Source organism: Anarhichas minor, unplaced genomic scaffold (genome assembly GCF_050575085.1).
Source record: "Anarhichas minor isolate MPS153535 unplaced genomic scaffold, ASM5057508v1 ptg000007l, whole genome shotgun sequence".
Taxonomy (NCBI): domain Eukaryota; kingdom Metazoa; phylum Chordata; class Actinopteri; order Perciformes; family Anarhichadidae; genus Anarhichas; species Anarhichas minor.
The window spans coordinates 6,043,505-6,159,878 of record NW_027466453.1 but is presented as its reverse complement, the minus strand read 5'-3'; the positions used below and the strand labels follow the sequence as shown (position 1 = coordinate 6,159,878).

At 44.0% G+C, this 116,374-nt stretch overlaps 9 protein-coding genes across 12 annotated transcripts; 7 read left to right on the top strand and 2 right to left on the bottom strand.

The window, feature by feature from the left end:
• Window positions 1–5,148: 5,148 nt before the first annotated feature.
• Window positions 5,149–44,352, bottom strand: ntn1b (netrin 1b). The gene is made up of 6 exons (XM_076080062.1): window positions 43,338–44,352; window positions 20,504–20,692; window positions 15,902–16,051; window positions 14,005–14,058; window positions 11,659–11,733; window positions 5,149–6,223 (listed from the first exon to the last, which is right to left on the bottom strand). The coding sequence occupies exons 1-6, from the start codon at window positions 44,350–44,352 to the stop codon at window positions 5,904–5,906; spliced, it is 1,803 nt and encodes a 600-aa protein (XP_075936177.1). The 3' UTR covers window positions 5,149–5,903.
• A 2,085-nt stretch (window positions 44,353–46,437) lies between these two features.
• LOC142941708 (phosphoinositide 3-kinase regulatory subunit 5-like) lies at window positions 46,438–55,844 on the top strand. Its single transcript, XM_076083741.1, has 17 exons — window positions 46,438–48,464; window positions 49,690–49,790; window positions 49,884–49,952; window positions 50,032–50,170; window positions 50,461–50,530; window positions 50,933–51,110; window positions 51,194–51,365; window positions 51,461–51,529; window positions 51,632–52,461; window positions 53,162–53,287; window positions 53,725–53,850; window positions 53,949–54,042; window positions 54,176–54,252; window positions 54,342–54,435; window positions 54,524–54,606; window positions 54,721–54,839; window positions 55,221–55,844. Exons 1-17 carry the CDS (start codon window positions 48,338–48,340, stop codon window positions 55,366–55,368), a joined length of 2,622 nt encoding a protein of 873 aa, XP_075939856.1. The 5' UTR covers window positions 46,438–48,337; the 3' UTR covers window positions 55,369–55,844.
• A 253-nt stretch (window positions 55,845–56,097) lies between these two features.
• pik3r6b (phosphoinositide-3-kinase, regulatory subunit 6b) lies at window positions 56,098–61,623 on the top strand. The gene is made up of 18 exons (XM_076086676.1): window positions 56,098–56,113; window positions 56,229–56,321; window positions 56,422–56,591; window positions 56,728–56,863; window positions 57,252–57,321; window positions 57,411–57,594; window positions 58,299–58,446; window positions 58,537–58,629; window positions 58,728–59,079; window positions 59,224–59,320; window positions 59,406–59,516; window positions 59,769–59,879; window positions 60,556–60,652; window positions 60,787–60,860; window positions 60,945–61,035; window positions 61,122–61,174; window positions 61,296–61,396; window positions 61,491–61,623. Exons 1-18 carry the CDS (start codon window positions 56,098–56,100, stop codon window positions 61,621–61,623), a joined length of 2,130 nt encoding a protein of 709 aa, XP_075942791.1.
• A 2,108-nt stretch (window positions 61,624–63,731) lies between these two features.
• On the top strand, window positions 63,732–65,767 carry mfsd6l (major facilitator superfamily domain containing 6-like). The gene has a single exon (XM_076081701.1). The coding sequence runs from the start codon at window positions 63,732–63,734 to the stop codon at window positions 65,604–65,606; it is 1,875 nt and encodes a 624-aa protein (XP_075937816.1). The 3' UTR covers window positions 65,607–65,767.
• A 1,258-nt stretch (window positions 65,768–67,025) lies between these two features.
• Window positions 67,026–76,119, top strand: LOC142936374 (bMERB domain-containing protein 1). Its single transcript, XM_076080061.1, has 6 exons — window positions 67,026–67,405; window positions 70,229–70,349; window positions 72,727–72,800; window positions 74,138–74,252; window positions 75,023–75,093; window positions 76,001–76,119. Exons 1-6 carry the CDS (start codon window positions 67,327–67,329, stop codon window positions 76,117–76,119), a joined length of 579 nt encoding a protein of 192 aa, XP_075936176.1. The 5' UTR covers window positions 67,026–67,326.
• A 15,347-nt stretch (window positions 76,120–91,466) lies between these two features.
• On the top strand, window positions 91,467–97,774 carry tom1 (target of myb1 membrane trafficking protein). Of its 4 annotated transcripts, none has more exons than XM_076083701.1 (16): window positions 91,467–91,626; window positions 92,431–92,515; window positions 92,668–92,746; window positions 92,836–92,985; window positions 93,121–93,255; window positions 93,365–93,499; window positions 93,695–93,811; window positions 94,001–94,131; window positions 94,220–94,262; window positions 94,350–94,488; window positions 94,598–94,661; window positions 95,309–95,378; window positions 95,624–95,689; window positions 96,121–96,183; window positions 96,424–96,463; window positions 97,075–97,774. In XM_076083701.1, exons 1-16 carry the CDS (start codon window positions 91,575–91,577, stop codon window positions 97,167–97,169), a joined length of 1,464 nt encoding a protein of 487 aa, XP_075939816.1. In that variant the 5' UTR covers window positions 91,467–91,574; the 3' UTR covers window positions 97,170–97,774. The 4 variants fall into 4 exon arrangements, with proteins under 4 accessions (XP_075939816.1, XP_075939808.1, XP_075939831.1 ...); XM_076083693.1 differs by having other exon boundaries at window positions 93,998–94,131; XM_076083716.1 differs by lacking the exon at window positions 93,365–93,499 and having other exon boundaries at window positions 93,998–94,131.
• A 261-nt stretch (window positions 97,775–98,035) lies between these two features.
• Window positions 98,036–103,877, top strand: gcat (glycine C-acetyltransferase). The gene is made up of 9 exons (XM_076083729.1): window positions 98,036–98,458; window positions 99,198–99,328; window positions 99,433–99,534; window positions 99,633–99,779; window positions 100,644–100,798; window positions 101,170–101,252; window positions 102,212–102,383; window positions 102,589–102,710; window positions 103,530–103,877. Exons 1-9 carry the CDS (start codon window positions 98,239–98,241, stop codon window positions 103,679–103,681), a joined length of 1,284 nt encoding a protein of 427 aa, XP_075939844.1. The 5' UTR covers window positions 98,036–98,238; the 3' UTR covers window positions 103,682–103,877.
• A 1,261-nt stretch (window positions 103,878–105,138) lies between these two features.
• Window positions 105,139–110,558, top strand: mcm5 (minichromosome maintenance complex component 5). Its single transcript, XM_076083669.1, has 16 exons — window positions 105,139–105,445; window positions 106,019–106,145; window positions 106,290–106,418; window positions 106,527–106,699; window positions 106,845–107,000; window positions 107,125–107,294; window positions 107,418–107,589; window positions 107,687–107,798; window positions 107,897–108,040; window positions 108,133–108,198; window positions 108,287–108,463; window positions 108,578–108,690; window positions 108,808–108,936; window positions 109,059–109,201; window positions 109,609–109,736; window positions 110,228–110,558. Exons 1-16 carry the CDS (start codon window positions 105,273–105,275, stop codon window positions 110,327–110,329), a joined length of 2,214 nt encoding a protein of 737 aa, XP_075939784.1. The 5' UTR covers window positions 105,139–105,272; the 3' UTR covers window positions 110,330–110,558.
• Window positions 110,559–110,721: 163 nt separating this feature from the next.
• hmox1a (heme oxygenase 1a) lies at window positions 110,722–112,239 on the bottom strand. The gene is made up of 6 exons (XM_076083683.1): window positions 112,105–112,239; window positions 111,980–112,029; window positions 111,777–111,888; window positions 111,467–111,682; window positions 111,116–111,388; window positions 110,722–110,958 (listed from the first exon to the last, which is right to left on the bottom strand). The coding sequence occupies exons 2-6, from the start codon at window positions 112,027–112,029 to the stop codon at window positions 110,803–110,805; spliced, it is 807 nt and encodes a 268-aa protein (XP_075939798.1). The 5' UTR covers window positions 112,105–112,239; the 3' UTR covers window positions 110,722–110,802.
• Between the last annotated feature and the right edge of the window lie 4,135 nt (window positions 112,240–116,374).

The following is a 116,374-nucleotide window of genomic DNA, read 5'->3' as shown; positions in this document are numbered from 1 at the left end:
GAAAACACAGTGTTATATTGTTCCCTGTTTAGTCGGGTGCTTAGGAGCAAACAAAACGGCATCTGTGGTGTGGCTCTATAGTTTTTACGGCGGGTTAAGGCGAAGGAGCAGGGGGTTCAAGTGGGTTTCAGGAAAAAAAACAAAAGGCCTCGATTGCGTAGAGTTTTCCAGCTGAAGTGGCGGCAGTAGAGATCTCATGCATAAAATCAGACTTCAAAATCCGACTGGAACTTGATTGAAACGGTTGAACCTCCCTGACTGAAGTGAAATGTGGTGGCACTCGCGAAGAAATGTCTGATGAACCCCCCCTCCTCCACCCCCCGGGGTGCCGAGCTCATCCGTGAATTGAGACTAGAAATGGTGGCGCTAAAGGTCCGTGGCTGCTGGGTAATGCAAATCAGTGCCTGCTGTGATCCCCTCTGGTGTTTCTCCTTCTTCCCGAACAACTAATCCACTTAAGTATCACAGGCCTCTCAGCTCTCTCCAAAAAAAAAACCTCATTTGTGTAGCTCTCAATAATTAGTTTTCTCCCCCCCCCCCCCCCCTCCCTCCTCCCTGTGTAATACAACACCAATCATAGTCATTAAAACATTGTTCGGTTACACTGCAGTCAATGGATGCCTGCTCAATACACTGTAATTACCTGCTAATTAGATTGTTATCGGACTATTGGAATACCTCCCGTGTCCTCTTCCCCTCCTGTGGAAGGCTCTATCTGTGTGAACGGGATTAGGCTGCTTGTGATGCTTCCTGTCCCACCACGGTGGTCATTTCTCTCCATATACCTCTTTAAGGAGCTAGAGATTTGTCCATAGATTTATGGTTTTAGACCAATTTTGTGCTGTAAGAAATCTTTTTCCTTCTTTTTTTCATACCAGACTGAAGGAATTTCTAAAAAATTCACCCAATAGGCGCAGAAAGTTTCTGAAGTAGGGTTTTTGAAAGTTGTGATTTGAGCCCACTCGGGTCGTTGGCGCGCTGAATGTCCCTGCAGAGTCATAAAACGCAGCTAAACGCAAGGAAGTCACATATTCCCCGATGCGATGTTGTTTCAACTATGCACACAGCCGCAGCGGTCTCGTAACACTTAACGCTTACCTTTTGGGGAAAACCAAGGGGGCAAGGAACAATAAGGAAAAGGCAATAAATTCTGATCCTCCAAGTGTTTTGTTTTTTTACGGGCTCAATCTGACAAAGAAATCAGGGTCTTTTTTTCCACCCTGTCGTCACCAGCAGACATATATGTGTCGTGGGAGTTTCACTCTATGTTTCCGTTTTCCCGCCAGCTGTCAGCTCAGCGTACGAGCGGAGGGCAGAGGGCCGCCCTGCCACCACGGCTACAGGACAACCTCGGCCCGACTTTCCGAGGAGTGCGCTCCCTGTGAACAGGGAGACAATGGCGGGGCGGCGGCGCGACCGGAGGGACTCCTCTGTGTGGAAAGTTCCAAGTTGCTGCCCGCTGATGGAAACCTGACCCCCCCCCCCCCCCTCGCACTCGGGTCTCACTTTCGAGCGTGTACGGAGGCCAAAAGCTTCGGGGTCGTATCATGTCTTCGTGTTTGTTGTTCCAGCTTCATCTTTTCACACACTGAGCGGGAAGTTTGACACACACACACACACACACACACACACACACACCCAGATCAACTCTCCCATCCCGCCCCAAAATCACGAGCGTAATCGCAGAGAGCTTGTGCAACAGTCGGGGGGGGGGGGTTTAACAAGCTGAGGTGAAATTGTTCCTGTCTTGCTGGATCTGAATGACACTATGATGTCACTGTCAGAGAGGCCAGGGGAACCCGAACAGGCACGTACAACACCCATCCTCCGGCCTCTTCCTCCTCGCCATCTACCGATAGTTGGAGAGGTTTTCACGGTCAGTAACCCTGGTGGCCTTTTTCTATTAATGGAGAACACAGCTTAAACTTAGTGACTGTATAATTGGTCGCCTCCCCCCCCCCCCCCCCCCCTCCCCCTTCGGAGCGATCTACACCGGGCATTGCGGGAGCAGTATATCAATACGCTGTCTTCGAGCCAAGACAGATGGACGCTCGTTTGGAGCGGGTTCAGAGTTGTGTGTTTTTTTCCGTGTGAAGCTCCCTCAGGAATAAGTTAAGGGGTTTCCACTGACGCCAAAACCTCCCAGCTACAACAATAACATCTGCGGTTTGGATCAGACGCGTCGGTGATATCACCCGCTCAGCCACATGCCTGCATCACAGCGATCGGTGCTTATTGTCTGTGAAGTTTACAGAGGCACGGGATCCAACACAAGTGACGATCCGCTCTCTGCAGGACGTGGCTGACGTTCTTTGGCAGAAATTATTTTAATTAATTTACTTGCTTAACTTTTCTTTCTTTTTTATGTTACGCTGACAACATTCACACATTGTCCTGAAGTTGTAAGAAATGAATGTCAACATTAGGAAGGCATAATAATCGTTCTTTCCACAATTTCCTCAATTATTGTTGCATCTTGCGTAAAAGTGCTGTATAGCTTTACATCACAGCTCACAAACTACGGTGTAAATCATTTTTTATATGAGTATCAATAAAATATTAAAAAGAGAGAATAAGGGGGTAACACATTTGCAGTAAATGATAAATCATTGTTAATTTGTGTCCTGTCACATTGTCTCCTGTATGTCAAACTACGTGACACTTTAAGTTGGTAAACAAAGACGTTATTATAAATGTTAACATACCCTGTATGTATATACACCCCAGACCTCCACAGTGATGGAAGAGCTTTCTCACACATTGTCAATGCTTTGTCCTGATTTTAGTAATCACCCATCAGCTTCACTGTAGCTCTTGATACTTTCCAAAAAAGTGAGAAAACTGACATTTACTGGAACTTACTAATCGCTGGCCACATATTCTTTGTTTGTTTGAGGGTGGACGTATATGCAATTGGCTCCTTAATTGTTTATGATCTGATGAGGTGACGGGATATTAAAGCTCATATTGGTTCCTTTCCTGACGCCAGTTTTAATCGTTGGATGGATCTTGGATTGAAGCCCAAAACTACGTTACTGTTCCCCATCATTTTAGAAACAGAGATGGAACTGTTTCATGGCTATTGCTTTAAAGGCACACATTTTTGGTGTGCCTGGTAAAAAATAGTTATCGTTTAACTATATTAAAACTATTTTTTAAAATCTATATAAATAATAGGCTACTCCATATTTATTTATTTATTTTCAGAAATGTCATGACTTTAAAGTAAACGATACCGTAACAATTCTCATTGCAATATCGACTTGTTTTGCCCAGTATTAATATGACTGCACCCTGTAATTATCAAATAGGTTCTCAGTCATTTAAAACGGTTAATTTATCCCTCTTAGTCCTTTTAAAACACATACATTGTTCCCCTCTTATCCCCTAACTCTTCTTACGTTGTACTTACATACTGTATATGTACCCAATAAGTATTGTATTAATACCCTGTATTCAATAAATGATGTGACACTAATCTAAAGTGTCCTGCAGTTGATGGGCTTTTCTCTAGGTTATTATTTTTAAGAAATTAAAATTAATTTGTTGGGTAAACCATTTCTTATGCTGTTGGCTTCTACAATACAAACCATAACAACTGGTTAAACATTGTATTGCAGCACATTGTTTTGAGTAAATGTAAAATCACAGTAGTTTAAATGTCTGTCTGTGTTTCAAGGAAATTGTTTGATTCAAAAGAGGGGAAGAATTAAAAAGAAAAGTCAATTCAGCTGGGATCATCCTCAGTTTTTTTGTTTTGTTTTGTTTACACAGCTTTATTTCAGATGAATTAATTTTCAGTTCTATCGGGCTGTTCAATAGCCAAACACGTATCAATACTTTTCATCACAGCCGGCTACAATTCAATGCAAAAAAAATAAAAAATAAACGTAAAAACCACAAAAGCCACATTGTTCTCATGTGTCATTAAATATATTCATTTGTGATAAACATAATATATTAGTATTACAAGACATTACACAACCATTTGCAATGGACACTGCTAAACAACATTTACAAGCCGAGGTATAAACACGAGCAGATAATTATTCAGGTATAATATTCATGGAGTCTGGTGGTTACCGTTCTGAAAGCAATAAAATAAACAGTCGGTACAGATGTGTTGGCAGAGACTATAAGTGCGTTTCAAATACATACAGTATGATGCACAGAGTACTGATGTGTACCCTTGTATTTGTGTGTCCATGTGTGTGTGTTTCTGAATTGTGTGTGTTTCTGTACTGTGTGTGTGTGTGTTTCTGTACTGTGTGTATGCGTAAACCGAGTCATAGTGTGATCCTCTGGGTTCTCACGTAAACATGAGACATTTCTCCGACATTCATTTATTAAGCCTCTAGTATTTAAAACCTCTGGTTAAGTTCACATGGAGATAGATCTAGTTAATGTTTACCAAAAAAAATAATAAAAAAAAGGTAATACTATACAGCTATATAACACGCAGACAATCGCTCGTGCCTTTATGTCGAGTACCAAGTCTTGATAGTGGAATCCAGTCCTCAGAGAGGTCGCTATGAGGGAACATTCGACGCGGCGCGCTGAACCGCACGGCACAATAAACATCTGTGATATTTCATTACTCCACAGGTTATCCTCCCACAACATTGAATACTGTGTACAAATCACATGTGTACATAATTCACAATCATTGTTAGCTTGCAGTCAGCTACAGTAAACGGTGAGCATGCATTGAGTCTGTGTTGCTTGATAGGTCGGTATTCGCTTCTTTTTTTTTTTTTTTGACAAAGTGAGATGCTTCACTTCCTCCGTTCTCTCATTTGCAAATGTTTGGGACGTCCGACTTACATTTAGGCCTTTGTTGGAGAATAAACGCTATTCTTAACTGTAGTTGCCTCATCAGTGAGGCAAGCAGGGTTTGAACTGTACAGTTGTTGATTTTTTGTGTGCATCATATGTTACAGTATGGGATTTCTTTTCTTTGTGAACATATCTCATATGTTCTAAAACTAGTAAAAATAAGTGCATAGTTGACACGTCTACTCTACATCTAGCCGATGCTACGGCATCATCTACTAAGAATAATGTCTACGTACGCACGTATGGTTACTTTATATATATATATATATATATATATATATATATCGATAAGCGCCGAGCAGAGACGGGATCAATACTGCAGAGTGAGCAGAGGGTCGTTATGGCAATTTGTTCCCGCGAAACACAAGTTGTTTCTCTGAGGCGACCCTCGCATGTCAGCAGGGAAGATGGCACCGGTTATGTTTCCCACAGAGTAAATCCACAAATTTTTTTTCTTTTCACTTTTAGATGTTGACAGAGTTTATCCAAAGTTTGGCAGGTTACAGGAGCAACTTATAATACAGGAGTGGAGTCCCTCAACGCCACGACAAAGTCTCTTCATTCAACTAGACGATGCTCTACACGGCACAGTGGCGATAGATCCTCTTAAAATACAAGAAAGAGTGATACAGTAGATGCATTGCTCTTTAAAACAACTCACTAAAGGGACTTTAAAAAAAAAAACAACGGCATCATGGGTAAAATAGTCAGGGTGTGACGTATCTGCAACGTTAGGTGCAAACTCTGCAATTACACGACAAAACGAACCTCCAAAGACGAACAGAAACAGAACAACTGTAGAACGAGCTCCTTCACAAAATGTTCCTAAAAAACAAAAACAAAAAAACACTAATCTCTTCGCTCCAACTCAGAGCAGCAGCACTCAGTCATTCCCCCATCTCCTCTACTTTTCACCTGTGTCTTTCTATCTTGTTATTCTTCCAGTTTATTTATATATTTTTTCATTCATCCTCTCCTCCTCGCATTCATCCCAGCGGAGACGCTGTTTCGCCTCCACTTCCTCCCTCAAGCTCTCCCTTCAATCTCTCGCTCCCCTCCGGCAACTTTTAGCACTTTCCCCTCTTGTCGCGCTGCTGGAACTTCCTCAGCCGGCGGCCCCACAGGTCCTTCCAAGGGATGAGCAGGCTCCCCTTGTCCGCCACCACGCCGCCCTGCCCGGGGGAATCGTCGTCCGTACCCAGGAGCAGGTACTTCCTCCCGGGCTTGATCTTGGGGCATTTGCAGGCCACGTCCTTGGCGCGCACCCACAGCAGCTGGTCGCCGCGGCGGATGCGGTGCTCGCCTTGTTTGTAGACGGAAATGATGTTGACGGTGAACTTCCACCACTCGCCCGCCTTGTCTCCTTTCAGCACGTGCACTTGGACAGCTGGTGGAAGAGAAGAGAGAAGCCGGGGTTAAACCACCTACATGGACATATCATTGTCTAGTGATACCCAAACATACTTGTTCCCCTTGTACCCCTGGGTCCTCTGGGGGCAAGAGGCTATATTTCTGGGGTTCTGATGTAGCCAGGGAATACCCCAGCCAAGACTTCCTTTTCCCTGCAACCAATTAACCAATAAAAAGCTAAATCTGACGATAGCTGGCGGGTTCCATATTGCATTTCTGCCTAAGTGCTCCGCCTCTTTTGCTCTTCACATGGACCGTTTCCCTGCATTCAACCAAAGCCTGCTCAAATGATATTGGTCAATACTACTTGGACTACAAAGGGAAACCAGAACGCTTAGAGATTACCCCTGGGTATACTGTATGCACCCCTCCACATATTGAACCAGCAGTAGCACTTGAACACCACATGCTGCATTGAGAGATCTGAATAGTTAAAAGTAACGGATAAAGAGTTTTGTGATTTCAAATGGCAGTAGTACTAAAGCAAACTAAATCCATCCTAAAACATGGACAGATTTATCATAACATCTATTTTTATAAAGGTAATAGTGTTAAAAAACATTCAAATGAACACATTTGGAACATGACCGAGTGTTGACATCTAACAGGGCAGAGGAGTATGACGGACAAAAGAGGTTTGGGAACCAGTGGCATAAACTATAACAGCAGACAGATGTCCAGAGGTCCAGCAAAACCTCCCGTATGAACGTGACCCAGAATTCGCCGACTTCGCTGACCTTCGACCTTTCCTTGTGATCCTGAGCATACTCCCTATTACGGTTGCCATAGCGCTCCGGGTGCAAACACAAAGGTTCATGGCCGAGAACATCGGAGAGCACGCTTTCATTACAGGGGCAGAAAAACACTTTTCCTTCAGGTGGCCAGGCTCAGTTTGAGGAGGAAGACGTTGATATTAGGTTCTTTATTGCAAACATAAACGGCCAAAGAACTTGGTTTTTTTTACTATACAAAAATTGCCACATCTGCTAACAATAAAACATCTGAAACAAATCCTTTCCAATCGGTCTATTAGGTGTTAAGCTGGACTCCACCGCAGGCCAAATCAAGCCAAACCTGGTAACTATTGGAACGCCACTTGTTACCGATATCTTCGTACCAGGAAATGAGTAAATCTTCCTTCGCAGAGGGTCGCCTGCACCGCTTCTCCGTCAGACCGAGCAGCTATTACCTCATCGCCGTGACTGCAACAAGAGGCAATCGGCTCGGCAGCGATGGAGCTAATCTGTGCTCGAGGTGAAGTGCTTCACCCCGTGGGTTTAGCTCGGAATGTGCTATTAACGCCTAAGTGTGCATGTGGGAATTCGCCCACGACTGTGAGAATGAGTCGAATCTGAAGATTGGATTCGGTGAAAGACTCGAGTGACAATCAGTTGGATGTGGCGCATTCTTTTATTTATACTATTTATCTGTCGAAGCAATATCTGTGGTTTTTGTTCTCCACACAAGGATCACACCTTACAAAATACTTTTGTCATGACAATATCCTTCCTTCTCATTTTCGCCTTCAGATTGCTCGGTTAAGTTAGCCTTTTCTCGGCCTCTCTGGCTGAACATGATCACTTTCAGCGCTCATCAGACGTCCCCCATTACTGCCAAGAACCGGGAGGAGTGGGGTGTTTGAGTATGTGTGTCAATGCACGGTGTGAGCAAATTGCACACGATTTCAGAAGAAAGAAGGTTTGTTGGGCTCGAGTAGAGCGAGCTCTCACAGCCCTGCCATTCAGCGCAGACCCCTCTCCTTCATCCAGACACATAAAGGGTGTGCGAGGGGGAGGAGGGGAGCCCGCTATTTGTCTTCCCAGCCACAGAAAAAGTTCCAGGAGAATCGGGATGTGTTTCCGACCTCATGAGCTGTCCGGGGTTCTGCTCCCAGAGCCTCGTCCAACTCCGCAGCGTGAGAATCCGGCGGAGATAGCGCTCTCCTCTCCAGAGCCGAGGAGACTCGGTTACAGCGTCCAGACTCTCTGTCCGCATCGGCCTCTTTCTCCTTTCTCTCTCTCTCTGTCTCGAGTGCGTTTTCAGTCTGCACAGCATATCGAAACACACACAAATCCACGCCACTCGGTTTTGAGCTAAATGGACAGAGAGACACTGAGAGCACAACAAATCTATTATGAATTGGTGCACGCTGACACTGTTTGGTGAGACGGTTGACAGAGAGACAGAGAGAGAGGCGATGAGTGTGAGATGATCCTGCACTCGCACAATGTCTGCCAACCGGGGGCCTCCCCTCACCGCCAAACTTCCAGCTGGGTTTATCGTCTTTGGGTGGTGTGCTGCAGCTTGACACCGCATGCCACCAACAAGCAAAGGGGCTAATGAAATTAGGGCTCGCTTAATTACCGCGCTGAGGCCCCTGTCCCCTGTGGTTATCAGCTGAGTGAACGATCAGGGACCTGTTACCCTTGGGTGAGCACAGAGGGGTGGCCTGGGAGGGGGGTGGGGGGTCTGCCTTTGAGCACTATCCCGGAGCGTCGGCAAACACGCGGCGCTTTGATTCATTGTCCTCCCGGTGGCAGGGAGGGAGAGGGAGGGTGCGTGTGTGCAGAGGAGGGTGTCAGGCGAGAATATAATCCCTTTGTGTCCTCCATCTCCGTAGCTACGGCGGCGGTGAAAAACAAAAATTGAATAAACAAAACATATTTCTTTCTCTCCGGGGTGGCAATCCGTCACCGTCCGCCTAATTTACCACCTGTTTGTGCCCCGAGGAATGCTCGGTTGCCGGCACAGCGCACAACTGTGTTTAAACAAGAGGGCCCCTTCCCGTGACCCCCCGGGGGGCGCCGTATCACCGACTCACACATGGGGGGGGGGGTTGTGGCCCCCAAAAGAACAGAGAGGAGACCCCGAAGCTCCCACAAAAGCGAGGCGACAGGCCTGAGAAATGAATTAGGGCCGAGGCGGAGGGAGAGCATGCTAAGCAATAATGTCTGCCACACTGGCTCAGCAGCGGCTCAGGCAGAATCATCTGCTTCCAGAACGTTTTTTTTTTTTTTTTTAAGATGAACTTCAGAGAAAAGCAACAGGAACCGCCCGCTTTGCCTGACTCAGCCCGACTGATTTATAGATGCAGAGCCTGTCTCAGCTCCGATGATTAAGATTTAAATCAGTCGAAATATGAATAATGGCTGCGCTGGGCTTCCCAGCAAAACACAACAAATGGCCTGAATTACTGTCTACTCAGCTGTAAGCGGGAATAAAATGTATTTGGCCAATTTTCAGCTGGATGCCGTTTTAAAGTCCATAAAGATGATGTTTCAGCTACGATGATCTTGAACGAGAGGCAAGTTAGTCATGTCTGAAAGCAATCAACATTCGGGGAGCTGGAAGTGTTCGAGCGGAGCTAATAGTGAAGGACCTTTTTTAACAAAGATAAATGTAGGTTTTGTTTACAGAAGCACCCTTGCTTTCTTTTTAGAGGATACAATACTTGCAGAAACCTGGCTGAGACGAGATGTGCAACATTTGATTGAACGGAGGGTTTTGTTTTGTGTCTCTGTGGTTTACAGATGTTGATCCACCACTAACCGATAAACTGTTATGTTGCCATGATTAATGGTGCAGAAAATCCAAAGAGCGCCGTGGATCATTTGCCGTGTGAGTGAAAGTAGAGCTACACAGTGGGAATATGTAATGAAAACAAGTGTTCTACTACTGCCTCAGTTGTATCCCTATATGTGTTTGAATTACAGGTATGGCACTGGTTTTAGTGTGAAGTGTAAATGTCAGTATCATCAACCATCAAATTTCCGTCTGGTTCCAAGTTGTCGGTTTGTGAAACACAGCTGTCTTTGCTTTACTCTGGTGGCACCGGCGTTTTTCAAAATATCACGTCATACCCCGTGATATGATGTTTATTTGCCTGGCACTACACTGTTACATGTATTTCAGCTGCACCACTTGTTCTGTGGATTCATCTACAATATAATGTGATTGCCGTGTGTGTTTTGGCTTCTCTTATCTGTGTGGGATTTGCTCTTAAAACTTCAAAGTTTTTGCTAAATGCCTCAGGCTGACTGTGTTGGACAAAGCGTATCCACCGTGCTTGTGTGGTCTGTCCTGCTTAGGTTTACCGTAGTTCAGACATTCACACTTTGACCAGAGAAGAGGTGCAGCGGGGCGGGAGACGTGCACAGGCTTTTCCTTAACACAATACATTTAGGTATCTTAGGCAATCCTCAAAGGGAAGACGACACATCGTTAGCATTTACACATTATAATCCTTCATCCTGTTCTCAGTTAAAGGAATAGTTCAACCATAGAGATAGAATAGTAGTAGAACGGACATTGAACTGTTTTCCAGATGTCATTTAATTAGTGCAAAAGAAAATGGCTATTGTTGTTTGTTGTTATGGTGACAACACACGTCAGTGGGGCCGAAAAGTGTAGTCGCTGCTGACCACCAGCCCGCTGTTCACATTAAGTAACCAGTGTAGCATTAAAGCATGGTGGATTTAACAAGCTAGCTAACTAGCCAGCTGTCCACTAGTTAGTTAGCTAGCTAGCTAGCTAGCGGGCTAATTCCACCATGCTTTAATGCTACACTGGGTACAGAAAATGAGCCAAACAAAGTTGTCCCTTATCTTTTCCTAGGCTGCGACAAGAGTGTGTAGTTGAAGCCTTAAGTTATTCAATTTTACTCCTTTAACGTTACTACTCCACAGCTTGTTTTAGTCTTTAAAAGCTCACCTCAGTGAGCCGCGACTTGCCGTGAGTTTGTTTAGTTTATACAGAAGTTAGCCTGCCACAACATTTGAGGAAATATGATGGGAAGATTGATGCCACTCTAATTGGTAAATATGGAGCAGGAGCCAGCAGTCAATTAGCTTAGCTTAGCACAAAGACTGGACACGGCGAGCCTGGCTCTGTCCAACGGTAACAAAATCCGTCTTTCAGCACCTTTTATATTCTGTTGCCGCCATCCTTCTCTGTGATCTGTGTTTCAAACAATACAGGTGTTTTGACTGGCCTGTCGTTAAAGTATAGTTAATGTCATAAAGTATAAGCATATAATAATGATTTGATTGAGGGTAAATGCTACCTTTGACCTGTTATTTGACACCAGAAAAAGGAGAGATATGGCAATGAAAACACCTGCACTGTGTGATCAGATCAGCTGGATCAACATACAAAAATGAGCAGAACGTTGGCCGGCAACTCTGTTTTCCCTGTCCAGACTTCAAAATCATCTACGTTTTGGATGCCGGTAACGGAGAGGAAAGATGTGTGTCCAGATGAATCTGAATTAGAGGACGTTGCTTCAGGCTGTGTAAGAGCAGCACCAGGGTGCGGATTAGCTTCGCTCGGGGGTCTGATTAATTGAGACATCTGACCTCTTGACTGCTGGCTGACGTCTGGCAGCACACATTCCTGCATATTGGACTCACTCACCGTAGTCTTTTTTACAGTACTTCTTCATAGTGATCTTCATCTTTCCCTTGGAGGCTTTACAGTGAGACTCGCAGTCTAGGGAGAAGAGGTGAAAAGGAAAGACAGAGGAAAATTAGATGGCAAATTTCATCCTGCGATTCATAAAATGCTTCCGTGTGTGTAATATGGTCCCTTTGCGTCACACTATTTGTGCCCCCGGGGGTCTCCGAGAGGCCTTCAAAGTGCCACTGTGAAACGGGTTATAGCTCACACAGATCCTCCTGTGTCTGTCAACACACTCTTACTATACTCCTTCCCAGCTTTTACACTCTAGCCTGCTCCCTCGTCAGTGTCCTGGCATGCATTGTGTGAACTCTGAGGGCTACAGAGGACACCCCCCGCACAAAAGAAGTTCGCGGGGGAGGATATTAGCGAGCGACCTACCGAAAATTAGCAAGGACCCTTAATAAGCAGCGTCTAATCCACGTGATGGGAGTGAGTGAATACTCGAACGCTGGACGAGGCTGAATGTTCTGCGGCCCCCAGAGAAAGAAGCTCTCGGACTTCTGATTAATGTCTCCAGTGCATGTGTACCTGCCAAAGGGCTTTATCGATGGCCGCCGCTGTCGCTCTGTCACTGCGCCAGGTTTCCTTTTGGAACGAGGGCACTGGTGGGACCAGAGTGCGAACTGAAAAATTGAAATAATTTGTTCCCTCCACTCTCCACTGACTGACACAAATTGGAACCAGATCATCTCTGAGTGTTCCCCCCCTCTCCCATTCCGCCTCTACCAGAGCAATAAGCCTTGTGCTCTTTTCAGGTGGGGTGGGGGTGGGGGGGGGGGGGGGTGGGAAAGCTGGGCTGGGCAGTTTGAAGAGAATGGAGGGGGCAGTTGAGAGAGAGAGAGGGGACCTTTCAGCTTGCCTGAATATGGACAAACTTCATTATTTCTTCCAGCCCTCTGTCCAGTCTTCCCCTTTCTTCCCCATTATGCTCCGTGTGAATGAGGTTGCCTGGGTAATGATTGAGGAAGAAAAAAACGCCCCTCTCCTCCCTCTCAAAAAAAAAAAAAAAAAAAAAAAGAGCGGTACGGGACGTGGGATGAGGATCGAATTCATGTATGTAGAGAAAAGCATTTCTGGTGGAATGCCTGCCTGCTTTATAGGGTGGCGGGAGAAATAAGAAAAGAGGAAATCCCAAAGTAAATGAATTTGACGAGTCCATATCGAGCACGCCTGATTTCCATGTAAATGAAGTGCCGAGGGCAGGCGGTGGGGGCTTTATCTCCCGCTGGCCCCTGGGGGCCTTTATCATACCTCCCTTTGATAGCTGACGTTGCCCATTAGCCCCTTTAGCGCAATCGCTGCGCTGGGCCATTACACCCGCGGCTCTCATTAAGGGCCAATCTCCCGCTGCGAGGACAAACGCCCCCTTTGTGTGTCCCCGCAGCAGTGCCCCGTTCATTCTGCGGGGTTCCCCGGGGGACCACACTGCTCCTAATTTGGAGGGTGGTGTCTGTGTGGAGTCTCTGACAGGAGTCCAAACTCCGCACAGTCACCAGTCACCATAGTAGGAAGTGGGACTCACAACAAAGCTGAATGAAGTCAGTGGCGCCACTCTCATCAGACGCTGATTGATGACCAGAGGTTGACTCAGTCCATACAACCAAAGCTGTATCATGGTGAAAGCTAATACTGTAATTTAATAAATGCATACTACCAGCTGAGGCAGCAGGTTTACGGCCTGTTAGCTGGTCAGTTACTTCTACGAATAGCCATCCTAATCAGCCGCTGAAGGACGGGACAAATTACACTGCAGGTTGATATTTTTGTTGCACATGGTCCAATGTCAGCAGTCCAGCACGGAGACGCTTGTCGGAGCACATGAACAATGCGGTCGGGCAGGGCTTCACTGTCGGCACAGCCAGGCCCTGATTGAAATACAAACTGGTGCAAATGAAGCATGTAATCAGATTAGGGCTGAAACCCTGGGGAGGCTGCCGGGCAGGCTGGGAATACAGGCAACGAGGCCGCAGGGAGCGCTGGCAAAATATCTGGAGTTTACATCAGCGGCACTCAGACCTCACTGACGTGTGTTCCAGTTGAGGACTACGACTACGGACGGATGGAAAAAAACATTCACGGTGCTCGAAATGCACACACAATTACATGCATGAAGGAGCCGCTGCTTTAGTTTAGTTGCGCGGTGATTAAAATGATGAAAAACACAATAATATTTAACAGAAAAGACATTAAAAGAGCAATACCACTTAATTGTGTAGGTGAATTAAAACACAACTTTAATCCAGGTGTGTTTTGCGTTGTTTAATTGTTCTAAAATCAGCAGCGCTGCGCTGTGTTTCTCACCTGACGGCTCCTCGTAGCTGGTGTAAGTTGCCGTAGGAGATGCAACTGGGATCTCTGTAACAAAGAGGGAAATAGATTTTAACATTGTGATCAAATTACAAGGCACACACAATAAAACTTATGTGATGGGGGAATATATGTAGCTCAATTTCCTGGTTATTCTCCTCAGAGCAGAATGTGAAAACCCTCAGAGCACAGATTTAATGGGATGTCTTTTTAATGACTGATTTTACGCAGATGTGCCGAAATAATGTGTAACAAGACTGTGAGTTTTCCATTAATATTCCTTCTCCCTCCGGATTGTGGTGTGTTGTAGCTACGGAGAGCCAAGGTCGCCGGTCTTGTTAAAGTCGGAGCTGGCAGGGAGTTAGATATCACAAAGATTTAATATCGTGCTATTAAAAAAGCCAAAAGGCCTTATCTCAATAAATATACATTGAAACCAAATATGTTCTTCAAGAACCCCATTTCCTCCGGCGTTTACACATTTGTTACCTTCCCAACAAAATGAGAGAAAAGCTCTTCCAGCAGGTTCGCGGGTTTAAATTATCGTTCAGGATTCCGGCCAAACAAGACCACAGACACCAATGTCCAATTTCCACACAGGCCTTAATCAGAAATGTCAACCCCGGTAACATAGTGGACAATTGTTAGTGTGTACATGTCCTCCCGGCCATCACCGTTATCTTATCTGACCACGCCAGCCAGCTACTGGATGCTCCTAGCTAAAGCGGCTACCAGCGACCCCGCTCTGTTTCTGCGAGGCGTTGGCGTTTATTGCCGAGGGCCTGGAATCTGCAGGCGGCAGATACGGCCAATAAATATATCAGCCATCATTCCCTTGGACTCGTTCTGGGGATTTATTGCGAGAGAGACCGTTAACGGCGTTGAAGGCACGCAAGGCCGTGTTAGGCAACCTCTGCTGGTCTGTTTATCCAGGCTCTGTTTTGAACGGCCAAGTATCTATCCAAAATATCTCAAATGTAACACGAGATGAGTGCGAGCCATGAATTCATGCATAACAAGCATGTCCTGTTCTTTTCAGATCCTGTCCTGAGGTTCTCTGAGGGTTTTCTATTGCAAACCAATGTGTGACGTAAGGGCGACTACGTCCACTTCTTATGTACAGTCCATCAGTGAATTTAATGGAAGCTATTGTCAGTGATGATTAAAATATAACGCGTCCGTTTCATGTCGTGTTCGGGGGCCGCACTACATGTTTCTGAGGGTCTGCCATTGGCCCGCACTTTGAGCAGCTATGCTCCGCGTCAACAAGCTGCCAGAACCAAATATTTCAAATAGACACAAGGATTCACTTTGTTGAACCCCTTTCTGTGGAGTGAGTTTAAATCTTTTTAGTTCATAGAAGTATCTGAATTTTAGGATTTATAAAGACTTTATTGTTGTTTTAAGTTGCCACATGTTTTATCAATAGTTAATACCTTAGTTTTTAATGCTTTATTTCAAAAGGGGTAGTCAGAAATCTCTTTGGCTGCATATCTAGCGCTGCTTTTTTTAAGTGCCCCTAATTAATCTTGATGACCTCTTAGAAAGCGAGGAACCCATAGCCTTTTAATTCCATAACAAATGTTTATGACTCAGACCTGATGCCTTGTTACAAGATGATCAAGTCACTAATGAGGTGTTTGGTGTTTTCTTCCCTTTACAACCACTCTTAATAAATGTATTTACATCAGTTCTGATGAGGCAAAGTGCTGGCCAGCCAAAGGGAGATTTTCGCAACATGGCAACCCAAAAGTTTTCTGATGAAAAGTGTATTATTACCGATCGATATCATGAACCCTCATTAAGAAAGTTGTACCAGTTCCCCTACAAGAGGTTAACTTGGATTAACATGGTGTGGATCCAGTCATTGTGTGGTAGGAGTGGTCCTTACTGATGCAGGGGGCGATGGGGGAGCGGCTCTGCTGGTAGCCCTTGGCACAGCGGTTACAGGTGATTCCCGTCACACCGTCCTTGCAGGGGCATTGGCCCGTCGTCTGGTTACACGTCTTCCCCGCTGCTCCGACTGGATGACAGTCACATGCTATGGAGGGAGAGGAGGGGAAGAAGAAGAAAAAAGGCACAAGAACATCAAGCTAGATTAAACCCGAGTAAACATCTTGTGATTTGAAAAATGAAAACATGAGTGGTTTACAAAACCAGCGCCCTCAAAAAAACAACCATATCGACTTTCAGATGGCTACAGTGTGTCTCTGCCCCGCCCCTTTTGCTGACTCTACATATTCCATACAATAAAAAGTCATCACACGGAAACCTAGCGAGGAATCATTTACGTGCAGGCTGCGTTTTTCTTCTTCTTCCAGACCATCACAGATGGGGAACTGGGCCCTGCACCAGCATACAACCTCAATCAAATTACACTGCTTCCCTCCAACCCATCGTGACCACGGGATTCCTCAATAGGTCGGCTCTGGAAGGCACGCAGAGCAGCAAATAGCTTGATTAATTGTAGTACTTCACCCTCACCGCACTGTATCGCTCTACTGTGTGTGTGTGTGTAACGCAAAAAAACGCACGTGTGTTATGGGCGCTCATCGGGGGTGCGTGTGTCTTTGAGCTTGTCTTGAGAGCAGGCTTTGTGTCCTCTGCACCGTCGGGATCAGACGGACTGTGTGCTCTTCAGATTGAGTTTCCAATGTGGGGCTTTTTGGCAAAGAGTTCCTTGCAAATACTGCCTGCATAATGTTTCCCATTAATGGATGAGTGGAACGCACTTCAAAGTCTGTCTAAGCTGTTAGTTGGGAGGATCGCACGTTTAAATGTGAGAAATTTGTTCTGTGTGTGTGTGTGTGAGAGTGTGTGTTCTGCCAAACATTTACCATAAAGCCAGTGTTTGAAGTGGAAGCCCAGCCTCCCTATTAGCCCTGCATGTGTTATATGTACCGGCAGAGTCATTTGAAATCTGCTTGAAGTGGTCCAGCAGAGTTTTGGAGTTGCTTTTAGTTGGAATTTATAGAGCTTCATGAACATAACGAGATGCTTATTAAATCTTTTTTTTTTAATAATATATATATTTTTTACAGCTCTAACATCTTGATTTGTGTAGTGAAAGCGTCTTTTCAAGTGTATTTGTTGAATTAAAATAACAGTGATTTAAAAATGAAAAATGTAGGGATCCAGTTCATTTCCTGTGAGAATTCAACATGAGTATGTTTCTTATATAAAATGAGGGAGGGCTGTTTAATGGAAAGTACAAAAGAAATAAAATAGCCATCAGCTAACAATAAACAAATGAACAATTACATCATAGAGAGAAGATTTCAGTCAGTCGAATGGTTTCTACCAACAAAGTTTTCTTTCGTCTGCTACTTTACATGCTCATCTACCAAAAATCAGAGAAATAAAAATCAGTGAAATAAACTCTTGTGATTGAGACCACTCACAGCTTTGTTCTGTAAGTGTCCAGGAGCTGCTCCAGATGTAAAAAAACGTCATTCAAAATCCCGTCGACAGTTGTGGCATGACTTTGGTTTTCTATATGGCTACCGCCAGCTGCTGCTTAGCTTAGCATAGCATAGCTTTAGAGGTGCTGGTAGGTGGGTTTTATAACCAGAATGTATTTGAGCTATCTGCTTCAATCTATTTCCATTCGTTGTGCCAAGCTAAGCTAACTGTCTAAGAAAGGTAATAAGCCAATTTTCAAAAATGTCAAACTATGCCTTTAAATATCAGAACGCTACTTTTTGTTGTTGTAAAGACAGGTAGACTGACTGTATTTCGCACCACTTCCATTTCAAAAGTCCAAAACCACAGCCTCACTGCCTTCACAGGGGGTGCTACAAACTTGGGACAGATTAATTGATTTCAACCTGCAGTGGGGGAGGGGCTGTGCAGAGGTGGTTCCGAGGAGTGGCGTGCAGTGAACCATGTACCAGCTCCGTCCCTGTGGACTTGCTGCGCCGAGTTAAAGGCTTAGGCTGCCAAACGTTCGGGGGTGAGGGATTGGTAGGGGGGGGGTGTGCACCGTCGTTCTCCAAGAGCCGTGTTTACACTGCGCTTGATGAGGGGTGAAGTTGTTAATCTGGGAAATAAAGCATGAGGCATTCCACGCTGCCACTATAGGTGCAGAGCCATTTTTTTCCTGCTAAACCTCTCGACTATTAAGCAAATTGTTAACGGGTTAAGGAACGGGGAATGAAAGCTGACTTCCTCCGGGCTGTGCTGGCCCAGCGCTGTATTTCCTGTCCAACAACAGCAGGGTGGGACGGTTGGCTGATTTGAACAATAAATATAGTGGTTTCTAACTGATGCCACATCGCCCGGTTTTTGTCACCTGAGGAGACGGGCGGCAATCAGGCTGTTTAGGTTTCGATCCCGGAGCGCCGAGCGGGGTACGTGAAGGGATGGGGAGAGGGGCTTGAACTGTTCAGGTTACAGATCCAGCTGTTTGGAAAGACTTTGCAGAGATCTATCGATGTTGCTACATCATTAGGCAAAGTGAGAACTTCTGTTACTCTAACCTGCTCCCAGCACCTTCCCCGCTGAAACCAGCCTCTCCCCAAATATAACTTGTGAAAATATTTAGGCTGGCTGGTGAAACAATGCAGCAAAGAACCATTTGTCTTTCTTTTTTTTTCTTCAGCAGTGCAGACGATCTATCAAGCTTGTGTTAAGCACAACACTACCACATGCAGCAAATCGATCCCAGCGCGGTCTGATACAAAATACCCAGATCTTATAAATGGAGGCCCCTGTTGTTCGAGCCTTTTCTTTCATTTCATGCCCGCTTTTATGCAAAGCCGAGTGAATAAAGAGGGGAGGACTGTTGTGGCATGCAGTAGGAAATATCATGTTGCTGTTGCTGTGTTTTAAATAGCCAGCGGTGCACCGAGGATCGGCATCCCGAGACCCTTTCCCCAGCCCGTCGTGGATGTTGCTCAAGACCGCAATATGTGCATCTGCCCAAAGTCACTCATTTGCCATTAGGATGTGGTAAAGGATTGTTATGGAAATGTGCAATGGCATGCAAATAAAAATTGTAGCATTTAAAAAGTCCGCCCCCCCTCCCTATTTAAACAGACTATAAACAGAATTTCCCTCCAAAAACAGCATTTCACATTTACATCAATGCTTCCCACTGCCACGTAGTCAGAGACAGGCATAGATATGTGCAAGTATTTCGTGCATCTATGGAATATTTTGCCGGTGAGCGTACAGCCAGAGTGGCTGAGTGACAGCTCAGGTTGTTTGCTCAGGGCCTCGGATCCTGTCTTTACTCCCTGAGGTGCTGCGAGACAGAAGGAGCCCCAGCTTTTGTCTCCACACACATTAATCCTTGGCGGCTTTGGTCTCGAATCTGACGTATGTGCTCACACCTGTGTGTGTGTGTGTGAGTGTTGTTTTTTTTGTGCCTACGTGTCGTAAGTATGAATAGGGGAGAGGTACGATTAGCGAGTTGTTTCCACCGCTCTGTTCAGCGGATCAGCTCACACCTCTGTTCTGTTTGTTATGTTTGTCTTGTCAGGGATCCACAGAGGACCCCAAATAGCTTGGGAGCTCCACGGGTCAGTTCACCGACACCAAGACAGGTGGGCGCTTTTCTCCACAACTTTTTAAAAGAATTCCTTTAATATCTGAAGTGTAAAACAGACGGTGGTGGAAGAAGCACACAGATCCTTTACTTAAGTAATACACCTTTACCACGATGGGAAAAAAGTTGGAAGTAAAAGTCCTGCATTCAAAATCCTACTTACAGTTACTGTGAGGAACTTTTACCGCTTTTGTCCACAGAGACCACCGCCAAAATCAACACATTTAAGCTTTAGGTGAAAGTACACAAGTATTATCAGCAGAATTTACTCAATTTATCAAAAGTAAAGTTTAGCTGATCGACGTGGTGCTAGTTTTAACTACTTTATAAACAGTTTCGTAGTTTAGTTCAGTGGTTCTCAATCTAGAGGTCTGGTCACAATCAAAGGATCACAATAAAAATCTGAAGGACTGTGACGTGATTTATGGGAGAGGAAAGAAGAAAAAACAAAGTTCTGCTTCACAAATTTATGTTTATGGGCTGTAATTTTTTTCTAAACGTTGCTGGTTTTTCTTTGGTGGAACTGCTAACAATTCATACAGTATGTTTATATGCACCTAAAGAACCAGGTTAGTCAAAGAAACTAGGGTTACATTGAAAGTTGACAAGAGGCCAAAACTAGACACCACTTTCTCGTAAAGGGTCGCACGCCAAAGTCTTTTGCAATGCACTTGTTTTAAACGAGTAAATATAGTGGAAGTGTAAAGCAGCATAAAATGGAAATAGTTAGATAGATCATGTACTTCAAAATTGTACTTAAGTCACACTTGAGCATATTAACTCGGTTACTTTCCACCACTGGAAACAGAGCATTGGTGAAAAGCATGTGTATAAAACATTACATAGTCCTTACGTTGGAGGGAGGTGTAACAGTTATACTGTGGAAATACTGGTGGCTGTGCACAGACAATGTTATAACCCCTGACATATCCTGTTTCCTGTTACCTTTGCAAGCCCTCCGGTGAGAGATGGACTTGGTCATGTCCCTGTAGTAACCCTCCTTGCAGTAATGGCAGTGGCGTCCGGCCGTGTTGTGACGGCAGTTGAGGCAGACCCCGCCACTTCTCCGGCCTGACAGCTTGTACAGCTCCATGTTGAAACGACAGCGGCGGGCATGTAGGTTGCAGTGGCAGGCTGAGGAGAGAGAGAAAGGTGTTGAGAAATTCTGCCATGACATTTTGCAGATCAGCGAGCCATGATGCCTTTTAAGTGAAATAAAATGCTCCGTACTCAAACTGAAACGATCCCATGTGGCACCATTTGAAAACCACGTAACTTCAGTTTTGCTGATTTTCATTTTGTTCACTCCGGTTGCATGGTTTCATAGTCCCCAGTCAGTTGAGAAACTCCAAACTCTTAACCCAATGCGGTGTCATCGAGCTTCAAAACACTGCTGTTTTTCTTAGCTCCTGAAAAGCTGACATTTTGGAAATATGAGCTCGTTATCTGACTGCAATGAACTCGACTACGCAATGTTTACAGACCTTCCGATTTGCAAGTGTGGTACAGAGCCAAACGCAGTCGGGTGAGACCCTGAGACAATACTGTATATTTACTTGACACCACAAAGTCTTAATCTTCTGGTTTGAGTTTGTCATTTTGTCAACAGGTTACTGAAACAGATGGCGCGGCTTGGCCTGCTTCGGTCTGGCTTGAGAATAATGGAGCCTCTAAAAGAAACGCCCTGGTTCGGGCTCTCTTTCGGCCTGGCCACCTGCTTGTGAATTTAACCTCTGAACCCATGATGTCAGGCAGGAAAACTTTCTTCCGCTCTCCCACACATCTGAGAGACTGTTGATATATTGTCATTGCTATTTTCACTCGTTAATACTGACCCGAAAAATTCATATTCCTCACACACTGATACGATTTACAGCCTCTCTTATGGAACCCCTGTGTGGTTATTATTAAATAAATAAAAATGACGTGAAATAATCGCTGTGTAAAATATTTAAATGGACTAAAAACTCAAGTAATAATTGAAGAAAATATTAAAGCTGATCGCTTTACTGTAAAATGTAATTTAAACATTTCTATTTTCAAAGTTAAGAGTTCTATTGAAGTTGATTTTCATGTATCTTATCAAGCTCAACGCCTGCTACCAAATTTAGCTCCTGTTAGCTCCTGTTAGCTAGAGCAACATCAATGTCAAAGTCATTATGAATAAACCAACTAAAAGCTGCTGAAATTAGACACAGTACACAGACACAGTAGCTAGCCTAACATTGCACCTCTCGCATTATTTAGCTAACCTGCCTAGCCGGTTAGGCTGGGTTGTGTGACGGTGTTAGCAGTGTTAGCTAGAGGGCTACTGTTAGCTAGACACCACAGAGGAAGACTTTGTGCCACTTTGGACTTCACATTGTTGTGTTTCTCTCTCTGAGGAATGTGTTTAGAAACTCTGAATTAACCAGCTAACTTCAGCTGCAGCCATTATTACCGTCTCGTCACTTCACTTCACTTTAGTGTAGCCTTGTTAAGCTAAATAAATATAAGATGTATATACATCAGCTGTAAGATAGTTGATTCAGACTCACTTTTACATTGTTGTTGCTCTGGTTAACATGGTAACTGGCTAAGCTACATGAATAAAGACAGATGTTAGTGTTTATTTACAGCAGCAGCTTCTAGTTGGTTGATTCAGAATTACTTGCTAACAAGAGCAGCTAACTGGCTAAATCTGGTAGCAGTTGTTGATCTTGTATAGATGAGGATAAGGGACATGTGATTGATTAAAAGTGAGAGGGAAACACCTATATGCTATTTTGAAATGAAATATCTATAATGAAGTAAAAATGTACTCCTATGAAATAAATATTAGTGATTTGTTACTTAATCAATATTGAACAATGCAGGGCTCCATATTCTCTACTGTTATCCTAATGTAAATTATGTTTTACCTTTTACCCCCCGTTTATTGGGCTGAATCAGGCACGTACCATTCATATGAGCAGCCCTCACAATCCCTCACATTCCGGTAATCTCTCCATCAATGCGCCCGTCTTAATGTTATTACAGGGAGATGCTGGCGATAAGACTGTCACATATGCTCCGCGTTCATCAGTGGTCTGAATCACGTACAAACCAACTCACACCTGCCATAAGGGAACAGAGCTGGCAGGTGGTTGGGATTCGGAAAACACTCCTTCTGAATGGGGGGCCCACACACACACACACACACACAAACACACACAGAGGTGTTTGGCAGCTGTCACAGGCTTATCTACCACACTACCCTCCCCAGGGCCGATCCAATACACACTACACCAAGCTTTGAAGAACTCACACACACACACACACACACACACACACACACACACACACACACACACACACTCCCTCCTCCCTTTCCCTCTTACTCTTTACTGCTTTCTTATCCCAGATGTTATCTCCACTTAAGGGAAGTGTGAGGGAAAATGCGGCGGGGCTTTTTTTTTTTCATGAATAGGAAATGGAATGCTCTCAGCTTTCGGTGCTGAAGACAGCCGATGCTGGTGCTGTACTTTCATCTTCCAAAATATTCAGACACAGATGTGTTTATTGCAACACTGCGGCAGTAACTTCAAAGAACACAATTACTTTTTAAGAACCAGCCAGATACAAAAAGAAAAAACAACTAAATGCATCATAACTTATCTCTTTTTTTCTCGCGTTTCAATCCAGCACAAGCAAATCGATGAAGTCTCATGAATTGATCTGAATCTGTCTCTTTGGCGACTGGTCACTTTCATAGGTAAAAAACGAACTTTCTTATACGTGTGTGTGTGTGTGTGTGTGTGAGAGTGTCATGAGATTAATAAGCACTATCTCCGCAGCTGTCCTCAGGCCCTTCTAATGAGTGCTGTACTATCTCATCCACACATCCCCGCTCTGCTCACACGGTCGCTGCAGTTGTCGTCCGGCAGGAACAACAGCTCGAGCGCTGATAAGCCGTGGTTAGAGCAACACGTTACGGCTACGTATAGAGAAACTCTGCTCCAAGAGTGAAGATATGTATAAGTGAAGAATTAAGAGCCCTTTTTTCCCCCAGACGTACCCACACGGTCCTGTCAGATGAACTCATACCTCTTCATCAACACCAGCAGTCATAATCCCAACAATGTTCGTTTAAATTGATTTTAAAGTGGATATTAATTAATTTTATAAAAGTGGATATTGTCACAATATTTGTTGCATACAATTGAGGAGTCAGTGTTAAGGTTGGCCTAGCAGAGGCTAGATGTTTCGCCCAGTAAGCAACTTTTACAGGGACGAAGGGGACGGCCATCTTTGAATCTGGCATCCTGATGTCATTAATACATCCATGGTTTCAACCATTTAGCTATCAAATGTTAAGTCGTTACTTTTAGTGTCTTTTTATGTTCCTTTTTGTGTGCCTTGTGCTAAAGAAATCCTAGAATGCTATTGATTATACAGCATGTAGTAAACAGCAATGAGTGCTTATGAGACAAACTTAATTAGGAAGTACATATATTATCGTAGAATCATATTCAAGAAACGCCTAAATGAGTGAAACGCAAAATTTAAATTCTGAACGTAAAGTGAGTTTGTAAAGGCATCGTTACTGTAAATCGGCAGTTTACTGTGATTTTGCACTGGACATCCAGAGTAACACGGTGTCTTTTCTGGGTCTGCCTTTATTTGGTTTCAAGGGCCTACTTAGAGCTATGCTATTCCAATCTATTTATGTTTAAGTGCCATCTATCAGGCTTAGTGAAGGAAGAAGCGCTCGTGGTGGGCGTGCATATTGGATAGAAATTACGCATCCCACGGCTCGGTGGAGGCGTGTGTTTTTTTCCCCCCGCTCCGTCTACAGAGGAGAGCACACTTCAGAAACAATCACACGTCTGTACGTGATGAAATAATAACCTAATGCAATTTGGTTATTAGAAACTCAGCGCCGCAGCAGCAGATATTTACCAGCCCTGTCAACGGGTGTCATATGTGTTAACCATACAGTCTGAAGAATGCGCCGCCTCTCCGGACACGGAGAAAGATCGAATTCCAGCGCGATTGTTGTTGATTCAGGACCAATTCCTCTCTCACTGTGTATAATCCCGTACAGTCACTCATAACACGAGCCGACGACGTGCGCCAGATCAAACATAGCAGCCTGCGATCGGAGGAAAAGACAACACTTGGGCCTTAACAGATTACAGAGGCATATTTTCCTGACAACAGTTGGTTTAGTGGTTGAACACTTCGCATACACACTGTACTTGGTGTGAATGTCTCAATGACAGTTTTACGTGTTTCGTTGAGGAGGGTGCATGTGTAGTTTGTTTTGTTTTTTAGTGTGCTTCTGCACGTCCTTGCCTCACTGAGCTCTCTCTTCATGCTGTTGTAGAAGATGCGTCAAACATACTTGAATCTGAGGCCTCCCTGCAAAGCATATGGAGATACACAATGCTTGCATAACACCTGTACTCTACATGTGGGTGATGCTGCAGAAGTGTCAAAAGGCTTCGTTAATATCCATTAAGTGGGTACGCATTTTTTGTTTTGTGGTTCATGCTTTAGATCACAGCTTGACATTATAGTGTGAATATTTTTTTACGATACAAATGGAATACTAAGTGGAAACGACACTGTTCTGACATTTTAAAAGTGATGATTCTTTATTTACATTCCGCATACCTGGACTTGCACTATAATAAAGAAGCTTCTCGCACCTTTTTCAATGCAAAATTCAATTCAATTCAAAGTAACCTGAGCTGGTAATAATATGACAAGAGATCTCTAACATCAGTTTTGATTGCTGCCGATTTATGCTGTTCTCCAGCATTTTATCATCATTATAAAAACATGTTTTGTCCCCCAAAATAATGCAAACTTTATTAATGACAAATCCACATTAAAAACTTTTTTATTTATTTTAGTTGTTTTTCTTTATTTTCTTTATTTCTTTCTTTCTTTTTCTTCCTTGTCCAGGATATTTGTGTCTATGCTGGGACAACATACCAAGAAAATCCTTAATTTGACCAAATGTGTCTGTTGATTTCCTGATTCGTTCTGTTTTGATGAAAGAAAACAAAACAAAAATGTTTACATTGCAAGATAAGATCACCCTCGGGGTCATGCAGATGCGACAACCATGAGTCGGCCTTTACTCTGCCCTGTAATTATTAAACAAGGTCCAAATGCCGTGTACCTCGACCCATCCACAGGTGTCAAACTGGAAGGTATGTCATCATGTATGACATTGAAAGCCATGCTAAAGCTATTTGGGTTGGGTTTGGACTTTTTAAAGATTTATCATAAGTCTTAAAAGTTTTGATTTGCTTTGGTTTTACGCTGCTCAGAATGGTAATTTGTTAAAACGAAAAAGGAATCCTGCGAACTAATCATTCTTTGTTCTGCTTACTTTATTTATCTAAGTCAACCAGTTTCCTAATTTCTACTGAATAAACTGTCCAGTTAAATCAGACTAACTCGTTTTACTTAAGCTGCTAACACTTAGAAAGAACAAGATAATGTCACTTGCCATTTTTAAGTTGGAACAATTTCACAAATTTAAGTAAATAGAACATGAAAGTAAACTTAACAAGTAGATAAAGTAAACAAAACTAATAGTATGTATGTGGTTACCTTTTTCAAGGCAATCGGTTTCCTAGTTTCTTAGCAAGATGAACTTGTCAGATTTTACAGCGTAGTTACAGTGTATTTACCCACTAAGACATGCCCTATATGCACTAAATCATTTGACTTTTAGTGTTACCAAAAAAAGAGAATTGTAATGGAGCTTTGATGCATGAAGTCATGGCTAAATCTTTTGCTTAAAACTAGGATGCTGTATGCCTTGCTGATCAGGCAATGATTAAGTCGGTCATTATTCTCTGGAAGTAGTCCCTCTGTGGGATTATAAGGACATCACTGAGAGTCACTGATCACATCATAATCCATAAAAATAGATGGCACAAATATATCATTAAAATCCTGGTATGCTGGAAGTAAATCATAAAGGATTTCTGCGGCAAAGGTTCAATAAATCAGTCAGTTTTATGGACCATGGTATCAGCTGCCATGGCTATAAAAAGGCTGCGCTGAGATTCATCTTCATTCAAGCCAAGACAAACACGCATTTCTGCCACGCGGCATCCGTGGACTTTCTCCGATGAAGCACGTTTGACCCGGTGACGCACAAACACAAAAAGGCGAGCGCTACGATCCGTCACGCTCTGCTGCTTCCAGGCCGGCTTCCACCGGACGCACGTTTCCCCACAATTAGTATTTCGATCGCACATCACTGCAGCAGCTGTGATTTTGGATGAGTGCGAAGACAACAACGACAACAAAGGACTTCTGCAACAAGCTCTCCAGATGATGAATCCTTTTACAAGTTTCCCGACTGCTCTTGATGATTTCACTCGAGGCAAAACCATGTCGACAATGAGAGAGAGAAAATCAGTTGGCGCTGTTAAAGGGAGATTTCTATCTCGCACAGAACGGTGCAGGTTTACGACCTTCTGAGGACTGCCTCATCAAGAGCAACCTCGTCACCTTGGTGACACACAAACAAATAAAGCATCAAAACAATCTGAGCCAATATGAGAGTGATCTAAAGACCCTCCTCTTTGATCAAGTTAAAAAAGACATGGCAGTTGGCAGCAATGACGGTTCTTTTACTTCATTCCGTCAATGTAATATCAGATTTCTTCTGTTGTGCCTCTACGATGTCAAATGAAAATCAGTTGCTGCGGTCTGGCCAATAGTTCACAGCTTGAGTTCATAGATTACTGAGGACAAGAACAGATCCAAGGTATAAGAAAGTTCAGGTTTTTTTGGGGGGGGGGGGGGGGGGGGGGGGGGTTGTTGCAGAAAATAAGCTCTGTGGCAAACACAGGTTTATGATACTTACCTAAGTGTGAATACATTCATCAGAAGTAAAAAGCTAATGCTAGGCTATCAACAAACTTCACCGGGCTAGCATGACTTCACATCACAGACGCGAAGCTAAAGGCAGACTGGTGCCGTTTCGTACTTTCATTTAGCTGCTAGTAGAAGCTTCACAATTCAGGAAAGGAGTATTTACTGAAGTATTTTTATGTAGAGCAATAAAAACGTTAAACCTCTTAAGCTTGTGTTTATAAAGTTGCAAGATACCAGATTGGGAGCATTTCGATTGCCTCTCAATGAATCTCAACATGGATCATAGCTAACAGTGCTAACAGCTAACTACAGCTAACGAGCTGACAGAGCTAACGTTAACTGTACATATACATATATTTATATATATGTGTGTATATGTGTATATATGTATATATATATATATACTGTATATGTGTGTGTGTGTGTATGTATGTATATGTGTGTATATATATGTATGTGTACAGTATATATATATATATATATATATATATATATATATATATATATATATATATATGGCAAGCATGATGGCGATGCAGTTTTGCCATTGTGGGCCTCTTTGCATTTTTTGGCAAGTAACAACTGACCAGATGCAATAAACCGTAACCACAACCTTTAAAAACATTCTTTCAGAAGCCTTTAGGTGACTTGACATTCATTTTATTTTTATTGTTTTTATTCTGACAAGAATCATGACAGCTGTCCACTTCCGAATTGATCTGAAGGGCAAAGGCTAACAGAGCGGTTTAGCTGCATCTGCCTGGTTGTGTAAGGACAGATGCTATCAATCTAATGATGCCATCATGGCCAATTTGGCAGCAACACCTCTGTTCCCTGTGGGGAAGGTGTGTCTGCTCTGCTACCATAACAGCCCACGGAGAGACGAAATGACCCATCACTCAGCTCACCTTTCACCTCTGAGGAGCAGCCAAACCACACAAGAGTGCACTTTGTGCCCCGAGACCAGATAAGAGATGAAAAAGGTAAAAGCGGAGCTAATGAATTGAGTTATCCTCGAGATGAAAGGCTATCTAGAGCCATCTCGCTCTTCTGCTTCACCCAGGTCTGAGCACGTTCCTACGTCTGTGGAAACAAAACCCTGCTGGTCATCATGTTTGTCCAGCCTGAGTTAAGGAATAAACTCATCTTATGGTTGTTTTAACCAGAAATTATTTTTCCATCATTTAACGCAAACCACGATCTTTCCCTGACCTTAACTGAAGTGATTTACCACAGATAGTAAGTGTGGATGTGAACCCCGATCACTCTAAAAAACTATTCCCTCTGAACATAATCCAGGTAGCAATTACATTTGTCACGTAATTGGAGGAAAAAGAACAATGACGTATGATTCCACCACACGTGAATTTAGTCTGCTGCATTCTGGGCTTCAGGGTGCCCTACTGTTTAGCGAGACCTCTTTAAAGAGACAATCTTGAGTTCAAGCTCTCGTGTTGGGTCCTTGGGAAGCACACTAAATACCTGTTGACCTCTGACCTCCCAGGAATTTCCCGAGCATTTTAAGAATAGTCAGCATTTTGGTCGGTAACAGGTGGTGCTGTGGGCGCCATATAGCAAATGTGTGTGTAGCGTGTTTGTGTCTCCCCGCGCTCTGCAGACCGCCTCCCTCAGCGTGGGAACAAGTCTCTCCCCCCTGACTTGCGCGCCTCCTCTCTCGCCACGCAGCGTGCGGTGATGTCATGGGAGGCGTTCCCTCTCCCTTTTTTATGAGCACAGCCCCTGTGATCTCTGGCGGGGATCAATTAGCCGAGCAATCAGCGCCGCCCCCTTGCGCTTTTGTGTGCGAGCAACTTGCTCGTAAACCGCTCGGTTGCCGGGGCGAACGGGGGGGGGAGGTGCACTGCCTCAACATAAACAGCCACCCATGTCAAACTGGCAGGGGCAGCGCTGCAAGGCTCCGTCTCGGCGTGCTGTGTGTTGTTAGGTAATGCGATGTGACATCAGCTCGTGCAACGCACCATTAGCGGTGCAATTTAGGATTAGCTGGTAATAACGTGTGTGCGGGTCGCAGTAATGAGCCTGCTAGTAATGACAGGCTATTTCAACAGTAGTTCTCTCTATCAGCCTTTAATCTGCATACTGACTGTACAGGCTGAACATACCATAATATATACAGTATATATACACTGTGTTTTATATTTGATGCCTTCACAAGCATTGTGAAACATGTCACATCCCCTATACAGTGTGTGTGAGCCCGGACTAATGTGAACCGTGACCTGTTTCACCCACAAGAAAGGAGAGCTGACATTCTCTAGCAACATGTTGTAATTGCGCAATCAGCAATGACCGGAGTTCTTCACTCTGCTCTCCCTAAACAGCCGCTGCTACGCGGTGCCAATGATAACACACCCTCTCTTATGAATAATAATGCGTAATGGCCGCCCCGTTTGTCCTCTCGCTGCAGGGTTGGGAGCGGTCCAGGCTGGGAGGCGGGAGTGGGCGTACCGCCGGTTCTCTTTGCTGGAACGTAACGCCGTGTAATTGCAACAATCTCGCCTGGGATCTTTGTTGCGTGTCACCCGTTTTCTATCGGCCATTCGTCTTGTCTTTGTGCGCTCTGAACTTGCCAATTAAAGCGGCGGCGCCATTAGAAAAGGGAAGAAATAGCAAACCAACGGGACAAAAGGGAAACACAAAGAAGAGGGGATGAGGGGAGCAATGGATGTTAGTGTCGGCTTTATTTATTTGGCTTTTCCTCAGATGTCCGGGCCTGTCCTCTCTTACACCTGAATCGCCAAGCATCACAGGTCACGTGCTGAGCCCAAATCTTGTATTCAGTCATTTTGTCACATGTGAGGTTTGCTTCCTGAGAGACCCGCTGGAGGAAACAAGACTGGACTTAAAAATGTCCAATTAAGGCGTAAAACTGATGGACTGGTGGAGGAACATCCTGCTGTCGCTGGTTGGCAGGAGCGTTGGGGCGTTGACTGGGGAATACTTCCTCTTTACTCCGTGTGTGTGTGTGTGTGTGTGTGTGTGTGTGTGTGTGTGTGTGTGTGTGTGTGTGTCAGCAGTCACACATGCTTGCTGTGACATTTTGTTAAAATATCCTCTTGAATAATAATCTCATAAAAGCTTATTAATTTCTGACGTGTCTGTGTGTTTGTGTTTGATGCTTTGTATATTTTCCGTGGACTGCAGTGCTCCCACAGTGTAGGTGTGGAAACAGGCCGACTGCTGCGCTGCTCCTTTCCTTTCCTCCGGTTTATGGGAGAGGTGATGAAGAGGTCATTAAGCTCCATAAGCAAATTATGTTCCCGCTTTTCTGTCTGGGAGGGAAGTTTTTACTGAATGTTTTTAAGTGCACTGCATAGATACAAACGGGTTTTAAAGGTTCGATCTGTCTTTTTCAAACGTACATGCAGCCTTTTTTTTAACCTACTACTGTAACTATTTTAACATTTTCCCTTTATACTATATTTTATCTAACTACTGCAACCTTTTTTTTCAATACTCTTGGATATTTCAATTATTTACCCATTACATTTAGCTAATGCTAGCACTGTTTAGACTTCTTGCCTGGTAACTAGTTTTCGTACATGTGGTGTTCAGATTTTAAATTTTCTTTAGGCAACCCCCGCGAAGGGCCATGTGGCTGATGGTGTGATGTCATTTTGGCCATTGTGAACCTCGCAGGGTGGGTGGGTCAAACAAACACAGGACTTTCACCCAGGAGGCCGAAGTTTGTGTCCCATGTGAAAGTCAACTTACTTATTTTGTCACTTCAGTCATTATTTGCAGGAGTCACTTGAGTTATCATTCAGTCAAGTTAACGTAAACCCAGATATTTTCCTTACTCTAAGTGGTTTTGTTGCCTAAACCCAACGTCCTAAAAAGACGGAAGTTTACTTTGAAAAGGGACGATGCATGACGCGAGCACATATTGACACGCCATCCCTGAAACGTCCTAAACTAATGCTAGAGGGTCATAGTTTGAATATTGACCAAGCCTCTGTATTTGACAAGTTTGGAGTGAGAACGTGTTGCAACTGCAGAAGTTCCCGCTGGTACAAGTGGAGCTGGTTGTGAATCCCTGTTTTGCAAATTTTATACAAATTTACTCAAGTTTAGTTGGTGGATAAGATGTTATGAGAGCATACAATGTGTTTGTAGTGGCACCATATTTTTCTGTATTCTACCTTTTGAACCCAGTTCTCCAAAAGACAGTTAATTTGGATGATTGGGGATTTGGGGTTTGAGTGTTGACACAGCTCGGAGACATCTGAAATTCACTCACTTATCTTAACCGAAATTGGTACAACTTGAGGCCGACCTGGGTAGTTCTTTTCCAGTTGGGAGCTTGTACTTGGAGTAAACCTGAATGCAACATAATTGAGCATGTGGTCAGAGGGGACATCCTCCAGACTAAACCTGTATGAAACATCTAACCAGGGCCAGGTTTCTGTGGGACTGTGCTGGGGCGCTGTTAGGCCGAGGTCCAAGTCCTCCCCACAGCGCAGGGAGGTTATTTTAACACTCCGGCACGTGTGTTCCTCCCGTAGAGGGGATAAGGGAGATGGAGGCAGGAAGCCGCTCGGTTGTAAATCATGAAGCTGAGATGACAGTCCATCGTTCTTGTGGCATGTTTATTGTGCTTTTCTTCCCTTTTCTCCGAGGGCCTATTTATAACGAGCCACATCCCCACGTCAAAAAATATCTCTCCCGTGTGTTTTGAGAGTGCATCAAAACATTTAACCCCATATCTCACGAATCACCGATTAATTTTGTGTGCAGTTGTTTTTTTCAATTTTGATTCAGTTCACAGGGACATTCGCTGAGTCCTAACACTAATATGTGCCACGGTAAACTCATGCATGAGTCCGAGCAAGTGTTCAACTCATAATTTGACACTAGCTCACCTCAGGGGGGAAACAAACTGCACAGCCTCAACTCTGCTGTCACATTTTCTCTGAATATGAAGGAAAATGTTATGGAATGAAACCTTAATGATTGTTTTCATGGAAACATTGAGCGCTTATTGTGAAAGTTTTCTTCCTACTGCGTCCCAAAGCTATCCCAAAGTTTGTGCCGGTTGCTAGGTGGCTTCCAGGACATGGCACTGAGCTGAAGAGGAAAAGGCTTGGTTCTTCCTGCAGCACGCCAACCCGCTGGCGATCTCAGCAGGAACCCAGTGAACCTCAAAGTAGGGTAGTAATGAGTTAAACAAATGTACAGTGAGAGGGGCCTCTGCTGTCAATCAAACCCATGTGACTCAGCTGTTCATTTCACTTCCATAGATAATAGAAATGGTATCAACTCTTCTAATGTGTACTGTTTAAAGGGGCATTCCGCCAAGTTTAATCATCAAGATCAAGGGAGCTTTCCAAAGTAACCCCGATGATGTCATCGGTGTTATGGGAATTGTTGGATCTACTGTTTAGGGAAAGATTCACGATATCACAAACTCAAAGCTTTCTATTAATCTGTAACCAATACCCATTTTTTTTTATACTATTTATACTTGGCTTTTTTCCGCAACAGCAATTCAATGCAATTACATTCTTTTGACTCCTGTCTGTGTTCGTTTTTACCGTTAGTGGCGGAGTCCGCCATGCCTGCACCGCTTGCAATTACTCATCGGCAACCTCATTGATATCAGCCTCACCGTTCACTCTGCTGCCACAGACGCATCGGGAAAAACGCAGGACGGCTTTTATTGTGAAGCACTCGCAGGAAACGCGTAATTGTCGCCATGGTCTGCAAAACATTTTTTTGTCAGCGGATATAAATGTTGCAGGGAGTCATGGAACAGTTACAATGAGCTGTTGGATGAAGAGTTGCAGGAGACGGGCTGCAACTTCTCAGCAATGAAAGCAGCTACTGCTCTGCTGTTGTGTGGAAAACTACAGATGTTTATTAAACTTGTGGTTAGAGCCAAATGAGTCAGGACTAAAAAAAGGACTAAAAAAAACTAAGACTTACGACTTTAAAATAATGGGGCAATGTGTGCAACACAATCTTTGTAATATTCTAATATTTGCATCAATCAATTGGAATCCTAACCACTCATTGTATATTTAACTGTGGTCTGGTTCACTGTTTAGGTATTATAGAGCATAGAAACGTGCTGTAACAGAGCCGAGGTACTCCGGGGTTGTTTCACATCACAGCGTAATCTAACATGGGCTCAACGCTCTGATGTCATTCTTTCCCCAGCTGCCCGCCCAAATGGGAACCAGACACAGTGTGTTATCTCTGACTCACTATCTGTGTAAATAAACCACATGGCACACACACGCATGTAATGCATGCTGTGAGCTTGAGTTTACGTGATGCGTTTCCAGGTTTTTCCCGCGAGCGGAGAAGGGAGGAAACCGTCTCGTTTTCGTCTCGGAGCTCGGGCCAATCGGGACGGGAAGGGAAGCGGCCTTGTGCTGTTTGGTGCGAGCGTGTGAAGCAGTTGTGAGCCATCTGCTCCACAGTAGCTGTGGTGGACGTGGGATGAGGAGAGGGGGTGGGAAGGGCCTCTGTCTGCATGCCCACTCGCACTGGAAGAGCTATGGAAGGCCGCTTAATCCTCCTCCTCAATCACAGACGCACAGTATGCAGAGGGAGGACCGCAATGGATGCATCCCCAGGTCTTACCCTCCTTTTGAGCAGTAGTGTGATATTTATAGTCGCGTAGGGACCGGCGTCTGATAGCCACTGTGTTCTCCCCTCCTCCATCCATCCTGCTGGATATCCCCTCAAATCCAATAAGTGGTTCCTCATCCTCCCTTCCGAGAGGAATCGGTCGCTGGGGTGTGTGAGGGATGGAGGCAGAGCGCGGGAGGACGTGGACATCCATTACGGGGCGATGGAGACTCTTGGACAGGCTCACGCGGACGTTATATCGGAAAATAAATATAAAGCGGGAACCAGCAGCTCCATTTCCTCTTTCGAGGCCGGGCTTGTTATGTCTGCGCCGTGTTTGTTTTAAGGATAAGTGGCTGTTAATGAAAAGAGGAGCGGGGGGTAATTAGCAGTGGACATTCCTGATGCTCGGAGGAGTATTAAGCAGAAGTAACCTTTTAATGTACACGTTAGATTAAGGCTCCGAACTGAAGACTTGCTGTGAGAGTCGTTCTGATCTAAAAGGATCAAGACTTAATTCAACTATAACCAATCCAGTTGTCAGTTGGTGCCTTTTGTCTTCCAGTAAAAAAAAAAGGCCCCCGTGTCGACGGCGCAGCAGGGAGGATGGTACCAGCCAAAGGAGCTTACTCCACTGCAGAGTCCCTTAATGCTTTTTGGAAAGGGGGGGGGGGGGGGGGGTTGTGTAAGCGACACCGAGGAAGTGTGTTGCGAGCCGGGGTGTACAAGCGGCGGCATCACTGAGCCGGGCTGTGTCAGGTGGCAGCGCAGCAGGGGAGCTTGCCCGGGGTTGAGGGGGGGGGGGGGTCTGAAGCCGTGCCGCGGAGCGTGTCGCCCCGCCGGCCCATTAATCATTCCCAGCCTGCACTGCTTCAGCGTCTCAAAGGGGCTCGATGCGCACACCGCACTAGGTGGTCCTGATGCCACCCTGGAAGGCCCCAGCAGTCGGCTCGGCGCAGACAGACGGTGGACACAAAAAGTCCTAAACATGTGCATCTATTTCATCCAGGCCCCGTGAACCAAAAGAAATAAACAGCCAAGGACAAACAATTTGAGGCTTCAAAGCCGTTGAGGATCCACTTACTGCATCGCGCAATGTTGACTGTTGTGTTAAACAGATGAGGCCCAATAAAATACAGGGTCACAGTTCACACTAACTCACTGAATAAATGCATCAGTAATATTGACGAGGGGTGTAACATGTTCTGTTTCTGTTAAAGTCACAACAACATCTGTTTTCCTACATTTTTCAGATACCAGAGTAGAAATTGTGTAGATTGCTTCATTTTCCTGCTCAATGAAATACAAAATAACACAACATCTGAACCAAGTAACAAAATTATCAAATGAATGAACCAATTACAACCCCAAAATTTAAAAAGGGAGTCACATGCCGTTCCTCTCTCTCCCCACATTTTCTGTCTCTCACACACATTCTCAGAAATGCCACAATAAGATCCTAAAACCAAACTGTTAATTGTCCTGGTGGGTATGAATAATGGATGGCTTTAACAGTGGGAAAATCAAAGTCAGAAGCTCATTGAGCTATAATGTGTGATTTATTTTATTAGCTTTTTAAATCTGGAGGTTGTGTATATGATGAGAGAACCAGCTGAATGTAAATTAGAAATAATTACAAACGGCCATTATAGCTCGGGAAGAGGTCCGTATGAAAATAAAGTTGTTTTTTATTTATTTTTTTATTGGAAAGCTGGAGACAGAAAATCTGGAAGGCTCTCTTGGGCCGTTTTACATGCACTTTCTGGACAGTCCCTAACTTCAGCTCGTCTGCTGTCAAGTCACGCAAGGGGATATATCAGGCAATATCTGACGGGGTGAAGACGACACCAGTGCAACATCAGCCAAACTTCATCCTGCTCTGCACAACGAATCTGGTAGAAAAATCTGCAATGACATCATCGCTACACACTGCATGAATAATGATGACACAAACACGCCATGTGTCATAACGTACGCTTGTCTCGACAGTTCTCGCCTTCCGGTCAAATGTTGAGCACAATCATCTGTACGTGCAGAAGAAGTCCTCTGTGTTCTGCACATGTTCCATGCGGGTTGACGTTCGTGCCATGCGATCCAACGTCCCATGCGTGAAAGGATGCGAACATTAACTCAAAGCTAACGTACTCATCTCAGAACACTGAGTCACCTCTCCAAACCACCGTCCGCAGCGACATTGTTCAGTGTGCTCTTTAAAAGCCCGAGTGAAACCTTTCTGGCTCGAACCGTCGTGTCTGTCTTGAATTATGAGCTCAACCAAACAAAATCCCCAAAACATGCAGCCTTTACCCAGAGGACACTGGATTGTAGCTGCATTTTTTTGTTTTAAGACACCCCCCCCCCCCCCCCCCCAAATACATCTCTTTGTTTTATGGTCTGGTTGTATACAGAGAACCCTCTCAAAGTCACATAGGCTTATGTTGCAAGAAAGACTGGAGGCGACAGAGTAAAAGGCCAATTTCTGAAGCATTGTTCTCAGTTTGTAATCGTGACAGAGTGAAGAGCACAGCAGCTTCAGGGCCGTGCATCAATGCGTTTACTAGACGATCAAGAATCTGTGTGACATTTTCTACGTTTGAAGCATGAAATGCATCCCTGTCATGCCCAGCCGTCATGTTTTGTGAGCTGGATGTGTACTCCGCCCTCACTATGGCTCAGGCTCTGTGAAGTACATTTTAAAGGAACGCAGGGTGCTTTATGCATGTTTTACCCCATTTACTGCAAATTGCGTACATATTTTTAAATTGTTGATCCGTTGCCAAAACATGCTGCGGATCGATTTCCCAGCATCCAGACTCTTTAAGGTTCTGGTAACTGAAAAGTTAAAAATAAGGAGGCCTACAAAAGCAAATACAAATTTTGTCAGGGACTGAATACAAATTATTAGGAGGAGTCAGAAAAGGGGAAGGGTTATGTATTTCTTTTTTGGGGGGGGGGGGGGGGGGTGAAAAGAGGGAGGGCCTTTTGTTTTCTCATTCCAGATTTTTACTGTAAGAGTGGCTTTAGTGTAGCAATGGGGCGCTGGTAGCCATACACAGGCCAATATGTCCATTTTGAGAAGCACACAACCCACTATACACATTAATAAACATTATCTCTACCAGGGATACGCACACGTGTCAGACGTCAGTCACCGGCTTCCTTTTAAAATGACTTGTAGCCTGTTGCTTGTAGTTTGAACACGGCATAAGACGTTGCACAGCCAAGTCAATTTAATGAAATATATGGGACAATTCTATCTCAAATAAGATGAGATATGGGACAATTGAGAAAAGTCATTTTGGTTATACTTTGTATTCAAATCGCAGCAGCAGCGGTACCCAAAACTAACATATACCTCAGACACAAAAATGGCAATAAATTAAATGAATTTATAAATGATATTTCAAATATAATTTTTTTTTGTTGGCTTTGGAAATGGTCAATACTAATGCAAAATGAAGCTGATTTGTAGTTTGTCTAAAACATGCGAGACTACCCCCATGGTCTTTTAAAGTGTAAACTTTCAGAATCGTTAGGAACAGCAAAGTTTTCCTTAATCCCTGTTTGACGAGAGTTCCTGCCTCAGTTTCCATCTCCGGTCTTCTGTTGATTTCACGCGTGTTCATAAGAAAAGCTCCCGTGAGTTGTCTTTTGATTTTTGCTGATTGAAACTGATTGGTTTCATATGTTTTTGTTTCGGGGTCACCACCGCCTGCAATTACTTTCCCTGAACTCCCATCGGTCAAACCATGTGAATTGTCCTCCCCGGTGCCCCCGAGCTGTGCTCGAGCTCTGACACGTTCTAGATGACCGAGACTCGACCGTCCATCTAGCCGGTGCTCTGCTCCTGTAGGACTTCTGCTGTAATGCCAGATGGTTCCTGAATGTCTCCTAACCTGATACACACCCGCTTCATGTTAACCACTCCGGAGTTTGTGTTTGTTTTCTATTATTTATTCTTACTTTCTGATTGTTATTATTTCAACTACTATTTCCATGTCATCTTGGTGAAATGGAATATGTCGTGTTGTGCTCAGGTTTTGGTTTTAGTTGAACTGTTGATGGTTGTAAGGTTGTTTTGGACCCCAGGGAAAATAACCCTGTGATCATTAAAGAGGATCCACACAAACAACCCGCAGCAAGAGACAACAAGACGCCTACAATCACATTTATTTGTTTTACTTTTTGTGGTTTTCTCTCACTTGGTATAATGTACCTTTCAGACATGATTCATTTTTTCCTGCATCACCAAAGTCCTCTTTTAATGTTTACTACTGGATTTTCTTGTGTGTTTAAATGCTTAAATTCTCCCCCAAAAAGTGTCCTTTCTCTTTGCCTTCCAGAGCGAGGTCGAAGGTCAGAGCCGGAGGGGTTGATGGGGACTCATGGTGCCGTGCTCATGGGTACTTTCCGTACGACAGAAGATTGAACTCTGTCTCGTCAACAAACCACCTTGTTTCTCTAACCAAACAATACCTTCTCTCTAGTGCACGTAACAACTGCGCTTGCGAGTCGACGCATTAACTTTGCCACTGCAGCCTGTTTTGATTACTGTTGTGTGCAATATGTTAAGCTAATGTATTTAAACATGAAACCCAGCAAAACAGAAGTTGGCAAAACAAAAACAACCGCACAGACATAGCCGTGTCCTCCGGCTATTGTTGACTAACTTCATGTGAAAAATCGAAACCCTCAAATGTGTCTCAGCTTACAAATGCAATGTAAATGGCTGACTGTCCCCTGGTGTCGCCACACAATGACGGGCCAGAGAATGAGAGAGAAGGGAGAATGAAGGAAACCAAAATACCAGAGGACGAGTGAGACAGGAGATGATCTATGACAGCATGCTTTACAGAAATTCTTCTCTCCCGTCACATGGAGCTAAAACGAGACCCAGATGGTGAGCCGGGCTGGCCTGGCCCCAACCTGGCAACCCGCGGTGGCACATTCACCGTCAGGAGAAAACGGTGTCAACGGTCCCAGGCAGCCACATGGACGACAACGACTGGTCTCTGCACGGAGACGCTGTCTGCCTGCATCCCTTCAAGCATCTTGAGATCAAAATCCTCGTGGCTCAATTGTTAACTAAACAGGAAATGCGACGTTAGATGTGGAGTGGTTCTGTAAAACAGGCCGTGGTAAATGTGGTGTAAGGGTCTGGTTTCCTCCTGCCTCTGCCAGTGTTTCCTCTCTCTCTCTCTCGCTGTCTCTCTCTCTCTCTCTCTCTCTGTCTCTCTCTCTCTCTCTCACTGAGCTGCTGTCATGCAAGTGGGTTGTGGTACAAAGTCAGAAATGCTGTCTTCTCAAAGCACTCTTATTTGATGTGTCTCGACCAGTGATTCCCAACTAGCGGTGAGATTGTTGACTAGCTCAACTGGTTTTAAAACATTAGAAATTATAATTTAATTTAAACATATCCAAATATTGAGTCAACTGTAGCACCTGATCACCATGAATGAGAGTGTGTGAAAACGAGTTAGCTTAGCATGCAGAGAAGTCTAAACCGTTAGCTAAAACTAAAGGGTTAATGGTTGAAACGATTAGCTAAAAGTAATGAACGGTTTTGAATAGAAAGTCATGGATGATGGTAGAGTAAGCTAAAAGTAATGGATACACATTTAAAATGGTTAGCCAGAAGTAATTGTTAAGTGAATAAATGATTGAAATAGCTAGCTTAAAGTAATGAATAAACGGTTAGCATAAGCTAAAAGTAAACCTAATAGGTTACAGAAGATAGTTTACACTCATGAATAAATGGTTGAAATAGAAAGTGATAGATAATGGTGTAGTTAACTAAAAGTATCTGATAAATGGTTGGTTGGTTGGTTAGACAATGGCTCATGTCCGGCAAAAAAAAGGCTGGGAACCGCTGGTCTAGGCTCATAACACGAAATGAAAGTGATTATAATATTGGTTTTAACATACTAATTTATTCAACCATATTTGCCTTCAAACCTGCTGGTTTTTTAAAAATGTTGTGAGTGTACGTTTATATCCTGCACTCTATTTTTAGAGGTGTTGGAGAGCGTACCAGTATGTGGTGCACAGACTGGGAGCGGAGCCAGTAAGCAATTGATACAATCATATCCTAATTCAGCTACCTTGTGGGCGGCAAACATGTCGATTCTTCCTCTCAGAGTTTCCTGGTTTAATAGAATAACTACTTTGAGCAGAGCACAAAACAAAATGCTCTCTGAAGAGCAGAAGATTCACATGTTTTCTATCCAAGATGGCTTGCTGAAATGTCAAGTCTCTCTCTCTCATATCAAAAACATCTAAAGCCAGATAAGCGCCTGCCAACCGTAAGACGAGAAGGTGAAAGTTTACTCTGAAAGCACATCGAAAGTGTAAGGAAACAAGACCGATTGAACCTCCAGCTGATTCTCAGCCATCGTAAAACACAGCATCACATGGCCCGTTGACAGCAGAAACAATGATCAAATTGAACAAATGTGAAAAATTACACGTTTCAGTGACTAAGGCTACCATTTTCACCTTGCCTCGAAACCCATTTGGCAAGTCGAAGTTTCCCACAGTTCCCTTCACAGCCCATCAGTCAGGCCGGAGAGGAGCGGGGGCCTGACTGTCAGGGGTCAGTGCTACGCTGAACATGAAGAGAATACGAAGCAGCTGCCTGGGACAGGAGAGCATGACGTGTCACCATATGTGTGTGTTTCACAACCTTATTCATGTCTTTACATAAATGATTACGGGTCGTGGTCAAATTTTATCGTGCATTAAACAACTGTGGAGATTTCCGTTTCCAAATTTTATGCAGGGGCGGGTTTAAAGGTGTTTGAAGGGGACTTAATAGTTACATTGATAGATGAATGCCAAATATACGATGAATATGAAAGAACATCAACTTCCAAATACAGCCAGGTCCCTGGACATATACGCATGAAAGGCCCCCGCCCAATTTGCATATCTGTCTAGTCGTTTTTGTGTTTCTTCGTGGTCATTTTGCATTTCCAGCCATAAAGTTGTGTGTTGGGCCAAACTTAATTGAAACAACTGAAACACGCCTATCAAATAAATCAAAGACCGTCTGACAAAGGATCTGAAAACCGCGGGTCCATGTCAAAAATAAATGACATGCCTTCTGCAATCCCCCGCTGTACTATATGCCTGGCGTGCACGAGAGTTTCCCACACTCTGCACAGAACACACAGAAGCACAGCCACAGGGGTATAAATCAAGTAGTCATGTTTCGTGTCTTGGTAGTAGGTGTGCATCTCTGTGTCAACTTAATGTGTCTCTTTGTTGTCCTTTTGTGTCTCTTTGTAGTTGTTTTGTGGCTCCATCCATCCATGATATGAACAAGCCCACTACCTATCACCTTCTGCCTCTGGTGGGTGGGGCCCCTAGATTTCAGAAGCCTGTGCCACCCTTGCCCCCCCCCCCCCCCCCCCCCTCTGGCCCCGGCCCTGCGTTTATGAACACATTTTGTAAGTCATGCAACTCCAGCTGATAGGAATGTGAAAGCTGCTGCTGCTGCCAACATAAATGCCTCTTGACAAAATGATGGCAACACCTGCATGCAAAGTCATGGCACTGACTTTGTGTTAATTCCTTGATGCCAGTGAGTGAAAGCCACCACTCTCCCAACAACCACACCTCACTATCTGAATGCCCTACAGCAGGGAGGAGACATCCAGACAGATCATTAGCACCGACCACTCTGCATCCCCACTGTCCGGCCATATGGACCCACTGCTCAATGGAAACAGCCCCTCCCCTGGCCCTGGGTCTTCCTCTTTCATGCTTATAGGTGTCAGGCCCCCCCTTACTATTTCCTCTCTTTGGAAAACATGCTCGGTCTGGCTTTTCTGTGGCTTCATCCGATGACACCGCTCACACAAAAAGCGAGGTGGTGAAAGGGGGGGGGGGGGCTCCCACTGACAGCGAGATGGATGCCACAAGTGACAACCTTTTGTTTTAGTAAAATACACCGAGATGCAAAAGGTGGAGGCCAAGGGGAACAACTTGTTCACTTGTTCCGTTTGGTTAAGCAAACCATGGCACTGTCTGAACTTGTTACTTTTCCAGGTCTGTAGCTCATGGGTGGGGGGGGGGGGGGGGGGTGTTGAGCTGTTGATATAAGCCCCCCCCTCCTCTGTTGAAAATAAGCATCACAGCAAATACACTCGCTCGGTAGTGCTGCTAGAATAAAATAAAAAAAACTTCAAATTACCTCTGTCTTTGTCCTCCGTGAATAGTTTACTGGCTCTAAAGTGGCAGTTTATACTCTACGTGCCAAAAATGTCAATAAAACCGCCTTAATCGGTGGTCCAATCTGTAATAGCACCTGCTTATGGAAGCACAACACGCCCCTGTAGTCTATCTCCGCAGCCGCAATGTTTCCTCTCCTGTTAGCGCTACTACAGTCAGAAGCGCAGGTCAAAACGCAATTACGCATTGGGACAGGCGCACTTTGTTGAAACCACTTCCGGCCCTTTCTTTTCTGCTGGACGTTGATAAAAATCAGGGGGTCAACAAAGTGCACGCATTTGTTAAGGCTTCTGAACAAAACATTGAGCTTCTGAGAGTTGGAAACAACACTTAGGTTTTCTTATTCTTTCTCGGCATGCAGGAAATATGGCCTCGGACCTTTATTTTGAACAATGTCTATAATAAGTGAAGTGAATTGTGTGCACTTGAAGAGGCCGATCTGATTTTGATAAATATACAATTACATTTCTCTTTACAAAATACAATAGCTGAATTCTGCAATTTACTTTAACAATTTGCAGTTTATTTATTCCTAAATAATATTAAATCTCTTTACATTTAAATTATGTATTTTGTGTAAATTCATGTATAGTTTACTTTATTTTGGTCAAATTAAAAGTTGCAAGAATACCAGCAGGCAGAGAGGTTGGTTTTCGACTTACTATTTTCATCAATTTAATTAAGTTGAAATATATAATTCCAATAGTCTTTTGATTTTAATATTCTTGATGGTTCTTTCACCGTTTAGGTTGTGGGATTCCAGCTCGAGGCCTTCTTCTTCTCTCTCTCTATGCCTCAACTAAGATGATTTATTTAGCCACAATCATATTAATTAGACCATCATATTAATCTGTGCCGCAAACATTTTCGTGTCGCAAAATCAAGAACCTTATAATTTTCAGCGAGAGCTGTATATCTTAAATTCATTGGCGGTAAGAAATAAAGTAAATATATCAACTCCCCATTAACGAATGAACATCATGCTGCTGCCTATTTTATTTTCAGATATCGAATAATATAATTACTCAACAACAGATTTTTAAGAGTAAAAAAAACAATTCCACAGTGACGGGACACTTACCGACGCACTCGTTGGCCTCTCGCGCCGTGGCGCGCTGCCACGGCCGGTCGTAGTGGAAGGGCTTGCACCTGTCGCACTCCGGTCCCGCCGTGTTGTGCTTGCACTCGCACACCAGGTTCCCCTCTCTGTCCTTGACGCACTTCGACGCGTGCCCGTTGCACTTGCACCGTCCCCCGACCTGCAGGTCCGACACGGCGTAAAAGTAGGAGTCGCGGGCCAGCTCGGAGTCGTCCTCGTTCTCGTCGCCGAACGTGTGCAGCCGGCTGAAGATCACCTTGATGTCGGTGGCCGTCACCCAGTCCTGCAGCACCGGGGAGTTGTCGAAGTCGTGCGCCGACGGCCTGCCGTCCAGGGTGCTGAAGGCGATGAGCCCGCCCGTCAGAGGGTGCATGTCCGTGTGGGAGTCCGTGCAGATGGCCTCTTGCTCGTTCTGCTTGGTGATCGCGGCCTTGTTCTGCCTGTTGTACATTTTCTTGCACTGGGTCGAGTAGTACTGGAACGGCACCCACGTCTTGCCGTAGTCCATGGACTTGTAGATGGCCATCGACTCGGGTCGAGGCGAGCAGAACTGCAGGCTCACGTAGGTCACCTCGAACTTCTTGCCCAGCGACAGGGTGAGCGTGACGTTCTGCGGGAACTGCGCGTAGTTCTCCGACTGCCAGCACGTGAGGTTGTGCGGGTTGTTGAGGTCCGTCAGGTACGCGGGTGGATGGGACTTCTTGGGGTCCGCGGCGTCGCACGTGTGACAGTCCCTCGTCCGCTCCTCTTCCTTCTCGGCCACCACGCAGTACCTGGCGGCGGGGCCGCCGCAGGTGCTGGACACGCGCACGTCTTTGCCGAAAGCGGAGTTGACGAAGTCCGGGATGCACCTCCGAGGGTTGGCGTTCTCGTCGTAGCACGGGTCCGGCGGGGAGGACTGCGCGGCAAACATGCTCAGCCCGTACCCTCCGAAGACCCCCTCGGTCAGCGCCGTGACCGTCACCAAGGTGACCCAAACCTCCAAAATCCTTTGCATTGTAATCCGTGCACCGCAGGGGACCCGCGCGCTGAGATGTGATGGAGACAACAACAACAAAACAACCAGAGTTAATAACACTATAATTAACAAGGATAAAGGCAGAATCCAGACAAGTATAAAACAGTTACGACAAATGATGCTCTGAGAGATTTGGGAAACTTGGACGCACTAGCGAAGCGTGTAACAAATTGAAATGTGAATGAAATATTCTTACGAGGCAGAGAAACCCAGGACACTGCCTCCAAATAAACCGCTCAGTCTGAAAGTGAAGCGCAACTCCTAAGAATGTGGAGAACAACCTATCCCGTTTACGCACGCCAAAAAAAGAAACTGCCGCTATAGTTCTTCAGCCTTTCACCTCCCCCCCACACCCTTCTTTGATATTCCCTAAATATAAATAAGAAATGGCAAAAGCCCAGCTGGCTCCGAGTGTCCCTCTGCCTCTGCCTGTCCTCTCAGTCACACCTCTGCCCACCTCTATCTCTGTCTGTCCCATTCCCCTCTCTGTTATAGCAGGGGGAAAGGGGCTCCCCTCGTCTGGAGGAGAGGAGTCGGAGCCTTTTTGAGTGTCTCTGCGGAGGGAGAGAGAGAGCGGCGACATCTTCCGGCGGGTTGTTGACACTACATGTTAAAAAAAGGTACACTAGTCAACATTTTAGGCGACCAATACAGATAATTATGATGCAATGGAATCTTGTGATTTTTAAGATACAAAAAAAAAAAGAAGTAGTGGCATTAAACGTGTGGCATCTGCATTGTGCAGCCAATACATAGGTCACACATTTCTGCAGAATGTGCAGGAGGAAGTCAAGGTGTTGCACAAACATCTTGTTGTATATCCAGAGAGGCAAGCTGTCAATCTGAACAAGGGGAAAGTAAATACTGTGAACCATTGAATGGCCCTTAAAAGTCATGAAGTCATTGTTATTTTCCATAATGATGTGGGCTGAACGTTTTTAACTGGTTTCAACCATTAATATAAACTCTCATTTCAATGCAACCAACTGTGTGGGTATGAATAGTAGAAAAGCTGTTCTGAGCACACTGCCTGTGAAAATACACAAGCATTGCATTTGCACATTTACATATTTTGCCAGTTGTTGCCATCAGCGGTGATGAACGTCAGAGACAAACAAACACGAGGTGTCTGTGGAACAGACAATACGCCTAAACAGCAGCTCACTATAAACATCTTGCATTTTGCATTTTGCATGAATACTTGTTTACTTCTAGCTTTTATTTTCTCAAAACAGAGTGAAATATTAAAACATAAACTGATAGCCTGCGCCATCAACTCCATGACCAGGTGTGTTGCTCTAAATAAACGAGGTATGTCATGTAAAAAGACTCCTCCCACGACACTAGTAGATTTGCTTACAGCATTTTAACCAGACTCATTCAGTTCCTGTTTTGCAGCACACGCTCTCTGACTCTGACTGTCGGAGGGTCTATTTTTGAGAAGCACCAACGCAGGAGGATGTGGTCTCTGTATTGTTTCCCCTCTGCTGCTGATGTGTTGATCTGGGATTGATCTAAGACGCTAATAACTGCAGATATAGGTAAGATTTATGGCTCGTACTTCATTATTTTCAATCTCTTTTTGTGCCTCAACATGTTTACAGTACGTTCCATGTATCTGTATCGCATGTCTCATCCATGCTTGTCTCAGGTTGGCCGTATGTTGACCATTTCCTCTCTTTCTAGTATAGGAACACGCCTCTGTTGCACAACTTCCATCACATCTAACTGCAAAGTTATTCAAGCTCTGCAGATTTCCTGTTCCCCTTCTTTTAAAAGCTGCTGAAGGCTGTTAACGGTGCATTCAGAATTACATCAGGTTTGTTCGGCTAAATATTTTAAAGATGATCCTCCCTCCAGTTGTGCAATTAAAGCAACACTCACATTTAAATCTTAATGTTTTAAGAGAACCAATGAGAGATGAGAGTTTGTATTGTGGCAGTATAGGCTTTGCATGGCTGAACAATATAGCCTGACAACATACAATGGTGTAACACCTGCTTCCTCAGTAAACAATTGATTGAATTGACCTGCTTACAAAAGCTGGATATGCAAGGAACCCTAGAGTACAGAGCTGCTCTCTGCGCTCCTACTGCAAATATGCTTGTCCTCATGCTTTAATATGCAGTATGTGAATATAATCATGTCATGCTTTGCAGTTCACAAGCTTGAACTTTTTTTACTGTTAGACTGTCACAAAAACCTTGGCTGAATATCATCACTTATAGCCTGTTATTAGATAACCCCAGCTAGTGTTTTTTGTAAGGTGAAGTTAAGTTACTTCTGCAGTTTCAAATACAACAAATATGGTAAAAGAAATATCCACATATGAGTCAGCTGGAACTGCTGAGCTCTAATGCTACATGTTTTGACAGCGCGCAAAAACTAGGTATTAGCTAACTAGCTAAACATTTCAAATTGTTAGCTCAAAGTACTGAATAAACAGTTGAAATAGTTAGCTAAAGTGAATAGACAACATTAAAGAGCTGAAATATATGGCTAAAAGTACTGGAGGAGCAGTTTAAATTGCTAGCTTGAAGTACTGGATAAAATAGTCGAAACAGTTAGCCTAAAATAATAGCTAAAACTGTTGAAACAGGTAAAAAGTAATGGACAAGATGTTGAAATAGAGAGCTAAAACAAACGGCTAAAACGGTTGAAACAGTTAGGTTAGCCTTGAGTTTTGCCCAAACAGTTAAAATAGTTAACCTGAAGTAATAAATAAACCTGTTGAAGCAGTTAGTTAAATACTTAGCTTAATTAATGGATAAATGGTTGAAACATTCTTACTAATGCTAAACTTGACCAAAGCAACCCACCACTGACAGTAAATTGTAACAATGCCCACTTTAATATAGTTATTAGTGTTTATTAACCCAGTTGAAAATCAATACAAAGGGTTGCTACTGCTCTACAATACAGTGCACACACTCTTCATTGAATATATTTCAACTAGTCAAGATGCAGTTTCTCCCTCTGTCCCTTCTTAACGTTGCATCAGTGCTTCCCGGAAGGCCTTTTCCTGTTTTGACCGGCGCAGGTGACCCCCCAGTTTTCCAGTTGTGTCACTACACACATTATTCAACACTGGTCACAGCGACACATCGTTCCACAGCTGGGCACAATTGCAGCTTCCGTATGCACATCGACATCCTGGAAGCCGAATATACTTATGAGGAAAATATTTTTTTTCTCATCAACAGAGATATCTCATGGCAGTCATATTTATTTATTTCTTTTTAACCTCTTGTACACGAGACCCCCCTTTAAGTGAATCACAATAGTCATTGAAACAGGCCTTGCCTCAATGAGACGTTATTGTTTCTCTGTGTGGTCAGTGTGGTTTTAGTTGTTTGTCTTCGAATGCGTATGAACCCTATAACCACAGTTGTCATTTCATTTGTAGTAAGCAAATTTCCAGGAATGTGTGTCTTTTGCACGATTCTTTTACTTTGACTTTACAGACTTTACGATGAAACACCCACACTTGTGTCTTTGCTCGTTTAGAAGAGGAATAAGGATGAAATGGGAAGTTGTCCTTCTACAAGATAAATTTCCATCCCGCCTTGAGTCATATGGAATGCGGGTTTTTCAGCAGCTGATTTTAAGAATGAAGTAGAAATAGAGAAGAAGAAGAAGAAGTTGTGGCTGCTGTTTTCGACCAGCTCATCTCCGGTCTGCTCACACAGTCTGTGACTCACCGCTTTCAGTAGGAAGTGGCACGCTGTATTTCATGTCCTGACGTCTCTGCTGTGGACATTTGTGTTTGGAACTCTGTTTGGTTGTCTCCGGGGAGGAACAATAATGATTATAAAGACTTGGCAACAGCAGTAACAGGAAGTTTGGACTAATTAAGAGACACAATATATTGGTTTACCGGAACACAATAATAGGGTGTGATTCTTGTTTTTACTTTGGGACTTCCCTGCTGGTTCATCTCCTGTGCTTTTCTGTGGATGTTGCGATGCCTCAGCAGAAGATGATGCCGAAAATGGAGCAGAGCTCGTGCACGGAGGATCGCATCCAGCATGTCCTTGAGCGCTGCCTCAGTGGCCTGGGCCTCGACACTCCTGACAAACAACTCTGGAACGGTGAGACCCGATCCCACACCTGCCTTTAGGGGCAACGCAAAACAAAATCAGTGCTGGAAATGTGACTTGACTTGGGTCCTCAATTCACATCAGAAACATACAGCAGGCGAAAAGTACAGACGATATGTTAGATCCAATTTGTACATGAATAGTGTAAAAACCTTAACTAATATCACCTTTAAACTTCCCCAGTTGATTACTGGCTTTAAGACAATTATTTTTTGTACAGCTAGTTTTCTGAAAATGTAGTTTCAATTATCTAAATGATGCATTATCTTATGAGATATGTGCTAATTTGCATACGTTTCCAGAACAGAAATGTATAAATTGGGTAAAGACAGGGTTTAAAATTATTGTTCCATTTTGTTGACATGTTAGAATCAAAGGTTTGGACTGAGGGGAATTTTTGGTATCTCTTTGTATCACTCTATAAATCAGAAAATACTCTTAACAGCCATAATATAAAAAATGTTGCATTATGTATACGTTTATAATGTTCTATAACAAGTGAAACTGGAAAGTTTGGTGTATGTTTGTGCTGCTGAAGCGGAGATTTCTGGCTCAGAGTCGGAGAAAAAACTATTGTATGTATGATGCTACAGGTGAATCGTGTAAAAACATTAAACTCATAGATATCACCATGAAACTTCCCCAGGTGATTACTTACGTTAAGACAATAATTTTTTGTAGGACAAGTTTTCTAAAATTTCATGGAAAATATGCAAATGGGGCGTTATCTAATAATAACGTTTGGTGAATTTAGGATAAATCTACAAACGCAAATAGACAAAGTGTAGTAAAAAACATGTCAATGTGTATTTTGAATGTTTTCTTTCCATTAGTCCAATAGCCCAAAATCTCAAAATCGGTCAGTGCATGAAAACAAATATAAAAAACCTAAATAAAAGCCTGTAGTTTCTCGCTTTAAATCTTTACAACACGCACCCTGGCGAACCCTTCAGGAACATACTGTCCTTATAGAGACAAACGGGAATTGAAAGTGGTGACACACAGAAGGAGGAGTGACAGACAGTATGGAGGAGTATCATGTTGAAAGACTTCATTCAGACCTTTGGCAACAAGGGACAGTGGCGTCATCATTTCGTTTTCCTTCTCTGAATATTAGTCATGAACATTTGCGTCTAAACAGCGTGTTTACTGCCTGTTGTCAGGATAAAACCTAAAAGGAGAAATAAGCATTCTGTGTTTCTGTCTTTCTGATCAGCTGGGCTGTGCATAAACCGCTGGTGTTTGGAGGAACTTGTGAAGAGAGATCCCCACAACTTCCTCATCCTTCTACAGAAAATACTGAGGAAAACAACAGAGGTCAAGAGCTGAAAAACATCATCATTCTTCCAAAGATGTTCAATGGGAAACGAGGAGTGACGGCGTGATTTCTTTTCCTATCTTTTTTTACAGGTGCTCGAGCAGTGTCGGTATGAACTGGTGGTGCCCCTCACGCTCCTGTTCTCTTCCACCCTCCTCAAAGTGAGTGGGTGTCAGAAAGAAGCACAGACTCTTATTCCGTTTCTTATTTGAACCTGGTTTACGTCTGGTTTCTCCTCAGGCTCCTCATGTGGCTCCGGACTGCGGCGTGCTGCAGGAGGCCTACCTGTTGTTCCACAGTTTCCTGGCCTGGCCGGAGCCTTGCAGCTCTGCCAGTAAACGCCTGCTGAAAATCATCCAGAAGGAGCTCAGAGCACCAGGTAGCGCTGACGCTCTTAATGCACTTGCAAAGGAAATGGGCCCAACGTCACCTCGCTGTGTTCTGTCCAGTATCGAAAGTTTAAACCAGTGAATACTTCTCCGTTAAAGGTTTTTGCATGTATATAGTCAGTCACCTTGATAACATGTCTGGTGGCGTTGATGAGGTGGTAGTTCTGACAGGGCTGTGTTGGTACATTTGGGGGCATTCTTCATCTATCAGTGTGATCATAAGGGGGCAGTGTTTACCCACTAACTAATACTAAATACCGCTGTTGTACTTTTGTTTTAGGAATTTCATTTCAAAGACTGGTTCGGACCGAGCAGGGTATTTCCCCTGAGATTCACTGCCCCAAAACCATGTAAGTTCATAGCTATCGACAGCTATTCAAATAAGCTAAATATGGCTGTTATTTCCAAACATCTTAAAGAGGAAGTTGTCCCCAAAAATCAAAAAACACATAATTTTTCCTCTCATTTGTGGTGCTATTTATCCATCTGGATTGTTTTGATGTGAGTTGCCTAGTTTGGGGGATATTGGCCGTATGTAATGGGATATAACTCCTATATAATGGGACTAGATGGTACTATTAATAGCACTAAAGGCAAGAGGAAAAATATGTATTTTTCTGATTTTTGGGTGAACTCTTTGAACTTCCTCATTGCACTTCAAACTCAAAAGCTTTTTTTAGGAGTTAACATTTGAATCTTGAGTGAGATCTCCTTGTATGTGACGGCGTATGTGTGCTTGTGTATCTAATCAGCACGGTGCTGTTGGTGAACCCAGATGAGCACGTCCCTCCAGAGGTCCAGTCCGTCTCGGAGCAGCTGAGCAGCACCCAGCACTCCAGCAGAGACGCCACCATCGTCCTCATCCTGCACAGCTTTCAGGCTGCTCTGGGCGCCAGCCGCGACCAGCGGGCGCTCCACACTGCCCTGCAGGTGACCGACCTTGGGATGCACGCTTCCTCTTTATTCTGTCTTTCTAGTTTCTCCCTAAAACAAACTGCCTGATGTTCCTCCAGACGAAGCGGCCCGAGGAGCTGGAGCAGCTCGCGGAGGCAGTGACCGACTACATGGAGACGGCAGCCTCTACGGAAGATCCCAGGACAGCTAGACAAGCTCTACTGCTCAGCATGGAGAGGCTCAGAGACAGCCTGGCTGTTCCTGCTCTTAATAATGGCTGCACGGATACTGGTAAGACCGATAATGTGAGCGTGAGGTTGATGAATGTGTGATCTTTTCAAGATTGTTAGTGCTTCCTTAACCTGAATGTGACCTCCTCTCATTAGGGGCTGTTAAGACCTTCATGCTGCCCTTCCCCAAATGTCACACATGCTCCTGGGAAAACAACAACTTTGGTAATTAGTTGAGTTTGAACAACTCTCCTGCATTATTTAACAGATATTTATCTTTAACTGCACAAACCTCTCTGCTCTCTCATCTCCTTTACATTCATGCAGATGTTCTGAACGACATTCTCTCCAGCGAGTCCGACCTGGACTCACCTCCAGACTGTTTCCCTAAAACCGAAATGGATGAGGATGATAACATCGACACCAGTGTGGATGAGGAAGACGAGGCGGAGGGAGACAAAGTGGACCATGAGTTTCAGAGCAACCGGGTCTCCACCGCGTCCTCGTCCTCGAGGGACTCCGGCTACTCTCTCTCCTCCAGCTGGTCTGCGCTCTCCACGCCGTCTGCCTCATCAGGCGTGGAAAGTGACGTCAGCGTGGACACGACGCACGAGGACACAGCGGGAGGAGCGGATAGCCAACCGAAGCTTAGAAAGAAACCCAAAAAGAAGTCCAGATCCATCCTAGGCGTAGAGCGCATCTCCATGTTTTTCAATGCCCCCCGCAGCCCAAGCATTTGCCGCCGGGTCCAGAGTTTGGGCCACCGTGGTGATTCTACCAAAGACGTTCAAAGAGAGTTTAAAAACTCCAGGTCCCTGTCCAGACAAGTCTACCCTCTAGACAATAATCCCCTGTCCCCCCAGAAGCACATGTGCGTCCGCAGGAGGCCCATCCTGAGCTGCGACGACTTTGATACGGCGGAGGTGCCCACGCTGGTCAAAGTGGTGGTGTTTGGAGGTGACAAAGAAGCTGGCAGGCTGGCCAGGGCGTACAGCGACCTGCAGCAGAAAGAGAGTAAATGTCCCCGACTCACCAAGACATGCAAGCTGCAGTTTTACTTTGTTCCAACCAAAAGGAGAACTACCGGAAGCACGGGAGGAGGACACACACCAACCGAAGGGCCGATAGGAAGTTCAACCAGAGCTGCTGCCTCTGTGGTGAGAACATCTGTCTCTGCCGCTTACACCTGTATGTGTGTGTGCATATACATATATATATATATATATATACAATTTCTATGCATTCATAGATGCAGTACAACTTTCAAATAAAACAGCCTTTGTAGTGGCTTTATCAGGTTTTATAGGTCAGTTATAAAGCATTCATTAATACAACTTTTAGGTTGCAAGAAATTGAAAAAATTCCCTGGCTGGTGAGTAATTAATAGAGTAATTAATAATTAAAATTATCTGCTGCAATAAGTCAGTAATAATAAAGGTTACCAAGTCACAGTTAGTGAGTTATTTTGTAATCTACATTTTAGTAAGTAAATAATAAAAGTTGTTCCAGCAATCCATCACAAATGTTGCAAATGTTAATACGTTTTTAACAAATACAAAGACTCTGCAGCAGTTTCCCAGCAGGTCAGAGGTCAATTGCTCCATTGGAGGAGTCCATTTGATGAACTAAAGACCTAAAAAGACTAAATGTTTTTTTTCGTTGGAGGAGCTTAAAACCCCAGCCAGAGAGATTTGTCACAACCTGGAAACCCAATCTTATAGTCTTTTAATAGAGAATTAACAATATAAGTGATAATAACAACTCTTAATAAAGCCCCATTTGAACGTCTCTAATGCCATTCATTCAATTGATTCCTTGACTGTGGAATTAGCAGCTTTTATTCTTTCATTCTGACAGGAGTCTAACGGCAGTGTGCTGGAGGACAGCACCAATGACATAGCCCAGATGTTGGGCATGATGGACCCCTGGTACGAGCAGAACGTCCTCAGTCTGCTCAGCCTGTCCTCTGACGTCCTTTGTCAGGTACCTTCCACAGTGGCACCTTTTGTCTGGTCCATGCGTCACATAATGAGTCAAGAGAGCAGCTGACGTAACAACAGCTTTTGGACCACTGTGAGGTTTATTGTAATAATATGAGATTCAGTCCCCCTACTAGCCCGAATAAGTTCCGTACAGTCCCTTAAAGTGGAACGTTGGTGAGTTATTAACAAAGAATCGTCTCCAATGCCAAAATACATCTATATTTAAACACAATACGATTGACACAAGAAAGCCCTTGACCTTATTCTGTTGTAGCAAGAGACACACTAGTATGATTCTATTCGCCCGAAGACACTTGATGAGACTAATGATGATTAATTATTATGTTAAAATCTAACCGCACACAAAGGTGATATTTTACCACTTCAGGATTGTCTTCACCTTGTCTGAAAACCACACATGTGTTCTCTATGAGCCAGACTGCCTGTAAGGACGGCGATGAGTCAGTGAGCAGCGCGGAGACTCTCCCCCTGCTGGCTGACCTGGTGCTTTATTACTGTCGACATGCAGACCAGCCGGTTCTGGTGCAGCTCTACCAGGCTGAGGTGAGAAGAGCACGCACACACACACACACACAGACAAACACTCACACACACACACACACACACCTGATTTTTTGTTTTTGTTTTCTTCCCCTACACAGTTGACCCTGGCTGGAGGAGAGAAGAGAAGGGAAGTGTTTATTCACTCTCTGGAGCTCGGGCACACTGCTGGAACCAGAGCGGTTAAGGCCATGGGTGAGTCACACTCTGACAGATACACTCAGACAGCCACAACAGCATAAAGACACGCGCGCGCGCACACACACACACACACACACACACACACACACACACACACACATATATAGTCTAAAGTGTCTTTTCGTAGGTTCTGCCAGCAAAAGGTTTGGGATTGATGAAGAACGGGAGGCTGTCCCTTTAACACTCAGCGTTGCCTACAACAAGGTATGCTTCCTGCTTTGACTCCCACAGAACACAGACAATAACGCAGCATGAGCTATTTTTACACACGTCTCCTCTACACCCGCCTACAGGTGGCTGTTAGCGGGAGGAGTCAGTGGATCCAGACGGAGGTGGTTTGCACATCGATAAATCTTTACAAATCCTGCCGGAAACCGGAGCAGCTAGGTGTGTGACAGGGAAAGTCGAGGCTTTTAATTGTGTGCCAGCAATTGATTTATTTTTTGTCTAAGCACGTCGAATCTTGTCTGTCCAGATACAAGAATAGAAAGTCTGCAGCTGACAATGACAGAAGTGCTGAAGAGGCAGAGCTCCAAGTCGAAAAAGGGCTACAACCAGGTGAAGGGTTGAAATCAAACATTAAACATAGTCTCATGCACACTCTCCCTTCGGAACGCAGTCTCCTCACACTTCCTCTCCCTCCCTCCCTCCCTCCCTCCCTCCCCCTGGCAGCACATCTCCATATCAGAGGTGAAGGTGGACAAGGTGCAGGTGGACGGTGGAGAGGACGGGACAACTTTCGCCGTGTGTCTGGATCAGGACGAGAAGAAGTTCATCCAAAGTGTCACCAGGTACAAGAGCATCATCACTGAGTATCACATCATCAAACCTTTACTTGAGTAAAAGAACCAACACGACAATGTGAAGATACCCCATTACAATGAATGTCCTAAATTCAAACTCCTACTCAAAGCAATAGTTTTGATATTTTTTGATACTAGGGCTGTCCCGGAATCATTATCAGAGTTGACATTAACATTATCAGCATCATCACTGCTGTCTTTCCTTCAATCCAAGTAAATGTGGTGAAGTAAATGTATAAAGTGACATGATACATATTTGAATGTACTTAATAACTTCCCATTACTGCGTTTCCCCTAAAGTTAGAGTCACAGCACGTGCGTGCACTTATCAGACCCACATGCAGTGATGCTGTCTCTTCTCTTCTGCAGGTGCGAGGTGTCTCTGTGCTGTAAACCAGGAAGCAGTTCAGACTGGAGGTCCTACAAGCCCTCACCTGGCCAAGTCCAGCCCCTGCACCCGTCCTACTGCTCCCTGCTCTGCCTCCCCGTCACCTCTTTCTCGGCCTCGTACCCCTGACACACTTTGTACCGCGCTGAACGAATCCCGGCTTGTTTGAACCAACGCAACGCGGGACGCAGACTTTACATACTGAATAGATCGTGAACATGGCGCAGAGAACAAACAGAACTTGTAATAAGGGTGACATGTATTTCCCTACATATGTAAATGTATATCAGGTTTATCCTGAAGCTGATGTCAAGGTGTGCCACATTTTGATGGATGGAGTGTGTGACTGTTTTTTTTCTTATCTTCCCTAGCAGGGTTTACATCACTCATCTGCTGCCAGTAGCATAAAACGAATCCCATGATTACTACTGTGTACGTTCTGTTGATGACAGAGTCAAATACTTTTAAAAAAAGTGTAAAATAATCTATTTATTTTTGAAGTGATAGTGATGAAAACATGTTGTTTTTTGTTATTGTACTTTTTACATTTTTTTTTCAGAAAATAGGTTTATATCACACAACTGTAATAAAATCACACTTCAGTCTCTTCTGTTTATTCTTTGTTTTCCCGGTTAAGACACTTCCTCCTATGAGTCACTCACACCCGGTCTCACTCACACTGTAACAACTACATGCCATTGATAACTTCCCCCAAAGGTTGCAGCAGCGGAGAACATTTAACAGAACATTAAATCTGTTGAAAAGGTGAATACGGCAGACTGTCTTTCAGTCTTCCATCTTGTTGGGAGCACACGGTGCTGAAATCACAGCTATCCTGAGACCCTGAAGAGCAGAATGATGGTTGACCGTACCAGTAAGTGTTTTCTTTTTGTCAAAATGACTGTGAGCCAAACTTGTTTAACTGGTTAACACTTGGTGTCGTAGACTGTGTTTATTAAAACAATAACATGTATGATCTTCATTTCTAGCTAGCGTAGCTCTCTCCACTGTGGAGTCCAGCGTGTACAAAACCGTCCAGGCTCTTCTGAAAGAGATGAGCGGCCAAAGCGCGGGGGAGAAAGGTAGCTATAACTGAGGGAATATGAGGCACTTAAAGGCAAATATAAACTATATATACACTACATATCCTACAATATAAAGCAAACTACTCTGGTTCTGCAGGTCTGATACGATGGAGTCTTTATAAGAAGCTGGAAGCTAATCCATCCTGCAGCGTTTCATTGATCAGAGTGCTGGTCAAAGAGCTGGAGAAGCTGATGCAGATTCAACAAACGCGATCCTACACGCATACCATTCCAGTGCTGCACACAATCTACTATGCGGTTATGCAGGTAAGACACACCTGTGTGAGTCTAAATGACAACAACGTGCAGATTAAGACAAAACGAGTATAACAGCACAGACAAACAGACAGATTGTGCATTATTAGTAGTGTTTTCTGTCTTGTTGTTGTACTTACCTTTCCAGTCAGGTGTCATGATTCCTACCAGTGTTTACCAGACGGTGTATGAGTCCATGATGAAACTGCTGATATTACCGTCTCCTTACTCTGCTGTGGCCCTGAGCACTCTGAGGAGCATCAAGATGGAAATGACCACACCAGGTATCATGCATCAATGCACACGTGTACAGAAAGCTGAAAACGACCACAGACAACACTCTTAATACAAATGTGTTGATGGCTGGCCCAATGTTTGTGTTATTACCTACTGTATATAAGAAGGTTATTACCAAGCAGACACATATTGGACACACACACCATCTGTTAAACCATTGACCAATCACATCGCTACTACAACATCTCTACTCACGCTTAACTTGTGTTAAAACTCTCAACACTGTCGTGTTAAAAGTAACACAAAATGCGTGGTCCTTGTATAGACACATTAGTGTGTTGGGAATTCACACAACTTGTGTTGAGCTGTTAACACATCTGATTTAGTATGATGCAAAATAAAAATCTCTTGACAGACTAATCCTTCCGTCATCAGGCTCCTTATATCACAGGAGAGTCACCGCTGAGCAAAACTTGAAGAATGAGCTTTTCACCTTGCAGGAAAAGTGAGTATGTCGTTTGAATGTCAATCAACTTGTCTCAAAGGTTTAACACTGGCTAAACTGTTCCTTCCCTGTTGGCTGATTTCCTCCAGGGTGTTTGTGCTTGCTGACTCAGCTGTGTTTTCTGCTCCACTGGAAGCAGCAGTGAGAACACACTTGGAGGCGTCCAGCTTTCTCAGGGACACGTCAACTTTGGAGAGAAATATGGTGCTGCATGCGCTGCAGACGGGACTGGGGACGACCTGCCAAAGCTCCAGGTTGGCTCAGGCTCTGGAGGTGAGCCAGTTTATGAAGATGTTTTGGTCAAAGTAAGAAGGATATTTTTTTTAGCCATGCTAGAAGTGATGGTTGTAGGGATGGTAATGCCAGTCATTTGATTGAACAGCTGACATATCTCAACATCTATTGGTCAAACTGCCATTAAAATGCTGTATTCATGGTCCCCAGAAGAATGAACTGGACACTTTGGTGATCCCCTTACTTTACATTTCATCTAACACCACTAGCATGTCAAAACGTTCACTTATCTTGATAAATATCTCAACATCTCCGTGATCGATTTGCACAAACCTTTGTAAAGACATTCATGGTTCCCAGAGGATGGATCCGATTGGCTTTAGTGATCCCCTGGCTCACTCAGCCTCAGTTGCACTTTAGTGTCAATTAGCAGAAAGCTAGTGCAATACCAAAAAGCATGCTAACACGCTAAACTAAGACGGTGAACAGGGTAAACATTATACCTGCTGAACATTAGGATGTTAGCATTGTCACTGTGAGCACTTTGCCATGCTAGTGTTAGCATTTATGTCAAAGCACTGCTGTGTAGTCTCACAGCTAGCGCGGCTGTAGACTCTTGCTGATCGATGCTTGCATGGGGAAAATTTCTCACTGAACTACATAAAAAAATCATATATTTATCTGTACCAATATTTCTCATTGTTTTTTTTTTAATCAGACTATGTGTCTTTTGTGTAATTTAGGCTTTAGGGGAACATATGGTGAAGACGTATTTCCAGGAAGTGGTTCTAGCCGTGGAGAAGAGTGTGAAGCATGGTGCAGGTGGTCGTGCAAACTATGTGAACAGACTACAACACATATACAGAGACATCTTGACTGCCTCTAAAGAAGGTGTGTATTATTTGCTCCGCTGTTGGAGCACCCATTGGTATTAGAGATCATGACAGGGTTGCCGCGTTAACCCTCACCCTGTTTTCTCAGAACAAACCGAGCTCGATCACAGTTCTGTGTTCAGCACTGCAATGCCTTATCCTAAGATCAACTTCCACTTGTGGAAAGACGAAGAGGATCTATGTGAGTCGAACAGACAAACAAAAGTTTCTACTTTCCGTCAATAAAAGATCCAGTTGCTGCTGTTCAAATGTACACTAACTATATGCTTTTTCCAAAAGGGAATCTGCTGGCAAACTTCGCCATGTGCTGCGGCTCTAACTCAACTACTGTTGATAAAGAAGAGAAGGACAAAAGGGATTCAGTTCGGTCTGAGGACAGTGGGATAAAGAGTAACTTGGATGACACAGCGCGGCCTGCATCCATAAATCCTGCGCCATCGTTCACACGGAGAAACACTGTTAAGCCCATGAATACGGCACGTAAACTGAGCCCAATGAGTGAGAAGATGGACGTGTTTCCTGGAGGCTCTCCTCTTTTCAACGAAGACAGGAGGCGTCACACAGCTCGGGTGGTGGTACTGGGGGACGACCGTGTGCTCGGAAGACTTGCCACGGCTTTTCACTCGATTCGGTAAGCAGCCGGTTTGTTATGAACACTCTTCTAAATAGTGTTACAGCAAAGTGGTGTTTGTTCCTCAAACCTTTTCTGCATTTGCACTTGTGTGAATGAGTGCGCCCAGCTTTCCATGAACGTTTTCCACGTATTTCCCGACAGAGAGAGAGAGTCAAAACGTCTCATTTTGACCAAGAAACTGAACCTGCGGTTGTACTACATCCCAGTCACCGATGCGGCGCCCTCGCTCAGTTCACCTGTGAGTCACACTGAGTCACTCAAAGCGATAACCGACTGACTGGTGTAAATGTAGAAGACTATATAACACCTGTTATTCCTCTTAGGCTAGCCCAGGTGAGAATGAAGGCAGATTGTCTCTCGCCTCCTTACTGGGAAGAGTGGATCCATGGTACAACAGCAACATCAACAGTCTGGGAGCAGCAATCTCCAAACTGGCTGGAAAGGTAACCACAGAGCCTACAGCCATGCTAACCACTCTGTTCAGGCACAGCTGTGATCTAACATGCTCACGACATCACTGCTAACATGCAGATGTTTAGCAGATATAACATTTACCACCTTCGACATCTTAGCGTCGTTTATTTTTTTTTGCATGCTAACATTAGCGCTAAACCCCGAAGAGGCAGACTGAGGTTATGGGACTTCATCTGATACCTTCTCCCTTCTGTGATGTCTCTCTACTGCAGCAGTCTGTCCACAGAGAGCCACCGGAGCCCAACGTCTTCCTGCTGGACACCCTGTGTTACTACCTCCGCTGTGGGACGCAGCCAGTTAACCTGCCGCTCTATTCGGTTAAGGTACAGTGCAGCTGTCGTGTGTAGGCTATGGATTAAAATGTACATTCAGGAAAATGTTGAAGACGATAGAAAGAATACATAAACGATCACGAATCTGCGGGTTCTCTCAAGTCCACAAAGGTTTCTAACCCTCTTTTATCTCCCTATTTTCATTTTCCGACCAACAAACCCTGCCCCCGTCAACCTGGTTCTCCAGCTGCAGCCAGCAGCTGTTTTCAGCAAATACGCTCTGATCAATTCACAGCATTCACGGGGGCCAGCATCAAATGCCAGGCAGAATAAGTTAGCGACTAACTGCTACAGAGACAGATTTTCTTTGGTGGAGACCAAAAACAGAGCTAAAAGGAGAGTGAATGTTGAACTTGCATTCATCAGGTGAATCGAAACACAACTCCAACTGAATGCTAATGTTGCTACGTGACACAAGACTATACACATCTTTAAAAGGTGGTACCCGTTAGTAATTGTCTTTTTTAAACTTTTTTTCCACTGCCCTCTAGTGGCCAAACTACATTATAAATAATAATAATTGATGCAGCTTTAAGAAAGTTATTTTAATACCTTCTCCAATATTGGTTGAGTAGTGTAGATTCTGGTAGATACTGTCAACTGTGTCAATGATTTATTGATGCTGGACATGCACTTCCTGGTTTGACTAACTCCAGTATGTGTTCAGATGACCCGCTCCAGCTGTGATGTGGTGGAGGAGGTGTTTGTGGCCCACCTGGAGGTCGACATCCCAGAGTTCAGACACCTTAAAAAAAAATCCACAAGTATGTTTTTGAATCTCTTTCTGTGTGTGTGTGTGCATGCGAGTGTGTGTGTGTGTGTGTGTGTGTCTGTGTATAGATACTGCCATGACTGTGCAAACATTATATGCTTAATTAAAGCGAGATGTCTTTGACAGAGGAGCCTGGTGTACGCCGAAAGAAGTCGACAGTGGCAGTCTTTGGGTCGGTCATCTCAGTCAGTTACACAGAGGTACAATCCTAACTATTATCAGCCACGATGAATACTTTCTATTTAGTATTTGCATCAACAGCAGGATATGAAAATCCTCAACAGATCTCTTTAAGCAAACGACAAGTCGCAAAGGGAGAAGCACCCATGACGTGTGGCGTGGTGATTACATCAGAGCCGGCAGCTGTAACATCAGGTTAACCTTTTGCATTTATATTCATAGCTCACAGATTTATGTCAATGAAACTAATGCAATGAATAATCCATTGTCACTCTGTGTAGGCAAGGATCACCTTACTGTCGAGTTTCACAGTGTGAACCCAGGAAACAACACAGTAAGAAGTTAATCACTTTTTCTTGGGAACATATATAGATATTATTACAAATTTCAGTCATATTTATATTGTAAGTGAACATTTAAAGCAGCTTTCTAAACCTGTTCTGTTTTGATTATAGACAATCCAAACCCAGAACATCAGCATCAAGGCGCTGCAGCATCGAACCCTCTCTGTGTGTCTGGACAAGGACTCCCGCAGTACATACACTGATGTTCAAAGGTCATTTACAACGCCGCAGCATTTCTGTTTTACGTTATCTCTGCACCTTATACAGATTGAAAGTGGTACAATGTAATGTCATTCCTCTCTACAGGGTAGTAATTTCTCCGTGCTTGAAACCAGGATGCAGCATCGGGTCCAGTTCCGAGCAAGAGCTGCTGTTCAGTAAATATCTAGACAAAGTCCTGTACCTGCCAATCAACACCTTCACTGGTGTGACCCCCTGAGAGATGCGAGCTGTCTACTTCAGGTGTGCAGATAATGCATGCTGCTGTACATAATGCTCTATGAAAACCAAAGTGTGTTTCAAAATCTAAGTTTATCAAATGTTTGTATACTTGTAAACTAGTTATAATACTAGAACAAAACACATCCTTAAAGGTGCTTAATACAAAATTCAGAGCATATCTGTTGCCTCCACACGGCTCTCAACATGGCGACGGCTGAGCCGGCGGCTAGCAGCTAACGGTGCTGACAGCGCTAACAGTGCAAACAACGACAACAGAGCCAACAGTGTTTAGTTGAAGGGGAACCAGAGGGTGGGTGCTTCTCTTTTACTCCACTACATTTATTTCACAAATAGTTACTTTTAAGATTAAGTTTTTACTTGTAAAATAAATGATACGGTTGATAAAACACGATGCACTAAACTAAACTACTCAAGAGTACAGTTGTTCAAAGTATAACCTTGAGAACACTAAAAATGCATCTGTATAATCATAATATTTCAATAATATACACTATACACAGAACAGTATATTTTGCTGTTAACACATCCGTACTTTCACTCAAGTAAAATATCTTTATACTTCACCCACCACTGATTAAATCATTGGAAGTCATGCATGCATTGCATTGTTGAAGCCTGTGTTTGGAAGCTGTATTATTATGTGTTACCTTTATTTTATTACACAGCCTGTAGTAATTAGGGGAATGAATTTGCTGAGTTCATTAAAATCACACATTTGCTGTTACAAGTTCTCTGTTTGAAACGAGGAAACGCATATAAGGATGAAAACGTGAGTGTGACGTGAGTTCATGATGTGTGCTGAATTTCAAAACGTGGTGAATATGCTATCTATCGACTGAACGTGTCTCCTGAATAAGTGGCTTTTATTTGCACATGGGAAAGTTGTTGACATCAACGTGCTCTTTTCTCTCACACCTGGAAATGCACCACCTGTAAATTTTTAGATTGTGTTCCAGTGCGCGCGCGCTCTCTCTCTCTCTCTCTCTCTCTCTCTCTCTCTCTCTCTCTCTCTCTCTCTCTCTCTGGTGCACAGAGGCATCCGCACCGTTAGGGGGCGCTGTGGTCGCGCGACTGGCTCTCCAGGTGTAAACTCGCACACAGTTGAGTGCGCTCACCGTCCAGACGGTAACAGGTGTCCGCTGCTCAAAACACAAAAGAGACCAAAACGTGGATCTAATGCCGGAGTTTGAGGTGGGAGGTGACCGGTAGAAAAGTTTTGGAGAAACCAACAAAGGGGCAGAGTTCAAAAGGTAAATTAGTTTGTTTTATTTGTCTTATCCTACAAAGTTGACGTGACGTGGACTCCACATCGTCATACCCTGCAGGGAACAGTTGCATTTTGTAGCAGGTGTTAAGAACGTATGCGCCGCCTTGTTCCTTGTTTCCTCTGCATGTTTCCGCATTTTAAAGTTAAGAATATTCATTGGACTTTTGGGAAACATACACCTTAATGCATTTATTATATTATATATGTATTTTAATTAGTACTGTATTGTGTCTATAATAAAATGAAATGTAATTATTAATCTATGCAATAACTTATCATTTGTTTTGAAAAAAAAACAATAGACTGAACTAGGATGACTGTGGTTTGGGTTTTGGGAATATCTGTATCCTCAGTCTTTGTTCATTGGCTCTTGCATGCTTTCACTTGCAGATAGCTCCAAAGTGCATCGTGTAACTGCAGCTACTCTGACAATCCGTTCAATTCTCAAGCAAAAATAGTGAAAAAGTGCCAAACCTTTTATGAAATATGAAGATGTGCTGCATCTCTGTGTCACACAGCGTTGTGAATTAAACATGTTCTTGGTTTTGACATCTGAAGGCGTCGCCTGTAGGACTCTGGGAAGTCATTTCATAGACGGATCGATTCAATGAAAAATAATTAACAGGTTTATTGATGAGGACAATAATTGTAGCCCTAGAAAGAACATTAGTTATTGATAGAAAACAAATTGCATTTAAGGCCAAGTATTGATTACTCTGATGTGCTGTGTTTCCTGTATTCTGTCTCTCCGTCTCCCAGTTTAAACCCACCAGGTGCTCCATGTGAAACCCTCCAAGTGAGACCGCGAGCCTCCGACCATGAAGAGGACCAAGCAGATCGACATCCGGCGGGCCCTCGCTCTGGCCGGCGCCTTCAACTTCCTGTGCTCGTGCGCCAGAGCCTGCCTGCTCCCCTTCCTCACCCTGTACTTCCGACAGCTGGGTCTGTCCCCCGCGATGACGGGCGTCATCATGGGCACCAAGCACCTCGTGTCGCTGGTGTGGAGCCCCGTGGCGAACCTGCTCTCCAAGCACTACGACAAGAGGCGCGTGGTGATAAACGGCTCTCTCGTGTGCTCGGCAGCGGCGGCTCTGGTCCTGCTGCTCGTCCTGCCGACGGACGTGCGCCCGCAGGCCGGCAGCTGTAACGTGTCTGATCTGCGTGGCGGTCCGACCCAAAGTCTGGGTGGAGACCTGCTCGGGAGCAGCGTTGCACCCTCCGTACCCTCCGCACCCTCAGCTAGAACTCACACCAACACGGCTCCCGTCTCCCAGTCCGGGGTCACTTCAACTGCGAAGACACTTTCCGATACTAAAACCGCACTTCATCATCATAATCATTCTCATCATAATCATTCCCATCCTCAGCTGCCAGCATTGAATGCATCAGTGGTGGTCAACGACAGTGCTGGAGAACCGGAGGTCGGCGGCTCCTTTATGCAGCACCCCACCACCTCTTCGGCAGCTCCAGTGAGGAGTAAGAGGTCAAAGTTCAGCTCGGGGTCAGAAGAGCAGCTTGGAGAAAGGAAGACGGAGGAAAAGACGGGGGAAGAGGAAAAGGAGAGGCGTTTTGACTTTCTGGGCAGCCTGAAGGCGATGGACCCTCAACACTGGGTCTTCTTCCTGACACTCATCATCGTGTTGGTGTGGGAGTGCGCGTCAGCCCCTCTGGAGTGGACCGCAGACGACGGCCTGTATGAGTATCTGGACTCCGCCGATGCCTCAGACCGCTACGGCAGCACCGGGGTGTGGGGTCTGCTCGGGGCGGCGTGTGGGGTCGGGGGAGCGGGCTTGCTGGTCAGCAGGCTGAGCTGCCTCGTAGCTGGCGGGGTCTCCAGGAGCGCGGTGCACTTCTACTGCTACGCCGCCCTGGCAGCCGCGGCCCTCCCTGTGGCTGCGTACCTCCCCCTCTACCTGAACAAAAAGCGAGACCGGGCCAACGGGCTCCTCAAGGCCGTGCGGCTGGTGCGCGGCTCCCCCCGCGCACTGCTCTGCGCCATCACCGCCCTGCTTGCCGGGGTGGCGGGGTCCGCCGTGGACAACTTCCTCCTGTGGCAGATGCAGGACCACGGGAGCAACGAGCTGCACATGGGGATGTCTCTAGCCGTCGCCCAGGTCTCGCAGGCCGCCTTCCCTCTGCTGGCCGGCCGGTTTTCCAAACTCCCCAGCTCGGGACAGGTGCTCGTCGTTGCGGCCGCGAGTCTCGGCTTGCAGTGCTTCTATTACTCCTTCCTCTGGGGGCCGTGGGCCGCGGCGCCCGCCCAGGTGTTGAGCTGCTTCAGCGGCGGGGCCCTCTGGTGGGCCGTGAGGGTCCAGTGCGAGGATGTGGCCCCGCCGGGGGCCGAGAGGAGCGTGAGGAGGGTCTACGTTGCACTCTCTCTGCAGCTGGGAAACGGGCTGGGGAGCTTCGCCGGAGGCTTCGTGGCCCAGAGGTTCGGGCTCACGTGGCTGTTCAGAGGAGCGGCGGTGGGCCTGATGGCGTGGTGCGCGTGCCTGCCTCTGCTCCAGTGGAGTGCCCCCCGCCAGCGCAGGATCAACTACTCTCGGCTTTTGGCGGCGGATGCGAGCGAAGCCAGCGACTCCGAGTCTGACCAGGAGAGAGACTGGCTGGAAAGAGCGATGGACGACGACAGAAGCCGCAGCAGCAACAACAACTATGGACGGAAGAATAAACCATTAACCTCTGCAGTGTGAGAGTAAAGGACGCTTCAGAGAGTGCAGTAGCCTACATAGAATGCATTTACATAGAATAATTTCTATCAGTGTGGAAATAATATATTCATGATATATTTAACTCTCATCAGTGCTCATAAGATTCATCAGCTGTTCTGATGGACTCGAGGATTCATCTCTGTGCCACCTGAGCCTTCACAAATGAACGTTACCACGACCGATTTAGTTTATTCTAAAGCAAACAAAGAAGCAGGATGAAGGGCGGGCAGAAGAAGGACTCAACAGAAACACTGAGCCTCTTTCTGTTGAGTGTAAACACCAGAGGTGTGCACAAGGTGAGGCTGGACTAGGATGGCCTCCTGTTCCACCACACCCACACAGTCTGTTTATCTACAGCTAAGGTCACCGTTGTCCTCCACTGTGGTGGTGGGGGGGGTTTTGGACTCTGTGTGAACTGATGACACTATTAACCAAGGGTTGGCGTTGTTTAACCGCAGGGAGCTCAGCACATTAAAACTGTGTCGTGAGATTCTGGTGTCATGAAGCTGTGACGTGTTCGTTTAATCTGCATTTCCAAAGTGAGCTTATTTTTCTGACGCGTTGTCTCAAGTAAAAAAAAAAAAAATGCAAAATGTGAATTAAATGTGTCATTTTCTTTCCTCCAGAGAGCTTCTGTATGTCTCTGTTGTATTTGAAAGTCTTCAACCTGTTAGTGAAGAGTAGCATCTGTGACTCCAGCATTAGCTCTTCTCCAGCACTTGAAATAAATAGATACTCATCCCCGGTATGTCGTTAAGCAGCTGAACTCAATCAGGCGAGATGAAAATGTCGTCCTGGTGAAAGGCAGCTCCATTCTCCTGTGGACAGTGTGGTTGTAGAGCGGTTAGAGAGCAGCAGACCGTTATAATGGCAGATGTCTGTTTATTAAAACCTGTTGGGTCCCTGATTTGATTCCATATACGTTTACCCTGCTGGGGAAACAAATTCACTTACGAGTAGTCGTCAAATGCAGTGGTGGAATATCTCAAACACTGAACTTAAGTACAATTCACCACTTAATTCACCACTCCTGCTCCACATGCATCTCGGAGGCAAACATTGTACTTTTTACTCCACTACATTTGTCTGACGCCTTTAAGTTACTTTTAAGATTACAATTTTATTATACTCTTCCCATCCAGTGAATAACCATCAATTTACATAAAGTGTCCCCTGTATGTGTTGGGAAAACTCTACTTCTTAAGTTATATAAACTATTCAAAAAGCTTCTTGGATCAGCTGGAAAAAGCATCGTCTCCAAGCTGAAAACATCTCCAGCAGTGCAACATGCACATTAATGGTCATTTTTAATCCTCGTGTTTAATATATAAACACCAACAGGCAACATGTACATTGTGCTCATAATACTTACACACTTCACAGAGTGCTGTTTTTTTTTTACTTCAGTAAATTATCTGAATACTTCTCCCTCCACTGTTCAAATGTAATTCTCCTTCTCTTTAGTCGGTAGTTCTGGTGCGGGTCTGCCCAGCAGGTGGCGCCCTGCGGCGGACATCCGCTGCCTCAGCTCCTTCCGCGCTCACATCCACCTCTGTGCAGGAGCTCTCCTCCCGTTATACGTTACAGCACTGCTGCATGGACTTAGTCGATACCTTCTATAGACATTTTCTGGCTGCACATACATTTATTTGATTTTTTTTTTTCTGAAAAAGGGGGGAAAGCTTCTTTTTTTTTTAACAATATGGAAAAAGAGAGAAGATCCTCCAAGCAGTACGGCTCTTTGGAGAAGACGCAGGTGGAAGGAGCGGCGGAGAAATCAAGTGAGTTTTGAGCAGCTTTGGATGCGCGCGTGGATCGTGTTGCAGTGGGAAGTAATCGGAGAAAGAAGGGGGTCTGTGTCCACATCACAACTTTCATCCGGGAGAAGCTTCAGGTCCCTGCAGATCCTCTCAGTTCACTGAGCGGTGAAGGTGTCCGTCAGCAGGGTTAGACCCAGTAGACCTGTAAACCCGTTAGTTGTGAAGGGGAAGATTCTTCTGCTTAATCTTTTTAATTAACCCTCAATGGCGACCTAATGGTCTGATGCTTGTTCTCTAAGAGCCTTCTTCCACACTGCCAAAAAACTCTTCCACTTGTTTTTATCTTTAGTCAAATTTAAAGATATAGAAGGAAAAAAAGTAACCTGGTCTGTAATTCCCAAATGTAGTTGATGGATAATGATAAAATAGTGGAATATATGTCACAATTTCCTCACAGTCAAATAGCTTGTTTTGTCCAATAGTCCAAAATAGAAACAGATATTCAGTTTAGTCACATTAAATATAAATAAACTTGTTGTTATCCTATTTGGAAGCTGGAACAAGATATTTGATTAATTAAACGATTAATTGATTCTCAATATAGTGACAGATTATTTTTCTGACAATCAACAAATCAGTTAATTTGATCTCGTTTTATCTTTAATTTAAATTAATTTCTAGAGCTTGACAGTCACGTCATCGCAGCAGGAAATTCAACATTATGAAGAATAACGATCCAGTAATTAATAACAAATGTATTTACCTTTTTGTTTTTCCTTGTACTTATATTCCTTATAATTATGAACAAATTTCATATTTTTATTCCAGGAAAATTCCTAGTAAAATGTCAGGGAATTACAGTTAATGGGTGATTGTGAGGATTGTGAGAAAAGACAGACTGTGTGGTGGTTTTGCCTCTTTATGTGTTGTTTTGTGTCTTTTTGTAGTAGTTTTGTGTTTTTTTGTGGTCATTTTGAGTCTCTTCCTGGTTGGTTCGTGTCTCTTAGTGACATTTTGTAGGTGAAGGCCAGTGGGGCCCCTGACACTTCGGGCCCCTGTACCTGGTTGGCCAATTTAGAAATCCATCCCTGAAAATGGAGACACCTTATAGCTGCATGATGAGATTTTATTTGTGTTCCTCGGGGCTCAGTCCTCGGTTCTCTGTTATTCCTGTGTGCAACAGAAGACGCACAGGCGCGCATTCATTTTATTTTATTGCTTTCTATTATTGACTAAATTCCCAGAGCCTGTCAGAGGGTTTGGGGCAAAAAAGGAACACATGCCGGCAACTCATGTATGTGCGTGCATGCGTGAGGTGAATAAAGTTGGTTTGGAGAGGTTGAGCGTTATCGTGTGTGTGTGTGTGTGTGTGTGTGTGTGTGTGTGTGTGTGTGCGCGTGTGTGTGTGTGATTGTTATGTCTTCACAAGGTCAGGTAATTAAAAGCCGATCCGAGCTCTGCTGGATGACTCATTGCTCTCGGTGAGGAGTAGGAGGCTGCAGGGGGAAGCAGTGCAGCTATTCAGTGATGCTTGAAGAATTACTGGGTGGTGGGTGGTGGGGGGGGGGGGGGGGGAGTATCCACAGAGCTGTGATCAGATCACAGCAGGATGGTGAATTTGAGCCAGGGCACTTTAAATGTTTAAAGCTGAACTAGGATCATTGTAGGGTTTACTGTCTCAATAATGGGCTTTTGGTGTTTGACTCTGTTTACTTTAAGATTTCCTCCGTGAGTTTCCAGAGTCTCTCGGGAACCTTGACAACCGACACATGTGGTTTATTGGACATAATGAATGCAATAAATTACTCCAATTTAGCAATTTCACACTTGAGGCGCAACGGAAAGATGGACAGTTACACTATTGGATTCAATTTATTTTTAATCACCACCTTTCTCAGAATTACTCAGAACTTTCAAAGTATGGTGCTCACAGAGCCAAACTTTATATGGTGAAAAAGATTTAAAGCAATAGCTTTGGGCGATAGGATCATTTGCTTTCTTGCAGAGGGACAGACGAGAGCATCGATACCACCATCATGTCTGTACGCTAAATATTAAAATACATTTATTTTGTTCTGCGCGGAGTGTCTGAAAAAGGGGGGGAAGTTTTTTTTGAACAATATGGAAAAAGAGAGAAGAAAATAAAATATGAAGTAGCTGGCTAGCTTAGCTTAGCACAAAGACTGAAAACAGCTAACCTGGCTCCCTCCAAAGGTAAACAAACAAAGTAAAATGTGTTATTTTGTCAGACACTTTAGACAGAGTCAGACTAGCTTTTTCATCTTGTTTCCAATGTTTATGCTAAGCTAAGCTAGCCGGCTGCTAGCTGCATTAATCTTCTCTAACTCTCAGCGTGAAAGCAAATAAGCGTATATCCCAATGATGTTGAGCTATTGTTTCAAATTGTAAAACCATGTTCAATAATTCAGTGTGTGGCCTACTACTGTGCTTTTTCTCTGAAAATGATGATCTCTGTCGGTTCGGTTTGAGTCTGTGTGGACGCTGCTTGTGGAACTGAGAAACAAACCCACCCTTTTCACATGCAACATTTAACTTGTCATTGCAGCAAAAACACAGCTGTAACTAATGTCCTTAATGATGGCTCAGTTCCTTTAAGTGTTCCAGTGAGTAATGCCAGTGGAAGGAATTGCCAGCCTCAATTTCAAGTCAATTTCACAATCAATTTGTGGCTTTCAGTTTACAGAATGTGCTTCTTTATGGTGCTTGTGTCACTTGTTTGATGACGGCAGCCAGTCACACACACACACACACACAAGTCTGTACAAACTCCCAATGCCATGATCAGAACCAAATAATGGTGTTTTGCTCTTGCCTGTCTTCCAGCAGAGGATGTCATTTCGATGGCTGACTCCACAATTACGACCGAGGACATTGAAGGAGAGCTGTGCAAAATTGAGCGGATAAGAGATATCCTGGTCCGGAGGGAATCGGAGCTCAGATACATGTAAGACCTGCTTCTTCAATTGCACAATTTTAGTCTGAATAAAACCATATATGAGAGTAAAAAAAAAAAAAAAGGGATTGGATACTGACACACAGCAATGACATTTGACCCAAGATGATAATACGTGCTTCTCCTTTATCATGTGATGTTCCACTACACCGACACATAGAGTAAAGCTCTCTGCTGTACAGGGATCTGAATACTCCAAGATACTGTCAGCAGTCTCTCAGGAATATAAGATGATGCACAGTGACTGTCGGTGACAAACACTGGGAGCAGTCATGTGCATGATGGCAAAGTGTGTGAAGAAAACAGCAGTGCTATTTGAGGTCTTAGCAGACTACCAGCACACACACACACACACACGATCAGGTTTTTTTCTGATCTAAAAAGATACCCTTTGCTCCCTTCCCTCTCATCCTTTCCTTTCATTTTTACACGCTTTTTCTGTCGAGACCGTCCTCATTATTTTGACACACGAGGATGGAGGTGGTGGAGTAGGGACTGAGAACAGCGACCAGCACTGCGTAATGTGACCATATGATGAATCGGAGAAACGGAGGATAACTTTTGCTCGGGGGGGGTTTTGTTTTTATGCCTTCAAAATGACTAATCCGATAAGTGTTGGCAGTTCATGATCATGTTCTCACTTCCATCCGCATCCAGAGGGTGAAAAGTGATGCACGATCCAGCTCCCAATTATAGATTGTTTCCCTGCATGTGTTGATATGTGTTATATCAACTGCAGCACAGGCAGAAAATGAAGCTCAACTATAATAGCTATAAAAATCATTTTTTGGTTTTCCTGCTGAGAGTTAGATGAGAAGATCAATACCACTCTCATGTCCGTACGCTAAGGAGGAAGCTAGAGCTAGCAGCCGGTTAGCTTAGCTTAGCACAAAGACTAGAAACAGCTAGCCTGTTTGTACACATTAATCAAATGAGATATAACATTCAGAGAGGCTGGTAGGTAGATTGTGTTACCTTTGAATAGAGCCAGGTTAACAGTTTCCCCCTGTTTCCAGTCTTTATGCTAAGCTAAGCTAACCTGCTAAAGCCTTATATCTACCGTACAGACATAAGAGTGGTATCAATCTTCTCATATAACTCCCTGCAAGAAAGCAAATCATTCTAAATGTGAAACTATTCCTGTTAGTACATTACATTTTACATGTATGTGTTCCACTGTCTTAGAAGGATTAATATCTTCAGCGTCACTAGCTGCATGGCTCTACAGATGGCAGTCTTGGTCTGTGGGTCCAGACTGATGTGACTACTAATTAGCAAATGCTAACCTACCTACACACTACATTACATTATACCTGCCAAACATCGACGTGTTAGCAGTGTCACATAGCTGCTAGCATGGCTGTTGACTCTTGTGCTGAATTAACATGGAATCAGCGACAGTAGACGGCAAACCGGGTAACCGACTTTGTAAGGTCAGGTGTTGTAAAGTAAAAACAAAAAGGTATGCTATTTGGAACGCAGATATAGTATGTTTTTTTTATTTCACAAATTGCACATGTACAATTTCACAAATTGTCAATAAGAAACAGCAAAATACATGCATTCAAACTAACATGCCACGGGGGCAACCGCAGAAGATAAGAAAAATAGACAGATAAAAACATACATTTTATTACATACATAGATCACAGGCATTGCATGCAGAGGAAGTATGTCCCAATTAAATGCGTACTGCATTCAACAGTATATACTTTGTTCGGAGAAGCTGCAGTATGTACTAGGAAAGTAAAAAGAGAAAGTATGTGATTTGTAACGCAGCTTCTATTTGACCGTCCTGCTCTCGTTTTACTACTGAAATCATTTAGTCTGACTGTGACATAAACAAGAAAACTCCAATGCAAATACATTTTGAAAAAATAACACTCCTGGCAGCATATGAGTCATCCTGATATATCCTGCTGAAGTACACCAAAGTGAAGCCTGTTTTATTAAACCAACAGCTCAGAGTACATATTGCTCTCACAGTCATTTCCCTCTTTTTGCCATCACTGTAACACACGCACACACATTTAGAGACACACACACACTTGCGTGAACGGCTCCTGATGTTTTGAAATCTGCTTCAGAGTCAGACGGTGAAATGAGATCTGATAATGTCAGGTGTGATTCATTCACAGAGGGCAGTGTGGCGGTGTTGTTCCAGTTAATGAACTCACGGACCTCGCTGTCATCTCAGTCCAGTGTTTTTCTGTTTGATAAGCTCCTACAATTTCACACTGATGTTTGTATGTATAGTTAGGAAGGAAATTGGGTTGCTGCGGTTATATACAATCCATTCTGTGTTTGTTGTTTTTCACACCTGCTTTCCTGCAAATATCTATTCATGGTTTGTTTGTTTTCTGCTCAGGATGGATGACATCCAGCTCTGCAAAGAAATCACAAGACTGAAGATGGAGCTGCAGAAACTTGTCTCTATTCCAGGTATATTAAAAAAGCAGTCTCATTTTATTTAATGAGCACGCATTTCACTTATGATGTGCCGCATATGGTTTTTATTTGCTTTATTATCTTTGAAAAAAATATAGAAAATGTTTCTCTGACCAGCAATCCCTTCAGTGATGAGGAGTGGAGGGAATCCAACACATCAAATAAAAAATCACATAAAAATAATGACTTCACCTAAAACACATAGAGACTTCAAAGAACAATGATCCCCTTTTCCACTTGAATTTTGATTAAATCATTTGTATAACTATATAATTTATGATACAATACGTTCTTTTATGTGAAACTTTTTATGGTGCCATCTTGGAAAAGAGATTTTTGAACCAGAATGGGAAATATTACTGAAAAACTAAAAGAGGAAATTAAAAATAAAATAGCTCTGCTTTAGAAGAAGTTTGTTGTGGCAGCTAAAGAGATAAGAACAGAAGTGGTTATACACCTAACAAATACTGTAAAGTGCCTTTGATATAGGAGATTTAGCCATGCTAGCTGCATAGCTCTAGGGCTAGCAATGTTGGTCTGCTGTGAACCGATAACACTCAATCTTTACAATGCTAACACGCTAAACTAAGGCGGCTCACACGGTAAAGGTTGTATGCATGCTAAACATTAGCATGTTAGCATTGTCACTGTGAGCATGTTAGCTTGCCGAGGTTAGCATTGAGCTGTGCCTAAACGCAGCCAAAGATGCTCTATAACATAAATAACGCATTATAAGCTCCGCCAAAGTTTAGAAATGGGACACACTTCCTGTCTCCTCGCCTCGTTCGGAAGTGTTGTGTATGTGGTGTGGATCTGTAAGCAGATTGAGTCATATTTGCATAATGTATTCATATTTTCTTTTGCTAACATTAGATATCTACATAGCTTACAAACATATTTAGCAGTACAACATTTTGTTAGCTAGGGCGTTAGTTGCCAGATCTCACTAGAGTGTGTCGCTGAGACAGAGAAAGGTCTCGAACAAAGTTTATTTTCTCCTGATTTATCCGTCTGGAAAATGCAATTTCAGTGTCAAAATGTTCGAAAGATATGTAGCTTGTGAAAAATGGCTCCAATAGTTACTTTGGTGACTATGTGTTACTGTACTATTCTGTTATATGACCTTGTTTACTTACTGCGTGACTGCTTTTTATTTATTGTAGTTTCATTTATTGATGTTTCGTTCGCTTGGTGAGCATAAGACACATTTCCACCCTGGTGGGCAATAATAATCTGTTCTATTCCAGTTTATTCAATTATATTCTAGTTTATCATTTTGACACTTGTTGCTGTATTTTTTACGTTAAGCTTGTCATGTGACTGTTGAACAGACAATGACAAGTCCAAGGAGGACAGGGAGAGGGAGGAAGAGCTGCTGCAGCAGATCAACAAGCTGGTGGAGACCAGAGACTTCCTCGTGGATGATGTGGAGTTCGAGAGGCTGAGGTGAGGTTATCAAATCAATCGAGTGAAAAGACTCGGTGGTGTTCCTCTCATGCCCAGCAGACATTACAGTGCTGTCTGTTTGCAACACAATGGGTTTCAGGGGAGATTTCATTTAGGGAAAAGTGTGCAAGTCCAAAAGGTCTGGATCTTTAGATTCTGGTGATTTAACTTTGTAAAAATTAAACTTTACAATTAGCTTTCAGCATGCTTATCAGTCTGAAGCTTTTCTGAAACAACTTTAGTTTAATACCACACTTAATACTTTGTGCAAAAACAAACTGACATTATACATATATACATTATATACTATTTGCCCCATCTCAGATTATTGATCCAGTGAGTTTTAAGAGCTTTTCTTCTAAAGCTTTGTCTCTTTGTGTTCTGTGCATTCCCTCTATATATGTATATATGTATATGTATATATATTTGTTTGTGGTGCTACCACTGATAAGCAGGCAGTCGTTGATGTGAAAGAATATCTTTGAGTGACATTTTGATTGGTCTCAGAAGGATTGCGGGGATGTGAGAGGACATCTCCCTTCATTATTCAATGTTGGAAATAGATTGAGGACAGCGCTGTGTGCACATGCAGCTGTGAATCCACGCCATGCACAGTAGATTAAAATCATCTCCTGAGGATTTGTCAGTCCCGCCTGTCGCCTTGGTTTCTGTCAAATGCAGCCCAGTGACATTTAACATGATTAACAAGAAACCTCAGAACCGCATACTTGACAAGTAAAATAAAAACAGGGACATATTCTCCTCCACAGGGAACAAGAGGAGGACAGAGAAATGGCCGCCTTCTTACAGTCCAAATTTCCCAAGACATTGGCTGCAAAAGGTGAGTCTGACCAAAGAGGCCGACATGTGCATGTGCTTCCAATTAGAAGTCATCTTTGACTCTTGTGTGTAAACGGATAAAGTTATTTGGTGCAAACACCTTTTTTTCTGGTAGTTCAGTTGTAATCCTTGCACCAGCTGTGAGGCCCAACCAAGGATGTCTGATCCAAACACAGAGCAGAACCGCTCCGCTTCAACCCCTGATCCCCAAATCGCTCAGTTACAACTCATCATACTATATCGCTCTGCTAGCTAAAACCGCCTACGAGCAAACAGTCGAGCGTTTTTTTTATAAGTTCACAAGATAGATATTTCATTGCTGAAGTTAAATACATTCAATCGCTGTTGCTGAAAAAAATGCTGACCATAAATAAGTGTCAAAAAGGAGAATTTGATTTCATGAAAATGTGAAAGGAAAAGTTTGGCATTTTGAGAAATTAGCTTATTCTGCATGCTAAAGCTACAGTTAACATAGCTTAGCATAAAGACTGGAGAGGGGAAACGGCTCTAGCCGGGCTCTGTCCGAAGGTAACAAAATACATCTAACAGCGCCTCTGAAAGCCTACTAATCCACATGTTATACAGTGGGTTATGTGCCAGACTATTTCTCTAATTGGACCAGCTGCAGAGCAACCAGTGGAGTGGTTCCTGGTCCATGTTTGTCGGATTACATTAGAGCCAGGCTAGCTGTTTCCCCCTGTTTCCTGTCTTTGTGCTAAGCTAAGCTAACCAGCTGCTGCCGATATAGCTTCATATCCAGCGTACATATATAAGAGTGGCGTCTAACCTTCTGCAAGAAAGTAAAGAAGCATATTCCCCAAAATGTCAAACCTTTCAGTTAAGGAATATAACTTTAAGTGAAGGTGTGGAGGATGAGAGTTTACCGTCACGTCTTCCTTTTCAATCAGGTGCTTTGCAAGATCAAACAGTGCCGTCCAAAGCCCAGCAGACAACAGCGCCATTTTTCACTAAAACTGGACTTACACTTCTGAAAGACTGCTGCAGCTTCACCTGCTCCGTCATGTAACACCGTCCAGGTGAAAACAGAGGAGTGTGTGTGTGTGTGTGTGGATGCACATGTGAGCCTCCCCAGTGCTTTCATGTGTATATTGTATGTCTGCCCTGCTAAGAAAGATGATCTGCATTAATCCACATGTGCATACAATGTAAGAGATGCGTATTATTCTTATTATATATTATGTGACTTGCTACTGTGAAATACTGCGTTTGTATGTGTTGCAGGAGGGAAGCTTCCTGGCTCATAGATATTATAATGCTTTTTGTCCAATTAAGGTAATTAGATACTATTATGGCTGCTCCGACTGTGTGTTTGTGATGTATTCGATGCAGTAAGAGTAGACCACTACACTTGCTTTAGTACTGTAGCAGACTATTATAATGTCATTGTTGGGACTGCAGCTATAGTGATTACTTTCATCATTGATTCATACTTTATTTTCATCATTCGGTTAATTGTTTGGTCTATAAAGTGCAGTAGCAGTACATCAGAGAAGAGATATGTGTAGATAGAGCTGAACAGTAACGCAGCAGACCACAACTTAAACCAAAATCTTTCTCTGAATCGGATGTAATTAGTCATTAAGTAATATGTCTTAGTCTGTTTTGTAAGAAAAGATTTTCACATACTGAACAAAAATAATTAAATAAATGTGAATATGTAATCTACTATTTTGTGTGACACATCATCTTTGCAATGTTGTTAAAATAAAGACTTTTAATGCAACAACACAATATATGTCATCTTCATAATGTTGCACAAAGTGATTATTAGAATTTTTGAATGATTATTCAAGATGTGATCTTCGGGGGGGTGTTCAGAAAGAAGCGGAAGCCAGGACTTAAATACCCGACCCACTCCAAAGAGCATCCTGCCACCATCCTGTGTGTTACTGCCATGACAACGGGAGGAGATGGTGGTGTGTGTGTGTGATGGTGGTTGGGGGTTATTATTGATCACACTGGTGAGGAGAAAACCAGATGCTTTCAGTTCCGCACAACTTACCTCAGCTGCCTGCCTCCACCTCTCATACACAGACAACACACACTGCAGCGACAGATGAGTCACACAGTGGACTTAGAGAGGCAGCACCTCCCCACCACACTGTCTTTGATTTGTCTTATAGAGTATTTTGTCAAAGGAATACTACATGTTAGTAGATATTATAGTCACAATTGGTATGCATGTTCTCCCCGTTTCCTTAATATTCCCTTTCACCTCGTGGAAGAGATACGTTCAATAACGCACATGTTCTGTTACTCTTGTCCATATAGCTCTCTCCCCGCAGTGATGTGGTCTGTTTGGCGGTTCCATCCCTCTGGCAGTTGATAAAGGCCGTCACACAGCTGGCTGCAGATTAACAGACCTGCAACGCTCTCCGCTGTATATAATTTGCAGGCTGAGAAGACTAATCAGGGGGGCCACACACTGAATGTAGACAAGTTACTGCCAACCCACTAATTGGATGCTTGTGGAAAAAGCTGCTTGCTCTTGTAGGCAGCGTTGGCTGAGACATTGAAAAGTCCCTGGAAAAGGCGATAACATGCTCCGCCAATTAAAGACTTTTTTCTTTACAGCTTTGACCCTTGACTTTTTTCTGAAAGCGTTTAATGATGCCAGGCTCAGTCTAAGCATGAACATGATGGTGCTGTACATGTATGTTATAGGAGCTGCATAGCTCTCCAGCAGTCTGCAGGGTAAGTAAAGGAGAGATCTTTGTGTGAGTGCATGTCAGCCACAGAGAAGGAGCAAGAACAGGAAGCGATAAAACAAGGTTGGGGGGGGGGGGGAGACGGCAAAGGAAAGATATCAAACTTTTTTCACACATCTGATATGTTTCACTCTGAGATCTGATGTCTCAAATATTACTTTTCTGCCAGCAGTGTAATATATGCTAAATGTCTTATCGTAGCTATGGTTGCATTGACAGTTTGATTCAACTCAAGCCAAAAGCAATTTGAAACCCAAGACCCCTTATACCAATATCTGTCACATGACCCGGGACTATTGGATATTTTAAAGTTAAATATTCAGCATGTGTCTCAGCTAAGGACTGCGGTTCAATTGATTCAATTTGTGCAGACGCAATAAGACCAGCTTATGAATTGCACAGAATCAGTTTATGTTTCAATTTGATATTCATCAAATTGACAGTGATGATGCAATGTCTGTGACATTTAAACCTATTGGATGAACACCACACCGACATTTAGTTGTTTTTTTTTATTTATGTGTGGCCTGTCGGTTCTGACGTTGGCACTGACAGCACTATGAATTGTGGCGTTTATGTACCTCTAAACAATGTAATCAATATAAACATCTGTATTGTTCCCACTGAGAATGTAGAGTTGTAGTCTCTCACTGTGAACCCTGGAGAGACAAATATGATTATTTCTGTCAGTTTGTTTGTGATTTCTTCAGTTTGGTCGCTTTATTTTGAAAGTATTCACAAGTGACCATATGCTGGTCTCCACATTAAGAGAATGGAACTCAAACAGCTTTTACTGATAAGGGTGTCCCTGTTATTTATAATAATCACCCTAATAAAGACAGATATTAATACCAACACTGATATTACTGAATACACTGAGGTCAACAGGTGTAGCGAAACCTCAGCCAGCCCATACATTTACTTTCTCTCCTTCACAATCAATCTCCAGGAAACACCGTAAGAGCTACGGAACAAATAAAACATAAATGAGCTCTTACGAGTACAAACATTCAATTACATTTTCTCACACATGCTTCTCAAAAAGCACACTTAAAGGCTGAAATCTAGCATTAGCTTAACATTACGGCATAGCAAGTTAGCCATTTCTTTTAAACCAACATTAGCATCTAGTTACAACAGTAATACAAATAAAGGACGCAAAACATAAAAAGGCACTTACAAAATAAAAGCTGACTGGAAGTAGTTCTTAGGTAATTAGCAAAATAAAGGTTTGTAGGAAATATTCTCCTTAATAACAGAACCCTTTAAGAGTAATTTACAACAGGTATTTAACAGAGCAGAAACAATACCATAGGTAGTTTATTTGAATGCATCACACAGAGCAGAGGTTCATACTGTTTGCTAACTAAACATACAGATACTATTAACATCAGCGCTAACATGAGTTATCAAAAGCTTTAAATAACATACATATCTTCTAAAGTGTTAGTGATTGGTTATTTTTCTCCATACAGTAGCATAGCAACTGCTGAGGCACCATGCAGCAGCATCACTGCACAGACAGTAAAGGTACATTTACCCACGCCCACATACGAAAAACAATTAGGAACATCATGAAAGAGATTGAATTGCAGTTTCCTCAAACAAGCTGGCTTTTTAATACAGCGCAAAGACCACAGGTTTCTGCAAGACGATCTAACAAATCTATCCGATGAGGCCAAGGAAAACTACACACTTATCTTGATCTGTGATAAGAAACCGCCTGAATTTATATCTGCTCTGTGATCGCCCACACCGGCTACATATGGTTATTTTTTAATGGCCAGAGTTGTTGTCTGGCGCTCTGTGAGTCACTGTGTCCGAGTCACACATTCACATCTTGGACATGATCAAACAAATGTGTGATTTAGAAATATGCAACATACATATGAAATAGGCACAATACTCAAATATTGAAGGGTTTAAAACTAGATTTTGACACAAAACACACCTTCAGGTCCGTATCATGTCAGGTTGTGCCTTAATGTTACATATTGTCCCAATCAAACCTTCAATTTACAAAAAGCACAAACCTGGTTGACACTAAATAATCCTGAGGCCACAGGACAGGTAATGCCTGCTTGGTAATTAATGCTTGACGGGAGGTCATCAGAGAGCATGAGGCAGCATTGGGCTGTCTGACATTGTGAAATGTGAAATCAAACAGTGCACCCGTGTGGCAGAGAACCACACAACACAAGCACTGAGCTTTTAAAGTGATTAAAGTAAAGTGATGCATAATGAAGGTAATGAACATTTGCCAGCATATATTTTTTCCCACATTAATCTGAGCACTTTTAGGATAAAGCAAAAAAGTTGTTAAATATAAGTTTAGGTCAGGATCAAGAATGAGCGGTCAAGCTCAACTGTTAAGCAAACATGGATGAGAATGGGATGTTTAATGAAGACCATGTGATGTGATTGAGAACTCCAGAAGAAGTAACTAAGTGAACTTTGTTTTTCAACATTTACTGCGTACATGTAATGCTAAAAGGGCACTCCACCAATTTTAGATATGAAGTTCAGTGTACTTTTCATACAGCACCACAAATCCCACATAAGGCTTTTAGGATTTCTGTTATTTTACATCAGTTTGTTCATAAGAGGTCTAACAAGAGTGGCAGACCTCTCTACCCCGATCATGAGTGTACACACTGTGTATGATAACAGTGTGTACACTCATTGCCCGTGAAAGAGGCAAACAAAGGAAATACATACGTCCACGCATAGCCCATGTGACAAATAAAACACAAAATATGTTTTGTGTTTGCTTCATCTTATTTCTGTGCTTTCTTTTTGTCCCCTATCAAATGTGCAAGCTCAATTAATACCTTTTTACAGTGGGCTTTAATAAGGACGGTAAGTATTAAGTAAGCTGATTTTCTGTGTCCATTATGGTACAGGCTATAGTTTTCTACATTACCACCTTGTGTTAAGGTCTTCATCAGAACCAGAACCATTTATTGCAAAGTACGTTACATATATATTCAAGGAAATACCCGACTCCATAGTTCTTGTTACTGACGGATTTATTTGTCTGTCAACACCGAGAGGGAAAATGAGTCCACTTGAAAACACATGAATCTTTAAAGTAGATCACTTAAAAACTTAACACTTTGCGTGGAGTATATAGATCTCGCATCTTCTTGTTGCTGTGCACCGGCTAAACGTGTCCCCAGTGCAACATAGGACGTAACAATAGTTCCTATCACATATAAAACCAAACGAAAATCCATATTCATAAAAACAAGTTGTACAAATAATATATAAACAAGCATATTAAATAATGACATAAATAACATGTATGGCAGTTAAAGCTACTGTAGTTAGCTTACCAAAGCTGCTGTTCACCATTTAAAGACAAAGTCCATCCTCCTTTCTTTGTTAATAAAGAGCTTAATCTCACGGTTGTACATCCGTCCTGGTCTGCAGGACCAGGGTTGAAATACTGCCGAGATGTGATTAGTGGAACCCGGGTCTGGTGTGTCAGCTGCAGGAGGTGATCTGTTGGATTGTTTGCAGCTGTGCCCCAATCAATGATGTGGCCATGGGAGGTGTCTGGAGGCAGGCAGAGGACAACACAGACACATGGCTCACAACAACAAACAGGGGTATGACAGAACACGAGTATTATTTTCTTCTTACAAAGAGGCATTTGTTTGTGTTTCTCTCACTTTTTTCAGTTAACAGACTTTATGTGAAGTCTTTGCCATAAGAGACTTCATTTGAAAAGATCTGAGTAAACTTTTTTTTAAACTGATCTGCTAAATAATCTGGATTTTTCTTCTTTCTTTTTTGTGAAAAATGGTAAAAACCTTCGTAAACAATCTGTAACGGCTACATATTCATGATCCTCCTTGACCCAAGTCAAACTTGAAATGAACCTATCCCTTGTCATTGGGAAACCTCCGTCATGGCACCAGTCTTGATACTAAAAACAATTCTAGAACAAATTTGAGCGCACGTGAACTGCGTAAGGTCCAGCACAGGAGTGTGACTCCGGCTCCGAGGCACCCAGTGATGTGTACAGTAACAGTCAACTGAAGGGTTGACATGAGGTGACTCACACGGCTCTATCTGCATATATAAAATGTGCTCCTTCGTCACAGCCACTTATTCCTCCTGTCCATCAATGTGTGCATGTGACGGAGGAGCCGAGCCACGGATCGGTGCCTCGTGGATGGAAGGAGAGGATGGGGGGGGGAAAGACAGCGAGAGTGAGAGTGAGACTGGAAAAAGAAGAGTGCTGGGATGAACACAGGGAGCAATTCACGTCTTTCACACCGTGGGATTAGTCATCTCGCTCGGCACTGCGCTGGGAATGAAACAGAATGGGTGGGGGGGGGGGGGGGCTGTAGAGTGTGTGAGAAAAAAAAAAAAAAAAAAACACATGTCTACTTCAGATTCTGTCAATGAAAGTGAGGATGGAAGAGTGCCAGCCACAGACAGGAGGGAGCTAAAGAGTGCATGAAGAGAAAGTGCATGGAGTTACTGGAGGAGATGTCTGTGAACAAGTCAATTTCATTTAACAGGTTGTATATGGACCCAAATGCAACACATGATTCCAGAGATCTTTGGCTTTTATTACCAACTTTAAATATAGCAGGCAGAGTTCGAACAGGGTCAGGATCAGAAGGCTGGTGGGTTTACCGGGAGTCAGGCAAGGCGAGTAGAACAGGGGCAGACAGGGTTTCCAGATACGGCAGGCAGAGTTAATCAAGATCAGGATCAGAAGGCTGGTGGGTTTACCGGGAATCAGGCAAGGCGGGTAGAACAGGGGCAGGCAGGATCCGTAACAGGAGATCAGTCCGTGAGAGTGTGCTGGAGAGTCTGGCATAGAACCGAAGAACAATCTGGCAAATGTGTCTGGGAGGCAGGAGTCTATATAGGGGCTTGATTACTGATCAGAGGCAGGTGAGTGAACAGGTGAAGGGAGTTTAGACTAATGAGGAGGGAGTGACTGACAATAAGAGCGAGGAGGGTGTGGAGCTGAACTGTGACAATATAGCCCAATATCACAAATCTTGTCCTAGGGGGCTTTGCCATCTGCATATGACACCCTGTGTTCTTTTCGTGCCTCGCAGCAGATAACAAAAACAAAACAAAACCCCTTTGTGTGGAAAATAAATGGAAGAAACCTCAGGAAGAACTGAGGAGGGACAAAGAAAATGACAATAAAGACAATCAATATGAGAAACGGTACACAGAATGTGAAAATAAATCGAAAAGATGGATCGAGGGTGTCAAGCAGCTTCCAGGTGTCGCAAAACAGCGAGAGCCTGAGCCACACAACCTTCTCTTCACTAAGAACCGTGGAGAGATGGACCAGAGGGGGCTGGATGTCCTGGAGACGGACCAGAGGAGGCTGGATGTCCTGGAGGATGGAGATGGACCAGAGGGGGCTGGATGTCCTGGAGGATGGAGAGATGGACCAGAGGGGGCTGGATGTCCTGGAGGATGGAGAGATGGACCAGAGGAGGCTGGATGTCCTGGAGGATGGAGATCCAAACATGTGGAATGACAGGAGAGCCAGGAGTGTGTACACACAACATCTGATGCCTGCACTCTCCGTCCTGAAAGAGGGATCCCTCCCTCATCCTTCATTTGTTTTTCTTCTTCTGTGGTGTTAACGTCCAAAATAAATTCTAACTCTATCCCCGGCCAATACAGAAACAGAATGTCTCATGAGTCTTGTTCCCATTATGACTTTAGACCCACAGGACCATCTGTCCAGTCAGTGTTTTCTCTCTGAGTGTTATCTCAGACATCACCAGTTGTTTGCATACTGCAAAATGCGACCAGACGCAGTACATCCTGGTATTTGTGGCAAACTGTATTTGATATGTATTAGGACATACAAGATATTTTTCTGGCATATTAATATAATGGAGGTATGGTTATTGGAACATACATAAACCTTCACTAAACCACTGAACTGATCAGTGTTTAGGAAAGAAATGCAACACAAATGAGCTTTTATGTTGGTGGTTTGGAAGTTGACCAACAAATCCACCAAAAGAGGAGACGCTTCCACAACCAAGTATGTATTAGAATAAGCAGAGACGGGTTGTGGAATGTTTACAACTCATATCTGTACTGAATGGTAATAGAGCACTGAAAGATAAAATAAAAATAACTCTATAAATCAAATAAAAAACATATTGTAAGAGAACAGTGGCAGCTGGTGGAACATTTTCTTCGTACTGCTTCCCTTTCCTGCTAGTCTGCTGTCTGATTGTGAGGTCAGGCTGATCTGGGATCAGCTCTTTGGCCTGAAGTTTCTCCGCCAAAGTTCTCCTCTAAAACGGGTCTTGGAGGAGGCTTGTGCTCGCGCTGGAGCTCGCGCTCGCCTGTCGAGACTTCTCCTGTCGAGAACGCGCAGCTTTGGGCCAAACGACTTTGGCCCCTGTGGTATCTTTCATGCGACAGTTCTGTTGAAGTGATGAGGAAGGATGCTCCGTGGACACTGTTCTTGCTGGTATAATAAAGTTTAATACAAACAAGCAACACATGCCATTACGGACGTCTAGATCGTCCGGAGGTCTCAAGTCGAATCTGAAAGTCCCTCCTTCTAGGGCTCTCGCTTCATCTTTATATAGGGTACATGTTATGTTTACATCTGGGCGGAACGTAAGAGAATGTATGTGGCCTCCTCATTCTACACATCCCCCCTTCTGCCCCTGGTCTCCTGCACATCTGGTTTTCATCTAAGACAAATACACTTGGGGTCTTCGCTGTATCGTGCAAGACCTGAAAATATACCACACCCCGAACTGAATCTATTTGAGGACGCTGATTGACTAAATTGTAGGCTATGTCACTAATTTATGTCTTTAATCAGCATTTGGCTGAACTGCTTCATAGACCCGCCTCTTTTGGGCCAAATTCGTTTGGCACCAAGCTGCGCGTTCTGGGACGTGCACACAGGCGGAGAGGACGAGCAGGAAAAGCATATATTTTGCGCATATATCATATTTTACACATATTACTGGGTACATTCCATCGTTCAAAAACACAAATATTGACAATTTGTATTATTTATTATTATTATTTATTTGTTTGTGTGTGGCTCAAGGTGGGGCCAGGCCCCATGGCCCTCTATTGGCCAGCCGTCACTGTAAGATAAAATAATTAATATTTCTCTCTTTCTGTCTTGACCACGCACTCACGCACACGTGCGTCACTAAATGCCATAGTAACAGACGCGACCGAGCTTACTCAAGGCCTCAGAACTTTGTGATCGCTCACTCTGCACTTGGACCTGAGCGGAACACTTCTTGAGCGGAACAACTCTTGAGCTGAACACCTCTTGGACATCCATACCGTGGAGAGCCGACTCTTTGAGTTTTTAACTTCTTGAGAAAAGCTACTTGATACGAAACTTGTTGGATAACTGAACTACTAACAGAAGCGCCTGGAAAAGACCTTCAGCCGTCTGACGATCGATGGGGGGCCTGCGGATGCCGGTGGGCTGGGCGTGGGACATCGACATCGCCGACCTTGCAGGTAAGATAACTTTTAGATTTAGTTTAGCATTTTTCAGTTTGATATATCCCCTTAAATCTTTAAAAGTGCTCTCAGTTTAGAAATTAGTGAAACTTTTTGAGTTTAAAGGTGAACAGTTGACACTATATTATCAGGCCTGTTGGAAACAGACACTTAGTCGATCGTCGTGTAAAATGATTATTTAAAAACACTGTTATTTTGGTTATTTTAACATTAAAAGTGCACATTAAATGTGCTAAACAAATGCTTAAGTTGGGCACCATGGTAACGTATAGAACGATTAGAGGCAAACGTCAAGACGTAACTACGTAATCAAACCGGGACACGCTGCGACCCTGAGTGGGTTCATTTTCACTGTTGAAACATGAGTTATTGTAGAAAAAACATCTGCTCCTTTTACTTCATCATATTACATCAACTATTTCTTTAACATTTAACATTGAGATGCGCTTTACTCGTTGCTGTGGTATTTTATTTTGGAGGGACAAGAGAGCGATCTGTTAAGTAACTGTACGGGACTGCATCTGCGCGTGCTGCGTCCAGCACGACACCATCTGCACTATGTTTGATATTATTGTTAAAATATTAAAAGGCACAGCCTCTTGTGTGTTGGTGACACTTGTAGTGCGGTCATAGTTAGTTTATAGATGTCGTTTTTTCTAATTTAATCTTTGATTATTGCTCAATGTAATCCAGAAATATTTCATGTTATGAGAAATCCTTACAGTGTTCATTTTTCCCTCTCAGCGCTTGTGAACGCCGTCCTACCAGAACTTCCTGCACCAGAACCGATCATCGGGATCTTCATGCTCTTCCCCATCGACGAGGGAGTGGAAGGTGAGTTTCAGGATGGTGATGATCAGCTCTTCCCTGCAGGTCAGTGGCCTTGGCACATTGCTAACGAGGAGGAGGGAGGCGTCAGGTATGTAGAAGAGGAAGCGGAAGAGGAAGAGGAAGAAGAAGAGGACGAAGAAGAGGAAGAAGAGGACCCTCTCACCCAGCGGTTACCAGCTCCGGGTGTCTTGGAGAGGTTGCGACGGCTGCTTCGTGGTCCCTTTCCCGCTGGCCATCGTCCTCCGCCCCCGGTCTCCCAGGGGTCAGAAGAGGATCGCACGGAGCAGGTAAGTCTGAAGAGGCAGAGGAACGGTGAAGACGACCAAGAGGACGCAACACCCTCCACTTCAGGCCTCGGTCCCTCCACAAAGAAGAGCCGGATAGATGACGACTGACAGTCTCCACCCTCCACTTCAGGCCTCAGCTTCCCCTCACACAAAAGATACTGGCAGTGGGCTGAAGACAGCGACTCGGATTGAGACCGACAGCCTGTTTGTTGCAGGATTGTAAAACCTTTGTGTCTGGCAGGACTGATAAAGCACCAGACAGCCTTCCCTCGCGTCTGGCGGGGTTGGCGATAGGCAGCATCCTGCAGCAGAGCTTTTAAATATCTCTTTTATGGATTTTCCTTTTTACTAATAGTTGATGCTTGGAGAAGTTGCGACTGCTGCTTCATGGTCCCTTTCCCGCTGGCCATCGTCTCTCCCTCCCTTTTGGTGTGGAGCATCCCGAAGAGGCTCCGCCCTCGGTCTTCCAAGGGTCAGAAGAGTCCACCAAGAGAAGCAGGGAAGAGGACCGCACGGAGCAGGTAAGTATGAAGAGGCAGAGGAACGGTGAGGACGACCAAGAGGACGCAGCACCCTCCACTTCAGGCCTCAGCTTCCCCTCACACAGAAGATACTGGCAGTGGGCTGAAGACAGTGACTCGGATTGAGACCGACAGCCTGTTTGCTGCAGGATTATAAAACCTTTGCGTCTGGCAGGACTGATAAAGCACCAGACAGCCTTCCCTCGCGTCTGGCGGGGTTGGCGATAGGCAGCATCCTGCAGCAGGGCTTTTAAATATCTCTTTTATGGATTTTCCTTTTGAGTAACAGTTGATGCTAGATGCAGAAACTAGAGGTAAGTTAACAGTGAATGCCTGTTATTCTGTTGTGTATTTTTATTTATAAAGTCTAGATGTCTTTACCAGACAAAGGTAAGTCAACACTTAATAACAACATTAACACAGTTAATTAACAGTTATTCAAAGATTGTTCACTTTACTCACTCTCTTTTTTTTATAGTTAGGTGAAGGTGGCTGAACCAGACAGCGGTATGGTAAAAATGACTAACGTTAAGAAAAAGTCTTTTACTCAGGTATCGATGGCTGTAACACAGGACGCAACATCCAGGATCTCCTAGACAACAGAGAGGATGTGTTCATTCTGGACCAGATGAGAAGGATGGAGGACCACAGGACCAGATGAGAAGGATGGAGGACCACAGGACCAGATGAGAAGGATGGAGGACCACAGGACCAGATGAGAAGGATGGAGGACCACAGGACCAGATGAGAAGGATGGAGGACTACAGGACCAGATGAGAAGGATGGAGGACCGCAGGACCAGATGAGAAGGATGGAGGACCGCAGGACCAGATGAGAAGGATGGAGGACCGCAGGACCAGATGAGAAGGATGGAGGACCACAGGACCAGATGGAGAGCGGCGGTCTCCTTTCTTTCAGTGGGCTGAGTAAGTAATCCCTCACTAAGACTACAGAAGTATCAGTACTAAGATTCCATCATTGGAGGCCAGATTCAACACAACAATGTAAAGGTCGTATAGTTGAGTAAGAATTATTCATCTCTTGTGTTTGTGTCTCACAGGGCAGGACTCCTCCGTGCTTTTGTCCCACTCCTGGAGCAGCTGAGAGTGGACGTCTTCCAAACCATCATCCCAGGAAGACCCAGACCCACCACAGACCACTGAACCACTCTCAGCACCCCACTGAATCCTAGACCCAGTGAGTACGGTGACGTCCTCCCTGCCCCTCCCCCCCCCCCGACACCACCCGCTCCACCCACCGGCCGAGAGGACGAGGAGCGTCCCGTCCCCACCGGCACAGAGGACGTAGTTTGTCTCCGTCTGCTTCTTCTGTGCTGGTGGGTTTGGGAAGCTCCTCACACACACACAGGAAGCCGTCAGCAGCTCTTTGCATCTGCTCAGAAGTCAAGAAGGAGACAGATGCATTTGTCACATAGAACACAGTATGTTCATGTAAACTGTATGTACTGTATGTATACTGTTTATTTACAGAGTAGCACAATAAAAATAAATGTATGGCAAACTTTCTAAATATGTCTTTATCTTCGAAACAATATAATATTTCTGATGTAATTCAAAAATCTGACAATGTACGACAATTAATATACAATAAATATCATGCAAGTGATTTGACTCAAAGGCATTACTGTTGGTACTGTTAAGTATTGATAATCATAATATTACATGTTGATATAAATAAAATGGTGAAAGCTTTAGATTACGGCCCCAACGTGCAGCATAATTCTTCCCAATTTAATTATAACTAAACCATAAATAATTGAAATGTTAATGATAACGTAAAACGTAATGATACATACCTGTAGCTGCAAGGGAACAAGATGTGACGTTAATGAATAAGGGGGAAACAATGTGGGAACTTAATGAATTCATATCATTATTATCACTTTTTATAACACTGCTGTAGTTTATTTCAAAATGATCAAATAGAATTGACCAACACTGCAGAGCCACAGATGATAACAAAATAGGGAACTACATAGAAAATAACTTCAAGGTACATTTGTGTTTTTGCAACAAACAGAGATAGAGGGAAAAGAGTACTGTCAGGTACATACTGTTGGCCTCAATAGATCATTGAAACATTTGAGTCATTGCACAATATAAAAAATTATGATATGACACGGTCAACTTGTCATATCACACTTACTGATAGGTCTGTCATTCACATTTTTAGGCAGCCAAAAGAACTCATTCCCCCATAACTCAAATTCTGAGAGAGCTCAGTGACAACATTGATAAACCTGCAAGTTCAACTTTAATCGTTCTGCTGTCCTCGATGGAGCAGTTCGGGGGTTCAGACGGCTCTCCTATGACCCAAATATAAAGATGTCCATAAAAGTTTCCGATGACTTTTATTTATCAAAAATAGCGTCTTTCACAAATTTTAATCAAACATCAAATACCAACATAACATGAAACAAATACTATAAAAATACATCTCTAAACCAAGGGTGCAATTTATGCTTTAACTGAAAATAAATTACTGTAACATAATCCAAAATACCCATCGTCAAGAAAACAGAATTTAACAACAAAATCACAAATAAAAAGACTAATAACCAGTATTGAGGTTTCAGAATACAACTAACTGAATACCCTTCCGCTCACACCTCCCTTTTCAGTGTGTGTGTGCTCCTCCTCAGTGCACGTGTTCCTGTTTTCAGTGGTTGTGTGATCATTTTCAGAGCTAGTTTGAACATTTTCAGTTCGTTTGGGCACATTTTCAGTGCTACGCACCGTTCTAATGTCCTTCAGTTCGTTTGTCAGTAAGTGAACGTATCACCATTTAAATGCACTTCAGTAGCCTACATATGTCAGTAAGTGAACTTGTCACCGTTCATACGCACTTCAGTGCTGGCTTCCGCAAGGTTTAAATATTCTTTTCCAGAGGGACGTTATGTACTGTGAATTACTGCCAACGTGCTCTCAGTCACCGGCGAGCAGCTCCACTGCTAAAAGCGACTGATTCGGTCAACTCTAAGTCACCGCGGATTTACATTTTGCAGAGGTTGGAGGCATGACCTTTGGGAGTGGGCTCTGGAGCCTGGAAGCATTACATTGGTTAAACTAGGGGAATACATGTAATTAAAGGTCAAAATATAAAAAAGGGAAAAGTCACAACTGAGGAGTGATCCAAGGTGTTTGTGTGTACCATCTGAGGAGGATGCTTACTCTGTAGATGTGCATGAAGTGTGCATGTTCACTGGGGTTTATCACACCGTGCTGTCCTGATTGGTTTGAAGCTAATCCCTGACGGAACATTAGCGCTAATATCCATCCTCATACAGATGAATGCACACACACACACACTTACACACACACGCATATATATATAAATACAAAAACACACACGCTTCTGCACGCTCTCTCTCTCTAATATAGAGTCATTCATCAGTGACTTTTTCTGCTCTGATCTTCAGGCGAGGTGGCACTATTGATGAAGATTTAGGACCTTGACCCCAGTTGTGTGTGTGTGTGTGTGTGTGTGTGTTTGTGTGTGTGTCTCCCTTTGTTAGCTGTTACCACTTCCTTTACTATCTCGCCACACCAGTTTAATGGTTTCTCACACGGGGAAAGGCAGATGTCACACTCACAACTTATAAAGTTATCTAACGTCACGCGCATGCACACACCAACTGACCTTGAGGATGGTGTCATGTGTGCAGCCGTTCACATTTTATACACACACACACACACACACACACGCATATTCATGGTGTGTGTGTCTGAAAATTGAACAGCACTGCAGAGAGCGGAAGGACATTTTGAAATATGAGATTATTAATTTCTTAAAAGTAATGCAACATTCAACATCAGTCTTTGGTACTTTGAAAAATACATTATCTTTCATCTTGTCATGATATCGTCTTTTTCACAATCCTGATGGCTGATTGGCTCTCTAAGTACCTACTCGCCACAAGGAGGGAAAACAACCTTGACCAGGTGCCATCACACCTTCACCTGGCAGTAAATATGTAATGCACAAAAAGAGTCCAAGGTCTGACTTTGCTGAAATGAATCGTGACAGAGGTATCTGTATTTATGACAGGAAAATAACTAACTGGTCCTGCCAAACCTCAAACCTAAAGAATCTCTTAATAGCACACAACAATGACTCAACGCACAAGAGCTGTGCTGTGTTTGTCTGCAAGTAAATAAGTGTGTTATTGATGAAACTGTATGGAAATATCTGAAATGAATATCAGGCTATGACAGTTTTAACAGGGTCCTGAATTCAATCTAATCAAATGGACAACTTATTTTTCTCTTTGATACTTTAAGAAAAAATATTAAATTATAAAATAGCTATAACTTTGAGATTCTGTTTAGGCCAGCAGAGAAGGCCTTGCAGGCCCTGACGGCCCGCCACTGTCACGTTGACATAAAGACAGAAGGGACTTCCCAAGAGCGCTTCATTTTTCAGCAGGCTGCTGTCTCTTTAAATGATGACGCAGTCAACTGGTGCCCCACTTTGTTGTGTGAGCAGCAGCAGCAGCAGCAGCAGTCCGCGGGAGCGCGCTGGGCTTGTCGCTGCGTACGGCTCTGACCGGGGAGTTCGGTGCTTCACTGGGCCCTCACCCTCAACATGGAGTTTTTAATGGGGAATCCGTTCAGCACGCCGGTGGGACAGCGAATCGGTGAGCTGTTTTTTTTTTATATCCGCCGCAAAGCGTTACATTTGTATTAACCAAATCCTTTTAGTCTCATTCACCTTTACCGGAGTCATTACGCCGCCGGCACGCGCATCTCTTTCGAGATGCTTCTATCATTTTTTTTATCATGGCCTGCACTATTTTAATGCGCGAGCTAATACGCATACAATGTCAATACGTTAACATGGTGAAAATAAGGTAAATGTATTAAGACTGACAGAGGAGCAACGGGTTACATGTTGAGTGACGCGTCCGCTGAGCAATGGTTTGACAGGGGCGGGGCTTAGATGCTGCGAGGCTCAAATTGATTGGTTGCTTTAGTGACTGTGTTTAACCTGCCAATAGCCGGGCGGGGACGGAAAGTGGGCCACAGCCTCCTGACCCAAATTAGATGCACGTTCAACTGTAGCTTAATGACTGCACATGTGTGTTCAGTTACTGATGGAGATTGAGGAATGAATAGATAAGCAGATTAAAGGATAGTAGAGAGAGTGTTGTTCATGATACAAACTACAGTTTTACTAAAAATATTAAATATCCATCTGTCATTATTATACAAATCAGAAAACACCGTGTACTCCATCAACTGCTATGTGTTGTGATTGGTGTGCTATGAAGAAACTATTATTATTAAATTAAGAGAAACATGTACTAAGCATTCATGAAATCATCTTATTAATAATCATAAAGACAAGCTATAATATATATTCCAGAGTAAACTGTTATGACGACACCATCAATATTAATCTGCGGTTTCATACTATTCAACACTGTATATTTTTTCCGTAGAGAGTGCGACCGGCTCCAGCCTGCCATCAGAAGACTGGACCCTCAACATGGAGATCTGCGACATGATCAACAGCTCAGAGGACGGGTGAGTGTGTGTGAGTGTGTGAGTGTGTGTGTGTGAGTGTGTGAGTGTGTGTGTGTGTGTGTGTGTGTGTGTGTGTTATCCGTCAGCATCAGGAACAAAGGAGTCCTCTGGAGGTTACACGCCTCTGACTGTTGAACATTCTCTGATTACAGACCTAAAGACGCAGTCAGAGCCTTAAAGAAAAGGATCGTGGGGAACAAGAACTTCAAGGAGGTCATGCTGGCGCTCACTGTGAGTGTCTTTCCCTCGTCGCCCTCATGCTCCGTTTGTGTTTACACCTGCTTTTGAGTTCTAGCTATTGCGTCTCCTTCTCGCGTTAGGTCCTGGAGACGTGCGTGAAGAACTGTGGCTACAAGCTTCACATCCTGGTGACCACGCGGGATTTTGTAGAGGGGGTTCTGGTCCGGTCGATCATCCCGAAAAACAACCCTCCATTAGTCCTGCATGACAGAGTGCTCAGCATTGTACAGGTAAAAGAAAAAAAGCCACATTACTTGTTTGGCAACACTGTGGGAGCTTGGGGGGGTGATCCTGTTGTAATCAGTCTTGGTGTGGTCACATTGCTCTTATTGTCTGATGGTAATTTGTGGTCGTCTCTCGTCAAGGCGTGGGCTGATGCGTTCCGTAGCTCGCCTGACCTGACGGGCGTGGTGTCCGTGTACGAAGACCTGCGGAGGAAGGGACTCGAGTTCCCCATGACGGAGCTGGACGGCTACTCGCCCGCTCAAGCCCCCAAAAAGGTACAAGCATGGCTGCTGCTCGCTCGCTGATCTTCGGGTGCTACCTGTCATCTTCTGGTCTTTCTCTTTTTTTTTACTTGGGAGTCATTTCTGTGCATCTGCTTACCAGCCTTCGCCTGGGAACGGGCCCGCTGTCACCACTCTGCCCACCGTGCTCCTCTCTTCCAAAACTCTGCTCATCCCACCGCTGACTTCCGAGCTAAAACTGGCCCTGGAGGGAAACAATGCCTTCACTCCCAGCCAGGTGATGGCCTTGCTGCGCTAGAGACGGATGTTTTTTTTTTTTTTTTTTAAGCGTTTCAATTGCACTGTTTTCCTAGAACTCACCGGGCTTTTTCTGTTTCACAACTCCCTTTTGTATCACTTTGGCCTGCAGCACTTATGAAATCAATATATGCCTGTAGCTGTGCTTATTCAGGAAATATCATTGATCCTCCAGATAAAACAGCTGAAGACGGAGCTCGGAGTGGTGCGAAGCAACCTGACTATGATGTCAGACATGATGAGTCAGCTGGATCCTGTCACGGTAAAACAAGCAGACATGGAGCTGCTGGAGGTAAAAAAAACAACAACACCACACACACTCGGGTTTTAATGATGTTTTCTGTGCAAATCATTTCCTTCCAGTCATGTTGAGTAACCGTGCCTTACCTCTAACTGATCTCCTACTTTATATATGTTGTGTTGCATCTGGCCCCGTCAAACCCCCGCCCACACATTCTTTGTCTGATTGTGTCATTAGCAGTTATATACAGTATGTAAGGAAATGCAGGACAGGATTGTTAAGGTGGTCCCCAGACTCAGTGAGGAGATGCTGATAGAAGAGTTGCTGGCAGCTAACGATGAGATGAACACCGCCTTTACTCGCTACCACAGGTGGACTTTATGCACTTTTTTTATTTAGAAAATAAGAGGATTGTAATATTTCAACAGGTTGTATTTTACCATTTGATGATGTTCACAGGTTTGAAAGACGAATACTAAACGGTCAAAGCACAGCAAAAAAGGTAAATATCATGTCTGGAATATTTGAATTGGTGGTTTTTCCTTCTTGACAGGGGATGAGTCATGGACTTTCACTTTTTGTCCCTCAGAGTCACTCATACGTCAACCTAATAGACTTCGATTTGACACCTGAGTCCGTCAGCCATTCAGGGCATGCATCCGTTACCAACGACAGCTCACACAGCCTGTCAAAAGCGGACAGCTTCTCCAGTCAGATGGCAAGACTGAGTAAGTACTCCAGTCTTGTATGTATGACCATTACCTACATACCGCACATGTTCAGTGTACGCCTCCTCTTATTCGATGCACCGTTAACGTCTCGTCGTTCCTCTTGCAGGTACGAGTGAATCAGATGACACGTTATCAAAGAATATAAATGTCTCAACTCGACAAAGGCCAAGGTACAGAAAGACTGTCAGCCACATGATCATGAAGATGTAAACACAAGTAGCAAAAGTTGTATTTTTGGTATTCAGTAAAAGACTGATTCCCAATGAGAGTAAGTTACATGAAAACTTGTTAGCAAGCAAGCCGAGCAGTCCTAAGAGTTAGCTAAAGATAATGAATGAAGTTGAGATGGCAAGCTTAAAGTAACGAACAGTGGAAGGAGTTAGCTAAAAGTAATTAATACGTAATGAATAGTTAACGTTAGCTAAAAGCAACATATTTGAACAGTTAGCTAAAGGTAATGAACACATATTTGAAGTAATGGCTAAATGGTTAAAAAGTCCAGCTTTGACATTAATATCCAATACATGATTGATAGAGTTAAGTAACATGAACACCATTACTTCATGGTGGAACATGGTGGTGTCGATAAGGGATGGGTTCATCTGGGGGTGTACATGAGATCAAATGTTTGGGAACCACTGTACTGAAGTGGAGGCTGCATGAATAACAAGAGCAAATTCTCAGGAATGTCATTTGCAAATACGTTGATCTTTGTTTTGGATCTTAATTCCGACTCATTCCCTGTAATTGCTTTTGTGTTGACTGAAAATCTTAGCTTTACATGGCAGTTAACCAAAGTACAAATCTTGTGTTTCAGCGAGCAGAGTGAAGTTGCAGTGGACGGCCTGGCTCGGGCTCAAGACAGCAGACTACTCAGCGCTGTAGCGGTAAGATGCCCTGTAATTCAGGTTTTACACGATTTGACAGGGTTAGTCACAACAGTTTTTCCTTGACTACGATGTGACCTTTGTTGTGAAAATGTCAGTGTGGAAATTGCTAACATGACTATTCTATGGGGGAGGGGGTCTACAGAACTACTTGACTCGTAAAAGAAACCTCCTCGGTTGAGCAAATGTGTGTGTAATCTTTTCTCGGTAACTGCTTTCCTCCTAAATTCTGTCTGTGCGTGAAGGACGACAGCCCATCCTCCACCCGCAGCTCCTCCCCAAAGTTAGATTGGATGATTAAAAGGGGAATGGTGCGTCCAAAATGTGTTCCTCTTTCACATTGACTCACCCTTCCACACCCTCTGTTGCTTTGGTTTTGTCATGACGTTGCATTTGTTTTGGTCTGCATTGCTTTTGTTTGGATCACTTTTTAATGGTTTGGTGGTTCAGGTGTTGAGATGAAACCCACTGGTTTGCATGTTTTGTATGTGGTGAAGACAACGTAAGATGTTTTTGGAGTCACGCCCATCAGAAAGCATGACAATGTTTGGTTTGCACTGTCCTGATATGCTACATCGTTGTCATACCTGTCATGCTTTTCTCCCCGACATGTAGTTGTTCCTTTTGTATTTATTTTTTGTGAAAGGAGTGGTTTGGTAGTTTAGTTTCATCTTCATAAAGTTAAACCAGCGGCTCATCTTTCTCTGCTCTGACCATCCTGTTGTTCGGCTTCCTTTCTCAGATTCCCATCAACCAGTCCACTGTCATGGATGACATTGAGCAGTGGTTAGAGCTGGACGATGAGGTAAATGGCTGGATTCCTACATTAACTCCGAATTAATACACGGATATTAAAGGTCGACCGATTGTAATGCACAAAATCACACTTCAGAATACATTCTCTTACTAATAATATAATTCAGATTGACAGAAAACTGATTTATTATAAACAGCATATGCTAAAGTAGCCGACTAGGCTGCTGCAGAAGTACAGAAGACGGCAGCTTTTCTTTTATCTATAATATCTTTTCTGTTTGTGACACAGTATGATGACTTTGAAGATTCAGACGGTGTGACCAGTGAAGGTGAGGGTCCTCACACTTTATCTCCTTCTTTAAAAAAAATGAGCCTCTTTTATCATCCGTTAATTCATTTGGCATCCGTGTACACCTGCAGTACCTGAGGGGTCATTTTGTCCCACTGTGCTCACTCGCTTGGGCACTTTGGCCGTTTATAGGGGGAAAAAAATAGGATTTGTGCTGAATTGACTGGCTAAGCATTTTGAGTTTAATATATTAAACTGTTATTTGAACAAGTCAGACTCATATCTGCTGCTGAATATTTGAGCATTTGACCTGTAGGTGGCACTATAGTCTTAACGGGGTATGTGGTGCCACATACTGCCTCTCCTCAGACCTATTCAGCACAAGAACTCCACACAGCTATGCAGTTATTGAGTACTTTAAAAAAGGACTGCTGCCATATTTTATTTCTTATGTAACAGGAAAAAAATGAAGTAACTTTGTAATTAATAAGTTACGGGTTAGGTTGACCCAGCACTACTACTCTAAAACACTACTTCTGCACCACACCAGCATCGTTTATATAATCCCTAATATACCATTCAGTGAATGTACTTTAGATAATTCATGAAGTCTCATCTCACCTAATGCTGCTTCTCTCTCTCCCTCCGCAGAGTTTGACAAGTTTTTGGCAGGAAGAGCAAAAGCAGCTGAGTGTCTCCCGTCGGTGAGAGGTTCCCCGCAGGACACCAACCACTCCGAGTCTTAAGCTACACCTGGAACCTGCCAAACTAACAGTGCTCGTGAAGCTCCATCGGCTGAGAAAGGGACATTTTTTTCCCTGGTGGACGGGTTGAGTGGCACATTCGACATGGGGAATTACAACCCATATCTGAGGAAGAGCGTCGTATAGCTGTGCACACTGCTCCTCGCTGGGGAGCAAGCGTGTTTTTTAACTGATATAAATATTGTTTTATGAAGGGGCAGAGGTTTTTACTTGACGCTGGTTGTGAGGGTTTGTCCATGTGTGGAATGCAAACATTTGCACATTTTATATGGTTACATTCCTGCTGTTGAAAGAAAGAGAGGGGGTATTGCTGTTATAGTTATAGTTATATATATATATATACATATTGTTAAACATGATGATGATGGGTTACAGAAAGCGCCTCTGTCTAAGTAGCAAACACTGTTAGCTTGTATGTAAGATAAAGCTTGGCTGTTACATAGTGTGATAATTTGATGCTTCACATCATTATTGATGTAGGATGTCAAGGTTTTTTTTTTTTTTTTTTTTACATCCAACGTTCCCTTGTGAAGATGTTTTACTTGAAGTCATGACAAACTGTTGTCTTATTAAACTTAAACTATTAACTGGCTGTTCTTATTCTCATGTTAATGTGCAGGTTTGGGGCAAGTGTACATCTTTTTTTTAAATTCCTGTCTGTGGCTGGTACAATCCCATGTTAAACTACTGTGATTGTATAGCTTCTATACACATTAATCACACTGCAGTTGATATTACATAACACTCTGTGGGTTTTGTTTTACAATTAGTTGAGAGGTGAAGTTGTCTTGATAAAAGAAAAACAATTGAAAAGAAGGCAAACACAGCAGTTCACATTAGGCAACACGTTGCTGCTCTCTGAAATCTGATTGGACAGAAAAATACACCCTCGCAAGTGCCCTGGCCTCTGATTGGCCCGCCGCACGTACGCCCTACCGCTGTGACGTGACGCGGCCACGTTTCGCCTCCGGTTCTCCACCGTTCTGCCTTCCTGCACGTTAGACACCTCGAACACACACACACACACACACACACACGGCTCCACTCGATCATGTCTCTCGGAAAAGTCGCCCGGAGTTTTGCGAAACCGGTCCGGGTCGCCCTGCGGCCCTCGGCCTCGGCTGTGAACCGGAGCTACTCCGCTGTCGCCGAAGCCAGAGTGGTGCTGCAGGGCGAGCTCGACGGCATCCGATCCGCGGGGACGTGGAAAGCGGAGAGGATCATCACGTCAAAGCAGGGACCTCGAATCAACGTGGACGGCAGCCGTAGCAGTGAGTGGTAGTAGTTTACATAAGTAACTGTACATGCATATGTAACGCGGTGGCAATGTGACCCAGTTGTCCTCAAACGCACCACGCGGTACAAACACAGATATAGCTGGTAAGTGTTGATTTTGATTTGTGGCTCTGCCTCTGTGTTATCTGGATGTTGAACTTGACTCACGTTAGTGAACTGGAGGACACACAAGCTTGGTAATGCCTTTCACGACTCTGAGTTGATTCTCGGGACTAACTTCAAGGAAACTTGTCCAAAAAAATCCACAACAACATGATTCAAGCTGATCTCAAATAAGTCAGAACAATTCTGCAATCAAAGATATGAAAAGTGGCTTGTAACATAAACAGCAAGCCGTGGTGAACTTGACTTCCATAGCAGCTGATCTCTATTCTGTTCTGCCAGTGTTTACACTTCAGGACTTGCCCCTAAAATGTACTCAGCCAGGACCCCACATGTGTGAAACTGACTTTATTCATCCATCTGGATGCTAACGCCACGAGTCCCATGCATTGATTTCGTTTCTCACTCTTTGTTCTGATATGCTGGCTTTGTTGTCACTTTCCTTTTGTGCAAATAAACCAAACCAAACGCAGACAGGTTTTATTCTGCTGCAGGCTTTGAGTTGCCCTCTGGGGTCGTTGTTGTTTTACTGATCTGAATTTGCACGGAGGGGACCTTTCGACCAAAGGGTTTCCTGCTCTCCATCTAAACCCTCTCCGTCTTTCTACTCAGGCATATTGAACTTCTGCGCCAACAACTACCTTGGACTGTCCAGTCACCCGGAGGTGGTGCAGGCAGGGATTGATGCTCTGAAGACACACGGTGCTGGATTGAGCTCTGTCCGATTCATCTGTGGCACGCAGGTACGACGCCTAATCAGCACATTAACAATGGGGGAGAACATGAACAACGTGGAGAACATGAACAACATTAACGCGGCTGTAAATCTCACGCTCTGTGTTCACAGGATCTACACAAAGATCTGGAGCAGAAGCTGGCGGAGTTTCATGAGCGGGAGGACTGCATCCTCTACGCCAGCTGTTTTGATGCAAACGCCGGACTGTTTGAGGTGTGTTATGCTTTATGAGTTGTGTCGTGCTTTATGAGGAAGACCCCTTATGTTGTGATCGGTGAAGTATCCTATTACTCTCACACACACACACGCAGGTTCTGCTGGGCCCGGATGACGCAGTGCTGTCTGATGAGCTGAACCATGCCTCCATCATCGACGGGATCCGACTGTGTCGGGCAAAGAGGCTGCGCTACAAACACATGGACCTCGGCGATCTGGAGAAACAGCTCAAAGAGTCTCAGGTGTGTGTGTGGAACTTAATATTTGACCATGATAAGAGTCCTGTTCTCCATCCTGTCCAGAGGTATCGTCAAATATTCAAACATGCCAGTGGTTATCAGGGACTATTTCTTTCATAAAACTGTTGACAGTGTGTTCTTTATTTATTTGCTAGAATGACTTTTTAGTGTTAGCGTGAGCCTCCTTTAGCATTACATCATGTATGTAGCCATGTATGTAGAGAGAGAGAGAGAGAGGGCTATTTAATTGCAGAGCCAACAGTTATGTGACTGGGGTGGGATGGTATTATCATGTCTTTCAAGATTAATGTGAGGAAATATAAAAAAACGTTTTTAAAAAGAAGCAGAAGATAACCATTCATTATTTTATCCTGCAGAAAAATGTAAATGGATGTAATTGTCATAATTGTTGACTGCATTAACTGAACAGAACAGCGTTTTGAATAGATATGTTTATAAATCATGATTTGCAACATAGTACATTGCTGAAACTTAATAGAAACATAAGTCAAATAATAGTTTGATTTTTATTGAATGGAACTGCTAAGTGTCATGTGCACTGAAACGGTATATTTCCATCAAACATTCACTGGACATGCATTCTTTCACTGGGCTTTGCGTGCAAACCCTCACCAGAGGGCGACATAACTCCTTTTAGAGTGGCTCTAGACTCCACCTGCAGCTGCCTCCAGCTCAGGCAGGCCTTTTCAACCAACTCATGGAGCTAATGTTACGTTAAGAACCCGAGCTGCAGCTGATCAAATATGCTGGCACTAAACATTAAACCCATATTCCTGAGGTGACCGGGTCAGATAAGGGCTACAGTATTAGTCAGACTGTGTTCCGACTCCGTTTTGTCCTCCTCAGTCGTCTCGCATGCGCCTGGTGGTGACCGATGGAGTCTTCTCTATGGATGGAGATGTGGCGCCGCTGTCAGAGATCTGTGACCTGGCTGAGCAGTACGGAGCCATGGTGTTCATAGACGAATGCCACGCCACCGGATTCCTGGGGCCCCGAGGCAGGTGGGTAAGATCCTGATGAAATAATACTGCTTTATTTCAGCAGGTTAGTATGACCTCATCGATATACTGTCTCTTTAAATAGCACCTGATACAATAATATCACGTATTTTATATGAGAAAATCATATCATGGATGTTAAATATGGATTACGGTGATAATATGACAAAGTAGGAGGCAGATAAGAGAGAGGGTTATGGTCGTTAGCGTTGCTACTTTCTGTGTGCCATCTTCATGTGTAGACATTTGTGATTACAACCTTCAACTTACCGCATTGGTATGAAATTTAGTCTGTAGAAAAACAAGTCTAGCTCCATATCCTGCCATCGTTGTGAAGGGGATGAACTAACGGTACTCCTCCCTGTGATCTGCAGAGGAACGGACGAGCTCCTGGGAGTGATGGACAGAGTTGACATAGTTAACTCCACCCTGGGGAAAGCACTGGGAGGAGCAGCTGGTACGTCTTCGTCTGACCTGTGACTTTGATGAGTTCTGCGTGTTTATTGCTGCATTTTTAGTATAGAAAGTGTTGAGGATTGGAGCTGAATTTTTGTGCGTTTTTAGGAGTTGTCCGTCCGTCCGTCCCATTCTGGTGAACGTGTTTTCTCAGGAACACATTGAGGAAATGTTATTACATCAGACACAAACATCCACCTGGACTCCAGGATGAACTGTTTAGAATTTGGTGGTCAAAGGTCACTGTGACCTCGCTACACGGTATTTGGACCATAAGTCGAGAATTCATACGCTAATTATGACACACAAATGTCTAATAAAAGGATAAAAATGATGAAGTGATGACATTTTGGACCGACAAACTGCAACGTGACCGGTTGCCGGAGGCAGGCAACCTGGAGGCGGTAATTCTAGTTTAGATATATTGAAACCACTCTCATGTCTGTCTGTTAAAGAGCGCAGCTAGGAGACTGTTAGCTTAGCATAGAGGCTGGAAACAGCCAGCCATGCTCTGTCTTAAGGTAACAAATCAGCCGACCAGCACCGCTAGAGTTCACTCATCGACACCTCATATTTAGTGTGTTTAATTTGCCACAAAATCCGGAGCCTATAAACAATAATTTAGGGTTTTATGGGGCTTGTGGGACTGGTTGCCAGGCGACCAGCAAAGACTCCAGGAAGTTACTGCTCATTTTTAAGAAATAGTCAGCTGCATCATGTCAAACTGAGCCAGGCTAGCTGTTTCCCTGAGTCTTTATGCTAAGCTAAACGCCTCCTAGATGTCACCTTATATTTATCATACATACAGGAGATTTGTATCTATCTTAACATCTCACTCTACAAACAAATACATTTCCCAAAAATGTCGAGTTTATTCCTTCAACAAAGCACGTTATGGTGCTAATACACCAGATATAAATGTTCTATTCTCCGTCTTATATGTTTGTTTTTGTCCCTCAGGTGGCTACACAGTCGGCCCCAAGCCCCTCATCGACCTGCTGAGGCAGCGCTCGCGGCCGTACCTGTTCTCCAACTCCCTCCCCCCTCCCGTGGTGGGTTGTGCCATCCGGGCTGTGGAGCTGCTGCTCGCCTCCAGCGAGATTTCGCAAAGCATGACGGCCAAAACCATGAGGTGCGGTGGGGGCTGGGGGGGGGGTAATACAGCCAGACTTTGTGACCTTTTGTTGCCCAAACACATTAGAGATATTCCTCTTTTTTTCAAAAACTTTCACTGTTTGGAAGAAAGCGCGTCGGGATTGGTGCATTCATGTTGTCACTGCTATGCGTCTGTAATCCTGACTATAATATATATCTTTTTTTTTTCGCTGTCCATCCAGGTTCAGGAACAAGATGACGCAGGCTGGCTTCACCATCTCAGGCTCGGCTCACCCCATCTGTCCCGTGATGCTGGGCGACGCTCGGCTGGCCTCCATGATGGCCGACGACATGCTGAAGCTCGGTGAGGCAGCAGCGCAAACCGCTGGACCGCATTCATTCAAGCTTCCTCGAACAAAGAGTTGCTCCCAGTTGAAAGCCGTACCTTAAAAGTAGCCTACAAAACACAGGCCTGCTTGTGCAGTAGCCTCTTCGTGTGCTGATAGCTATAGTTTGAATATGTTTATTTACCATGAGTCATTTTAGTACTTAATCTATTTGATGTTAACGGCTCGGATTTCGTCCGTTTCTGTGATTGCTGGCCAGTCTACACAGTTGGTCAGCATGTGACTCTATAAACCAGTGTTGCAATACTCCAGTTGCCAAATATCTTCGTGCCGCAATAACCTTTCCCTTCTGCCGTTACAGCGTCGGGTGGGAGATGTGAGCGCATCTCTAGTGGGATCCACCACCAACAATTTGTTTGCTTTCATGAACTCGCTGTCATTCATCTTATATTCATATTTCTTCTCCCTCTTTGTCTTTCCACCATCTTCTTCTCCGCTTAAGAATCTCTTTAGCCTCTTAACAGTCCTCCTCCTCCCTACTCCAACAGTTTTCCACTTTAGGAGCTCTCCTAAAGACTGAGATGCTTTGTAAACATGTATCTTCACCGGGATCTTGTCTTAGCTGTAAAAGGGGGAAATTCATAGAAAATAATTTTCTGAGAATTCCTTCACCGGGAGCACCTCTTTGTTCTTGGATGCTTCATGAATACAGCCCCTGAACCTGTTTAATTTAGAAATACATTATAAAACGTTGCAGTATTTACACCTGGGCCTTTTTATTCAGCTGTACTCTACATTACGTCCTCGTTGTTAACGCGTCTCTCTCTCCTCCACAGGAGTCTATGTGATCGGATTCTCCTTCCCCGTCGTACCGAAGGGCAAGGCCAGGATCCGCGTTCAGATTTCAGCCGCCCACACGGACGAAGACATCGACCACTGTGTGGAGGCCTTCATCCAGACGGGCAGGAAGCACGGAGTCGTCTCCTGAACACGCAGGAACCAGAAGGGTCCAGGAACCAGTGTGAATCACTGAGCAACATCGAAGCGCTCGCTCTTGCCCGATTGCGCTGCCTGTTACTCGAGACCTATGATTGATGTCGATGGAAATATTAGTTACATTTATAGGTCAACAGATGTTAATGTTATTGTTTTGTTTGCTTCGCTGAATAAAGCACTTTTCCTGACGTGTGCAGGTGTTTGCGTTTTAAGAAAAACTAATGCTTGTATTTCTTATCAATAGACGGGTTTATTTAGGGTTGTCATCTGTTCAACTGATTGTGGATTTAATAATCATGAGGATAATGACACATTTGGGAATGCTCTATATATATAAACTTGCATTATCGGCATTTATTAGAATCAATGTTCTTCTCATCCTTTAAAACCAGAAAAGAGCTCTTTGTTTATAGTTACCAGTGAGAACAAGATTTTAGTATATATGTTGTTATTTTTTGTTTATCCCCAACAATTAGGAAATTGAACATTATGGGCTTCATTAATGTCAAAGCACCCAAAGGTCATATGCTGCATCACAACACATGAGAGCCGCTCAAGAGATGTTTCTCTTTGCTCACTTTAAATCTCAGTTCATGATTTCACAGGTTTCAATCGATCTCGATTTTTGAATCCTCCAGCGTATATAAACTAGGAATAGACATCCCAGCGAAGCAGAAAACAGAGTCTTCACTTTTTTTTTTTTATAGGAAAAATATTAAGATTCAGGATTTATTTAAATATCGTATGTGGACTTGGTCCAATATGCAAAATAAACATAAAAATCTTCACAAAGTTAGATCAACAGTTAAAGTACCTTATATCTTCCATCATCTTCTCCTTCTCATCTGGTTCAAACATGAGGGCCAGTTCACTTTCATATAGTAGTGTAAGAAAACGTGTGGAGGGGGTTACATTTTATTTAGAGAAATCTTGAGACATTGGTCTTACAGGAAAGCTTTGTATAATGTCTTACTGATCGTCTGTAGCTATAATCACACCATCTGTCATTCACATAAGAAAAAACAAGCCTCTATAACTGGCAACGGTGTATATTATTTTACTGAAACTATCCTCATTTGTAAATACAGATTACTCTAAATCCTGTTAAAATTAGCTCCCTTATGAAACTGTTACACATATTAATGGTGGTAAACAAATGTGTGTTTTTGTCCATCTGTGATCGCTCTTTAATGTTGTATTCATTCTTCTTTGTGGCACATTTCTTCAGCACACGCTTCCTCCTGCTCCTCCTCCTCCTGGTGTCTTTTTCGCGCCACCAGTCCTCACAAACCCCGCCTTTCCATAGAAGACACCCCTCCGCAAAGCCGCTTCGACCAATGGCGACAGGTCATAACGGCTTCCATCCAATCAGAGGACAGCAGAGGGGCGTTGCTAGACGCGAGGCGCGGGAAACAGACAGGAAGGAGTTTCAGTAGTTTTTACCCGCGGAACACGCAAACTGATCAGCGTCGTCTCTGGCCGTTTACATCCATCTTGTTTTTTCTTCTTTTAATTAAGAAAAAACTAGTCCACGGTACCAGCTTTAGTTCGCCTCGTGTGTTGTTCACCGACCTGGTTTCAGTATGTCTGGCTTTGACGACCCGGGAGTGTACTACAGCGACAGTTTCGGAGGTGGAGATGGACACGGGGGGGATGAAGGCGGACTGAAGAAGATCCAGATCAAGAAACGGTTCCGTGAGTTCCTCCGACAGTTCCGAGTGGGGACCGACCGCACGGGCTTCACCTATAAATACAGGTGAGCTCATGATGACAAGAGGACTGTGTGACGGATATTTAGGTGGAGAGGCGGATGAATCTTAATAGCTACTCTAATAACAATACGAAAAATAATATGTACCATTCGGCTAAATACACTGCCTGGATTAACCTTAATGAAGCAGACCCCAATATTAAAGGTACAGTCAACCAATTAACGTCTGAAATGTGTTCATGCGGGCTACTGCTCATTACCCTGATGATGTCATCAAGGTCCTGCAGAGCCTGCTTTACAAAGTTGCAGTGTGGAGGTAAAGGCAGCGGACAGCAGTAGAAGGAAGCAGAGAATTGTGGGAAATGTTAACATTTGTGGAGCTTGACCTGTATTAAAGTGCAAACGTTAAAATATTTCAATCCGTCTCATATGAGTGTCCCCATTTGAATAAATGCAGCAGTGAATCAACTAACAAAAGCCGGCCAATCTGTCATCATGCTGCAGATAGGAAATGGTTAATTCTGTGTCGGCTTTGGCAGGTTTGTCTAATTAACACGAGTAAGGTTCTTGGATTTACTTCTTTTTCAAAACCACCCTTTTTGTTTCATTCTAAATCAGAGATGACCTGAAGAGGCGCTACACCCTGGGGGAGTACTGGGTGGAGGTGGAGATGGAGGACCTTGCCAGCTTTGACGAGGACCTGTCAGACTGTCTCTACAAGGTGCCCTCCGAGAACCTGCCGATGGTGAGTTCAAAGTGACGAAACAAAACAAAAAAAACTTGCTTCCCGTCTGTAGATGTCACGTTTGCGCCCCCGGTGAGCTAGTTTCACGCAGCTTTCGTTTCTGCGATTACTCTCCTCTTTTTAACGGGTTGGTCTGTTTTACAGCTGGAGGAAGCCGCGAAGGAGGTGGCCGACGAGGTGACCCGTCCCCGGCCCGCGGGGGAGGAGACGGTCCAGGACATCCAGGTCATGCTGAAGAGCGACGCACATCACGCCTCCATCCGCGGCCTCAAGGTACCCACAAGCCTCCTTTTTTTGTGTGTGTATGTGTGTGTCTCGTATTCTCGCAGTCACCGTTGACCGCCCGATCACATTTCGCCGTTTCCCCCTCTCCCCTCGTAGTCCGAGCAGGTGTCCCGTCTGGTGAAGGTGCACGGCATCATCATTTCGGCCACCGCGGTGAGGGCGAAGGCCACCAAGGTGTGCCTGCAGTGTCGTGGCTGTCGCGGCCTCATCAACAACATCGCCCTGCCCCCGGGCCTGCAGGGTTACGCTCTGCCGCGCAAGTGCAATAAGTGAGTGCGACTGTCTGGATCGAGGGCCATAGGAACGACCATTTCAGCTCTTAGAGATGAAGACATTTCTGTCACCGGTTTAATTTTAATTTTCCCCCCCCCCCCCCCCCCCCCACCCACCCACCTTTTCTCTTTTTTTTTCCAGGGAGCATCCTGGAAGTGTGAAGTGTCCCGTGGACCCCTACTTCATCATCCCGGACCGCTGCATTTGCGTCGACTTCCAGACTCTCCGCCTGCAGGAGGCCCCGGATGCTGTGCCTCACGGAGAGATGCCCCGTCACCTGCAGCTCTACTGTGATCGGTGAGGAAGTGACTCAAGCAAATTACGTCAAGGACGGTGTTTTCTGCTGCTGCTGCACCCTCACATAATCAGAAATGTGAAGGATTGTCGGTTCAAGCTGTTCCCCCTCCTCCTCCTCTTACAGGTATCTGTGTGACCGCGTGGTCCCAGGCAACAGAGTGACCATCGTGGGCATCTACTCCATCAAGAAGACGGCCCCCGTGAAGGCCAAAGGCAGAGAGAAAAGTGCCGGTGTGGGCATTCGTGCGTCTTACCTGCGAGTGGTTGGCATCCAGGTGGACACAGAGGGAGCAGGTAGAGATGACTTTCTGCTAAATAAACCCTAAATGTTTTAAGTGTGATACATTAGTTTCTAGCATCCAGAGGGAGATGGTTAGATGTTGATGGGTCTGTTTCCCCCCCCCCCCCCTCTTCCAGGACGGGGTGCTACAGGATCAGTCACTCCACAGGAGGAGGAGGAACTGAGGGCGCTGTCTGCTTCGCCAAACATCTACGCCTCTCTGGCACGCTCCTTAGCTCCCTCCATCTACGGCAGCGAAGATCTGAAAAAGGCCATCACCTGTCTGCTGTTTGGGGGTTCAAGGAAGAGGTGAGGCTACCGGAATGCGGCTTCAACACCATTTAAGGGTAGACCTCCCACCCCCCCCGCGTGTTTAGTAATGCTTTTAGTTCCCCCGTCTCTTCAGGCTGCCCGACGGCCTCACTCGCAGGGGAGACATCAACCTGCTGATGCTGGGAGATCCCGGCACGGCCAAGTCCCAGCTGCTGAAGTTCGTGGAGAGGTGCTCGCCTATCGGGGTACTTATCCTATTCAGTGTATCGATTCATCGCACGTTGTTCTGCTCGGCGATGCGAGTTCACCCGCTGACGCCGAGTCTTCATTGTGTCGCCGGCAGATCTATACCTCGGGTAAAGGCAGCAGCGCCGCGGGTCTGACCGCCTCCGTGCTGAGGGACCCCCACACCCGCGGGTTCATCATGGAGGGAGGGGCCATGGTGCTGGCCGACGGTGGGGTCGTCTGCATCGACGAGTTTGACAAGGTAAAAAAAAACGGGTTTTTGTGTAGCAGGCGGAGGATGTAGAACTTTATTTGTGTCCAATGATTAAAGACATAAGTACGTTTGTTATTCAGATGAGAGAGGATGACAGAGTGGCCATTCATGAAGCCATGGAGCAACAGACCATCTCCATCGCCAAGGTAGAAACCCATGTGTTGTGTCCTTTTTTTAATGTCCTGAGCGCCTAACGGGGTAACCTAACATCTTGACCCCTCCCACTACCACCAGGCCGGCATCACCACCACCCTGAACTCTCGCTGCTCCGTGTTGGCCGCCGCCAACTCTGTGTTCGGCCGCTGGGACGACACAAAGGGGGAGGACAACATCGACTTCATGCCCACCATCTTGTCCCGTTTCGACATGATCTTCATCATCAAAGACCATCACGACCATCAGCGGGACATGGTGAGGAGGCGCATGCTTTTTTAAAAAAAATTTATATATTATTCCGAAAGTCCGCCGCTTCACATCCTTGCCGGCAGCGGGAACATTAACGCTCTTTGTAACGTCTGCCCGTAGACGCTGGCTCGTCACGTGATGAACGTCCACCTGAGCGCCCAGATGCAGACGGAGGGCGTCGAGGGCGAGGTTACGCTGGCCACCTTCAAGAAATACATCGCCTACGCCAGAACGTGAGTCTCTCCGACGACGCCGACACAAGCTATACCTTTTTTTTTTTTTTTTTTTTTTTTTTTTTTTGATTTAATTTGGGCTCATTAACACGGCGGGTTCTTAATGTTTGCTTGCAGTAAGTGTGGCCCTCGGCTCTCTCCCGCGGCCGCGGAGAAGCTGAAGAACAGATACGTGGTGATGAGGAGCGGAGCAAGGGAGCACGAACGGGAGTCTAACAAAAGACCCTCCATCCCCATCACCGTCAGGTACTTTTTTTTTTTTTTTTTTTTAAGATGGCGTCATCCGCTTTGACACATCAGTGATGAACGTGTAGCTCGACTTTTACTCCCTTCTTTGATTACAAACATTTCTGTCTCCGCCTCCTCAGGCAGCTGGAGGCTGTTGTGCGCATCGCAGAGTCGCTGGCCAAGATGAAGCTGCAGGCTGTGGCCGGAGAGGAAGAGGTGGACGAGGCCCTCCGACTCTTCCAGGTCTCCACACTGGACGCTGCACTGTCTGGCAGCCTCTCAGGTGTGTGTGTGTGTGTGGTAGCTGTGACTGGAGCTGTCAGACATATTTGTTTTTTAGACTTTTTCCGCTGTAAAGAGAAACTACATGAATGAGTTTGGCAGTGAGCGATCACCAAAGTCAGTTCTTATAGCTCGATGAAAGTAGCGTTAGTAGATAATTGACTGAACGTCCAGCTCCTGCTCTGCTACTGGTCCAAGTGTGAAGGCAAACTTGACCAAACCTAAAGATTGACTTTTCAATTGTATACAAATATACTGTAACAATGTGATTGACTTAAATAAATAACATTCTGTTTACAATCAATTCAAAGTAACATATTTGCAACATGACTGCTGGTGTTCTCTTATGACAGAACACATTACAATAACTTTCCATTCTTTTAACATCTCCTCACATCTCGTCCCTAGGGGTGGAGGGCTTCACGTCTCTGGAGGACCAGGAAATGGTCTCGCGCGTCGAGAAGCAGATGAAGAGACGCTTTGCCATCGGCTCCCAGGTGTCCGAGCACAGCATCGTCCAGGACTTCACCAAACAGGTCAGTCTCACTATATCGTGATGGTGGAGAACGGCACATAAAGCCAATTCAAAGTCGTTTTTCCACTTCATAATGAAATGTGTCTTTTCATTTTCATGATCATTACTTTGCCCTTGGTGCCTGCCCCAGACCCCCCGGGGTAGGTCGGAGTAGGTCCGTTACATAAAATCCAATGTTATGTAAAAACAATTGAATTCCAGGTTGTGACGCAACAAAGTAGGAAAAATGCCAACGGGGAGGAACACTGTTGCAAAGCACTGTAAACATTGAATCAATGATGAGGAAAATGACAGTGACACAAAGATATACACTCGGTGACCTCAGTAGTTGTTTTTGTAACAAAAATGATTACCAAAACCACAGCTGTTATTTTTCAGTTTAACTATAACTTGTATTAAAATATCCAACAAAAAATCTGGCCTTATTTTCCCTTAAAGGTCAATTGAGGATTGATCTCTCCTGTTTTGACTCTCTGTATTCCTCTTTAACAGAAGTATCCAGAGCACGCCATCTACAAAGTCCTCCAGCTGATGTTGAGGAGGGGCGAGCTGCAGCACCGCATGCAGAGGAAAGTGCTCTACCGAGTCAAGTAGAGCAAACGTTTCATTGTTGATGTAAATAGTTTTGGGTCTGCCTATTCATGCGAGACTCTGTGTTTCCCCACGGACATCTTAGAATGTGCATTCTGGGTCGTGGTGAACTGTTGAGGTCGATTCAGTTGCATCTGGATTTTATGGCCACAACTAACTGTCTGATCACATGCACCAGAATGAATGAAGTTTCTGCACGATGTGTAAAGAATTAAAGTATTTGAAATCATAAGAGGACTTGTTTCAAACTGATGCTTTTTTTTAATTTTTTTTATTCAACATAAATCATAAAACGGTTTCACAGTGTGGGATTGTTTCAATACGTTCACACCAATGACAAGTTGACAATCACTGTTTCAGCTGCGATTTGATACTTTTAAAGATGAGACACAATGTTCGGTCTTGATTTTATTTGTTGCATTAATTCATTAGTTAATAAGTGCTGCGTGTGCATATATAAAAAGTGCTGGTAAAATCTACAAGGAGTAGATTCCCAGTACAATAGTGGTGAGAGCCACACATAACCCCACGATGGGTAAAGATGGGAACGTGGCAGTTCTGACGACGTTGCCCGCTGATTGGTCCACCGCTTCTGTTGTGACACTCAACATTTTCTGCAAGTCATCAAAAACCTGAAAGAAAAGACATAAAAAAAAAAAAAACCATGTTGACAGATTCGGTTCTCTTTTTGCAAGTTTCTGTGTGACTTTTGAAATCATTCTGGGTCAACGACGCCGCGCTGTCGGCTGCACACGGTAAAGCTGCTCTTCGATTCCCTCTTCCGCTCACCTGGATGTTGAGCTCGAAGGCGGCGACGGCCTCCTCCAGCACCGCCGCCCTCTCCTCCTCCGTCAGCTCGATGCCGTTCATCCGGCCCCTGTACAGCTGCTTGAAGCGGTTGGGGCTGGTCACGCCGGGGAAGGAGAAGAACGAAAGCCCCTCTTGGCTGCTCAGCCCCAGAGATTTCTGGGTAATCTTCCCCAGCACTTGACCTCCCGAGAGGTCGCCGAGGTAGCGCGTGTAGGCGTGGGCCACCAGCAGCTCAGGCCTCTCTTTGCCAATCTGTTAAAAATAATAAATAAGGGTGTGTCACAACGGGCCCGCGCTGAATGCTAACTCAGCGCCTTCCTCTCCGCTCACCTGTCGTAGTCTCTGTTCGTATCTGTGCGTGGCTGCGGGAACGACCACCCTCTTCCTCCAGCCGGAGCCCAAGAAGTGCTCCAGATCCTTCTCCAGCGTTTCCAGACGGGCCAGTTCCTGAGGGAAGTATATCGGTGCCACAGCTGGATGGGAAGAATTTCTGTCCAGCTCCTCCTCGAGCGCTTTGTAGATCTCGTGGAGGGAACACAACAGGACCTGACCGCGAAGAAGAAGAGCCGCTTTTCAGAACAATGTAAACATTACGGTACAAAAGACAAAGTGTGATGTGTGTTAATTGTGAGGAGCTTACCTTGTACTGAGGCAGGGTGATGTGACCCTTCTGGTAACTCAGCATCAGCTGTGTGTTTTCAGCTCTGACATGGCTGTCCTTAGTGGCTGCTTTGACCTGCTCTGATAGGTCACTGATGGCAGAACACAGAAAAAAACGTTTATTTTACTTTTAAATCGTACAGTTCTGTGTGTTTAAATTATCTTTAGAATAAACTGTCGTACCTGCCAATGTCCCCTGTTTCAGTCTTCCTAGCACTCTTCATGGTCTCCATCTATGCAGACAAATGATTTGGTTTAATTAGTTCAATTAAACACATTTAACAAGAATAACAATGTATGTAACACACCTGTCAAAATACTGAAGACTTCTCTCCTTTAGGCTGGTTGGTCGTCTTATCAGCTCCGCCGAGTTAAAGGTCCACCGTGTCCTCGCGGCTCTCTTATACAGCCGTGATGTGCTGCGGCTGCCGAGGTAAATGGGAAGTGGGACTAATGACTCACTTTAAGTCACACACTGCTGAGGCTTAAGCATGACAAAGCAGATGTGTGAACGTTGTGGGGAAATGTGATTTCATGATGTGGCAGAAATCAAAAAGTGTGGCGTGAAAGTTGCTCCCTGTGATGCAGAGGTCATTATGTCATGTGTGGACCTGTATGTACATATATACCAATGTCAGAAGGTTTTAAACTTTTTTTTAGGTCCAGTTAAATCTCATTCATTCGTTAAATATCCCACGTCTACAGAGGCTAAGAGGTTTTCTACACATCTGAACTGCTGTTCTACAAGCCGGTCACTGGTTGACCATAGTACGCTGACACTGCACCATCCTGGTGAATTTCTATCACTTCAATTCAATGCACACAAAAATAGCTCTTACTGTATACAAATGCAAACACAACCCACATGAGGAGATTCACAAATATATTACGGGTGCACACTCAAATATGTTTTAAATGTAATGGACATCCACTGTACTCATTGGGAGATAGCTTTAGATAAAAAATAAAACTGCACATTATAGGGCTAAATGTAAAGGGGTATATATTTTAGACTGCTGTGTCTCATCTTTTATTTACATAAAGGATCTGAATACTTAAACCACTACAATACTAATGCACAGGGACAAACCATGTGAGTAAATGAAGATGAAATTGTCATTAAATGTCGATGGAAAATGCTCAAAGTACATATTAAACTAACATGACCTTTTGTAGTTTATCCTTAGAAACATCCCTGAGGAGGGAGGGCTTATGCTGTGGGATGACACCAATGAATGGCCTATAGCTGATCTGTTGAGAGTCACTCATCTGCTGCAAAACTCTCAGGATCCCAGAAGCAGTTGGACAGAAGGATCTTCCAGGTCTAGGCACTTTCCTCACGCCCACCCAACGGCATCTACCCGATGGTGGGTATAAGGTCTTTCGCAACAAGAAAGGAGCAATAAAGCACAAATATAGTTTGTTTAAATCCTTCATGAAAAATTAATGAAATTATATAATGAAAAAAGATGAATCTAATTTAAAACGCAGATGGATTTGTTTGAACTGCAAGTGAAACATGAAAATGGATGTACAGTTGTGTGAAAAAGTGTTTGCCCCCTTCCTGATTTCTTATTTTTTTGCATGTTTGTCACACTTAAATGTTTCAGATCATCAAACAAATTTAAATATTAGACAAAGATAACACAAGTAAACACAAAATGCAGTTTTTAAATGAAGGTTTTTATTATTAAGGAAAAAAAAATCCAAACCTACATGGCCCTGTGTGAAAAAGTGATTGCCCCCCCTGTTAAAACATAAATTAACTGTGGTTTATCACATCTTTGGAAAGCTGAGTTCAATTTCTCTAGCCACACCCAGGCCTGATTACTGCCACGCCTGTTCTCAATCAAGAAATCACTTAAATAGGACCTGCCTGACAAAGTGAGGTAGACCAAAAGATCCTCAAAAGCTAGACATCATGCTGCGATCCAAAGAAATTCAGGAACAAATGAGAAACAAAGTAATTGAGATCTATCAGTCTGGAAAAGGTTACAAAGCCATTTCTAAAGCTTTTGGACTCCAGCGAACCACAGTGAGAGCCATTATCCACAAATGGCGAAAACATGGAACAGTGGTGAACCTTCCCAGGAGTGGCCGGCCGACCAAAATTACCCCAAGAGTGCAGCGACGACTCATCCAAGAGGTCACAAAAGACCCCAGAACAACATCCAAAGAACTGCAGGCCTCACTTGCCTCAATTAAGGTCAGTGTTCATGACCCCACCATAAGAAAGAGACTGGGCAAAAATGGCCTGCATGGCAGAGTTCCAAGACGAAAACCACTGCTGAGCAAAAAGAACATAAAGGCTCGTCTCAGTTTTGCCAGAAAACATCTTGATGATCCCCAAGACTTTTGGGAAAATACTCTGTGGACTGACGAGACAAAAGTTGAACTTTTTGGAAGGTGTATGTCCCATTACATCTGGCGTAAAAAGTAACACGGCATTTCAGAAAAGGAACATCATACCAACAGTAAAATATGGTGGTGGTAGTGTGATGGTCTGGGGCTGTTTTGCTGCTTCAGGACCTGGAAGACTTGCTGTGGTAAATGGAACCATGAATTCTGCTGTCTACCAAAAAATCCTGAAGGAGAATGTCCGGCCATCTGTTCGTGACCTCAAGCTGAAGCGCACTTGGGTTCTGCAGCAGGACAATGATCCAAAACACACCAGCAAGTCCACCTCTGAAAACAAAATGAAGACTTTGGAGTGGCCTAGTCAAAGTCCCGACCTGAATCCGATTGAGATGCTGTGGCATGACCTTAAAAAGGTGGTTCATGCTCGAAAACCCTCCAATGTGGCTGAATTACAACAATTCTGCAAAGATGAGTGGGCCAAAATTCCTCTACAGCGCTGTAAAAGACTCATTGCCAGTTATCGCAAACGCTTGATTGCAGTTGTTGCTGCTAAGGGTGGCCCAACCAGTTATTAGGTTTAGGGGGCAATCACTTTTTCACACAGGGCCATGTAGGTTTGGATTTTTTCCCCCCCTTAAAACCTCTTAAGCCCTAGCCCTATTGTTAGCCCTCTGCTCGAAAATTGCATACACATACCCATAGAGAGTCCAAGCTCTAACTACAAGGTCTATTTTAATAATTTTTATGCTAGAATACTGGTAACACTTGTGAGATGTGTTAAATTGTGTAAATATTGTGTATATGTTACTGGTTAATAACTGATGTGACTTATGGCACAGCTCAAATGGAAAAAGTTCCAAGTTCGCCTGAAAAAAAGCACTTGTATTGAACATGTGTTTTTAAAATAATGCCTTGGTTGGCCTAAAACCATGCTAAAGTCATAGAACAACACGTGTTACATGTCCCCACAACATATTTTACTTTGATTGAGTGAAGCAGGCCAGCATACATGGTCATAAAAATCAAAGTTTTGATTTTCGGAACCAGCTGTTGCATTGCTGTATACTCATTTTATATACTATATAACTACATATTAACTATATATTCACTTGATTTATCACTAAGAGTGTTCAATACATCATAATAAAGCAGTTTGACACCATTTTCAATAATGTTGAGCAGTTATGATGTGTCATATCTGTCAATCATAAAAATAAATGCCTCATACTGTGTGTCTATGTGACCCTGGAGAGGCCTGTGATCGGCCGATTTACAGGTGTGAAACAGTTTTAGATGCGGGATAGTCCAACGGGAGCCATGCGGGGGTGTTTGATCGTATCTGGGTCTGTTTACTGACTAGAAATCGCAAAATGCTGGCCCAACCCCCATCTCTACTTGGTTTGGTCCACCTTGCAGAATACCCTGGCATTTTCTCATTCCTCCTCGCAGCGCCTTGATTTCACTTGCAGAGGCGAGGGGAGAGATGCAGGAAGTCGCTGCTCGAAAATCCAATGGAATAAATCCGTTTTTCATCTTCAAAACCATCAAAATGTAAGTTTTTTTTACCCAATTTTTTTGCTGGTGACATGTGACTGATGTTGGCTTATAGATATATAACGTTTGAACGGTTTGAAAGAGAGTAATTCCGACGACGCTATTCGTCGCGGGGTCGAATCACGGCCCTGCTACATGTGGTCATCCGCCAAGATCGTTCCGCGCGTTCTCATGCTAGACCAAAACAAAGTATATAGTACGCAGTTTTTTGTCCAGAAAAACGTGGTTTTGTGGTAAAACTTGTAGTACTCTTCTAGATATGATCTTAGGTCATGTATAATTGTGTTTTGCAGTGTGTAAAATGGCTCCCATGGTTGTTTCGCCCAGAATATCTTTGTTACACAGGTATTATTTTTATTTTTTTAACTTTTGTATTCCTTTCACAAAAGTGAATTGTACACAGGGGTACCCCTGGGGTACCCCCTCTAGGTCCCCAATATTGGGGACCCTCGGGTTTAAGAGGTAAAAACCTTCATTTAAAAACTGCATTTTGTGTTTACTTATCTTTGTCTAATATTTAAATTTGTTTGATGATCTGAAACATTTAAGTGTGACAAACATGCAAAAAAATAAGAAATCAGGAAGGGGGCAAACACTTTTTCACACAACTGTATATCATGCAACCTGTGATATTAGCCTAATGATAAAACACATGGTTGGGCAGAT

What these genes read in the sequence shown, in the direction of transcription:
- ntn1b (XM_076080062.1), bottom strand. Translation starts at nt 44,352, where the DNA reads ATGCAAAGGATTTTGGAGGTTTGGGTCACCTTGGTGACGGTCACGGCG. An exon ending in CCCCATCGCCCCCTGCATCA is followed by an intron (nt 14,059 to 15,901) that starts GTAAGGACCACT and finishes TCTTTGTTACAG; the next exon opens with AGATCCCAGTTGCATCTCCT. An exon ending in GTACTGTAAAAAAGACTACG is followed by an intron (nt 6,224 to 11,658) that starts GTGAGTGAGTCC and finishes CTCTTCCACCAG; the next exon opens with CTGTCCAAGTGCACGTGCTG.
- LOC142941708 (XM_076083741.1), top strand. Translation starts at nt 48,338, where the DNA reads ATGCCTCAGCAGAAGATGATGCCGAAAATGGAGCAGAGCTCGTGCACG. An exon ending in CCGGAAACCGGAGCAGCTAG is followed by an intron (nt 54,436 to 54,523) that starts GTGTGTGACAGG and finishes TTGTCTGTCCAG; the next exon opens with ATACAAGAATAGAAAGTCTG. An exon ending in CGAAAAAGGGCTACAACCAG is followed by an intron (nt 54,607 to 54,720) that starts GTGAAGGGTTGA and finishes TCCCCCTGGCAG; the next exon opens with CACATCTCCATATCAGAGGT.
- pik3r6b (XM_076086676.1), top strand. An exon ending in CGCCCTCGCTCAGTTCACCT is followed by an intron (nt 59,321 to 59,405) that starts GTGAGTCACACT and finishes TATTCCTCTTAG; the next exon opens with GCTAGCCCAGGTGAGAATGA. An exon ending in GAGCAGCAATCTCCAAACTG is followed by an intron (nt 59,517 to 59,768) that starts GCTGGAAAGGTA and finishes TCTCTACTGCAG; the next exon opens with CAGTCTGTCCACAGAGAGCC.
- mfsd6l (XM_076081701.1), top strand. Translation starts at nt 63,732, where the DNA reads ATGAAGAGGACCAAGCAGATCGACATCCGGCGGGCCCTCGCTCTGGCC.
- LOC142936374 (XM_076080061.1), top strand. Translation starts at nt 67,327, where the DNA reads ATGGAAAAAGAGAGAAGATCCTCCAAGCAGTACGGCTCTTTGGAGAAG. An exon ending in GTGGAGTTCGAGAGGCTGAG is followed by an intron (nt 74,253 to 75,022) that starts GTGAGGTTATCA and finishes TCTCCTCCACAG; the next exon opens with GGAACAAGAGGAGGACAGAG. An exon ending in CAAGACATTGGCTGCAAAAG is followed by an intron (nt 75,094 to 76,000) that starts GTGAGTCTGACC and finishes CTTTTCAATCAG; the next exon opens with GTGCTTTGCAAGATCAAACA.
- tom1 (XM_076083693.1), top strand. Translation starts at nt 91,575, where the DNA reads ATGGAGTTTTTAATGGGGAATCCGTTCAGCACGCCGGTGGGACAGCGA. An exon ending in CCGCTCAAGCCCCCAAAAAG is followed by an intron (nt 93,256 to 93,364) that starts GTACAAGCATGG and finishes TCTGCTTACCAG; the next exon opens with CCTTCGCCTGGGAACGGGCC. An exon ending in GCCTTTACTCGCTACCACAG is followed by an intron (nt 94,132 to 94,219) that starts GTGGACTTTATG and finishes TGATGTTCACAG; the next exon opens with GTTTGAAAGACGAATACTAA.
- gcat (XM_076083729.1), top strand. Translation starts at nt 98,239, where the DNA reads ATGTCTCTCGGAAAAGTCGCCCGGAGTTTTGCGAAACCGGTCCGGGTC. An exon ending in GATTCATCTGTGGCACGCAG is followed by an intron (nt 99,329 to 99,432) that starts GTACGACGCCTA and finishes CTGTGTTCACAG; the next exon opens with GATCTACACAAAGATCTGGA. An exon ending in ATGACGGCCAAAACCATGAG is followed by an intron (nt 102,384 to 102,588) that starts GTGCGGTGGGGG and finishes CTGTCCATCCAG; the next exon opens with GTTCAGGAACAAGATGACGC.
- mcm5 (XM_076083669.1), top strand. Translation starts at nt 105,273, where the DNA reads ATGTCTGGCTTTGACGACCCGGGAGTGTACTACAGCGACAGTTTCGGA. An exon ending in CCTCCATCCGCGGCCTCAAG is followed by an intron (nt 106,419 to 106,526) that starts GTACCCACAAGC and finishes CTCCCCTCGTAG; the next exon opens with TCCGAGCAGGTGTCCCGTCT. An exon ending in ACGACCATCAGCGGGACATG is followed by an intron (nt 108,464 to 108,577) that starts GTGAGGAGGCGC and finishes GTCTGCCCGTAG; the next exon opens with ACGCTGGCTCGTCACGTGAT.
- hmox1a (XM_076083683.1), bottom strand. Translation starts at nt 112,029, where the DNA reads ATGGAGACCATGAAGAGTGCTAGGAAGACTGAAACAGGGGACATTGGC. An exon ending in GAAACAGGGGACATTGGCAG is followed by an intron (nt 111,889 to 111,979) that starts GTACGACAGTTT and finishes TTCTGCCATCAG; the next exon opens with TGACCTATCAGAGCAGGTCA. An exon ending in TCACCCTGCCTCAGTACAAG is followed by an intron (nt 111,683 to 111,776) that starts GTAAGCTCCTCA and finishes CTTCGCGGTCAG; the next exon opens with GTCCTGTTGTGTTCCCTCCA.